The 136,840-nt window shown below is 39.2% G+C and overlaps 19 protein-coding genes and 1 long non-coding RNA gene across 58 annotated transcripts in view; 11 read left to right on the forward strand and 9 right to left on the reverse strand.

The window, feature by feature from the left end:
* The first annotated feature begins 13,310 nt into the window (after positions 1 to 13,310).
* LOC135639095 (photosynthetic NDH subunit of lumenal location 2, chloroplastic-like) lies at positions 13,311 to 14,722 on the forward strand. 2 transcript variants are annotated; one of them, XR_010496856.1, is made up of 3 exons: positions 13,311 to 13,889; positions 13,992 to 14,204; positions 14,345 to 14,722. XR_010496856.1 is itself a non-coding variant. In XM_065152860.1 (2 exons), exons 1-2 carry the CDS (start codon positions 13,380 to 13,382, stop codon positions 14,088 to 14,090), a joined length of 609 nt encoding a protein of 202 aa, XP_065008932.1. In that variant the 5' UTR covers positions 13,311 to 13,379; the 3' UTR covers positions 14,091 to 14,350. The 2 variants fall into 2 exon arrangements, 1 of the variants encoding a protein (XP_065008932.1); XM_065152860.1 differs by having other exon boundaries at positions 13,992 to 14,350.
* LOC103985440 (O-fucosyltransferase 31) lies at positions 14,275 to 22,158 on the reverse strand. 6 transcript variants are annotated; one of them, XR_010496850.1, is made up of 13 exons: positions 21,880 to 22,157; positions 21,073 to 21,135; positions 20,899 to 20,980; positions 20,680 to 20,750; positions 20,478 to 20,566; positions 20,177 to 20,380; positions 18,008 to 18,269; positions 17,605 to 17,832; positions 17,333 to 17,530; positions 17,029 to 17,234; positions 16,785 to 16,871; positions 16,546 to 16,681; positions 14,275 to 16,478 (listed from the first exon to the last, which is right to left on the reverse strand). XR_010496850.1 is itself a non-coding variant. In XM_018826580.2 (11 exons), the coding sequence occupies exons 1-11, from the start codon at positions 22,027 to 22,029 to the stop codon at positions 16,621 to 16,623; spliced, it is 1,614 nt and encodes a 537-aa protein (XP_018682125.2). In that variant the 5' UTR covers positions 22,030 to 22,158; the 3' UTR covers positions 14,275 to 16,620. The 6 variants fall into 6 exon arrangements, 3 of the variants coding, with proteins under 3 accessions (XP_018682125.2, XP_009401411.2, XP_018682126.2); XR_010496848.1 differs by lacking the exon at positions 16,785 to 16,871 and having other exon boundaries at positions 21,880 to 22,158; XR_010496849.1 differs by lacking the exon at positions 16,785 to 16,871 and having other exon boundaries at positions 16,546 to 16,629.
* On the forward strand, positions 14,631 to 14,966 carry LOC103985441 (uncharacterized). Its single transcript, XM_065152861.1, has one exon. It carries the CDS (start codon positions 14,631 to 14,633, stop codon positions 14,793 to 14,795), a length of 165 nt encoding a protein of 54 aa, XP_065008933.1. The 3' UTR covers positions 14,796 to 14,966.
* Positions 22,159 to 22,473: 315 nt separating the features above from the next.
* Positions 22,474 to 28,401, forward strand: LOC135639093 (transcription termination factor MTEF1, chloroplastic-like). Of its 6 annotated transcripts, none has more exons than XR_010496854.1 (4): positions 22,474 to 23,518; positions 25,818 to 27,514; positions 27,700 to 27,919; positions 28,056 to 28,401. XR_010496854.1 is itself a non-coding variant. In XM_065152858.1 (2 exons), the coding sequence occupies exon 1, from the start codon at positions 22,578 to 22,580 to the stop codon at positions 23,505 to 23,507; it is 930 nt and encodes a 309-aa protein (XP_065008930.1). In that variant the 5' UTR covers positions 22,474 to 22,577; the 3' UTR covers positions 23,508 to 23,518; positions 25,818 to 28,401. The 6 variants fall into 6 exon arrangements, 1 of the variants encoding a protein (XP_065008930.1); XR_010496853.1 differs by having other exon boundaries at positions 25,818 to 25,946; positions 27,407 to 27,514; positions 27,700 to 28,401; XR_010496852.1 differs by having other exon boundaries at positions 25,818 to 25,946; positions 27,410 to 27,514; positions 27,700 to 28,401.
* A 581-nt stretch (positions 28,402 to 28,982) lies between these two features.
* Positions 28,983 to 30,137, forward strand: LOC135639094 (transcription factor MYB56-like). Its single transcript, XM_065152859.1, has 3 exons — positions 28,983 to 29,328; positions 29,404 to 29,772; positions 29,944 to 30,137. The coding sequence occupies exons 1-3, from the start codon at positions 28,983 to 28,985 to the stop codon at positions 30,135 to 30,137; spliced, it is 909 nt and encodes a 302-aa protein (XP_065008931.1).
* A 508-nt stretch (positions 30,138 to 30,645) lies between these two features.
* LOC108952917 (uncharacterized) lies at positions 30,646 to 31,278 on the reverse strand. The gene is made up of 2 exons (XR_001978124.2): positions 31,011 to 31,278; positions 30,646 to 30,903 (listed from the first exon to the last, which is right to left on the reverse strand). It is a non-coding gene; the product is annotated as an uncharacterized LOC108952917 (long non-coding RNA).
* A 273-nt stretch (positions 31,279 to 31,551) lies between these two features.
* LOC135585026 (beta-1,3-galactosyltransferase GALT1-like) lies at positions 31,552 to 40,047 on the reverse strand. Of its 2 annotated transcripts, none has more exons than XM_065152754.1 (8): positions 39,795 to 40,047; positions 37,435 to 38,204; positions 35,204 to 35,439; positions 34,826 to 35,107; positions 33,670 to 33,798; positions 33,398 to 33,577; positions 32,436 to 32,543; positions 31,552 to 32,202 (listed from the first exon to the last, which is right to left on the reverse strand). In XM_065152754.1, exons 2-8 carry the CDS (start codon positions 38,186 to 38,188, stop codon positions 31,993 to 31,995), a joined length of 1,899 nt encoding a protein of 632 aa, XP_065008826.1. In that variant the 5' UTR covers positions 38,189 to 38,204; positions 39,795 to 40,047; the 3' UTR covers positions 31,552 to 31,992. The 2 variants fall into 2 exon arrangements, with proteins under 2 accessions (XP_065008826.1, XP_065008825.1); XM_065152753.1 differs by having other exon boundaries at positions 37,435 to 38,318.
* Positions 40,048 to 43,536: 3,489 nt separating this feature from the next.
* On the forward strand, positions 43,537 to 53,119 carry LOC135637547 (malate dehydrogenase, chloroplastic-like). 6 transcript variants are annotated; one of them, XR_010496322.1, is made up of 5 exons: positions 43,537 to 43,669; positions 49,760 to 50,764; positions 50,866 to 51,272; positions 52,472 to 52,776; positions 52,860 to 53,080. XR_010496322.1 is itself a non-coding variant. In XM_065150123.1 (2 exons), the coding sequence occupies exon 2, from the start codon at positions 49,797 to 49,799 to the stop codon at positions 51,033 to 51,035; it is 1,239 nt and encodes a 412-aa protein (XP_065006195.1). In that variant the 5' UTR covers positions 43,537 to 43,669; positions 49,760 to 49,796; the 3' UTR covers positions 51,036 to 51,442. The 6 variants fall into 6 exon arrangements, 1 of the variants encoding a protein (XP_065006195.1); XR_010496321.1 differs by adding an exon at positions 44,453 to 44,677 and having other exon boundaries at positions 43,626 to 43,669; positions 49,760 to 51,272; XR_010496320.1 differs by adding an exon at positions 44,453 to 44,658 and having other exon boundaries at positions 43,626 to 43,669; positions 49,760 to 51,272.
* Positions 52,346 to 53,931, reverse strand: LOC135637548 (ribonuclease 1-like). The gene is made up of 5 exons (XM_065150124.1): positions 53,737 to 53,931; positions 53,475 to 53,641; positions 53,230 to 53,385; positions 52,817 to 53,015; positions 52,346 to 52,732 (listed from the first exon to the last, which is right to left on the reverse strand). Exons 2-5 carry the CDS (start codon positions 53,577 to 53,579, stop codon positions 52,509 to 52,511), a joined length of 684 nt encoding a protein of 227 aa, XP_065006196.1. The 5' UTR covers positions 53,580 to 53,641; positions 53,737 to 53,931; the 3' UTR covers positions 52,346 to 52,508.
* Positions 53,932 to 61,812: 7,881 nt separating this feature from the next.
* LOC103985432 (aquaporin NIP2-1-like) lies at positions 61,813 to 64,372 on the forward strand. The gene is made up of 5 exons (XM_065153042.1): positions 61,813 to 61,979; positions 62,055 to 62,279; positions 63,353 to 63,547; positions 63,641 to 63,702; positions 63,922 to 64,372. Exons 1-5 carry the CDS (start codon positions 61,839 to 61,841, stop codon positions 64,178 to 64,180), a joined length of 882 nt encoding a protein of 293 aa, XP_065009114.1. The 5' UTR covers positions 61,813 to 61,838; the 3' UTR covers positions 64,181 to 64,372.
* Positions 64,373 to 64,795: 423 nt separating this feature from the next.
* LOC103985429 (uncharacterized) lies at positions 64,796 to 73,304 on the forward strand. Of its 4 annotated transcripts, none has more exons than XM_065152224.1 (8): positions 64,796 to 65,084; positions 65,429 to 65,744; positions 67,166 to 67,325; positions 68,460 to 69,928; positions 71,252 to 71,849; positions 71,939 to 72,159; positions 72,255 to 72,884; positions 73,118 to 73,304. In XM_065152224.1, exons 1-4 carry the CDS (start codon positions 64,884 to 64,886, stop codon positions 68,926 to 68,928), a joined length of 1,146 nt encoding a protein of 381 aa, XP_065008296.1. In that variant the 5' UTR covers positions 64,796 to 64,883; the 3' UTR covers positions 68,929 to 69,928; positions 71,252 to 71,849; positions 71,939 to 72,159; positions 72,255 to 72,884; positions 73,118 to 73,304. The 4 variants fall into 4 exon arrangements, with proteins under 4 accessions (XP_065008296.1, XP_065008295.1, XP_065008294.1 ...); XM_065152223.1 differs by having other exon boundaries at positions 72,024 to 72,159; XM_065152222.1 differs by having other exon boundaries at positions 71,252 to 72,159.
* A 534-nt stretch (positions 73,305 to 73,838) lies between these two features.
* Positions 73,839 to 74,899, reverse strand: LOC135638803 (uncharacterized). The gene is made up of 2 exons (XM_065152226.1): positions 74,230 to 74,899; positions 73,839 to 74,144 (listed from the first exon to the last, which is right to left on the reverse strand). The coding sequence occupies exons 1-2, from the start codon at positions 74,764 to 74,766 to the stop codon at positions 73,989 to 73,991; spliced, it is 693 nt and encodes a 230-aa protein (XP_065008298.1). The 5' UTR covers positions 74,767 to 74,899; the 3' UTR covers positions 73,839 to 73,988.
* A 2,660-nt stretch (positions 74,900 to 77,559) lies between these two features.
* On the reverse strand, positions 77,560 to 80,347 carry LOC135637618 (uncharacterized). Its single transcript, XM_065150263.1, has 5 exons — positions 79,932 to 80,347; positions 79,806 to 79,855; positions 78,871 to 78,994; positions 78,682 to 78,786; positions 77,560 to 78,257 (listed from the first exon to the last, which is right to left on the reverse strand). Exons 1-5 carry the CDS (start codon positions 80,110 to 80,112, stop codon positions 77,635 to 77,637), a joined length of 1,083 nt encoding a protein of 360 aa, XP_065006335.1. The 5' UTR covers positions 80,113 to 80,347; the 3' UTR covers positions 77,560 to 77,634.
* A 7,037-nt stretch (positions 80,348 to 87,384) lies between these two features.
* On the forward strand, positions 87,385 to 91,173 carry LOC135638169 (beta-D-xylosidase 4-like). Of its 2 annotated transcripts, none has more exons than XM_065151157.1 (7): positions 87,385 to 88,131; positions 88,705 to 88,986; positions 89,062 to 89,231; positions 89,302 to 89,399; positions 89,474 to 89,824; positions 89,904 to 90,320; positions 90,427 to 91,173. In XM_065151157.1, exons 1-7 carry the CDS (start codon positions 87,709 to 87,711, stop codon positions 90,996 to 90,998), a joined length of 2,313 nt encoding a protein of 770 aa, XP_065007229.1. In that variant the 5' UTR covers positions 87,385 to 87,708; the 3' UTR covers positions 90,999 to 91,173. The 2 variants fall into 2 exon arrangements, with proteins under 2 accessions (XP_065007229.1, XP_065007230.1); XM_065151158.1 differs by having other exon boundaries at positions 87,650 to 88,131; positions 88,705 to 88,983.
* A 343-nt stretch (positions 91,174 to 91,516) lies between these two features.
* On the forward strand, positions 91,517 to 97,935 carry LOC135638666 (uncharacterized). 3 transcript variants are annotated; one of them, XR_010496692.1, is made up of 6 exons: positions 91,517 to 91,823; positions 91,897 to 92,011; positions 95,577 to 95,695; positions 97,057 to 97,155; positions 97,436 to 97,502; positions 97,769 to 97,935. XR_010496692.1 is itself a non-coding variant. In XM_065151919.1 (4 exons), exons 1-4 carry the CDS (start codon positions 91,576 to 91,578, stop codon positions 97,106 to 97,108), a joined length of 534 nt encoding a protein of 177 aa, XP_065007991.1. In that variant the 5' UTR covers positions 91,517 to 91,575; the 3' UTR covers positions 97,109 to 97,246. The 3 variants fall into 3 exon arrangements, 1 of the variants encoding a protein (XP_065007991.1); XR_010496691.1 differs by having other exon boundaries at positions 97,453 to 97,502; XM_065151919.1 differs by lacking the exons at positions 97,436 to 97,502; positions 97,769 to 97,935 and having other exon boundaries at positions 97,057 to 97,246.
* A 1,267-nt stretch (positions 97,936 to 99,202) lies between these two features.
* Positions 99,203 to 114,009, forward strand: LOC135638665 (protein HEAT INTOLERANT 4-like). Of its 2 annotated transcripts, XM_065151918.1 has the most exons (15): positions 99,203 to 99,619; positions 100,015 to 100,053; positions 100,226 to 100,279; positions 100,369 to 100,432; positions 100,683 to 100,741; positions 107,739 to 107,863; positions 107,967 to 108,026; positions 110,296 to 110,354; positions 111,315 to 111,388; positions 112,682 to 112,720; positions 112,827 to 112,889; positions 113,037 to 113,084; positions 113,165 to 113,293; positions 113,559 to 113,630; positions 113,712 to 114,009. In XM_065151918.1, exons 1-14 carry the CDS (start codon positions 99,413 to 99,415, stop codon positions 113,604 to 113,606), a joined length of 1,068 nt encoding a protein of 355 aa, XP_065007990.1. In that variant the 5' UTR covers positions 99,203 to 99,412; the 3' UTR covers positions 113,607 to 113,630; positions 113,712 to 114,009. The 2 variants fall into 2 exon arrangements, with proteins under 2 accessions (XP_065007990.1, XP_065007989.1); XM_065151917.1 differs by having other exon boundaries at positions 99,204 to 99,619; positions 113,559 to 114,009.
* A 320-nt stretch (positions 114,010 to 114,329) lies between these two features.
* Positions 114,330 to 118,435, reverse strand: LOC135638664 (uncharacterized). Of its 2 annotated transcripts, XM_065151915.1 has the most exons (6): positions 118,204 to 118,425; positions 117,669 to 117,801; positions 117,456 to 117,559; positions 115,753 to 115,924; positions 115,501 to 115,641; positions 114,330 to 115,374 (listed from the first exon to the last, which is right to left on the reverse strand). In XM_065151915.1, the coding sequence occupies exons 1-6, from the start codon at positions 118,251 to 118,253 to the stop codon at positions 114,493 to 114,495; spliced, it is 1,482 nt and encodes a 493-aa protein (XP_065007987.1). In that variant the 5' UTR covers positions 118,254 to 118,425; the 3' UTR covers positions 114,330 to 114,492. The 2 variants fall into 2 exon arrangements, with proteins under 2 accessions (XP_065007987.1, XP_065007986.1); XM_065151914.1 differs by having other exon boundaries at positions 114,330 to 115,641; positions 118,204 to 118,435.
* Positions 118,436 to 123,139: 4,704 nt separating this feature from the next.
* On the reverse strand, positions 123,140 to 123,706 carry LOC103985422 (uncharacterized). The gene has a single exon (XM_009403112.3). The coding sequence runs from the start codon at positions 123,704 to 123,706 to the stop codon at positions 123,140 to 123,142; it is 567 nt and encodes a 188-aa protein (XP_009401387.2).
* A 5,018-nt stretch (positions 123,707 to 128,724) lies between these two features.
* On the forward strand, positions 128,725 to 131,401 carry LOC135638701 (protein NUCLEAR FUSION DEFECTIVE 4-like). The gene is made up of 3 exons (XM_065151983.1): positions 128,725 to 129,097; positions 129,722 to 130,587; positions 130,704 to 131,401. The coding sequence occupies exons 1-3, from the start codon at positions 128,774 to 128,776 to the stop codon at positions 131,188 to 131,190; spliced, it is 1,677 nt and encodes a 558-aa protein (XP_065008055.1). The 5' UTR covers positions 128,725 to 128,773; the 3' UTR covers positions 131,191 to 131,401.
* A 55-nt stretch (positions 131,402 to 131,456) lies between these two features.
* LOC103985879 (protein ANTAGONIST OF LIKE HETEROCHROMATIN PROTEIN 1) overlaps positions 131,457 to 136,840 on the reverse strand; it is a 10,745-nt gene continuing 5,361 nt past the window's right edge. For 6 of the 14 annotated variants that reach the window (XM_065151988.1, XM_065151985.1, XM_065151989.1 and 3 more), the window contains 3 exons: positions 136,791 to 136,840; positions 134,778 to 136,089; positions 131,457 to 132,890 (listed from right to left, as the gene is read on the reverse strand). The exon at positions 136,791 to 136,840 is cut by the window's right edge. In XM_065151988.1, coding sequence (XP_065008060.1) covers positions 132,861 to 132,890; positions 134,778 to 136,089; positions 136,791 to 136,825 — 1,377 coding nt within the window. In that variant the 5' untranslated portion in view covers positions 136,826 to 136,840 and the 3' untranslated portion in view covers positions 131,457 to 132,860. Of the gene's footprint in view, positions 132,891 to 134,480; positions 136,090 to 136,485; positions 136,690 to 136,790 lie in introns of those variants that run through there. The other 8 variants (XM_065151996.1, XM_065151995.1, XM_065151994.1 and 5 more) reach the window with 5 other exon arrangements.

A 136,840-nucleotide genomic window follows, 5' to 3' on the forward strand; every position in this document is an offset into this window, starting at 1 on the left:
GATGGAAAGACATGGTTGACTCCCTTTGGACTCTCCTCCTAACATGGTTGATGTCATAAGAATGTCCATTTGTCAATCCCTCCCAATGAACACTCCAACAAGGAGGCCATGTCTTCGACCCATAGTATTTTTACTTAAGTGGGGGCAACTTTTATCCTTCTCTCACATGGATATGTCTATTTTGGTGTAAACACTAACATGATACTAACATCTATTCAATAACCCGGGCCTTTCGCCCCCAAGAATGACCTTAGCCATCTACTTGTCCCTACTAAGGTATTCCTGAATCTCACCCAGTAGATGCAAACGCTAACAGACATTATGTAGGTCAGTACCCCGCTCTTGCCTTAGCTATCCCAATAAGCAATGCTACCATCTCAATCGCGACCAATACCTCAACAACCACTAGCTTCAACGCTTGTTGGGATCCCCTCGCCCAATGCAGTGTCAACATCTTAGGATCGCCCAAGACCTGTTGAACTACTAATTAAGAGAGCGTCTCACTCCCTAACTATGGAATTCAGCACACCGTGGCACCACCACTCTACTCTACTTGAATTCAAGACCCAGTCAACAGATTCGATATATGACTTCATGAGGATTCAGCTACTACATATGAACCAATATCTAGAAGAGATGCGGCGAGAGTTTTAACAATCCCAAGGAGAAAGATTGGACGATCACACCTCAAGTCAGTCCTCATTCACTCAGAACATCCAAGATGAGCAAATCCAAATGAATTTTTGCCTCCTATCACTAGAGGCCTTTGATGACAATACCTACCCAATAGAGTACACAACTACCTTTTATGTCTAGATATTATTATACGGTACCTTAAATGCCCTAATGTGTCATGCCTTCTTGACAATATTAGAGACCGGGCACGAGAATAGTATACTCGCTCGAAGTCGCTCTCAGTTGGCTCCTTTGCTCAGCTTGCAAAAGAGTTTGACCTTTACTTCCTCGGGAATGTGTTCCTGAGGCCATCGGCGGTAATGCTTCTCAGACTCAAGTAAGGGGAGGAAGAAACACTCTTTGACTTCATCATTCGATTCATTGACAAGATCCAATACATGTAAGAAGCTCATCCATCGCTTGTAATACAAGCATTATTATGGGGCTCAAGCCCTCTCACTTTTTTTTTGTCATTGGTCGAGAAGCCACAGACAACGATACTCGAGGTGCTCTAGAGGGCTAATCAATATATTGCCACGAATGCAATAGTCTTGGGTAAGCATATGAAGATGCACAAAATGTCGAGACGAGAGTGATTATCATCAACCTCAACCCCAAGGTCACCACGACAAAAAAGAAATAATCAACCTGAGCTACCATGCCCGAGGTCTGAGTCGACTCCCTTGAACATGAATCGAATTGAAGTCTTTTTATATATAAAGAAAAAAATGACTCTTGAAAGACCCTTAACCAATAAAGACATCATTAGAGAGAGGGAACAAATCCAAGTACTAACATCTCCATCGTGATTATAACCATGACATGGAGGACTATCATGATTTCAAGGAGCAAATCGAAAAACTCATTCGTTAGAGACACCTCAAGCGGTTCATCCGGAGGCAACAGGAACCTTGTCCTAACCTTACAGATCGGTAGAGAGGTAGATCGATGTCATCATTGGTAGACCTTTGGGAGGAGACAAATCATTGGGTCGCAAAGCCTATGCCCAAGCTACCATCAAAAAGTGCTTGAGGTCCAAATATAACTTATAAATTACCTTAACTCAAACTATGATGATGCCTTGGTGGTCTTCGTGAGGATGATTGATGCCCAAGTGAATAAGGTCATGATCGACATAGGTAGCTCTTTTGATTTCCTCTAATTTGACGCTTTTCAAAAACTTAAGCTCTTGGCTAACCATCTCACTCCTATGACTTCTTCGTTGATGGAGTTCACTGGTGACTCTATCTCCCATCTCAGGAGTAGGAGCTTGTATATTACATTTGGCGATGAGCCTTGCTCGAAAATGGTGATGACCAAATTCATGGTGGTCGACATCCCATTTGCATACAACGACAATCATAGGTTGATGCAAGCTCAATAGGCTAAGCATAGTGGTGTCAATCTATCGTATGGTGATAAAATTTCTAATAAAGATTGACATCAGAGAACTGAGAAGTAACCCCAGAGATCGTGCCAGCACTATTTGAGAGCAATCTCCTTACTAAAGAGGGTCCAGCATGAGGCACCACCGATGGAGCTATAGAATTTTGCTAAGTCTCTCCCACATCCAGGACTGATGAAGTCGGCACTCCTAAATAAGGCCCATCTCAATCAAGTTGTCAAGGTTGGGGCAATACTTCCCGAGGAGAAGGTAGTACAACTCACCAATTTTATATAGAGAACATGGAGGTGTTTGTATGGTCGCCTAGAAACTATTGAGAATCGACCCAAACATGGCCCAACACCAACTGAACATCTCTCTCGAGGCCCATCTGGTGAAGCAAAAAACTTTGTAAGTTTGCTCTTGATCGCCAATAGATAATTAGCGATGAAGTAGATAAGCTATTAGGAATGAGGTTTATTATTGTGGTGTAGTACCCTCGATATTTGGCTAATATTATACTAGTTAAAAAGTCTAATGAAAATTGGATGATATGTATTGATTATACTGATCTTAATAAGGTATGTTCAAAAGACAACTACCCTCTCTCCCAGATCGATCAGTTAGTTGATGCTGCCTCGGGCCACGAGCTCATTACCTTCATGAATATATTCTTGGGATACAATCAAATAAGGATGACACTATAGGATCGAGAACACATCTCCTTTATCATAGACCTAGGTATTGCTATTGAATCATTCCATTTGGCTTAAAAAAATTTTAAGCGTGGCATACCAAAGGATAGTGAACAAGATGTTTAAGCAACTAATCAGGAGGAACATTGAGGTGTATGTCGACAACATGATAGTCAAAAGTAAAATGACGGACTCACATCTAGCAGACTTAGCCGAGATATTTCAAGTTCTAAAGAGATTCAACATATGCCATAACTCATCCAAATATGCTTTTAGAGTTAACTCAAAAAAATTTCTCGGATTCATTGTTCACTAGAGAGGAATATATATTAACCTTGAGAAGGTGCAAGCTATAATGGAGATACACTCATCTCAATTGATAAAGAAAGTACAATAATTAACAAGGTAAATAATGATACTTTATTGATTCCTATCCTAGTCCGGTGATAAGTGCTTACTCTTCTTCCGGATATTAAAAAATCCAAAGGGCTTTCTATGGACCGAAGAGTGTTACGAGGCATTTGAAGAGCTAAAGCACCACCTCGCCCAGTTGCCACAACTCTCCTCCGGCTTGGGTGAAACTTTAAGCCTCTATATCGCCACCACCAAGCAAACTATCAACTCAGTGTTGGTGCGGAATGACATGAGAATCCAAAAGCTTATTTATTATGTCAATCATGTCCTGAATGGACTCAAGGAATAGTATCCCCCCATCAAGAGGCTAGCAATTGCACTAGCACCGGCAGCGAGGAAGCTTTGTCCCTATTTCTAAGCACATGCTATATAGGTGACCACCGACCAACCACTCTAGTAGATCATTTCTCAATATGATGTCTCAAGATGACTACTAAGGTGGTCAATAGAGATGGGCGAATTTGACATTCAATACATGCTAAGGAGTGCCATAAAGGTTTAAGCATTAACGGATTTAATCTTAGAACTAACTCTCTCGCCTAGGCCAAGGCTAACTGTCACACCACCTTAGTATGAACCTTTTTTGTAGATAATTCTATTCCCTCAAAAAGGTGTATGAATAAGCTCTCTTCCATTTGAATCCAAAATCTTTAATAATAAGGTCGAATATGAAGCACTTTTCTTAATGTTCCGACTCGCCCGAGAGCTTCGAGTCCAAGACCTAACAGTATTCAGTGACTCACAACTTATTATAAACTAAGTAGAGGGGAGCTATGAGGCTCAAGACATGACCATGGTGAAGTACCTCATCGAGGTATGGAGGTTAGCTCGTAGCTTCTATTGACTCGATGTGTTACGAGTGTATTATGCAAAAGATACCTAGGTTGATGCACTCACTAAGTTAGCCTTTACTCGAGCTCTAGGGGAGGGCTGGTCATTGGTTGAGACACTATTGATTTGAACTATTGAAGAGATGGGATGCTCTCGATTAACTCCATAGCGGCCTGAAGAGTCAAGCATCATCAAACATAGTATTACATAAATAACCACCGCTTGTACCATAGGTCTTTCAGCCAATTATTCTTCTAATAATTGACGCCCCAAGAGGTCGAGAGGGTGCTCGTCAAGATGCATGAAGGAGTTTATAGGGGTCACATAGGTGGGCAAACTCTTATATTCAAAGTGCTTCGGTATGGATTTTACTAGCTGATGTTACACAAGAATGCAATCTCCTACTCCCAAAGATGCCATAGGTGTTAGAAGTTTGCTCGGATACAACACTAACCAGCAATATAGCATTGACCTCCTAGGAACCTTTCCCTCAACCTTAGCCAATAGATATTCCTAATCATAGGAGTAGACTTTCACAAAGTGGGCAGAGGTCGAGCCACTAGCATTAATCACCGAGAAGCAAGTTGAGAGGTTTGTATGGAAGAACATCATCACCTACTATAGAATCCCGAGAGCCCTTATCACTGATAATAGGACCTAATTTAACAATGCAAAGTTCAAGGAATTCTACCAATCTTACATGATTCGATTGAGGTTTAGATTAGTGGCTCGTCTCCAAATCGACGGTCTTGCCAAGGTTATCAATCAAGTCATTCTCGAATAATTAAAGAAGATGATTGTTAGAGTAAAGGGTATATGGGTGGATGAATTGCTAAGTATTTTATGGGCCTTCTAGATGACACCCAGGATCGACTCGAGAGAATCATCATTCAACATGGCATTTAGCATCGAAGCTGATTTGTCACCTGAGATAGTCTTCTCGACACTTCAAATTGAGAGTCTTGACAAAGAAACTCATGAAGAAGGATTTTGAGCGTAGCTTAACTTGATCAGTAAAGTTAGAGCTAAAGCACACTTACGAGTATTGAGATACAAAATGGCAACAACTAAGCTCTATGATCAAGGAGTCTACTTGGATTAGAGGACTTAGTGCTCTAAAAATCTAAGGTCAACAACCCAATCAGATCTCGAGGGAAGCTGATGCCAAATTGGAAAAGTCCTCGTCGAGTCATCGAAGTTGTCCAAGATAGAATATATCACCTTGGGACAACATAAGGTGTGGTGTTATCGAAAACATAGCATATTGCAAATTCAAAGAAGATTTACTTGTAAGACGTCCTTCAAGATCAAATTGGGGAGGATGATCCCTTGAGCACCAAGTGTTGCCTTGTCAGTTCTAGGGTGTCAATTGTAGAATATATCTTTAAAGTGTCAGTTATGAATTAAGAAAAAAAAGTTTATTACTCTTAGAAGGATTACATTAACAAAGTCGAGCTTCTACATCCAAGATGAAGCCCTGGCCTATCAAAATAAAGCATCGATGGGGTGGATAGAAGGAACAAGTTGAGTAGATCAACTTGACAACTAAAGAGATCAAGTTAGAGATGATAGCTTAAGTGGTTGGACAAGGCGACGAGTCAGGGTGGTTGTCGAAGGGCATCTTGGTTAGTATTGAGATGTTTTGGTCCTCGAGGTAGTTTGTGAATAGATCCTCCTCGAACTCCAGCTTGGGGTACCTCGCTAAGATATAGGCTAAATCAATTTGGTATCTGAACTGGTACAATATAACCCCCATTCTCTTTAAACCCTTCTTGCACCAATGGATGCCTTATAGTCGGTGACCACTTTTGTTCAATACTCTGGTATCTAAAGTAGCTCAAACTCTAGGGCTTTCCTTAACTCATGAGCCTCCCCATTAATCGTCGTGACCTCCTCGGCAAGCTCCGAGTTGCACATTCTTATGGCGTCCAACTCCAAGGTGAGTCATAGTAGTTCATCCTCTATGACTTGATTGTTGCCTCAACCTCTTTCAGTTATTTAGCGAGACCAAAAAGGGCTAGCTCAACGTCCTCTAGTTAACATGCTAGCTCGACCGTCCAAGCCTTCGCCTCGAAGACAACAAAAAGGGCTCCTCCCCCCTTCTTCAGGTCCTCGACCTTTGCTTGGAGATTATTAATTATAAGAGACTATTAGTGAATGATAGCACTAGCATTCTAAACATAATCAATGAGCATCATCACATAGTGGTGGTACTATGAATGAAAATGAATAAGTCAACAAAGTAAAACCAACGAGGCTAATTGTAGCCTAACTTACCATCACTTCATTGTGGTAGTAAGTATCAATCGAAACCTCCAAGGGGGAGCAATAGATCTACTTTGCCATCCCTAGATATAAGAATCTGCCATAGTATTACTTTGCAGCCGCGCCCTTGCTCCACACCTTTTGCATCTCCTTTAAGCCTTCCCACCTTGGTTGCAATGATACATTCGGTTGAGTCCGATAGATCGACAATCTATAAATCGTAAAGGGCAAGGGCTTCCCCTTGCACAGGTCTAACATCGACTGTGGCATGCTTCTCTTTTTTCTCGAGGAAAACTTAAAGCTTCGACCTCCAAGGCGTAGGCACTACGATGGTGGGAGGCTCCTTTTCTCGAGATGGCTCCTCGAGTGCATCATCCCTTTAAGAGTGCGGAGCCTTCCATTGAATGACTTTATGTTTCTTCCTCGATTTATCAACGCTGCCATGATGATCAATATGAGGCAAATCCAACACCTTTATCGATGGCTTGCAAGAGCAATAGCTTATGTTGAACGAGGCTTCATCGTGCCTGACGAGGAACCATATGCCTTTCTCTTGAAGGAGTGCATATCTATACCTATAGAAGATCTAAATTATAAGGCTAAGGAGTTGGGTTGAGACCCCCATTAATCAACCAGTCCTTATCCATCTTTCAAACTATATTAGAGAAAGAAAGTGCTAATCATAGAGAAAGAAAGTCAATCACGTGAGTGTTGGCATGTGTGACATGACACACAAATTTTTTTACTTATTATTATTATGATATTTTCTCACTTTATATTACTTGTTGTATATATATATTGTAATATTCATGGATCTATGCAATGAGAATCAGATCGTGATGAGATCACAATAATAAAACCAATTCACCTTTAAACACATACACTAAATAATCACAATCATAAGTTACTCGAGAGGGCCATCGAGATAATTGGACATACTAGTGTATTGTATATCCGTCCAAATGATAGAAGTGGTTAGTCTCGTAGCTGCTCATGTGGGAACACCAAGGATACAATGCAAATACTCATAGGATAATGAGTTTACCGATTGATCCACCTACGGAATGTTGGATGGTTGATGATACCTCATTATCAAACAGTGATTCCGTCAACCCAATAGTATATATGGTCCTTAGACTTAAGACACCAAGGATGTCCTTATGAGTACTCCACTCTTTGATACTAGACTTATTGGTATGAAAATTTGAGATATAGTACAATCGGTTATCAAGAGTAGTAGCTAACTTTACGAGGACTATTGAGTATCGATAGAGGATTATCATCTCTCGGTGTCATGATAGGAATATCTTATATGTTCTTACTCAAGCAAATCCTTGACCATGGTCATTCGGATTGAGAGAGAAAGAGTTCTCCAGGAAAATCTAATTAAAGCGAAACTCGAGTAGAAACCGTATGGGCCTAACAACACCATGCCCGGTATACAGTCTTTAAGATATTATATGAATGAGAGACTAGAGATACACAGTAATTTAGGACAGACAAGTCCAATGGATTAGATTCTCCTATATCGTTTGGGGACTATAATGTAGTAGCCTAGTATTATATTATTTGGGGACTATGATGTAGTAGCCTAGAACGTCTGTAGTCGATGAGTCGAGTAAATTATTATGAAGATAATAATTCACTAAGCCAAAAGGAGTTATGATAGGTATGACTTATGATCAACTCGATATTGAGCCTAAAGGGTCATATACATATGGTTGGTGTTGTGATGAATAGATGTTCGGATATAAAATATCCGTTGGAGTCCTAATCTTAATAGATATCTAATAAACCCCTGAATTATTGGATCCTATGGATGAGATCCAATACGAGCCAATGAGAAATTGTTAGATAAAAGTCAATCAACTATTGACTAATTGGATCGAGAGAAACTTGTATAAGAATGAAAAGATATCTTGATCGAAAATGGAAGAGCAGGATGACTGATGATTGATTTGTTATAGAACTAACATTAGGATGATGGACTTAAAAATTGAACTGCCTAGTCGAGAATCGGGGTGAGGTGGAGAATGCTCATAAGGAGGCCCTAGGGGCGAGTTTAAAGGCTTTTGAGGAGGCTCTTAGGACTGAGATCTCTGGAGACTCAAATAAAGAATGAATCTAGATAAGTGTCCCTTTAGGGCAACTCCCAAAAGGCACCAATAGCAAGAGGATCGAAAATGTGCTATAACGAAGGGAAGACTTGAAACCTACTATAATGGGAGGATCCAAATCTGCTATAACAATTCGAGGACTTGAAGGCCGCCATAATTAGAGGATTTAAAATTCATCACAATGGATGGAGGACTTGAAACCTACCATGATGGGAGGAGGACTTGAAATCTACCACGATAGAGGGATGACTTGAAGCCCGTCATGATAAGAGGAGAAGCTGAAACCCACCGCATTGGGAGGACTCAAAATCTACCACAAGAAATGAAAGATTTAAAATCTGTTACGGCGGAGGCATAAGGCGAATTGTGCCATATGCATGTCAATTGGGAAAACTCAACCTGTGCCAAGAGAAATCTACTATCGTGAAAGCATAGGATAAGATGTGCTCGAGGTGTAAGAGTCGGGTAAACCCGACCCTCCCTAAGAGAAATCCACTATGATAGAAGCATATGGTGAGATATGCTTGAGGCATGTGACTTAGAAAAACTTGACATGCACAAAGAGAAATTCACCATTGTGGAGGCACAAGATGAAATATACCTAAGGCATATGAGTTGAGAAAACTTAACCCACACTAAGAGAGATCCACTATAGCAAAAGCACATGGTGAAATGTGCTTTAGATGTGAGTTAGAAAAATCGACCCATGCTAAGAGAAATCTGCCATAGTGGGGATGCAAGACAAAATGTACCCAAGAAGTATAACTTAGGAAAATATGATCGGTGCTAAGATAAATTTGTCATAGTGGAGGCATAGAGCGAAATGTGCCCGAGACATATGAGTTGGGAAAACCCAACCTACGTTAGGAGAAACCCACTATGGTGTAAGCACAAGGCAAGATGTGCCCAAGATATATAAGTCGAGTCGAGCGCCATGAAAAATCCATTACAACAAAAGCATAGGGCGAGATATACTCGAAGCGTGTGAGTCGAGAAAACCCAACTTGCACCAAGAGAAATCTGTCATAACGCATGCATAGAGCGAAATGTGCTTGAATCGTGTGAGTCGAAAAAGCCTAACTTGCACCAAGAGAGATCTCATATGGTGGAAGTATAAGGTAAAAAATGCCCGAGGCATATAAATCGAAGAAACCCCCGACCCGCGCTAAGAGAAATCTATCATAATAGAGACGTAATGCAAAATGTGCTCTAGATGTGTGATTTAGGAAACACAACTCGTGCCAAGAGAAATCCCTCATGGTGGACGTAGGGTGAAATGAGACCAAGGCATATGAGTCGGGAAAACCTAACCCTCACCCGACCAACGTGTGTCATTTTGATGCTACAAAGGGATAGGTTGGCAATGGGCATGTCGAATAAATTAAACATCACACTCCGAGCTCCTTGAATAAGAGCGGGACATTAGAGCGGTTACATATTGTTCTTTCGAAGGCTAAGTATAAAACCCAAAGCTATGCTGCTAACCCTCTTTTTGAGAGAAATCCATACCTAAAAAGGACCTCGGTGACTAACTTGAGTGTCAGAAGAATTAGGTCGAAAAATTTCTCCCGACATTGATCTTAGTACATGTGGCACCTCTAAAACTCGATACTTCCATCTCAGAGCCACTTTGGTCACCACCTTAGAGATTTCTGTGCCTTCAGGTTTGGACCATGTCAGATCGACTCAGACATTGGCGATGATTTTTCTTAATAGAGTTAATGAATATTTGATCAGTATTATTGTTGGTAAATATTTTAGAAATTCTAGATGTATCCAACTTGAAAGATTATAAAGTCAAATAATAATAATAAAATTATTAATGATATAAAATTTATTTATTTTATAAATACCTCATATATCTCTATTTCTTTGGGATAGATGTTCTTAGAATTTATCTGGTTTGTGATGAGAAACTCTACTATAAAATAACTATGCATAGATGAGAGTTATGTTATGAAATTTGAAACCCAAAAATAAGATAAAAGTGGATGATGAGACACTAGTGGAAGAGATCGTACCACCTCAATTTAATTTCATATGAAAAGCATATAAAAATTTAGATTGATTTATAAAAACTTAATAGATGTACTTACATTAAATTGATTTAAATATTTTTTAGTCAATAATTTATACTGAATGAAAGTATACCACATCATGGTACATATTAGACAAAATATTTTGATAGGGAGTATTCTAATGCCAACCACACAGGTCGCCAACTGACAACCACTATGGAGTCAACTTGGAAAACAACTCAATACTCATTTGACGTTAAAAAGGACCAAGAGAACGGGCAACTCTCTCGGCTATACTTGGCCAACTCCGCACTACACAGGATTGTACGGATCAATGTTGCATAGGATTGTATAAATCGATGTCGCGCTATAAGAGCCCGGATAGGCCAACCTCTGTTTCAAGGAGTGTACGAGTCAACCATTCACCCGATTGCTCCGCAGGAGGTACAAATAGTCCTTACCAACAGTAGTCCCTTCCCGTTGACTTTGCAGGTATAAAAATCGCTCCTTGATACTTGAACAGGGATCAATCCCTTACACTCTAAACTCTCCTGTTTTCATTACTTTATATAGCTAATTTTACCATTGGAGGGGTCGGATTGGGAAATCTCCCAAATGTTAACCTCTTCTGTAGGATCCCAGATGAAATTAAGGCACGCCTCGACACACTCCCCAAACCCTGAGGTGGACAAGGACCACCTCGGTCTAACTCGGAGGTGACATCGGAGCCTCAACCATCACCTCGAGATTATTTCGTCCATACTTATTCTCGACCCATGATATCAAGTTGTAACTTTATCGTCGGATGGCTCAGCTCAAAAAATCTCTCTCCTCTCACCCTACACATTGACCCGTTGGATGCTCAAGAAGACCAAAACCTATTTCGACCAATGCGTCTCTAACAGTGACCCTCTCGCTCCACCATCGGAAAGGTCATTTAGATGACTCTATACCTTCGAAACAAAATTGAGTCGTGATCCACGACGTAAGGCAAGAACATGCATCTTATTTAATCTAATAAGTCATTAACTTCAAGCAAGATGTTTACTTTAGATGTATATTTCCTACTCCACTGCCCCACAAACACATGTTTTACCCATCAAAGAGTGGCGATGGTGAAGTGAAAAGGCTCAATAAGAACCAGCACTGCATGACCTACAGCTCCACGATAAAGCTGACACACTTGCCTCATGGGAGTTAAATTACTGGACTTTTAGGTTCGAGATCATTATTGTGAAAAGACAGTCCTCCATGGTAAAAGTAGAAAGAGAGTTCCAAATGGGGTTGAAGGAGAGTGAAGTGGTGCAATGCCGATGGGTACGCCCGCAGTCATGTTAAGGGACCAGAAGAGGCCAACGAATAAAGTTCCTTCTCCAAGAATGAGACGATGGGGTAGGCCTCTTAAACTCCTTTTCATTTATGAACATTGAGGATTAAATGGAAGAGAGAAGGACAATAAATTATATGGTCCAACGAATATGAATTCTTCTCATCAACAGTAAAAACCAATCCTATAAACTTCACGTTGGCACCGGCAGCATTTTTGAGGTTGGCATTCTCCATCTTAGTTTGGGAGGAAGAGTGACCCAAATGACTCGTTAAAGAGAGACGAGACTTAGTTCATGGCCTTACATCAATTATCATTCTCTCATTAGGTATTATTCTCGACTCGTCTTTTCAAGAGTCGATTCCTAGCAAGTGCTAAAAGTCCTTGTTATTAGGTATCGCTCTTCTGAGTGCTAATTATATATATTATTTTTTATACTTTATTTTGTTAATATCATATTGGTTTATTTCAAATATTTACATTGAGATCACTATCATTTTGAATGTGAAACAAATAACTCTATTTTTTATAGTTACGTTGACAAACAAATACAATATATGATACTACGTATTGGATTAATATGAAGGTGATGAACAAAAAGATATCATTGCATGATATATTAAAATAATATTATATATATAATATTATTTTTGCTATCCTCTTTTAAGGATAAAATTAAATAACATTTATTTATTTTGCCTTCTACATATATTTGAATGTTTTCCCTCCAATAATAATATAAGAAGCATGTTTCTATTAGAGCTATGGATGCTACAAATCCTCATGCTGTGATTATGTTTCCTCTCTTTGTTAAAACTAGTTTTTCTAGGATAGGAATGAGAATGAGTAGGGTATCCGTAAATTTTATCATACATATTTAAAGAAACTTATTATTTACGATCCTCAATTTACTATTGATAATCCCTTGCTATTATTTATTTTATTATTTATAGTCTTAGTATTATCGATTTTATCATTTTTTATTTTAATTATTTTTCACAACCTCTTAGTTCATCTTCGTTGATGCTCTCACCGTCATTCATCGTAGACGTCATCGATGCTCGTACAATGACTCCTCGATATCATACACCGAGGAAAGAAGAATATTTACGTCTATTTATAGAGGAATAGTTTAAAAATATTAAAAAAAATTATAAATATAAAAAAAAGGATTGTAAAATAGTAATCTCCTATTTAAATCCTACTAACTTATTAGATTTGGAACTCAATTTATCTTCCAAATTAGCCCTATATCACAAGTGGATTGATCGATGGTGGCCAAGCTTTCATAGTATTTTGGGTTAAGTGATTTTAAATAAATCTATCGTATTAGTATGCCATTTATTGCATATAATTATATTGATTGTGATAAATGGGGACGGATTTAGTATTGGATAGGGTGAGTTTTTAGACTTGCAAGTCGCCTATGATATTAGCAAGTCATTTATTCCATAAGATTATGTTGATCGTGACAAATGGAAATGGACTTTTGTTTGGGTCTCACTTGAGCTCAGCCACAGAGTTAGCTGTTGGTCCTTATTCTATTGCTCCTAGTAATATAAAGAGCAGATAAATACGCAAACACCTGGTGGGCAGCAGCTGCCTTATCTGCTCACTGTGCCTTCTCTGCTTCCTTCGAATTCGATCCTTCCAATGGGCAGCTTCGCCAAGCACATGATCCTTTGCCACATGACCCCGACGCCATCCACCCCCGACCACCACCACCAGCAGCGCCGCGGGGTGGAACCACCGCCTCGTCCTCCTGCGGTGGCCGGAGAGAAGCCTGACTACTCGACGCGACGGTGGACGGTGCTGTCGACGGTACTAACTGCCTCCACGGCGCTGGGCCTACGGCGGGCGCCGCCGGCCGCCTTGGCGCAGGCCGAGCAGAGCTGGGGCACCCGGTCCTTCATCAAGGAGAAGTACTTCCAGCCGGGGCTGACGCCGGAGGAGGCGGCGGCGAGGATCCGGCAGACGGCGGAGGGGATGCGGGACATGCGCCACATGCTCGACACCATGTCCTGGCGCTACGTCATGTTCTACGTCCGACTCAAGTCGGCCTACCTCGACGCCGACCTCAAGAACGCCGTGGCCGCCGTCCCGGAGCCCCGCCGCAAGGCCTTCGTCAAGACCGCCAACGAGCTGGTGGACAACATGGCCGAGGTAGCAACGCTCCATTCACATCCTCCGCCTTCCCCTGTTGCTCACCAAGTGTTCGATCGCTTGTAACAATCCATTACCGTTGGGTTTTGTTTGTGTACGTAGCTGGATCGTTATATACGCAGCCCAAAGGTATACGAATCGTACCTCTACTACGAGAAGACGTTGAAGTCACTGGATGAGTTGGTTGCACTGCTGGCCTAACATGACGGGAGGGAGGAGATCAGATCGCTGTGCGGGATTTGGTGCAGGATTAGTTGCAAACTGGTGTCTGTTATAACGGATGCACCGCATGATCGACTTCTTGTTTGATCGGAGGTTTGTTGCCATGTCCGATAAATTGTTAGTTGTTATTTGTTCCAAAAATGAAGCAAAATAACAAAAAGAATGGATAGAAATTATTTTGTTGCGAGGTAATGATTGAACTCAAAGTATCTTTTAGTATAACATACTATTAGGTTTAATCTCGAATCCAAAGCTTGTATGATTTGAAGACAGTCCCACATGTGGGGCCCGACGTACTCACTAGTCAAGAGACAGCTGGCCGACCCGTAAAACGTACGTGGATGGGAAAGCGTATCTCCAGATAAATATCTCCGGAACAGTTGACTTTGACCGTTCAAAGGGCGTTGAAGGCCGTCTCGTCCCTTGAGCAACCGAAGAGTTCGAGATCAGGGCTCAACAAAGAGCACAACCGGAGCCGACGACGACGAGATCGAAGCAGCGAGAGAGAGAGAGAGAGAGATGGAGGGGCGGAACCTGAGCGGGTTCTTGATCGGATGCCTGGGGACGGCACTGACGCTGGGCGCCTACTCACAGACGCTCGTCTCCTCCACGCAGTGCATCGCCATCGGCCTCCTCATCCTCATGTTCGGCCTCTTCGTCAAAGAAGGTTTCCTCTCCCTCTGAAACCGCTCAACTCCTTTCAGTCTCGTGAGGAAGACATGAGCTGACTCCAAGTTATACTCCTCTGCTGCTTCTTATCACACGTAGCACTATGTTTGACCTTTTGATCTGTAATAATAACTTGAAGCAGAACGATACCAAGTAGAATGAAAGAAAGGGAGTCCCATTTTCTTCTATGAAGAATCATGCTAACTTAAATCTAAGATCCTTCTTAACATCTTGCTCAAGAGTAACATATTCTTTTATGGATCTCATAGGCATGGACAAGTTATTTTCATCTTTCATAGTAGTATGTAGATGTCATGGGAGGATCTGATAGAGAACTTATGTGCACCATAAATATCTCAATGATCATGATGGATTTGAGCTACTGATGACTTGATACAAAACTAGCAAACCTTTGTCTAATTGGTGAGCAGGACAGAAAGATGTTAAGCTACATTAGTAACATCTTGTGGTGAGAATAAACAGACAACCATTTAGTTGATGATTGAGATGATGATGAAATGTAAATATGAGTCGTCAAAGAATTGCAAGAACTTTTGGAGACCCTTCCAAAATAATCAGACTGTAAACGCTTTTATTTAAGGTTGTGTCAAACGCAACCTTGGGTCTTTTTTTCTTTCGGTTCAGAAGGCACCATTTTATAAGTGAAAGTAACAGAGAAATCAAACAAAAAAATGATATTAATTGCAATTCCAAAGATCAGAGAGAGAGAGAGATAGAGAGAGAGAGAGAGCAGTGACGAAGACAAGTGAGAGTAAGAAGAAAAAGGAAGCCTAAGCAATGTTAGTAGATGAAATCAAGCTACAAGCTAAGAAATCAAATCGATTCTTTTCCCATGGAAGTCAGCTAGTTCACAGCACTCTTCTTCAGAAGCAGTACTCAGAAATCCAATCAAGATCATCATCTTTGGCCTAGCATGATAAGAAGAGGCAAACATGTAGCCAAAAACGACTTGCCGGCCTTTAACAACGGTGCGTGCTACTACTGCTATTCAAGATGAACATGCATGAGTAAGCTCGCCGGCAAGTCATCCTTGGCTACACACTGTGACCTCATCCTCCCATGCAAGGCCTTAGATGAGAGTACCAACAGCAGAAACCCAGAGATGACATGCAACGCACGTAGCCCCAGAACAGTGCTGCGACGATGAGGAATGCATCTACTGTTCTTTATCCCAACACAGGGCATCATGCTCAGAACAGGAAGACGGAGGAGTTCCCATTGGACGATGGGAACTTTCACAAGGGGAAAGCTAACGAATGGGGGTTGAGATGATGAGAGCTGTCGAAGGGAAGGCAGCTTATAAAGACTGTTCGTGTGGTTTGGACCAGCGGAGAAAGATAACTCAAAGGGGCTTTTATGATGGATTTGACAAGACAGTGCAGGAGAAACCTACGAAAAAGTTCGCCACCTCCTACATGACAGAGGTAAGAGGCTCTCTCACAGCCCCAACATGGAAGGAAGAATGGGTGTGTACCTGTGCTCATGTTTATGGCGCAAAGCGCCGTATGACCCGTGGCTTTGCTGGTGTACGTCCGCAGCAGTAAGTGCGTGCCGTGAAGACGATGGTTGGCCATGCAAATGGCGTCTTTGGATGAAGGCAAAGCTGTTCCCACAACGTATGATCTCACAGCAAAACCCCTTTCAGCAGGCAGCCAGGGGAGAGTAGTCCTTCCTAAGCTGTGAGATAAAAAGGTGGAGAATGAGATCTAACAAAGCGTTGTAGGCTCCGAATCGTCCTTCTCACCAGCAAAAGAAGTCGAAGTCGCCGAAGATGGGGGTACGTTGCTGCGGCCATGACCGGAGCAGGCGCCGATGCCTACTATCTTATCTGCGTGCAGGCAAAAGTGTACGAGGTCATCTTTCCGCCGCTGCTTTCTTTTCTATCAAATATGCCACCATCAAATCAATTAACAGTTGGGAATATAAAATAAATATATACATATCAGAAATATGTCAAGCAGAATTAAGCCCCTTCAATTTTACCCGTTGACTGCCTACAGACTCTGCTCTATTGATGCAACCAATGCAAATTGAAGGGTATACTTTTAGGAGAAAAAATGTGTTCTTCATCTGAAAAGAACAATTTTCACAAGGAACACCATAACACAATCTAGCATAACAATTTGGTCCGATAACAATTAATGATAGCAAGGGACACAGGGGTTTGATGTTAGAGGACATCAAAGATCAGTCTATGTGGTAAGAAAGGACCAGTTTGGCAGCTCACCCTTGGCACATGCAATCTGGAGCTGGATATGTATATATGGATTGTTTTGGTTTCCTCAACCTGATTTGCCCTTGTCTAGCTTTGTGACCAGCTTGGACAGCCCGTTCGAACTCGGACCAGTCCATGGTCTTGTTCAGGAAGAGTTGTCCTAGCAAACCCATGTTTGGTCGTATGGTCTTCAAGTTTTCGTAAGTTCGATAGCCCAGCTAAAACCATCAAAGTCCTCAGTAAGTGACTCTTGTAACATCTACCATGGCAAATGATGGGAAATTTACTGTACGATTATGACTAGTGAGATACTTACAACTGCATTGTGCATATTCCCTGGGGATGCAGAAATGAAGATATCACTGTGCATGCTAACATAGTAATCGACGGCGGCTAGAAGAGATGCCTTTCCTTCCACCTTAGCTAACTCCTCTTCTGAAGCAAGACTCTTCTTATCATCCATCAGTGGGAAAAGCATGCGTAGGCTGGATATCCTGGCCTCTCCACCATACACCTGAAGCACAAGATTCATTGTCCAAATTCTAAAGATAAAGAATGATTCTAATAGAAAGAGTTAGTATGGAAGACCTTATGAGAGGCAAGATATAGACGAGTGCTGCTGTCAAAGCCTAAAGCTGCCAGTAGCAATCCTATTTCTTCAGGAGTTAATGGACATCTACCCTGGCCTCGTAATTCCTCATCAGTGAATTGGGAGTTTAAGACCCTCCCTTGCCAAATCACTTGCCTGTACTTGGCCAAAGCAAGCCTTTCAGCTCTACCACCCCCAAAATCACAGGCAGAGTGTGCAGCCATGTCCTGCATATTTTTGTTGATTAAGACTAATAACAAAATTGCTTCATGTAAAAATTGGATCCACCACCATGGATTGATTAGACATAGAATCAAATATGTTGGGATTTTAAGTGTGTTTGAGTTATGTAAGCAATTTTGTTCCCATGGTAGATGTACCATAAAATTAGGATGGATGTACCTTATCGAACCTAAGGTGCAGCACAGCAAACTTTCCAGGGCCCTCCTGAACATTTTCATCCGCTACTTCCTTTAAAAACTCCTCAGGTTGTTTATGGACTGGACTCCTCAACCGCTTAACAAGTGTCTCCCCTAAAGCGTTGATATGAGAGACAAATGCCAGTGCTTGAAAATTGACCTTACATCTTAAGCGTTGTATATCCCCAGGCAAATTCTCAAAAGCCAATCGGTGTGAAAAAGGGGAAATGGCAGCAATACCATAACTGAAGAACAACAACCAAAGTAAGCAACTGATACAATTAGAAAATATGAGTGTATCAAACAGAGAAGATAAATCATGGCATCTCACTTAATGAAGTAGCACAAATCAAACGCTAGACAAAGGAAGTCACCCGGACACCAAAATTTGTTCAAAGATATAACTCATGCAAAATTGGTTACTTTTTGCAGAAGTCTGAAACATAAAGGTTGTAGTACTTCCATATAAGATATCAAAGAATTGCCTTGAAGATAAGAAAACCTAAGTTCTCATATAATGCCTGAAGTATGTCTGCTTGGTAGAATAGATGTCAATGGTCTTTGGATAGTTTCAGTTGGCAAAGGCATGAACACTTACTGGTGACTTCATATAGGGGCAGACCAAAAACAAAGAATAAGTTTCTAATTTTACTGGATTGTAAACAAAAGTTATCTCATCACATAGTGTACTCCAGTCAGCACTGAGGTCCTCAGGTTCTGCCTTTCCATGTCCTGAAGTGAATACTAATGTCAAAAATACTCTGAAAACAACATGCTTCAATACCAGAACAGTCATACTACATAAGACTAATGCAAGAAAATAGATTCCTATGACTTTGACAATTAAATAATTCATATGATCATAGACATGCAAGTCTGATAAATGACAAAATGTCTTAAGATCCCAACTATTTGGGCTTCGCTACTGGATCTTCTCTAGCAACTGGGTTCTATACGCAATACCACTAGTTCAAGCAATGCCAAGCAATCTCTTTTTATAGCTTCTATAAAGTCCTCTTAGGTCTTCTTTTGTATCTCCTCCCACCATCAACATGAATCAACTCACCTCACTATCTAGTGTAATTATAGATGAACATTTTTCATTAAATGGTTTTTTCTTGATTTTCCTCCAATCAGAACTATACCTAATTACTTATGATTCCAAATATTTCTTATTACATCTCTTCTTGTAGTTCCAAATATGATGTCAACCCTGGGATAATTTGCCCACTTGGATGATGTGAAAATGTCAACCTTCAGAAAATTTTCGTGTGCATGGAATGGATTTAGATTTAAGTATCATGAAGACCAATTATAAGAGCATATAACTTATAAATCACCAGGCACCACGACAACAAAAATGAAAATGCAATGAAGGTAAGACAGTGAAAGCTGCTGAATGAGTAAGATGGGTTGAATTAGAATGAAGCTTAGTGGACAGAATCAACACATGAAGATAATCGATGGGGGTCAAGAGTTAATTGATACGAACAGAATACGCAAATCTGTAATTTAAGTCTATGAATTGCAAATTTATTGATTCTGAAAGTAAAAATGGAATGACATTTGAGTATACTTTGGGGCCTGCTGCACATAAGGATTCCAAAAATTTGTTTTCAATATTGATAAGGATTTGCTTAGTTAGCTATTAGCAGAACAGTTTCTAAAAGCATATCCAAATCAGCCTAGCAATCATGCTGACTAGGAAAGGATAAAGAAAATAAGGATGACAGATAACATAGAAGTCAAGCTGGTGGTGTCTTCGATGGAGGATAAAAGCAACAATTTTAGCAGAATATTTGAGGAAAAAGATGACAAAAAAACATAGAGTGGCCTAGTGCTATTATGAACTTGATATTGATCCCAAAGATCAAATGTTAATCCTGTTTTGTTGAATATCGCCCACAAGCTATAGTTTCATTAGGATTTCAGCTAGCAAAAATTCATATATGATTGTAAATATTCAATCCATTTAGCCAACCCCAAATAATTGGGATATTATAGTTTGTTGTTGTGTTGTATTGAATATCTGATTGAGCACAAGCAGAAACTTAAAGCACAACATTTGGCTTCACAAATCAATGCTGATGGTAAATAGAAAGACAAAACGTAGTTAGTTACTCGGGCACCAATAGAAGTCATCATTACAAACCTCTGTAAGACAGGTAGAACATTCTCGAGATACCAGTTTGCTGAAGCATGAGAAGGTGCAGTCTTTACTCTTGTAGCCCTAATGCCAATAGCATAATACTCTCTAGTGCTCCAAGAGTATTCCTTGGGCAATTCTCTAGTTATTGAGATTTCTTCTTTGAGGACATCAATAAAATGATCCACATCATATATTTCCTCAAAAGAGCTGTAGTAGCAAAAGCAACAAGATATACTGTTGATCCACATGACAAAATTTGGCATTTAAGGGTACATAAAAAGATGAAGTTAGGTTTTAAAGATACCTTGAGTCTCTCCAGACAGGATTGATTTCAAGGTATGGGATAACAAGGGTAGCATTCAAAATTTTAGCAACAGCAACTGCATCACAGATCTGGAGAACACATACATCAATGAGAAAATTGCTGCATAATTCTGATCCATTATATTTGGCCAAGAGAAAATATTCGGTTGTTGGAACAAAGAGAAAAAAAGAATCTGGCTTACTCCCATTCTCTGTTGGTTCAGTCCACCATCAAGGAAAACCTGAATATATCCATTTGACTTACTGGGGAGTGCTAGATAGAACACAATATAAGACCTCAGCCAAGAACCATGAAGATGAAAGATAAACTAATACTTGCAAGAGAATATCACAACAAATACTTTTCTGACATGGTCAAGGAGTAAGAAGTACGTAGCTTTCACTGTGACACAGGCACTTACAAGAGGTACTTGTAGATTCAATACAAGGTTTCCATCCTTGTGATGCTAAGGGAGCCCAAAGCTCAGACTGTTGATCAATTGACTTCAAGAAAATGGACACAATGGAAACGATGAATATACCATCACACAAAATATTAGAAAACGATCGTACCTAAGTGAATATCTTGTGCTTACTGTTTGACGTTCTAAGGCATCCCTTAGAAGAGATAGATGCATCGGTTTGGGAGCATTCCATTCCTGCAAAAAATTACACCCTTGATCCATTTAGCAATTGAAATGTAAACAAACACAATTGCATAAAATATAAGATGATACATAACACATGTCAATAATAACAAATGCTCTTCAAACAAATGCTACAAGAGAAAGAAACGATTGCATATGGTACCCGAGTTAAAAATTTTCAATCTAAAGCAAGTTAACAACCTATCAATTTATGGTAACAATTTTCAAAAGAGTGAAGCATTTCAAGCAGGAGATCCAAGTATTTAGATACCATGTATAGGATGTTGTGCACCATCAATTCCTTCATTATTACTTGTGAGATGCACACACTAATATTTAGTCCAGAATTTCGACAAATTACAGACGTTTTGGCCACAATTTCTTGAACCAATTTTTAGCTGAACAACATAAATGAGGAGCTGAACCTATAAAATCATTTTAATGAGCTTTTTCAACGCAGTTACCCCAATTGAAACTCACTCTAAGAATTCAGCACCTGTCCGAACAATGCCTATCCAGTCGATTCCAGTGACCACTCAAGCAAATCCACTCGAATGAGTGCCTCTAATCGCAATCAAGTGTATCAAACAGATTGCACAAACGATACAATCTTGAACTTGAAGTCTAAGAATTCAGTACAGGAATCAAGAATTCGTGATAGCGTTACCAGAAGTGATACGATCGAGTCAACATTTCCCCTAACCTTAAAGATGGGAGTCATTTCACAGGCTGAGAGGAGGAGAGAAGGGAGCTCACGGAGAAGAGGGAAGGGAATGCGTGGCCGAGCGGGGTGAAGAGCGACGGGAAGAAAGCCGGGAGGAGGATCACCAGCGCGGCGGCCAGCGCTCCGCCTCTCTGCGGCGGGTGGTGACGGCGCCGCCACGAACGCAGCAGCCGCAGCAACATCGCGTAGCAGAGCACCTCCTCGCGGATCCACCTTCCGCCTGCGATCGCAGATGGTGACCCCCCTAACCCTAGACAAACTCGATGGAAGAAGATGGTGGCGCCTGGCTTCGTGGGTCCAGCTGCGGGCCGGCGGATTAGTGACGCCGTGGCATGGGTTTACGTGGCGGCTTTCTAGTTCCTGAAGAAGTGAAGTCAGTCGAAGATGACACGCGGCGCACAATGGGTTGCGGAGAAGGTTGTATGCTGTACGGAGTCCGCAACGGAAAGGGCGTTCGCTATCATCTTTGCAAGCCTTACAGTTGGGCTAAGGTGGGCTAAGTTGGGCTCTCACTGCGGCCCAAACTATTTATTAGTGGGCCAACTAATTATTATGCGTAAAATCTTTCATAAATTAGATAATTACATTTTTCTATTTTATTTATTTATATATTTTTATTGTGTACGACTGAATTAACAGCAGTGATACAGAATGATAAGGTGACCATCTCAGTGTTTTCCGGCGCCGGCGGTGGTGCTTCCCCCTGCCGCCCGCCCTTACGAAGGATACTATGCTCCTCCATTTCCACCTCTCCCCTCCTCCTCTTCCTCCACGTCGACCCAAGCTCCTTGCCTGCAGCCCCGACCCCGTCATCCGCACGACCGGATTCGGTCCACTCCGTCCGCTCCCGCCCACCCTCCTCGCCTCCCCGGCCTTCGTCACGGACGCCGGCCTTCGATTCCGTGAGAAGCTCCTCTACCTCGAGCACGACCTCGGCATCGACTCCTCCCGCGCCCTCTCCCTCAACCCCTCCCTCCGCTCCGCCCCCCTTTCCGCCCTCCACTCCTCTGCCGCCGCCCTCCGCTCCTTCGGCCTCCTCCCCGCCGACGCCGCCCGCGTCTTCGCCATGTACCCCTCCCTCCTCACCTGCGACCCCAGCGCCGACCTCCTCCCGGTCTTTCACTTCCTACTTGGTCCCGCCGCCATCCCGTTCCCGGACCTCCGCAAGGCCGTCGCTCGCTGCCCCCGACTCCTTGTCTCCAGCGTCCCCTCCCAGCTCCTCCCCGCCCTCCGCTTTCTCCGCCGCCTCGGCTTCGTCGGCCGCCGCCGCATCACCTGCCGCACCACCCTCCTGCTTGTCTCCAGCATAGAAGCCACTCTCCTCCCCAAGCTTGACTACCTCCGCGGACTCGGCTTCTCCCACCAGGAGACACGCAGCATGGTGCTCCGCTCGCCCGGTATGCTCACCTTCAGTATAGAGAACAATTTCAAGCCCAAAGTCGAGTTCTTTCTCCATGACATGGGCAGAGACCTCTCGGAGCTCATGGACTTCCCGCAGTACTTCTCCTTCAGCTTGGAGGGGAAGATCAAGCCCCGGCATCGCTTGCTGGCGGAGAGCCGTCTCCGGATGCCCCTTTCTGAGATGCTCAAGGTCAGCGATGGCGAGTTCATGAGTCGCCTGGTGGAGATGCGGCTGAGTCCTGTTAATGACAAGTTGTAGGCAATCACCATGTGAGTCACTTTGCGTTCCTTCTCTTTCCCCGTTGAACGAGCAGATTAGGTGTATGCGTATATGCCTCACTTGTTCCAAAATTACAACTGCAATGATTTAGAATAAAAATAAAACTAATATTTTTCTTACTTCCAGTGGCAAAATAGTCTCGTTATTTCTACAACTGTTTTCCATAAATTCTCATGTGTTGCATTTTAGAGTGTTGTTCTGTTTAATAATAGAGCAGATCGAAACTGATTCCGAAAAGTTTATGTCATGTGGTTCTTCTAAATGTTGTCTTGATCTCTTCACTTCCAATAAGAAATTCTAGCTTCCATCTTTCACATGAGCTGAGTGCATGGGTCATGTTCTTTGAGTTATTTCTTGATCTTTTTTTTTGTTTTCAAGTAGAATTTAATCTTCCATCATTACATTTCATGTTTGTGTACCTTTCATGCCCTTGATTCGGTGACCTTCGACCTGCCTGGGAGCTGATTACGGTATCGTTTTCACACTGTCAAGGAAGAAATACTATAGGATTTTTAAGCACACAGATTCCTCTCTACTCAATTCTGCATTTCCACAGACTTATCGGAAATGCAGGTAATTAGCAAAGTATTTCTTCTTTATCAGCCAAGTAGTTTGTGTGTCTATTTGCAATCAAGTGCATGCCTTTACTTCCAATTTAATTTAAACGAAGATGAAAGAGAAGTTATTCACACCTTTTAAGAAGTTACCATCACCACTTATTTATCTAAAATAACTCTTAAAGAGCTATATAACTAAGTAATTTCATATATTGATCGGACCAGAACTTACTGATCAAGGACTGGTTTGAGACCATATCGTTTGATACCGGTCAATTTTCAATTTTCTATCATTTTTTTCTAGTGTTACCAGGTGGTACAGGTTGCTATACTGCCAAGCATACTGCTATTGTACCAGTCTATTAAGGTGCCAAAACTGATATCAATCTGAGATTTGAAACCCTGAAACTAACACATTAGATTGGTTTTCTGTCACCAAAATGGATTTAATCTAATTTAGTCAATTTGGATAAAAGTCATGCAGAGACTTGTCTGGTTACTTTTAATTCTGGCTGTGTTAACAAATTTGTATAATACAAGTGTGGTGAATTTCATGCTGGAACTGTATGGTTCTTACAGCAGTAACATCATATTAATATACTGGTCAACACGAAATATCAATGCCAACAACAGGTGTGATATAAAGGTAATTGTTCTATTATAATAACCACCATTACAAAACTTGGAAGGATATAACCATGCCAGTTAACCTGTTGCTGTATGTTGTCACGGCCATCCTGTTTGAGGAATAAAAATTCGTTATTGATTTCCATCATCATTCAGTAATTACTTTTGAATTTTATGTTTAGAAGCAGTTTAGTTGGCACAAAGCTATTGCTTTCGAATGTTCTATTAGTCATTCAGCCAACAGTGATTATTTTGTAAGAGCACCCGCCAACATTGGATTTTGTTTCTCATTATTCTGCATCATGATCCAATATCATGGCCTACTATAATGGTGAATGCTAAGAGCAAACATAAATGGAATCAGGGAAATGTTGATAATAACCCGTTGCTAGCAGAGTTAATGGTTTTAATAGGTATTTGCTGTACCCGTAATAATAGAGCTTTAGAATCTTGACAGAATATATGTATTGCCCCTCAAACTTAATGTTGTCTAATGAAATTCTTGGTGTAAGCAACAATCCTGTTGGTATTTTTCTCACCAGAGGTTGGAGGTTACTGAAAAGTAGGGCAGAGTTTCTATTACAGTCCGATAATACTAGTTCTGAAATTTGAAGCCCAAGAAGAAAAGGACAAGATAACATGAGACCTCTCATACATGGGTTATTCGACTGCATTACATGTCTTATTATTGTGAAGGTTCAACATATTGGCCAAGTGGTAATGATTGTGCTCTCGAAGAGACCCTGCAAGTTTCTGATGGATGCCATTGTGCACGTTTGTAGACAGGTTCAAGGTCCAGTTGATCTTCATTCTCAGTTTTTATTCATGCATCTGTGCTGATCATTCAGTTTGATTCACTAGCACTGTGCTATCATTCGTTAGATTTTTTTGCATACTTGGATTGATCTACAGGCATAAAAACAAATCCAGATGGTCATTGAGTTTTTGGTTCTTGACTTGAGACAACTTTTTTGTTCTGTTCCTTTAATTAAAATCCAAACAAACAATTGACACCAATGCATCAAATAGTTCTTTGTCAACCCATAAGAACTTGTTGTTGATGCTTTCTGCTTATATTCTAATCGTATCTTGCAAAGATTTGTAGCATGGAGAAGAATGGACAGGTGAAGTTGAATTGCCTCCCTGGTGGAGAAGAATGGACTAATTATGACACATACATAAACTAAAGATGGTTGAACTTGATTCTAGCCTAAGCTGCTGAAAATTATACCCGGTGAGGACCAAGATGCACTGTGATTAGTAATTCTAGTTTGGATTTTGTTTATTTTACTTCAGCATACGCTTAGTGATCGTTTTGGAAATATAGCTGCTATTGCCTTTTTGTTTTAGCTACTCGTAAAGTTTGGTTTGCCAGCTCCTTTAAGATTGTATGCTCTTGAGTCTTGATTGTTAAAGTGTAACAGATGGATCACTAAGGAGCTCCTTGATAATTTCATCCATAGTGGTACCTCTATACAATTCTGAATGAAAGGCAAATACTAAAGACGATAATGTCAACATAGGCAATTACTAAAGCAAATGCATTATGTCAATTTATTGAGGTCATGTTTTCTTTTTCACATTTCTTTAGTAAAAAAAACATCGATAAAAAATCACTTTTTTGGTTCCGAAAAGAAAAAAAAGAATGCAATTGGGATGATGGTGGAGGAAGTTAAAGAGAAAATTTGTCGATCAGAATGATAAGAAGTGCATTTGTCTTGTCAGAATTTACATCTTTTGGAGTTTGTGACTGATTATTGATAGATTTAAAAGTTATAGCAGTTTGGAGAGAAGCTTGAATGAGCTCTGAGAGTTTGTCTGTGGAGTCAAATTGCAAGAGAGATCCTCAACTTTGTGATGCTGAGAAACCTGTGTGATGGTGGGAGATATGTCAATCAAGATGAGTGATTTTAGGAGCAGCAAGAAACTAATATTCCCAGTCAACATGGACTCATGAAATCTAAATACTAATCCAACAAAGGCACCCTTTAACTTTTGTTAGTCTGAGGAATGACTTCTGTAGATTCCATAGAGGACTGTTCAAATCAGTACATCATCCACTGAAACTTTCCTGGGAGTTCAGACAACCTAAGTACCAGTTATCAGATAGAACACTTGGTATCACAAAAGCTGCACTAGTTACATTGTAGTGACTCATTGACACCATAGCTTTTGACTCTTACTTACCCTTGTTCTTTGTCCTTGGAAAGGTTTTTGTCGAATGCCAGCCTCTTGTGAGGAAGAGTTCTTTAGAGGCTTCCTGTGCATCTCTCTGGGGAGGGCATATATTCCCTTTCTGAGTCACTAGTCCTTATCATTGTCTGAAAGACCCACATAGGTGAGGATCACTGTTCCAATGCCCTTCCATGGACATCGTCATAAATGATGTCCTTCACAATACGAGTCTTCCGTCTTGTTTATGTCAAGGTTTTGAATGCTGAGGCAATTGGGTTGGTGTGGCATTTCTTCTTTGGGGTCACAATGGTTAGGCAAGTGGGACAGCACCTGAACCTGAGCTAAGTGCCCAAAGAAAATGAACTTAATGCACTACACTTTCTTCATGCAAACTAATGTGTTCTTTTGGTGGGACTCTTCTCTCTCCTCTCTTACAATGCTTTTGCTATGAGCACATTAATGTTCTTTTTATTTTTGTATCACAAGCTCTGTATCTCCTCAGTATTTATACTGCTTCAGCAGAGAAGAGCTTTGGATTTTGCTGACAGCCTTTCCTTTCACCTCATTTACTTCAAGGGGAGTTTCACCCTGTCTTCCTCACAGGTTTTGGTGTTCTTCTGAAGTAAGGTAACATCAACTTCAACCTACCTGCTCTCATGTCATGCTATGCATGAACTGAAAACTAACCCAGGGCTCATCATGCTTTTACTTCAAGTTGAGATGCACCATAAGAAGATGAATCTACCTATGCATATTTATCGTACTCGGTCTTTTTGGTCAATGATTCTCAATGAAACAACTTTGCGTTGCAGTTTACGACATGGTTCTTATGATCATCATGCTTTGTGCCAAAGAAGTGGTGGTCACCATCCAAGACAACACTTGCATGGAAGCTAGACAGTAGCTATTGGGTTTAATAGTTGCTAGTGACAACTAATCCCATTTTCCTTATCAGAAGTGAAGATTGTGAATGGTGGAAGAAAATATATTGCAAAGATCTCCTCCCTTTCCTTGCTTTGGGTGTTGAGAAAAGTTGAGGAGCTCTCCTTTGTCTGAAAGAGAAGCATCCTCTATTACATAACTGATAAATTCAAAGCTCCTCTTTACATTTAATTGTGCTTCCAACAACAACTGCTACTACTCCATACTAATGCAGTTCCTTTCTCAGGGACCTCTATACCATGCAGCTGAGAAGCCTCTTCTGTCAACTCATCCCATCAACATAAAGTCATGTGAAGTAGATGGAAGTGGATGCATCATCTTCTTGGGAGTTTTAGAACACTTAACAGAACCTGCTTCATTCAATAAGGTGTGTTGCATAAGGATCAGTGAAACACACACTGTTTCTCTCTGTTCTTTTGCCTTGAGCTTGTGGAGTCAGTACAGACACAGAACTACACTCTTCTTTTGCTCCCAAGTGCCATGTAATCTAGTCTTCCTCATGTCTGCACTGCAAGTGTTCACTGTAATGGAAATGTCTCAGGCACACTGCTTTCAGTGGCCTTTGTTGTGCACATACCCATACCCATTGTTGCATCCCCCAAATGCTTACATAATATGGTTCACTTAATCCTTGGAAATGTGTGCTTAGCTCTTTTTTATCCCTTGGTTAACTGGTAATTCAACACTTGGTACAACTTCATCTGAACATTAGCAATAATCCTCTTGCCATGAAGTTGGTTGGACACATTCAAAGTGGCATGCTTTGCAGCAAGTGCAGGTTGAAGCAGAGAGAGGTTCCTAGTTCAGGCAACTTTTCTTTGTTGATTGGCACTTTAGAGAGAGAAAGAACAAGGCTTGTAGAAATGGGAAGCACTGCATCAGCTCTATCTTTTGTTGTCAAGGGAGAGAGCAACAGCTATCCATGAAGTTGGCAGATGAAGTGCGTATCTGCACTTGCCTCTCACACGAGTGCTGCAAAGACACGCACACGTGTGGACCATAGCTTTAAAGAAAGTGATGGCGGTACAGCTGAGCCCTGCTTGGGTTTCTGCTTCTAGCTTTCTTTGTTCTCTCTCTCTCTCTCTCTCTCTCTCTCGCTCTCTCTATCTCTCTCTCCCCTTGTCTATCTTCCAATTTCGTTGGAAGTGAAGGCATGGCGAGTGGATGGTATGCGGACTCTTCCTCTTCTTCCTCATCCAAAGAGGTCTCCTCACTCTTTGCGGACCCAACCTCTTCGTTGGAGAGCTGTCACTACGGCAGGAGCTCGAAGCGCACCTGTCGCACCTTCCCCTTCATGGAGAGCTGCCTCGGCTTTCAGGAAAACCCTCAAGAGAACACCGGAGTGGCTCACGTCGTCGGAGAAGATAACCCAGATGGAGGGAAGACCTGCGCCAGAGGCCACTGGAGGCCAGCTGAAGACTCCAAGCTCAGGAGACTGGTCGAACTCTACGGCCCGCAGAACTGGAAGCTCATAGCAGAAAATCTCAAGGGCAGATCAGGTCGTGATCATCTCTCTCTCTCTCTCTCTCTCTCTCTCTCTCTCTGTTGTTTGATGCTCTTTTGTGGGCGCGAAGGGAAGAGCTGCAGGCTGAGATGGTTCAACCAGTTGGATCCAAAGATCAACAGGAGGCCTTTCACCGAACAGGAAGAGGAGAAGCTCATGACGGCTCACAGATTGCATGGGAACAAGTGGGCTACGATAGCGAGGCTTTTCCCTGGTAGAACTGACAACGCAGTGAAGAACCAGTGGCACGTCATCATGGCCAGGAAGTACAGGGAGCAAGCCGTCGCTCACCGGAGGAAAAAACTCGGCCAACACCTCCACCGGAGACTTGGGGAAGCTGCAGCAGCCCGCCATCATTTCTTTCCTTCCATTGGCTTGCATCGCGTGGCACACAGTGGGGAAGATGCAGTCTCAGGAACTCCCTTTGATTTCTTCTCCGGTACGACTGCTAGTCGTCAGTTCTGTGCACATCATTGTTCGTCTACCCTAAATCCGATACATTTACTGTTGTATACAACCAGTACTGTGCTCGAGAACACATCTGCTCTTTTGCTTTTGCTCCTTCATGGATCAACTCTATATAATCATGTTATGTTCTGAATGATTGCAGAAGACAAGAAGGATCAAGAGAAGAAGAGCTTCGATAGCAACAAGACTCCGATCAGCTTGGCAATCCAACGATCAAGTCATGCATCCCATGTTTCTGTCAATGGTAGGCCATTTGAAGGGAACAAAGAGAACAGCCACCTCGATGCCGCGGTCTCACCAGCTCTCATAGATTTCCTTGGAGTGGGAGCTCCATGAGAAAGATGTCAGCACCGAGGAAACGAAACTATGGTTGAGTTAGGGGAGCAGAAGCCATTGATTCGTCTGTGTACCTCGAGCACTCAGAGCAGTGTCAAAGATCAAAACACTTGTAGCCATATCTTCTAATCGATCAAGCTCCTACTATAATTTGGTTGGAGACTCTTGCCTTCTTGCTATAAGTTCATGCTCTTTGATCTAATAAATATTTGTGCATGCAACTCTCATGGAGTATATAACCTCTATTAATTTATATATGCTTTTCCTCAGAGAGAAACCTCGGTTGCATTAGGAACAAATTATATATCATCTTGATTGACTTGTATTTTTAAGCTAACATAAATTTAGGGTTCATGCATTAAGCCTGGAGACAACAAATCACTCCCTGAAAATTTACTGATGAGTAGCTTTTTATCCTTGTGAAATGGAATCCTTAGGGGAGATGCAATCCGCTAAATAGCTTTGTAGTTTCTGAAAAGAGTCTGAATTCTGGAGATCAAAGCAATGATGAGTCAAATCCACATCGAGATTATAAGCATGATGGGTGAGTTCTGGAGCTCTGAAGCAAATCCTACAGTGGATTGTGGCCTTGACATTGAGTTCAGCGAACATAATCAAGAGCATTTCTTCTGCAGATTTTGAGATGAAGGCACAGCTGCATCTCACTAAAAGCCATTATTGGAGAGAGAGAAAGAGAGAGAGAGATTGAATCTATGACAGCCTTCATTGCCGTCATGTCTCTTCCTATCCTTGAATCTTTCTGAAGCTATCACCAAGAATACGGAGCAATAAATCGAAAGGAAGAGATGGCGCCTTTAAGGCAATAAGTCTCACAAGAAGCAAAAGAAGAAGAAGAAGAAGAGCAGAACTGACCTTATTTGATGTCTTATGCTGCCTCAGCACCCGAATCCTTCTTCCACGTCCTGCACAGCCAAAACATGCAACAAAGGAAGAGCTCTGAGAGCGTGTGATCGCATCGAGAAAGGAGGAGAGGTGGCTCAACAAGATCAGTAAAGATCCCGTATCACCGCCATGGAAGAAGAGGAAAGGGAGGACCGAGACGAGCACGAGCGCAGGAAGGGAAAACCCTTTTTTCTTCGCTTCCGCAAGAGGTTCTTTGTGCTTTGCGATGCGTGCAAAATTGGATAAACCCTTTGAGATCCGCGTTACAAGATGTATGTAATGACCAACGTTATCGTTGCTGTTGCCCGGTTGACCATCGACATTGATGACGTTGACTTCCTAAATTAATAGTTTTCATAAAACTAGGAAATAATTAGTGAAATTCATATGATTTATTATTTTGTAATTTGGTGATAATAAATAGTTAGTAGGGTTTAAATATGTAACATGCAACATAAAATTGTGTAGAATGGTAGCATTTGTAACATAAAATTGTGTAGAACACTTCTCATGGAAAAAGAATGGTACTTACTATATAAATTATCTTTACAATATCTTTACAAAAGCATACGACCATCAGAGTCTCTCTCATATCTCAGCATTCTGTTGCCACAAGCCACATTTCCCTTTTATTATAGTAGTACAGAATATTGGCCTAAATAATTTCTCAAGTGTATTCAACACACACACACACTCTCTCTCTCTCTCTCTCTCTCTCTCTCTCTCTCTCTCTCTCTCTCTCAGCAACAGCCTGTTGTTAAAAGGAAATTATTAGTCACTGTAAATATCTCCAAAAACCATCGATTGACTAAAACCTGTAGTTAGCCAGCCATCAAAAGAGGACCAGTTTAGGCAAGTAGCAATGACCTGTCCAAGACAAGCCATTTCAAGGATGTTCTCTTCCTGCAAGTTAGTAGAATTTACTATACCACAAGGGGCACCTCAACTCATGCTACTCCCCACAGCAGATTCCTCTTTTGGTCTCCTGAAGTTTTTGCCACAGGCATAGCATTTCATGAGGCTCCTGGTAATGGGCAAGAACGTACCCGTTCTCACAACCATCAATACAAATCCTCCCCTCATTCACATATTTAATGTCTGAACCTTGTTTGTTCATCTTGTCTATCCATATGCCCATTGCAACATCCTCTAGCTTGAACATCTGCACATTAACATCTTTTCATTCAAGAAAACGAAGTACAATTTGAAGTAAAAAAATGAATTAGTGAGTTCAGTCTATGCCAAAATGGTTGACCACTCTTCAAGGCATCTCAATTCTAAGAATATCTCTTATTTTAACAATAAACATGACTACCCTTTGAGGCAGCACACAATGCTTTTACTTGTTATGTCAAAATGTGAGGGAATCACATGAAGCAGGAGAGAATTCAGTACCTTCAAATGCCCCTCTTTGTGCTGCTTGTACACTGCCTTTGCAATGTCATATGATACCACATATCCTGGACCATGAGCCCAAGGAGGGTACTTCTCATCAGGCCATTCCTTCATGAAAATTAACAAGGGATGAGAAAAAAGGGGTACACAAAGCAAGCTTAACAACTAGTTTCTGGAATACTCCAGTCAAAAACTGTTTTCTGGAAGATGCTTTAGTTAGTTTAGACATAATGTGAGACTTCAATCAAAAACAGTGACATAAGGAAGTGATGGTTCAAATACCATATTCTTAGTGTATGATGGTTAAGAATCTTTAAGGAAAACAATTCAAAAAAAGAAAAATAGTGGCATATGATAAATTGGTGATGTCAACTCAGATTCGGCATGATGGAGTAACCAAAAAGGAATCATCATCTCTCTGCCATATATGCTTGTGTGCTTCTGAAGCAAATCAAAGACATCATGCTTTGTAGTTCGAACATACACTGCTGACAGTTCAATTATCTGGAACCAGCTAAAGTCTGAAACATTGGTAAATACAGCAAATGAAATTGGTATAACTTTCTTGTTTTGATTATAAGTTGGCACAATCTCCAAAGATAGTTATATGCAGAAAAAAAAAAGTGACAATGATGTCTCCTGTAGGAATATATTTCACATCAAAAGGGTCATTTACATAAATTAGAAGTTCATCACATTTATGTCAAGGTGAGAATTTAGTTCACAAAATCCTTGTTGCTACGAGCTTATGATTGAAGAGATAGAATGGTGTCACTCTATTAATTCTTGTATTGCTGATTTCCTTTTGTGTCAGAGATCTTTTTGAAAATAAGTTGATATTTCTTTGATTTGGAATTCAAAAGAATGATCTGATAAATGGACAGTTGGGACATTATGGCTTGTTGAGAATCAGAGTTGGGACATTATGGTCTGATAAAAGGACGTAAGCACAAGAATTTTACCTTAGGCGATATGAACCATTTGCTCTCCACATTTCGGTGAGGTTCAGAATCAGAGTTGATTCTACCATATAATAGCCCTCTCGTGATATTTATTGCTGTCAGTGAAGTAAGCACCTCGTCAACACGGACAAAAGCATCATCATCTGTTTTCATTATGTACTTGGCTGATACAACATTTGTCTATCAAAACAAGTAAAAAAAACTTTAGAGAAGTAAAATATTGAAAATGTTGGGTAAAAGTTAGGTCTTTGTGAATTCATGTACAAACTTACCCCAAATATGCAAATGGCTATGGTTTTCCAGGTAATTAAACTATAATAGTCAACAAATGGCATCAGTTGGATATCACCATATGTGGATGCCTCGTTCCAAAGCTCCTCGTTTACCATTTGGTTTCTATGCTGTTTAAAAAACCAGAAAACATCACTTAAGTATGCCAACAAGTCGTAGAATATACCAAGAATAGCTTTTAAGCTTGAAAGGCAAAAGAACATAAAATTGGGTAGCTTTGATTGAACCCTCAGAAAAGGAACTTTCCTTCAGGAAGGTTCTTTGCAAAATCAGATTAACAAAAAAGCTCTAGGCCAGATTCAGACCACAAAAGGCTTAGACAAGTAGAAATGCAAAAGGAACTTTAATTTAATTAGCTAACTACATATTACAGAACAACTAAGCAGAATTAGTTAAATTTCAAATTGATGACCTCCTTTGAACAAGAAAGGTCTTCTTTAGTAATTTTTCAATTATATTTTTATGATTACTTAGAACTTTTTTATCTTGTAATGTAGAGCCTTATTTTAAGACTTGGTGAAGCTCAAGTATCTTTTTTTTTATTCATAAGGATGGCAAAATCCTTAATCTTGGAAGTTTGTGTTTAGAAAGTTTAGAAGTGTCTTCAGAGAAAATGTTGTGGATTGACAAATTTTACCACAAAGGATTTCATAAGGCCTCTTAATTAGCTATATATATATATATATATATATATATGGTTTATTGTAGGTTAAAAGAACTGCTTTACATGTTAAGTCTCTTTTATGATTAAGAATAGTGTTAATAAGATAAGTAGACCTTCTCTCTTTTACTCAAAAGGACAGAGAAACCTAACTGGAAAAATCAAACCATATACTATAGTTCAACTGAAAGTTTCCAATAAACTGAGATGTTTTGAACAATGTAGCAATAATGGAGGACTTGAAATGTAATTTTCTTGATATATCATATTTAGTAGTTCTGTTCTATGGTACTAGATCTCAAAAATGACATTGGTGTGAGAGAAATGGAAAAGTAAAATGTTATATCAGTATTAACTTGGTTATAATTTAGAAAAAGAGTGATCATTCCAAATAAGCTGGCAAAAGAAAGAAGGACATGCTCAAAGCATCTAAGTAATGCCAGGTTGATTTAAAGAAATAGATCCGCCTTCCTTACCAGGCCTACAAAAAAACGCACTGCACCTGCTCCAGTCCGTACAACATCATATTGCATCCATGTTCTTCTTACTGCCATTCTGCGTTTGAAATTGTTTGCTGTTGAAAAGATGCCGATAAAGAGATCAACAGGTTGGTGGATGGGCAAAGGTTTTGATTTCAATAATTCTAAATCAATAACATGTTCGAAGTCCTCTGATGTAGGTAAGCCACTGGCAAGAACAGATATCAACTTCATGTCTCCTGAAATTCTCACTTCACTAACAAGCCATGGCTCCAAGCTCTGACCAACCCAAAAATTGTTAAAATGTTAGTCGATCGATCATTGAAGCTATAAAAAAAAGCTGAAAAAGAAATGGATTTGCTGCAGTAACAGTACTTCTCTGTATGCAAATGAACTTATATGTTTTCCATCTACAGTTACTTGGATTCCCTCGATGCCCATCCTAATAGTAGCGATGGAAAGATATCCTTGCTTGAAAGGGAAATATCTTCTTGGTTTATCACCCTCTCTTTTCAGTGGAAATGATCTAGAAATATTATGACCCTTATTAGATGCAAAGATCCCTTTGTCATCAGTACCAACTATTGCACTACACTGCTCCAAATCATCCACTGCAACAAAGAACAAAGAAACAATAAGAGGAAACATAGAATAGAATCAAGACTACCAACATATAAAATAGGCCAAGTACATGGAAGTGAACTGTGATAAAACTCAAACACAAAATTGTAGCTAGGGCTCATGAAACTAGAACATCCAAGATAAACTCATTAATAAAAACAGATTATACAAGGACCAATGATTTCAGTCCTATTGAATAGTGGCGGATTCATTATAAAATTCTCAGCACCAGGAGGACTACAATGAATATTTAGATATACTCACAGCACAGGTGTAAGTTTCAACCAGCACTAGTTGATGATTTTGATGTCCAGTAATCTTTCAAGAAAGTGCCCCATAAATAATGTATCTGGCATTGAAAGTAGTCCTGAATCCATCACTTTTTGCAATATCTGAAAGAACATAACCACTTCACTGGTGGAAGCACAAAACCAATTGGTGAATAGGTTCTAGATGCCACTCAGTATATTTTTTGTCACCACCACTCTCTTCATCCGTGTTTTCTTATTCATATCCCCATAAAACTTTAAATGTGAAAAATTATAAGAATTCAAAACTTTTACAGATTTGCGCAACCAAACATGACTTGTATGACAATTTGTGAAGAACCAAATAATCTAGTAATGACAAAATATTTCTTTATCTGTTATATTGTTGGGTCAATTAATTCTGGGAGTCCTTCAAAGTTTTCCTACTTTGGAAAACCAACAAAAGAAGATGAATGCAAATTTGAAGGTTATAGTTATCATCTTGACGTCAGATATTACTAGCAAAATGCAAATATAACCAAATAATAATGTCATTATGCTTGGAAGTTAGGCATACAAACCAAGATGAGATCTAAGAAGATTTACTGAAGTTAATAGAATGTCCACATCTTTGTAAAATGATACCTTAGTCATAAAGTAGGTGATGTGGAAATTAGGAAGATATTAAGAGGATTTACTGAAAAGAACAATAATAGTCTAAGAAGCTGGTCGTGGCTCATGTTTCTTATTTGAACCCAAAAAAGACAGCAAATAATACATCTGCTGCCTTTGCCATCTATCTCGCATAAAATTATGAGACCACACTTGCTATCTCGAAAAAGAATGTTACAATTTTTTTGTATTAATAATAAGTATTAGAAAGACACTTTATACGGTAATCAAAAGCCCATAATCTATCCCATATCCTAACCTATTTCTACTTCTCACTTGCCGCAGACCATAATCCATTAACTACTCTTTCCATCAGCCCCAGCACTGTCCTTGCCCTTCTTAGCCTTATTTTTTGTCCACAACTATTTATAGACACCATCAGCAGGTTGAAAAAATACAAGCCAGATATCCCTAACCTATCCCTATGTGTTACTTATCAGATATTTTGTCAATCATGTGGTACCTTCACCTGGTACCCTCACCAGAACTGTCATATCTACCCTGTTCTGGTCTGAAAAAGCCAATAATACTATGGATGTTCAATTGGTTAGAAATTCAAGATAGTCACAATGGCATAATTCACATATTAGCAATTTATGGATAATTGAAAAACAAATGTTCATTATTGTTTAGAAGTAGAGGAAACTTTCAAATAGCTTTATGGTCCCAGAAAAAGAATATAGAAAAGAAGCAAATAAAGAATAAATTTAACAATTATAGGTATAAACTCATCCATTGATCCCCAGAGAACAAGCACACAAAAACACAGTATCATAGAACCAATAGTATCATGATACTTGAGGGTATATGTGTCAGAGTCCACACTTTATAGGATATCCATAAGATCAGCACATCCAATAAATATAAATTCTAGGATCTAAAATATAGTGAAAATTTGAAAGCAAAATATAAATTCAGCATAACAGATTAAAGATATCATAGAATGATAGAAAGCTACACTGTCATGCACGTCTTACATGTGGATAAGAGAAAGATATCATAGCAGAGAATAAAAAATAAGCCTCTAAACTGTAATGCTCGATAACTTGCAAAAAGAATTATTACCTTTCTTATTATTGTCAGTATCTGAAGAAGGACAACGCTCCTCTGCACCCCAATCATTGGCTACAGACCATGTATTTTGAACAATCACTGGATCCTCAGTTAATTTATCACCATGAAGACGGACATTGTAGTGAAAGATGATAGGAGGATCAGGTTCACCTGGAAGAGCTGTTCCAACTAGATCAACACGGAAGTTACCAAGAAGGCCACCAGGAGTACCGATCAAAGTAACTGAAGAACCCTGAATCAATCCACAAGGAATTTTTAACTTGAATGTGTCACTGTCAAATTCCGAAACATTCATTCTCTTGATAGAATATGGGCACTGTTTCTCTTTGACTTTATGCTGTGTACTACTGTTTATTTTTTTGTCCTCGAGTGAAGCCATAAGGCTTTCCCATGCAGATACAGCTTCCCCAATAGCCTCAATAGCTTGAGGCAAACCACTGGAATGACTTATTAAGTGATCCAAATGATTCCATGTTTGCAATGACCGTTGTTCTACATCAGAGAGATTTCTTGGTGCAAAAAGCTGGGAGACAATGGTATTAGCAGAAATTACGAGTGACTCAGTTCCTGGATTTTGAATAGCAGGCGGGTCTCCAGAAGCCAACCAATCAAGGCGTTCAGACGAATTACGAGAGAAAGGACTTGGCAGTAATCTTTCAGCTAGGGGGTTCTCCAACATCCCATACCTCAAAATCAGCAAAGTGAACAAAAACACCAATATAACGCCTCCAGACCATTTCTTCATCTTTCATGAAATGTACCTTGTAACAATATTATAAAGTTACTATTCCATTGAACTCAAACCTTTAGGAAGATGATGTATATAAATATAAAATTGATTATATTTGCTGGTGAATGTCTAGCAATTGAAGTTCCTGCAATTAGTCAATAGGAAACACTCCATCAAGTTTGCAAAACATGCCAATAATATAGACAAACAAAATTAAAATTATGTGTCCGTAGTAATTTCTCGGCACTGACACTGATTCTTATCACTTGATACAAGCAAAAACCACAGCTAGAGAGACTTCACAGAGGAATTGCTTAAGCTCATGAAGATGTTAGCAATTCAACAACCTTGGTTATTCTCAATACTTAAAACAACAAAGAAGTAACCGGATAACATTGTATGGTTGAAACAACCAATTCAAGACCAAGGTAGACAAATAAAAGCAACGTATACAGAGATAGGAAACTCCAGAAAGTGCCAAAGCAAACTCTAATCTCCAAACATAACAAGCTGTTTCTGCAACTGTGCAATAAATTAGGTTCATGAATTAGACAAGTAGTCAGCAAACAGGATCCTCTTCGTACATTGTTAAATTAGTAAAAAAAACTATGCAGCTTTCCATTGACCATTTCAAAGCAACATCTAAGAAGCCAATTAAGGACCAAAAGGAACTTTTTTATGTTAAAATGGCGACACTAGAAGAAGTATAAATCTTAAGCACCACCCATTTCAGGACACTTTTGAGTAGTAAAAATACTGAGACCACCAGGTAGGTCCAGTCCCAATCTTCCGGCTAGGATCTCTTGTGTGAATTTTCATCAAGGATTGCTACAGCATATATCATTTTACTTTCAGACTGAAAACAAGTCCACCACACCCAAATAAGATAATTTTTCACCCAATTGAACAGCAAATTCGTCCTTCTATCTCAAAATCATACTCATTTTCTTAAAGATTCCACAAGGAGGGGACGAAGCCCTATGAAAGAGACTCCACAGCAGACAGAAACCCACCCACCATCAACTGCCTCCACCAATATGCTTCACCAATCACACACTACGCCACCCACAAAAATAATCCAAAACAAAATCTTTATTCTCCCCCTTTCTTCTCTCTTAGCTGCATCATTACATGTAAATGAAAGAGTCAACTCTATACAAAAACAAAAAGAAATAAGCGCAAGATCAATCTCCTACAGAAAGCAGGAGATAGTTAAGCCGAGCTCATAACCTGGAACAGATCATGGGCTCGAGCGAGCGTTAAAGAGGTAGGAACAAAGACCCGTGAGTTCCAGGATCGACAGCATCCTCTGGAACCAGAGAAGCTGCCAGATCTCAAGAACCCGGAAGCACAACGCAACACTATTTCTTCGAAACATAGAATAATGCACCACCGCAGAAGTGAAAGGAAAAATGCGGGAACAAAGGGGGGAAAAGTCCTGAAGCGGCCAATCAGAAAAAGGCAAGCGGAAACACAAAAACAACAACAAGAAGGTACCGAAATGATCACAGCAAGCAAGAAGAACGGAGCCAATCACACACACAACAGCATTCCAGCTCAAATCTGGCTCAGAAAGTGATGAAAGCACAATCGAGCAAGAGGAAGAGCAGAAGAGCAGTACCCTATTGCGTTTTCGTCAAGACGGCGTCCGATCTGGGGCTGAAGACGGCCAGGACAGAGAAGGACAACAAAAATTCTCTCCTCGGTCACGTCTTCCACGCCGAAACATCGAGCGATCAGCACGGCGTCCCGGCAACTGATGAACGCATCTGAGAGAGGAGAGTCCAACCGAACGCTATTTGGTCTTCCCCAACCGAACGCTTAGACTTTTGAGACGCGACCGAAATGTGTCTCCGGTGAGCGTAAGTCTCTGTTCCACGCGGTCCCGCGGGATTGGAACGTGAAAACTTAAGCATTTAGGGAGGAGGTAAGCTCACCGTTTGCTGTCCTACTGAAGCAGAGACATCAATTCGATGTGAAGATGAGGGAGAAGTCACCACGAAGGTTTGAAGAGTCTGTGAACAACTTTCCCACCCCGCCTTTAATCACCCGCCGGACCACCCTCTTGTTTATTTGGATACAGTAGGAAACTTTGACGTGGGGTCCACATCGAGCTATGCTGGGGGCTGGTAAGAAAAGCGGGAACTCCAACGGAGCGTCGGCGAAAAAGAGCACCGGGTTTAACCCGATTGTTCCATTCCAAATTCACTTTAGTACAAACAACACTCTCTGCTGTCTCTGTCAGTCTTCATGTGGGCTTCACTTCTCACCCAGTAACAACACGGGTAGATGTTCGGGTACGGTTTATCCTGTACTCTGACACGACTGTGCCTCTTTTGCTTTTCCTTTGTCTCGGAACCGACACGAGTCGCGACAAGACTCTCGAGGCGGGACGGGAGGACCAGTTACGGTACGATTTCTTCGCGATATAAAATTCCAGATATAACCCCCCCTCATCTTAATCAGTCACCTAACACGTGGCGCTGCGTTAATCTTAATACAACAAATGATGCATAAGTTATCACCGTGATGTCCAATACACGTCGAATCGCACAGTGTATGACAAATCGTGGTCTCTTCCACCGTCATGAGGGCTTGTAGTCAAAGATTCCAAGTGGTTCACTTGTCACCCAGTAAAGTTTAGGTGCACCGAACGGCATATGGGAAGTCTATTACTCAAGCATGAGGGTAGTATGAGTAGTTCAAGCTTTGTTTTGGTTTGAAGACTTGTCTTAAATTGGGTGGAACATTTGATTTTGTGTTAGTTCTCCATGATATCGACATGTTGTGTTATTGCTTTGCATCACACAATTAAACCCATTATATACTAAATGAAATTAATGAAGTTCTGAATCACACACAATTGTAAGCTCAACATGAGTTGAGTTAATAGGGGATTAAATGAATTTTGCTTGTGGTTTAGATGACTAATCAGGATAAGAACTCGATATGATGTATATTAATCATCAACTGAAGCTGGACACAGATTCCAGTCGATTAGATAGATCCCATCAGAGTAGACTAATGACATATTTGTTGCTTCAATACCAATATTCTATCAGATCAAAACTTTTGTTTTAAAGTCACTTAATTCAGGAGATTTACATCGAAAGATGAATCATCTTTGAGTTAGACGATCAAAAATAATTTCTCTTCGAATTACTTGTTAAGTCGAATAAATCTCAACGCATCGGATTGACAATCAAGATAAACATCAGTATACTTGTCTCAATCTCAGCATTGTAAGTGCAAATTGATTTAAATCCCGTTGCTTACATCAAACAAAAGATATCATAAATTGCTGGTTTATTTTTTAGTTTTAGTGGTCGTATGCTGTGAATTATATTATATTTGAAATTCCACTGGTTCTCGTATAGTTAAATCTTTTTAGTATTTTTATCTATAAATTTAAAAAAATTATATTAAAATTTTTTATAATTATGAAAATAAAATATTTAATTTTATTTACCATGACGCTATCGGGTTTATCAACGGAAGATATAGCACATGCATGAATAGCATAAAAACGATATATAAAAAATAATTTTAATGATGGTGGCAAACGATTGTGTCATGGGTAGTTGTTGCGGTGGTGATTGACAACAATAATAATATAGTCAATATTATCAATATCGATCCAAATATCAACGATAATGATAAAGAGGAGATAGAGCGATGAGGCATCTACGTTGGCATCGAAGGAGGAATGTAAGGCATTTGCATTGGCACCACACTGCTTTACCTTCTCTTTCTCCTCCGATATCGCTCTTCATCTACGTCGACACTGGAGAATGAAGAGAAGGCAAGTTGTGGCATTTGTGTCTATGTCGCTCTCAATCATTGGATGGTCATTTCGAGAAAAGGGCAATGGGTGGCGAAGAGGGAGAGGTTGTGAGCGAGCTTTGCAAAAAGACATGTCTATTTCAAGCTCTCGATCTTTAGGATTATGGTCATTGACCTACTTCTAGATCAGCTCCACCCATGATTGTAGGAGATTCGATCAGACGATAAATAATGATCGCACACAAAATGGAGGCCTAAAGAGTATAAATCTGATGGTGGAAGAGATAACAAACTCCCATCCTCCTTCTCATTCGTCAGATCCATTGCCACCAACTTTCTGATGCTCTCCCCCACCACTATGGTATCAGAGATGAGCGAAAAGGAGAATGAGAATTTGTTATCTCTCTCACCGTCGGATATGTAATCTTTGAACCTCCATTTTATGTGGCAATTAGTCCTCATCATTGAATCAGATCCCCTCCAATTACGGGTCAAGATAATTCGGAAGTAAGTTGGCGATCAAACTATTATGTTCTAGCGTATGCATCGTTCATGGGCTGGCTAAAGCCTGAGAGCTCGAAGAAGGTACATCTCTTTGCTAAGCTTCCTTGTAACCTCTCCCTCCTCGCCCCTCACCACCCCTTCCTCAAATCCATCATGCTATTGGACAAAGTGACCATTCAAGGATTTAAATATGGTGTCGATGCTAATATCTCGCCTACCTTCTCTTCCTCATTCGACGTCAACACATATGCAGAGTAGTGCCAAAGGAGGAAGAGGAGATTGAGTAATGCAGTGCCAATGTTGATGCCTCGTATTCTTTCTCTTCCTTTTCCGGTGGCAACATAGATATCTGATCACTCTATTTTCTCTTTCTTCTCATTATTGATGTTCAAATCGATATTAGCAAGGCCAATCATCACATCATTGTTACCGACCATTACCTCAACATCTATCCATGGTACCATCATTCGTCACTATCGTTAAAATTATTTTTTGCATATTGTTTTCATACAATTCATGTACATGTTATCACATGCTATATCTTTCGTAAGTAAAACTGACGATATTATGATAAATGAGGTTAAATATTTTTTTAATAATTATAAAGATTTAACATAAATTTTTTAAATCTAAAGATCGAAATAGTAAATATGTTTAACTATAAGGGCTAATATATAATTAGCCCCCATTTCTCGCAAACAAATATTAAGGTTTCAAATGACGTACCGGTGGGGATTGTCGAACCTGCCTGGGTTCGAATAGGCGATCAGCGTTTACTGTATGATTGCTGACGGGATTCAGCAATCAATTGATAGAGCGCAGAAGAGGGCTCGTTCTACTGGTGGTCGTAGTGGGGTCCGGTTGTTTTACCGGTGAGGATCGTCGAACCAGGCGATCAGAATCTCCTGTATGGTTAACAGTCCGGATTCAGCAATAAATGCACAGAAGTGGGGCCCTGCTCATTCTATTGGGGCGTCGTAGTGGGGGCTCGGATTGTTTTACTGGTGGGGATCGTCGAAGCTGACTTGAGTTGAACAGGCGATCAGCAACGGACTCGCTCGACCAACGTGACCACTTTTTGAGTTCTGCGTTCCTTCGTTCGTCCAGAGGAGAGGAGGCCTACTATAAATATGAGAGAGAGCCATTTCGCCTCGCGATCTCCGTCGGGCGCCGCTCGTTGGTCACTGGAAAGTTGGCTTCGGTGAGAAGGTCATATTTCTTCTTCATCATCTTCTTCTTCTACATCTCTTGTGTCTCGCATTTGGTGTGTCTGATCCGATTTGGTTTCCTTGGGCTTCTTACTATTGTCGTTCTGATCTTGGCCAAACGGATTGGGTACGGATGTACCTTTGTAGCGTGATCGAGATCTCCCGATTTAGTTCGTGCGATCTGAGATCTGGACTACGACGATTTAGGTCCTTTTGTTACCTCGATTGCTTTGATTTGGTAGATAACGGTGTGATCTCTAGTTTCAACGTGGTTCATCCGAGATCTAAATTAGTGTTGAATGGGAAGACGTAAGTTCTAATAGCTTCTCCTTCAATTTTCTTGAGTGAATTTAGATTCTTGGTCCTCCCTCGACATGGGATCTTTGAGAGAACAAAAGTCCTCCGCACAGATAATTTAATTCTTCGTTCTATTTATCGTTCATTCTCCTTTTGAATCTTTTTTCGCAGAAGTTTTGGCTGTTAGCGAGGTTTGTACTTTTGTACCTATTGATTTCATTGCGTTTCTTGAATCCGGCCCGGTAGGTGGATGGTAGGGCCTCAGGTAGATATTTCATGGTTGTCTTTTTCCTTTTTTATTAATTCTTTTTGAATTTTGATCTACGGTTCCATTTCTTTTTTAAAATAAGCTTTGTTTGATGCCTCTTCTACCATGTTCTACTGATTTCGATAACCTTTTCTTCCTTTTCAATCGTTTCATGCGGCCAGAAGGGGTTGAGCCTGATGGAACCTTTGGGCACTTTCTGTTTGCTTTTTTGCCTTATAGGCACCAAAAGATATTTGCTACCAAACAAGAAAGTAGAGGGCCCATTTAGCCTTTCTTCTGCTTTTGGTGTTGCTAAAAGGAAACAGGAACATCACCATGGAGCACATGTGATTGGGGTTTTGGCTGGAAGAATTAGGGTGGATCAACAGTGGCCTGGGTATAACAAGGGCCATTTAACCATCGTGGACTTGAAGAATTCGAAAGAAGTTTGTAAATCTCTTCCAAGTACACAAAATTTTGTTTCCAGAATCTTTCACAAAAAAACAAAAACTAGAAATGAATGAATCAGACACTTTCTTGCATCCATTTTTCACATATTATGTAAAAAGCAAGAAGAAAAAGAAGTGAAAGTAAGCTATTCAGGCAGTAATTTGGTTCTGCAGATCCATCCCAGGTACCAATCATCCAGCTACTTAGATGGTGGTAATTGTGCAAATTAATGGTTGAAATGTATCTCATTTAATCAACTTTAGCAACCTCTGGTCCTAGTGTAGCTTGTCCTCATAATAAATTTCACTTACGATAACTCATGCATAGTTCTGCACGTCTTTTTCCTTATTTTTCTGACTGTTGTTTTCTAATGCTTATTTAAGTTCTTTTATGAAACCTTAGTTTATGCCATTTCACATTTTTCTTGGAGTAAAATTTGAGTTGCTTTAACTATATTGTTTCATAAGCTGAGATGTTTCTCATCATCTTTGTTCCATATGTTTTCTTTAATATTGAAATTTCCCTTCTAAACTTGTAGAATACTGAGGTAAGAGGGTTTGACTATTATACCTAGAGCTTTATTCTTTAGCTAATGAATCAACAACAAATGTGATACCTCAGTTTAGTGCCACATCCGTTGCGGGGGGAGGATTGAATTGGATTGTAATGCTAGATGGAACTACTGTCAATAATTTGAGCTTAGGCATTTTGGACTAATGATTGCGACTCACTAAGTTAATGGGTCAATTATCGCATCAAATTAGGTCATTATAACATGTCCTTCTTAGAGAGTTGCATGTGTTCCTTAAGTTTAACATAATGAAAGCTTTGGTTATGTGGACCTACAAGATAATCTGTATATTAATGAAGGTAGTTTCATTGTAATTATAATTAAACATGTGAGTTTGCACAAAGTTTTTCACTGATAAGAAATGTTTACAAAAATTAGTCTATGGATTTTCTCAACTCTGATAGACCTGGTGTTTCATGGTACTAATAGTTTCCACATATCTAGCTGAAAATGTAGATATGTTAAAAGAAATTCTATTGATTCATGTCGTATGCATTTTCTTCTTGATAGAGGAATCTTCCTAACCAATGATAACTTGACATGGGATTATACACGTGGCAGCCCAATTGATATAAAGGAGACATGACCTGCCCCTTTAGTCTGCCGACGTGGACATCAGTCCAAGGGATGGTTATGGATTTCTCCCTCAAGGAATATTTCATGGGATATTCCTCTTCTTTTTTTACCTGATACAAAAAAGGTATCTTTTGTGTAGTAATCGAGGTCAAACATTTTTGACTATCTTCACCCATTCACCTTTGGATTAACTTAAGCGTCGGAGGGACCAAGTTGAGAAACCCACCCGACCTCAGTCGAGCATGTGAGCAAATCCACCTCATCCCTCGGGAGAGCTCTAGAGAAACCTCGGTGGCTATCTCACCCTTCGTGTGCATGTGGACCCGAACCATGTTGGACTAACTAGGACATCATCGATTTTTCTCCTAACATTTTGGTGTTAGAAGAAGGGCCTAAGTCATAGGAATGTTAGCTTGCCGATCCCCTCAACGAGCATTCGAGCGAAAATGCTCTACCCCCTGCTAAAGTCTTCCTGAACCTCGCTCAATAAGTGTAGATGATGATGGGGATATAGACTGTCGCCCCACTCCTACCTCAAGCTCCTATTGTAGGGACTCAATCTAGTTGTTCAGTGTGACTACTTACTTAATCAACCACATGATCTACTCATTCAGCTCCATGACCTTGCTGAGGAGCTCGACATTACAGGTCCTCATGGAGTTGAGCTCCCCAACCTATTCGAGCAGCTCATCATCAATCTGGTGATTGTGGCCTCGAATGGTCCTCAATCACTTGGACTTGCTGGAGAGGTGTCGATAGGCCTCGTCTATCTTTTCCTTACACTCGACGGCCTAAGCCTCAAGAATGTCGACAAGGGTCGAGTCACCCCACTCCCTCTTCAGCTCCTCCACTTTGTCATTGAGGTTGTCAATCTTTATCGGCTATTGGGAGATGATACTCCCAACATCACTTAATCAATCAAACCCATGATGTAGTGGTGATGTTGAAAATAAGATAGAATTTGAAGGAGCAACCCCATAAACAAAACCCAACCTATAACTTAGAGGCACTTACCACCACTTTGTTCTTGAAGGCTGCATCGATCATAACCTTCGAGGGCCATGAGTACACTTGCTTTGCCATTGGGCAACATAGCAAGCCTCGGCAATATTGGTTCAAGGCCTTGTCATTGTCCCACACACATTGGTCGACATGTAGATTGCCCCACCTTAGTAGAAGCTCAACGATCTTTAGCGCCATGAAGGTAGTGCCTTGCTCTTGCAAAACTTGTACACTGATCTCCACCTACCTCCCTTCTTCGTCAAGGAGGCCTTGGGTGCTTAAGCTACATTGGGGGCTTGAGGCCCTCTGGGAACCTCTATCTCTAGGGCTTGGTTGACCTCAGGGTCCTCCCTAGCCGAGGCTCTAGTGTGCATGACCTTATTCATAACCGCCTTCTTCTTAAGTTGTCTGATGGCAAGGGACCTTTCAGCTCGAGTCTCCCTTGGAAGCTTAGTTGTTGGCTCTTGAGGAGGTTGGACGAGGGCTGAGGAAGCAACCATCTCACTTGAGGTAGAGCCTGCTGCCCACCTCTTCATCGCTCAAAGGTCCATTCCTGCAAGAAGCCCAAAGAGCTAAGTCATGGATCGAGTAAACTGGACATTGGGAAAAAGGAGTTCAAGTTATACCCCGAAGAGTCGAGCTTAAACCCACATTGATCAACCAATCCTCATCCATCTTCCTAATGGCCTCTGAAGAGGAGAGTATCTCCCTCAACTGAAGCACTTGTTCTATCACCTTGGGGGTTAGGAAGGGGGGGTGTTATCTATGGGATGTGTCGACCAACCTAGATCGAACCCTAGTTCTACAACTCCTTATGAAGCAAAAGCGCTCATTCCAATCTTTGTTGTTGGATGGAACGCCAATCACCTTAAAGCCTGAGGGGACTAGGTTGACCAATCCCACCCTGGCCTCCTTGTAAGTGCTTGAGGTGATTGGGTTAGTCAATCCTGACCTGACCTCCTAGGTGAGCGCCTAAGGTGACCAGGTTAGCTAATCAAGACTTGACCTCCTCAACGAACGCCTGATGTGACTAGGTCGACTAGTCTCGATTCAACCTCAATGATCTCCATTGATCGGGTCAGTAGTTTCTAACCTCATCGAGCGGATCCTAGCCCAACCTGGTTCACCCAGCATTTGGGATCCCCCCTCCACTTCCACATGGTCCCCGTGTCGAGCCACCCACCGACTGCACTTTGACCCCTCTAGGAGAGTTCCCAAAGTGCACCTTCGGCATGGGACAAATGATAAGGGAATCTTCCCAACCAATGATAACTCAAAATGTGGCCATACACATGATAGTCCGGTTGGTATAAAGGAGACAAGACTTTCCCCTTTCGTCTACCAACGTGGAAATTAGTCCAAAAGAGACAATTATGGGTTGTTCTCTTAAGGAATATTCTACGGGATGTTACCCTTCTTTTTACTTGGTATAAAAAGATCTTTTGCACAGTAATTGAGGTCAAACATTTTTTACTATTTCTACCCATCCACCTTAGGTTAACTTGGGCATCAGGTTGAGAAACCCGCTCAACCTCAGTCTTCGTACATGTCATCTCCGGAGCACATGAGCATATTCATCGTAGCCCTCAGGAAAGCTCTAGAGACACCTTAGCGACCATCTCACCCTTCTTGCACATGCAAACTTGAACTATGTCTGGCTGACTAGGATGTCATCAATTTTCCCCGAACACTTTGTATTGTTCTCCCTTTGTCTTTTTCTTCTTACAATAATTTGGAAGTGATCTTACAATAATTTGGGAAACTAGTAAGATTGGACCAGATGGTATTTTCTATCAAATTGAGTAAAAGTATCCAATGACTTGCTTCTGTATCTTCTGAATGTGCATTTGAATGCATGAAGTTCTTGATGATGACATAATGTTAGAGAAGATACCTTCTTTTAATATTCAATTTTAACATAGGGTTGGTCTGGTTTGCCTATGGTGTCACAATCTGAGTTTGAAAACCACCAGAATACATACAATGCAAAATGATAAGCGCCCCATAGAGTATTGGCAAATGACATGCCATTCCCTAGCTAGCCAGCATGACTAACCCACTAATGGTGTCAATCCTCTAGGTTCTAGACATTTCTGTGACAACTTGTTAAAAATGCACATGTCTTTACATTTAATTTCTTTTATGCCAATACCCTTTGTAGTTTGGAAGTCCCTGAATTGTTAAGAATACATTTTGGTCAATATTTGAGGGGGTTGGGGTTAGGTTCAGCTAAATTACAATTAAACCTTAGCTAGCCTGAGGACTGTTCATGGAATTAGTGCAAAAGGGCACTGATCCATATTTGCTTACTTTTCAAGGGTTGAGGATTTTATCGTCAAACATAGTTTAGGAGCAACTTATATGTGAAAAAAGTTTATTTTACAAATAAACCATGCATTTAAAAGTTTCCTTTCAACCTTATCAGCTGTAAAGTACAAAGAAAAATTGATTTGGGAATTTATAAGCAAAATTTGACTCAAAATGTAAATTATTTTTTACAGCATGCTTTCCTTTGTAATATTACATAAGAGTGACGTGGTATTAGTTAATTCTGACTAATTTTTATGACTTTTCATAAGTTTAATGCAATCGCAATCATAGATTGTTGAGATTATACAAAATACGTCCTGATAAAATGTATCCATGTACTGCATGTCCTACTTTTTCAAGTTTGTATGTCAACCTATCTGTGTCATATTTGTACATGTCTGTTCCCTGGTCTTTGCCTCACAAGTAGCAGTTAACTTTTTTATTCTGTTTCTCCATTACTTTTATGATTCTTTTCATACGTAAATTCTAGTGTTCTTTGGTTCCTTTGTCATGATTCAAATGGTTTGTGCTTCTTGGCATATGTGAATTAACAACAACAGATCAACTCAATTATGCAAGTCTCACAAACTTGAATGCTTTACTTTTGACTGACTCTTGATGTTTGGGTTAAAAATCAGGGGTTTATACTCTTAGCTCCCTGTATTGTGGTGTACGATGGCATTGACAGCACTTACAACTGTGTCTATTGGATCAGTTTGTGCTCAACCTAGGTTGGGAGCAAGGCCCAAGGCCTCTGGCTTTGGTTTTACTTGCTCAAAGTCCTTCAATGTTTTCAGTGGCCTGAAGGCAGCATCCTCAGTTGGCATTGAAGCAGATACATCCTTTTTGGGCAAGGAGGACAATGCTTCTCTCCAGGCATCTTTTGTTCCAAAGATTAAACCAAAACAAGTTTTTCTAAATCAACTCCACCCCCATGCATCCTCGTTTAAGGTGGCTGTCCTTGGGGCTGCTGGTGGGATTGGCCAACCTCTAGGACTTCTGATTAAGATGTCTCCTCTGGTCTCAGCATTGCATCTTTATGATATTGCGAATGTTAAAGGAGTAGCTGCAGATCTCAGCCATTGCAATAGCCCTGCTCAAGTTTTGGATTTCACTGGACAATCAGAATTAGGCAAATGTCTGAAAGGAGTTGATGTTGTTGTCATTCCCGCAGGAGTCCCACGGAAGCCAGGCATGACACGGGATGATTTATTCAACATCAATGCTGGCATTGTAAAGACGCTGATTGAGGCTGTTGCAGACAATTGTCCTGATGCCTTCATCCACATCATCAGCAACCCAGTAAACTCCACTGTTCCCATAGCTGCAGAGGTACTCAAGCAAAAGGGAGTCTATGATCCTAAGAAGCTTTTTGGTGTGACCACCCTTGATGTTGTTAGAGCTAACACTTTTGTTGCTCAAAAGAAGAACCTAAAGCTTGTCGACGTGGATGTACCAGTTGTAGGGGGTCATGCTGGCATTACTATTTTACCATTGTTGTCGAAGACAAGGCCATCAACAACATTTACCGATGATGAGGTTGAAGAGCTGACTCTAAGAATACAGAATGCTGGCACAGAGGTTGTCGAGGCAAAAGCCGGTGCTGGATCCGCAACCCTGTCCATGGCCTATGCAGCAGCACGGTTTGTTGAAGCGTCACTTCATGCTCTCGACGGCGACGGGGATGTTTATGAGTGCTCCTTTGTAGAGTCTGATCTAACTGAGCTGCCTTTCTTTGCATCAGGAGTCAAGATCGGAAAGAAAGGTATAGAAGCCATTGTATCTTCTGATCTCCAGGGTCTGACAGAGTATGAGACCAAGGCACTGGAAGCATTAAAGCCGGAGTTGCAGGCTAGCATTGAGAAGGGCATGGCATTTGTTCACAAGCAGGCGGTAAATGCTGAATCTGCTTAAGTTTTGATATTGTTTCTTTTTTTTTCTTTTATCAGTAGTCTTGCAAGAACAGAATAAAAACAGGGATGGTCAAGGCCGTCCAGTTTGATGCTAAAGCAGGTTTCCATGTTCTAAGCTCGAGAAGTTATGCCCTTGAGGAGATTCGAGAGAAGTTAAGCTGTTTTCAGCTATATTAGAGGGAAGAGAGAACTGAGCAATGACCCCGAGGAAGGACGGTTCTTTCGGCAACTGCATTGGGTATTTTCTTATCCATCAACTGATATTGTTTTCTTGTTTAGTTTTTTTTTTGCTGTTTAGCCATGTTGTTTAACCTTTCAAATAGAGATCATGAACCCTTGTATGATTCAAGAGAACAAGGTTTCTCGAAATTGACTTGTCATCGGCAATAGAACATGGCATTACCATCCCGTGATTAGGGGGTTGTCCTTTTGCTGTTCATGGTTTGCAATATCATGACCAGAAGTTTTTAGTAACAGAACATGCAGTAGAACATTTTCCTTTTGACTTTTTTGATTGTGACGGTTGGGTAGAGTAGTTGTGTTGTCCTTTTCAAGTGCTCTAAGTTAATATTTTCTCAAGTACTTCTTCCCTCTTACCAATACAATTAAAATATATGTTATTTATATTATATTATATTATATATATATATATATATATATTTATTTATTTATATAATCAGTTGACTCATCGGTTCAACCAATATACTAGTAACGCTAGGATTGATTGGATGAGTTTTCCATGGGATTTTGAGAATTATGCTTGTCAGTCATCTAAAACATAAATGAAATGAAAGAAAGAGAGATGGATAAGGTTTTGACTCTCAATTTTTGATAAGTGAATATTATTTTTATCATTAAATTAATATTTTAGATATGAAATTTATAGAGTAATATCTTAAATATTATTTTTTTGTTAAATGAATTTGGTGCGTCATCATCTATCCACTGTGCTTTGAATAATTGCTAAGTAGATATGGTACATCATCACTATCAGATGTTAATATTTTAGGTGAAATAGAATCATTTGGTATATCATCACTATCAATGTGTTATGAAAAATTCATCGGGTTTAATCCCAAATTACATCATCATTATAAATGTGTGTAAAAATAATATCTAAAAGTTTACATCATCATTATAAATGAGTCTAAGTCTGATGCACTTTATTTCCTGTTCTTGTTATTCTAATAAAGCGGTGATCGTGCCATAATTTACGCGATCATATCACTGTGAGAGCCTTGTACACTTTTTATCTCCACTTCTCGTTAGTAAACCCACAGTACATCTCAAACGTAAGCAGCAGACACAACGAAAACATAAATATTTAGAATAACATATAATAATAATAATGCAAACGGAACACAACTTGGTAAAAGACTATATAAGTTGACCAATTCGTTTGTCCGACAGCACATCATCGATTAATTTATTTCACAGGGAACGGAACGGAATAGACGAAGGAAGCGCCGGCATCTCAGAAGGACGGGAACTCGATCTCGGAACCACACCTCTTCCGTGGAAGCACCGGGCACTCGATGAGTTTCGCCGCCGAAGTGTCGACGCACAGGTAAACCTGATACAGCTGGCTGTTCCCCCCCTCGTCGTTGTTGCACTCGATCCACGGGGTGTAACCGATCGCGTCGCTGATGGCGCTCACGACGCTCTTCAAGCTGTAATCGCCACCATCGGGCTGAATCCCTGCAGCAGCAGCTTCCATCTCAGACGACCACCACAAGGCTTCGGTAATCAATGGTGTGATCATATTGCGACTATTGAGTTTACCTGCATCCAGTAAGATCCGAAGAACGTCCACCTGTTTCTTCAGCTTGAGAGCTGCTTGGAAGTAGCCGTGCTGGTCGAGGACGGACTCGGAGCAGGTGCCGTGCTTCTCCCACTCGTGGGTCCAGAACTGGGTGCCGTCGCTGCTTGGGCACGCTAGGGTCGGCCACTTCTGTCGCATGGTACTCAACAGGTCCCTCACCTGCAACCAAAGCAACAAGACGGCTCCATAGGATGCCACCATTGCACGAACAAAAAACACAAAAATGGTAATCATGTTGTTTGGAGAAGGAAATCTTCTTTTTATGTGTTGCACGGAGACTCAAATCTGGCCCATGATTTCTGCAGAGTATCCCAATTCTCCTAATCATCACAGGATCATGAGGAGAGGAGGAGAATAAGATAGGATTAGGCACCTTGGAAGCATCGTAAGGGTTGTTGGGATCACAGTTAGACGGATAGGAACCATCGTTGTAGTTGGGCCAAAGGCCATGGATGCCGAAATCTGCCGCCGGCTTCCCCGAGGTCGGATAGCAGCAGCTCTTCGCGGTGTCGCAGTACGATCCCGGCCACTGCGTGCGTTCCAATGGATGATGATGATCAGCGTATCATCGTTACAGTGAACTGAGTCCGAGAAGAAAAGAACAAACGGCACCCTAACCTGCAGAACGAAGTAGAAGAAATCGAAGTCTTGTGCAAGACTGGTGGTTGCAACTGCCAGGAGAGGGAGAAGAAGAGAGACCACCGGAGGATTCCTCCTTGTCATGGCTGTGAAGTATGCTTCCTTCTCCCTGATGCTTGTGTCAGGGTCTGAGGTGAGGCAAGCCACTGCAACATGGTGGCATATAAACACACAAGAGAATAGAAACAAGCATATTCCACATTCATGCACCCCCACATAGGAAGCAACATGGAAAGCTCACCAATCAATCCTACTAAGATTGCAGGCGAGAGACGACGACCAAGCAAACAAGGGAGTTGGGAGTCACAAAATTAGATATTATTATTAGAGAGGTGAACTATGTGATAAGAAGAGTGATGAAAGGAGGAAGGGAGGAGGAAGATCTCATGTGCTCCATCCAGAGTATTGTGTTCTTGGAGACAGCCTTCGACATAGACACCCTCTTCAGGAATGCAGATTAGGTTGGCTCACCATTTAATGGACATTGACTTGGGTTGGGTCAAGTGCTTTGAACTTTTCATGACCTATTCTCAGTGTGTATGTAAACTTAAGGAAACACAATAATGTACCAAAATATTGGAGCAAGAACAGTATAAGATGATTGGTTTGACCAGAGAAATTTATAGCAATTGGTAATAGTTATCAAGCATTTAAGTATATATAATGTTTTAGTAAAAAGATAATAGTGAAAGTTGATGGTATTGAGGGACTGATAGAGTGATAAATATATATATATTTTTTTCTTTTTCATCCTTATAGTAGAAAAATACTCAAACATTTTGGAAAAAAATTAATTAGTTTTTACAACAAGTAAAAATTTAGGAAAATTTAAATATGTTTAAAATTCAAATCGATCAAAAATTTAGTTTTTGATTTTTCTAGTCTGATCGGTCCATTCGATTCGATCTTTTATAATAAGCTTTTAATTTCTCACTCATTAGATTGGATGTATGTATGTTTCTACTAAACAAATGACATTTTCTGCTTCCAGATTTCAGTTCCTTTAAATGCAAAATTTAGAATAAGCTGTGGGTAAACTTTCAAGAAGCTGCTCAAAGTAAGAAATGATCCATTAGGATACCCCAATGTCCTCTACCTATGCCAAGATTTGATTGTGGTCATGCTGAACTGGCTATCATTACTCCAATTGATGTGCCATATCGTATATGTAAGTTCACAGCCCATTTCTAAGAAGAAGAATCCACTTTGTTTGGCAGGACTTTATTGTCCATTTCAAGATTGGAAATCAATTCTTGACACTAATTCTTGACACATTAATGCTTTCCTCGTATGAACAGTCTCTTTTAAACTAATGATCGTCTTATGTCGTTTGACATGTCATTTATTGCTCGATGATATATATATATATATATATTTATAATTTTTATTTTTATTGATATACTAGTGATAATTGTAGATTGCGTGTTTTGGAAACTTAGATCCTTTTGATTTACTTAAATTCAAATTTAGATGCTTTTAATATGATTTAACTCATTAATATGAGTTACTAACAAATAAGTATTATAGTCAGATGAAATTTATGGATAATTTAATCATCTTGATTCCCATCTAAATCGAATTTGATAAGCCAACAGATCGTATTGTTGGTGAAGATCACCAGAAATATTAATGGTTTCATTACTCGAGCCATTATTTTATATATATAAACAATGATAGTAAATATAAGCAATTTCAAATACAATTAGTGGATTTTTGTATTTCTATACCAGTATTAGTTTTAAATGCTGGAGTGTATTTTCTTACTACAAGTTTTCGATAAATACTAATAAACAAGTGGCGATATATCTAAACTATATAAAACATATTAAGAATATAAAAATAGATTATGTATGGACTTAAGCTTTTAGATGCAATGGTATTTGATCACCACATTTCGGGAACTCGATTTAGCTTAAGCTTTTTCATTTTCATTATTTTTATTTTACATGATGAAAATTTTAATTTTTGTTAGACGTAAGTGTGACCAATAATGACACAAACTTTATGTTTATTATTTTAGATTTATTACTGTTGATTGATTCTTTGTATTGTCCTATTGATATCAATCTTCCTTCCCTATAGTATCTCTCAAGAATCACACACTTTGTTCCTTACGTGCCTCCTTATCTTACATAACAATTGATAGATTTCAATTCATATTTTGGTCTTTCAACTAGAGTGCTTCAAATCCACTTGTTGGATGCAAACAATGAAGAAGACTACTTGTCAATCTTCATAGGATAAGGACAAATCCTAATAAGGCTTATGAACATAGAATAATCATGGTTTGTAATATCCATATACACTCATTGGATGGCAATCCTCCTTGTCTACAACATTGTATGGCCTTGCGTTTCCTTAACAGCAAGGATTCACTACAAAGAAGAATGATGATGACATATACATGTCCAAGAATTAGGAGGACAAACCTAAGATAAGATTCCAAGAAAGCAACTTTTGCTTGCCCTAATCCTCCACTTCATTCGCAAGCACAAAGAAGAATGACATGGTCCCAAAAGGAATGTGTATTGTGACAAAATCGTGTGCCATTTGGTCTACCCATTGTGTCCAAATATGTCCATAGAATGTTAGTTTAATTGATAGAGAATCTTTGACTGCATTGCCATGTATCTTAGCTTGTGCTTTGATCCTTTCGCACCATTGTTTTTTATTTGTACTTTAAATCTTGTGACTCATGATTCAAGGAGTTGGGTATCACGGATGGAGAGTCTCGGACTTTGCTAGGTGCTAGTCTAAGGGTTCGTCGTTAGTCTGAATTATAGAGACAATCTGACTTAGCCCTGGTTTTCAATTTTATCATATTCCGAAGATTACATGATAACACAATAGCCAATGGAAGGGAAGAGCTCTGAATCCAACAAGTTCAATAAGAGAAGATGGGGAAGTACTTGATGAAGTTCATTCGACACTCAAATCAGTTGATGCTCGACGTAAAAAAGAACATGCACGAGAGTTAGAGAGAGACTTATTTATGATGATTAAGAAAATACTTTTTCAATCATTTTTTATTTAGAGAATATTTTATATTATGATTTATGATGATGTGATAAATTCGATTAGACATTCACCTATCAAATCTCGATAGAACGACAAATATTGTCGATGTCACTAAGGAATGAAAATATTCTTATGATAGAATCCATCTTTAGATAAAGGTATGGTCAAGGGGAGAACAAAGTGGTGATCTATGGTAGGAGTGAGAGGAGAATTTGGCACCAAGACACATCCAAGGTGAACTCAAAAGCAAGAACGAATCCAATATCACACGGAAAAGGCACAAGAATGTTCCAAGGCTGCAACAGTTCATCCTAATGGAGACAAACACCATCAGATTCTTTCATGGAAAAGACCTGTCCTTGAATCATCACCAAGGATGGAACCTGTCACAGAAGCTGCTCCATGAGAAGAGAAGCTCTTGCCAGTGACCAACTCAGTGGTCATGCTTCTTCTTCTCCTCCATTTCAGACTGGCAGATGCTGCAAAAGGGTCCACAATACCATTGCCACAGATGCTGTGGCAGAAACCAATCTGCATGTAACATCTCTTACTGTTTTGATTGATCCACATGGATACATCTGTCACAATAGTATTGGCATATCTGATTCATTAGCCTTGTTGAATCAAATCTCCTCAAGAAATAGTATAGTGCTGAGGCCAACCTTAGCCTAATACATAATGAGACCTAACCCAGTGATCTCCTCAAGAAATAGTATAGTGCTGAGGCCAACCTTAGCCTAATACATAATGAGACCTAACCCAGTGATGACTCTACGATATGAGCTCGATCTTATTGATTATGGTCTGACCGAAATATCCAAATTTAATAGTAACACACTCATTAAATCCTTACAAGTTAATATAAATTCTTATTCATTTTTATGAAGGACTAAATCAAAGTATTATAAGTCGCTCGAAGAATAATGTTTAATGGCATTTGGGTTGTATCCGAACGCAACATCAACACCATTACTACTCAGACCCCACTTGAAAGTGATGTTCTTGGACTTATGATCAGATTAAGGGAGGTTTTGATCTATGATTTAATCGCAAACTTGAATTTTACGACTAACAATGAAGTCTATATAAATTATGCTTGTGATGGTGAGTTGTATGGAAAAATAAAACTTGATACATTTGAATCAATACAGGTTGGGATTTTTACTAATGGTTCTACTAAAACTGTGAAAGAAGGCATGAATCTTAACATTCAGGAGAAATAATTAAGAAGGAAGAAGAAACCTAACTATGCACACATTTTGATAAGGACAACCGAAGAGAATTCTAATTTTTAGATATAACATCGATGGAAAGCAGTCACCACCTTCAGCTTTCCTCCTCAGAAAACATTACTATGGAACATGAAATAGTTGTCACATATTTATGATAGTGGTGATGGTGCACTCAATTGTGTTCTCATGGGAAAGATGCTTCAATGATGTGGCTTTACAAAAGGTGGGAGATGGTCCAAGTTACATGCATTGTTCCTTCCTTGAAGGTTGACTCATATGCATTTGATTGTTCTAATTAGTACATATAATGTCACACATAATTTCTCATTTAGTTGGCTAAAACAAATAATGAATTATTTTTAAAGCAAGAAAGTATGACTAGATGAAGGAATCAACCAACATATCCTTAATAAGATACAACAATGCTATGTTACTTTTGTTCCAAGAAATTAAGCCACACTATATGGATTTAGGTGCAAGTATTTACAAACAATAATACTATATGAACAATGATATTTCCTCTCTCTAAAATAAACCTCCAAAGCTATCACTTAGTTTATGTTTTTGAATGAATGATATGTCATACGTGTCCCACAAGCCAATTACGTGAGTGATGACACGCGTAATATAATATACACTCTTTTTATTTATTATTTATTTATTTATTTTTTTACTTTATATTGTTTATTGTATGTATTGTGATATCCATGAATTTGTGCAATGAGAATCAGATCATGATATTATGATTATGAGACCGATTCGCCTTTAAACATAAATCTTAGATAATCTCAGACATAGGTTACTCGAGAGAGAAATCAAGATGACCGGATAGACTGGTGTGCTGTATACCTATCTATATGATGGAGGCGACTGGTCTCATAGCTACTCATGTGAGGACACTAGGGATACCGTACAGGTTCTCATTGGAGAATGAGTTCATTGATTGATCCACTCACGAAATATTGGATAATTGATGATACATCATTGTCAAACAATGATTTCGTCATCCTAGTAGTGTATCTGGTCTTTAAACTTAAGACACAAAGGATGTTCTGTATGAATACTCTACTCTTTGATATCAGACTTATAGACCTAGAAGTTCCAGATCTAGCACAGCCAGTTATCGGAAGTAGCATCCAAATTTACGAGGGCTATTAAGTGTTCATAGAGGATAATCCTCTCTCGATGTCATGAGGGAATATCTCATGTGTTCTTGCTTAGGCAAAACCTTATATCATCCAATAGATTGGATTCTCTTGTATCATTTAGGGATTATGGCGTAGTTACCTAGTACATCCGCAATCAATGAGTAAAGTAAATTATTATGAAGATAATAATTTACTAAGCCAAAAGGAGTTCTGACAGGTATGACTCACGGCTAACTCGATATTGGGCCTCGAGGGCCACACACATATGATAGGTATTGCAATGAGTAGAGGTTCAGATATGAGATATCCGTTGGAGCCCCTATCTTATTGGATATCCAATAAGCCTATAAAATATTGGATCAGATCCAATAAAAACCAATGAGAGATTATTAGATAGAGATTCACTAATATTAGAAACTTAAGTGGTTGGATAAAAATCCAAGACCCAATATGGTAGTATCTATTAGGATTAAGTTGACAATGTGTGTCTATAAATAGGAAGTCAAACCCCTTTTGGTTGCCTTATATTCTTCTCTCTCTCTCTCTCTCTCTCTCTCTCTCTCTCATTCTCAACCAGCAAACTCCTGCTTAGGGCATGTGGATAACAAGAATAACTGACCCCTTCTTAATTGTGTGGTATGTACAACGAAGAGATTTGAGCAACGATTTGAGAAGCATCTTTACAATCCTTACTATGTGGATCACCACTAAAGAGGATGATAATTGACCTCCTTCATTCTCTTATATAGATCTATAAGTTTTTAAGAATATATGATATCCCAATGTAACACATCTTTCTTATACACGCGATTTTTGATTTGGCGGGATTTTACGCATCAATCTTCGCATAACGATGAGAGACTATTTTTCTGTGAAAATCTGAGAATTTTGTTTGTGATCTTCTGCTTCATATGTGATGTCGCCCTATATTTTTTAACAATGTCTCTTTTTCTTTATTTAAAATTTATAATATATTAGATAAAAGTTCCCACAAAGTAAGCAATGGATCCATTAGAAACTCATTCTTAACAACAAGCTGGGTAAAACATAAAGTGATGCCTACGAAAGTGAAGCACCCACGTAGACCCTAGAATCCACAAAAAGTGATGACAAAGGTTAATCCCTCAACTAAGTTTAGTTAGTCTAACTTTTATAAATCCAATCTATCTTTTACAAATCCTTGCTCTTGACAACACTAATGAAAATTTGGGAGGAAATCTTTTACCATTGAGTGATGGCCTTCATGTTGTTTTGAGATTAAAAAAAGTTGTAATGCAACAAATCAAAGTGAAATCTAATTTGTAATGCTAATGCATCTGATAGTTGAAAAGAGATTCATTAATTTTATGTTTTGTTACATTAGTTTTGGGTCTTTCTTTCACCATAGTAATAATGTCAATATCATTAAATCCAAAAGCTTATGATCTAATTTATTTTTATAGACACTCGGTGAGTCGATCGAGCACTTAAAATATTAATTACGATATATCTTAGCTAAGCTTATATAAGGTATAATCTTAAATTTATTTATTAGATATAATATAATTTAATATTTTTAACATGCTTGATTACAAACTAAATTATATTGAGAGACAACATTTTACATTTAAGATACTGTTTTGACCTAAATTTATCTTAAAATTTCTTTAAGAAACAAAAAATTTATGCTTCATGAAGACATTAATTCAGCTCAAAAGCTTACGTTTTGTTTTTGAGAACTCTTTCGAATCTTATCGATATAATACTATTTTCTTATTCCTATCTCAAGATCTCTCCCATCAATATTCTCTTAACATTGTGTTGTTAAATTATATTCAAAGAAAAATTATTGAAGAAGCCAATTATAAACCCTTCATCATAAGAAATGCAGCTGAACATGAGTCATTCTTATGTCATCCAAACTACACATGTGGAAGATTCTTGGAGACAATGGTTAATGCTCTTCATTTCCTCCCCTTTTTCTTGATCCTCCCACTGTGTGTTGTTGTACCTATATCAGCTGGTCAATGGGTTCAAGTTACCATTGGAGGAAGAAGAAGAAGAAGAAAGTCCAATCAAAACTACTCTTCCAAGAGAGACAAAGAAGACAGAGGAGTAGGCACTCATGCATCCACAAGAGAAAAGCCAAGAAGTTGCCTGCCCAAACCAGCTTCCCAAAGTGGCACATCATTGTTAGGCTGTGCTTTTGAAGCATGGCTTCTCATGCTAGTGCTTCTACCTTTTAGACTTCAAAAGGTTGAGGTAAGCTATAAATGATTGACCCCCCCCCCCCCCCCCCAAAAAAAATTAGGGTTGATATGTTTTTCTAGATTTTAGGATCAAATCAAGTATGTAAAAAATTTTATACAAAGAAAAAAATCTTTAAAAAAATTATTATTTAGGCATATCTCGGTGGATTCGTAAAGGATACAGAAATTCGTAAAGATTTATACTAGAAAGTCGGAGTTGACTTGTGAGAACTTTTAATTTGTTAGTACGATGAAAAACCTTTTTTTTTTTATTTATATATATAGACAGAGTATCAAATAACATAAATTTAACTTCATAAATGAAATGATTGAAGATTAAAAATTAAGATTATTCAGTAAGATATAAATAATACTGAGATCACACATTGAATTTTTAATAGTAGCCTCATGATAAAAAAAATATATGATTATTCATGAAGAAATAGAAGAAAAAAAATGCAGAGGTGCATAATGAACATCATGAACTATCTCATAATAAGATCATGTTCATTATTATTTGAATTATGTGTTGTAAATCTTATACATGAAGCACGTGGATGGCTGAGATTAGAGTGGCATTTCATCGAGCACTTACGTGGAAACCCAGCTGACCCCATACAAGACAATGGCATCAGCAAGTGCAGCTCGCTCTATAAATACCACCCTACAACAACATAGAATGGCCACCACACCTTGAGGAGCTCTTAGAGCTTGGCAATGGCTTCCCACGGCACAAGGCCTACTACTACTGCCTGCAACGAAATCCATGATGCGGTCACAACTCACACCTCCATCTCTCCCTCTCTTCTCCACCGGAAGAGCCTCGAAGAACTCTTCCCACCCTTCCTTGCCGAGAAGGTCATTGTCGCTTCTTGACCCACCCACGCTTGATCTCTGCCTCTTGTTCATGGCTGCTACCTTCTGGTGTTGCAGGTCGTCGCGGAGACGATCGCCACCTTCCTGCTCGTGTTCGTCACCTGCGGGTCCGCGGCGTTGAGCAAGAGCGAGGCTGGCGCGGTGTCGCAGCTGGGGGCGTCGGTCGCCGGTGGGTTGATCGTCACGGTGATGATCTATGCCGTGGGTCACATCTCGGGGGCGCACATGAACCCCGCCGTCACCTTAGCCTTCGCCGTCTCCCGGCATTTCCCATGGATACAGGTGCGTACGTTCCTTCATCTCCTCTCACCCTCTTCCCCCAACTCCAGTAGCACTGTCAATTCCTCCACCTCATGCTTAGCTTTTATTGCTCTCTATACCTAAATTTCTTATAGAACTTGATGTTTACCATGCAGTAAGCCTTCATCTTTCACCATTAATATCAGATATATATATATATATATATATATATATATAGAATCCAATTCTAATAATGCATGATCTCTCCATATGAGTGGTTCATAGATAAGAAGATACTTTGAAGACCTCCCTTCATCACAGAAGAAAACATAAAAGCAAGTAATGCTGCTAAAATATTATCTTACAAACTCTTTTTCTTAATATTTTATGTTCCAATATATATAGATAAAAAGAATTGCTCTCTTTTTTTTTATGAACAGGTCAAAAGCTTGTGGCTAAAATTTATGAGAAGATTGTACTCAGATTTGTGATTTGACCAGTGGGATGACACAGGCCATGATTAATGATCCATGACAAGTTCAAGTGTGGATCAAATCATTCCACAAAATATGTAAAGAAATATGCCAAGTAGTCCTAATCACGAAAGACTCTCTCTCTCTTCTCTCTCTCTCTCTCTCTCTCTCTCTCATGCAAGTTCTTTAGGGTTGGGACCAAAAGCCAAAACAAGGATGTGCTCCAGAGCTTCCTACCACTGAGCTTGCAATGATGCCTCACTTAGATGCAGAGCTTCAAATCATTATATGCCAAAAATAATTCCTTTAGTGATTCTTAGGGCCGTTCCATAATGGTAAGAATCATAAGAATTAAGTGACATATATTGAACTTAATTCATATCATAATAACTTGCGGAAATGTCGAAGATGTTAGAAATATAGAATAGTCTCATATTGATAATGACCGAAAGAGTTGGATAATATATATTGGGTTTGATCGGACTTTATAATTTAAGCTTTTTATTTCCATAAGTGTAATTTATTATGTTAACACAAGAAGATGATCAGAAGCTATACCGCTCATGAAATCTTAGTTGTTTGATGAGTTTAGGGTTTATGCATCATCCTGTTCACTTATCTCCCTACAATACATCCTTGCAGGTTCCATTCTACATCTCTGCTCAGATCTCGGGGGCCATGGTCTCCTCCTTCGTCCTCCGCGAGCTGCTGCACCCCATCACCAATCTCGGTACCACGACGCCGTCGGACACAGCTCTGAAGGCCTTGGTCATGGAGATCGTGGTCACCTTCTGCATGATGTTCGTCACCTCGGCTGTAGCCACTGATTCCAAAGCTGTGAGTCCGCACCAACTCTTCTCACCGTGCCCACAGTTCATGCATGCTCCTCCTTGTTCTCATGCTTCCCAACACATCTTCGTCCTGTTGCAGGTAGGAGAGTTGGCAGGGTTGGCTGTTGGCTCGGCAGTCTGCATAACCTCCATTCTAGCTGGGTAAAATAATACATCTCGTCATTCTTAGGATTGCAAGACTGACAGTGATACTGGTCATCAAAGTAGGAACCCTAATACTGAAAGTAATGTCACTTAGGTTGTAGATAAGGGTATACTAAGAACATATACTAACTAACACAGACTGAATAAGATTAACAGCAGTTTCAGTAGACGAAATGCATAGGGTTACAGCACTTAAAATGGGATGGAGCTGTGCAGGCCGATCTCAGGAGGGTCGATGAACCCAGCGAGGACGTTAGGCCCGGCGTTGGCGAGCAGGAACTACGATGCTCTGTGGGTGTATCTTCTTGGGCCTGTGGTCGGCACCTTGTTAGGGGCGTTCTCCTACAGCTTCATAAGGATGACTGAGAAGCAACCGCTGTCGACTACCACCCAGAAATTGTCCTCCTTCAAGCTTCGGCGTTTGCAGAGCCAGGACATGCCGAGTCCTTTGGCCGATGCTTCCGGGCGTGTTTAGCCGGCAAGACTGGAGCCTGGGGAAGGAGATCGATGAGGATAAATGCCAAGTATTGTCTTCTCTGTAGCTATTATCGTCATCTTAAGTGGCAGTCAACGACCGACGCCTCATTTCTGTGACGCCATGTCTCCGTTCACACAAACTAAGGCTCTTATAAGTGATATAATGATTCACGTACCAATTCCTCGTCTACGCTTCTCTATACCTTGTTTTCTATTCAACATTTTGGTGGTACCCGTTGTGGTCAACTTTCAGTGTCCAATCATCATCTCCAGTTACTAGTGTGGTAGGCCGCCACAAACGAAAACTAAATCATATATATATATATATATATATAATCTTCTTCATATGTATGTGTGTAATATAAATTATACACACATATCATATGTATATCTTTTGAATGTCAAAGGTTATTTTAATTTTCTTCTAAATTTAAATTTATCATTAATATTCTCATGAAATCCAATATGTATTATATATTATTGTATTTAATCTTCTTCAGTTGACTATCATTTTCTGGTAAGAATTTTAAGAATATTCTTTTTTGATATTTTAAAATAATTATCTCTTGGTCTTTTTTTCCTGTTTTAAGTGAAGAATAATATTAAATGGAGCAGTGAGGACGGCGTGAGGCATCGTGTCGCCTCCGCGGCTTCTATTTCTCCGTGCCACCATTCCTACTTTCAACCCCCCGACTGCGAGCATGGCGACCTCCAATGCGCTCTTCATCCCCGCCTCCCCCGCGAGCTTCTCCCGAGCCGCCTCGATCTCTCGCTTACGCCTCCTTTCTCCTCCTTTTCTTCTTCCGATCGCGAGGCCGCTGCGGTTCAGACGCGTCTCTTCATCTCTCGCTCCTTCTTCCGCCCCTTCTCCTGTCCTCGATAATTCTCCGTCCCCATCTAAGGTAACCTACTTTTGACCAGATTTCCTTCTTTGCCTTCCCTTTGCCCCTTGTAATTTCTAGTTCAGGCGCCTGAAATTGGGTTTCTGACGGTAGTAATCGTGTTGGATCTTTCTGTGTAAATTGTTCTTGAATTTGTGGATATTTTGTGTTTATGCGAAGCTTTAACTAGATGGTGCATATTTATACGGTTTCCATTGGAAAAGATTGCCCTTTTATTCCCTATTAGAAGAATTTCGTTGTACATAAAATCTGGATGAGTAAAATAGGAGTATTTTCTTCGCTTGCATTTGGGTGATTTAGTATCGTGTTTTGCATTTGGCTGATAAGTGCCTGTGGCATTCCAGACTGGCAAGTGGCAGTGGAATTTTGACGGCAATTCTGTGAACGTCTACTATGAGGAGCATGAGGGGAAGAGTGCTGCAAATGCCAAGCAGATCCTCATGATCCCCACTATCTCGGACGCTAGCACTGTTGAGGAATGGAGGACAGTGGCGAAGGATATTGTTGCGCGAGAAGGAGATGTGCGATGCCGTGCTACTATCGTTGATTGGCCTGGTCTGGGATTTTCTGATAGGCCATCACTGGAGTACAATGCTGATGTCATGGAGAACTTTCTTGTCCAGTTTATCAATGCATCAGATGGTCCTCTGGCAAATTCAGGTGAAATTTTAATATGGGCTGACAAGAGTGACCACTTCCCTCATGTTGCCATTGTTTGTATTAGACATATTCGTGTAGAACTGATCAAAATCCAACTTGATAACATAGGATTCCAATATCATTCCATTATTAAATTGCAAATAGATCCTAAATAAGTTAGACCATTTACTGAACCTTCATACTTAACACATAAAACGGTACAATAATCTCATAGCAAAAGTAACCACTGTCTACAAGTTTCTGCTACAATACCAGCATATATCATCCCCGATTTTCCTGTTTTATTATGTATTTCTTTCTTCTAAATCAGCACATGTTTCTCTGCCATCATAACCAATACCTAGGTAGGCCGCAACTGATTAATGTTTACATCCTAGGGCATTTATTTGATGGGTGAAGGGTGTATTATAGTAGTATAAGAGGATCGAGACTACCGAGCACATTTTGCAAAGAATTAACGTGTATTGGAAATCATATAATGTGCATATAAGACAGCAGATGCAAACTCTAATATAGAACTGTTAGCCAAAAACTTCTCATTAACAAACCTAGATGAGCTCTGGGTAACCAATGTTTTAATTCTCTAGAGAAGTCATGTACTTTCTACACAAAAGTTTAGAGGTAGTCATCCTTAAGGGCATTGGTTATCTTGTGGATAACTTCATTGTTCAATTGATTGGTGCATCAGATTCTCCTCTGGTAAATTTAGGTGATCTGAAATTAAAGGTTTTGATTGTTGTGCAGCACAACTGCAATATGGTCATCTGCACAATTTCATGAATAATGATTATTGTAGCTCCATCCATGAGGAATTGTCATACCAAAGCCTCAGTCAATTTCATTATTTGGATAAAGAAACATTGACTTGTATCTGTCACTAAGGCTCTTTCTTTTGGTGATGCAGTTTTTAACCACATCTTGAAAAAGTTCCAGGTCTCGTTGAACCTGCATTAGTTTGACTGATCAACAAAATATAAGTTATTAAAAAATGGAGACCAAGAGTTTCTCCAAATTTTGTAGGCTGCACGTTTAGAATGACTTTTCTAGGAATGCTTTTAATCACTTAAATTCGGTATAATGTCTTCACTCTTATGCTTGGAATGGGTGCCTGACTATATAGTTACTGATTCGTGTGGCGCCTCATAGGACATTGTCCAATGGGAGAATGCTGTAGTATAAGATTTTTTCCTGTATTAGAAATCACATAATGTGAATGTACAAAATTGATATGTAATGGAAAATTGTTAGACAAAATTTTTTGTTGTACATGTTCAAATGAGCTAAGCATAACTAATATCTCTCAAATTCATATGTATGAATTGCTAATATCCATGAAACCTTCTTTTGAGCTGTGACTTCTTATTGTGAGATTATTTTTCCAGCTATTGTTGTATGTTCTTATTTTATTCTATCAAAAACAGAAGGCGAGTTGGTTATTTTTGGGGGAGGACATGCAGCAACTATTGCAGTTCGTGCAGCTGGAAAGTGTTCAATTAGTCCTGCATCCATAGCAGCTGTTGCACCTACTTGGGCTGGTCCTCTTCCTATAGTCTTCGGTCGAAGTTCAGACATGGAGTCAAGGTACTTACTTGTTTGACTTGATCTTGTATTGTTTCATATTTAATCTTATTTCCAACATATTAGTTGTAGAACATATATTAAGTGTACCTAAACTCATACAGAAGTTAGGTGTTTTGAATCTATGATGCACTTGAAAAAATGATCTGCAAGTAGTAGTTGTAATGGGTGGACAAATACTAACAGATAGTGACTTTGTTGTTTCTAACCTTCAACAGAAGTTTGCAAATATAACTAATAAAAATAACAAAGAATTTAATTAAAGAAGAGAGATCCTTTTAGTTAAATATCCTGTTTGTTTGCTTAGTGCATCTGAAATGTTGGATATGTTACAATTTTCCTATGATCTTTTAATCTTTGACTATATTTCCAAATTTATATAGAAGCTCTCTCTATTGTCTCACTTTCAGCTGGTCTTCAAGGTACTGTGTAAAGCTCCTAATTAAAGATCAGTGATCTTGTCAGCATTTTCAGCTAGGGTTTGGAGGGACTTGAGAAAGCCCTTGCACATTAGCACAGCTTTATTGAAGCTGGAGAACACAATGGTAATCGAGGATTGTAGAGGATAGGTGGATTAAAATAGTGACTGCTATGTGTCAATATATATGTTCAAATGCTATCCTTGTGCATCTGATTCCCAAGGTCAAAAACTTTTAGATAGATTGGCCTTTATACATGTGTGAGGTGCAGGCATATACAATATTTGTTCATTCACTAAAACTTAAGTGTCTACTCTCTATACAAAATTTTACAGTCCAAAGTAGTTATGGATCTAAGCTTCTTCTCCTCATAAGTTTATGCAATTAATTTGCATGGTTGGATTGTTTTGTGGCTAATCAAGGTAATTTCATGAAATCTAAGTGTTAGAATATGATCTCTATCTCAAGAGGTCATCTACAGGGAAAAACAAGCTGTTGAACATCCAAAATGAAGTTCACCTGATAGTCGCAATAAGCTTAGGTGTTTAGAATTTGTGCTTACAATGTAAACTAAGGTGCTTGTTTTTGGCAACGTATATATCTTGCAAGGTGATCATGTCCTGCTTTCAGTTTTCCAGTATTGATTACTGGTGAACTTTACCGCAAAGATAGAACATAGAACTGCCGTACTTACATGACCCCATGCCAATTTCTCTAGGTATGGACTCCTGAGGGGCACTCTGAGGGCACCAGCAGTGGGTTGGATGATGTACAATGTGCTGGTGAGCAATGAGAAGTCCATTGAATCCCAGTACAGGTCCCATGTCTATGCAGACCCAGAGAATGTCACACCAAGCATTGTGGAGAGCAGATATAACTTGACAAAACGGAAGGGTGCTCGATATGTTCCTGCTGCTTTTCTGACAGGCGAGCTTGATCCCGTTAAGTCTCGTGAGGAGTTTCTCCAACTATTTGGAGAACTGGAAGGGAAGATGCCAATATTGGTCGTATCAACAGTCGGTGCCCCCAAGAGGTCAAAAGCCGAGATGGATGCTCTAAAAGAAGCCAAAGGTGTCACTAAATTTGTGGTGGTTCCAGGGGCTCTTCTTCCACAAGAGGAGTATCCCTTGACAGTTGCAGAAGAGCTGTACAAATTCTTGCAGGAGCATTGTGGTTCAAAGAGCTAAAGTAAGAAGGTCATCAACCTGATCCTTCCTTTTTCCGGATCTCCTAGTAAGCTGTGGAGTTCAAATCAGTCATGTTTTATCGCAATTCTGGAATTCTGTATGATTTCTATCATTCCATTGATATAGTGTTATATTATCCTCTGTAGTATCAATAATGTTATACTGCCCATTGGGGTGTCAATCATATATGCTCCCCTCAATCAGAACTAGATATTTCCAGATAGAAAACTTCAATCACTAAGTTAACATGTATTTTTCGAGTGACAAGTAGTAAGACCTGTGTCATTGTTTAAGATATTTTCAGTGACACAATTAATTTGTCCCAAAAATTTTCATGTCATCTTGCTAGTATCAATTTCTAGTTGTAAATTGCAGGTGAATAAGTAGTCACGACATCATTATATTGTCTTATTACTCATTTTATGATACAATCTGAATAAATCAGCCATGAATATAATTTGTCGCATGATTTAATGACAAATATATTTTTTTTGTTACTGAAATTTCTACTGATGAATCATTTAATCACTGGATCTTTTAGTGATAAATATTTGTATTTTTTCAAATATGCAAAAAAAAGAAGATATTTTTAATTTTTTTTTGTTTTCATGGAAAATCTCTGATTTTTTACGTTGAAGTGGACGGTTGCGATCAACTGTCATTATACTTTCTTTCTCTCTTTCCCGTCCATCGCGCGGCGATTAAATCCTAAAACCCTCCCGACCTCGTCCTTTGCCGTAATCACGTCTCCCCGAACCCTACTCCTCGCGATCGACGTCTTCGCCTCGATCGCCCCCCTTTCTTACCCTTGAGGCGAATTGGGAGCTCCGCTCGCCTTCGATGGCGATCACCGTTTTCTTAAAGGTCCCTGGTGAGGGATCGCTTGGCCTCCTCTACAAGCTCGTCCTCGATCTCCCCGAACGCGAATCTGATCGAGGCCTGATGGTCCGCCGTGGATGCCTGCGTTGAATGCGTCCTCTCGTTGGCCTCAAGTAAGATGGTAACGGCTTCGCTCCTTTTCTCCATTGCGTGTTCATCCTCCATACATGTCAGAACGGCTTCATCTTTTTCGCTAAGGCAAAATTATAAAGCAATTGAAATTTGTCTAACAGCTAGAAATTGAAGAAATAGAATTATGAAACTGATATAACATCACTCTTTTAAACACGATTAAAGTACTATTTTTGTTTAGATTGGTGATAGTTCCAAGATATACTTGTGGATTAATATTCTTGCAGTTTAGTCTTACACATTGATAGTGAAAGATTTAGTTTCCCTCAAGTACTGATTGGGGTACAAGTTAATGCTAAGAACTTATATGAATTTGCTGATATTGGTAAATAAAAAGATACAAAACAATTGATATGGCAAGTAGATTCTTTTTATTGTGTAATTATCATGTGCAACAAGCCTTGAGATTTACTTAGAGAGTTAAAAATGTTCTTGTCTAACATGATAAACAATAAATAATTAGCAAGTATTGCTATATTCTTAAAAAAATTGCTTCAGTAATTTTAGAAAATTGAGGCCGAAATAACATTTCAATATCGTCGCCTTATGATGCTCAATACAAATGGCAGTTGACAACATTTTTATATCATTTACACATCTTGTTCATTGAAGAAAAGTGAAGTACTCAAGTTTCTAATGTCATATTTCTTATCTCTCAAGCTCATTGAGTATCCTATTAGTCAACATTATTAAAAGATTTGGATACTTCAACAAAGTTTCTGAAATGCATCTGAGATATTTGAGCGCTGGCACCTGATACACGTAAGATATTGGGTGGTAAGCATTTAGAAGTATATATATCTTGTAGTTGGCCACTATGCTTAGACTTGGACTTTTAGTTTTGAAGCATTCATGTTGGATGTGCCTGCTATGCCCCTCATTTTTAACATTCCTACAAATTAATAATTTATTTTTGTATTCAAGCAGCTTCAGAGCTTGGATAGACTTCGTGCTAAGATTATCCTTAAGTGTTTCTTTCTCACTGATATGCTGCCTGATTGCACAATTCCAGCTTCTCTTGTTTCGATATTGTCAGATGAAATGCCTGGGAACTGGAAATATTTTGCAAGCATTAGATGACACAATAGGCCAATACTAATAATGGCACAAAATCATACTGGTCGTGTTGGCCTTTGCAAACTTTTATGATGCGATGATGTTAGAACTACTGTCTATCTAGATGTTAGAAGATTTAGTTTATAGGTGAACAATGTCTGCACAAATTCGATGTCTTGAATAGAAAACACTGGTGACCTTCACAACTTTTACATTCGGTGCTTGTTAACTTGGATTTCTTTTCTTGTTTTTGCAGGTAAACTGGAATCTGGAACAGAAGTTGCTGCATTATGTAGACAAACACTAATGGCCTTGAAGTTTTTATTCATCCCTGAGCCCTTCCTATAGTCAGACTTTGAGGTTTCCAAGATCTCCGTACATGAAGGTTTCGGAAATACATTCCACAACCATCAGAAACATGGCATGCATTCTTTTCTATCGGGCGACCAAGGAAGTAATGAATGAGATGGATGATGATGATGATGAACTGTTGAGTGTCTGGCTTAGTGCTGATGAAGACCGACCTGTTCAGTGTTTCAACACTTTTATGAGAGAAAAACATGTACAAGTTGATTCAGCCGGAGGTCATTAGATTACTGAAGGCGTTCAAGAACCATCAAGAATCCATGAAGAGGAAATAATATGCCCGAGCCAAGAGAAAAATATGGCTGAGACACAAAGTGGAAGACCCGAGTTCCAGAGCTATTGTTATGGCTGTCGATGACAAGGCATCTCCAGATGAAGGCGAAACCACTATCCAAGATGTTCCCAAGGATGACCCTTGCTGGTTAATGTTTAGTAATTTGGAAGCCCCAGATGCATCTTATGGCTGGGGCTGATGCTTCTGAATGCTTGTAAGTCTCTGATAAGGTTAAGGAGCCGCTGCTTACCTATGATTCTGATTCAGTGTCTCTTGATTCACTACCAAATATTATTGATGCAGATCCAGACACCATCTATATCTCGAGGTGCTATGTTCTGTTTTCATCTAAATTTACAGTGTTGTAGCTAACTTAAGATGATTTCAGATGGAAGCAGATAGAATGTCTCATCATAATGTCCTCTCAGCTGATATCTATGGTTGAGTCTCCAAGAAATGGGAGGATCTGCACGCACAGAACAACAATTTTGAGCTACTTTGTAATGAAATCCAAGTCCTTTCAGGTGACACAAATCTCATAGACTTCTGTAGATGGCCTCTGTTTTTTCTGTTTGCCTTTCATTGCATGTCATTAAGAATTTGTATTATGTTGTTACAGAGCTACGTGACGTGTCATTTCTCCGTGTGGCAGATCTCAACCGACTCTCTGATTCCAACCGCCCCGTCTCCCTTCACGCGTGGTTCGAAATTGGTCCTCCACGTGGCCTTTCCAATCTGGCAGTCAATCGTGGCTTGAAGTCCCGTTATCCGCGTGGCAGATCTCAACGAACTCTCGTATCCACGTGTCAAGCTCGTCACCTCGCGCACCCGTCGAGGTCGCGTGCCGTAAACGTAGCAGCAACCCGCCTCTCTCACTCCCTCTGTCCCCGTCGATCCCCTATTTATTTTCCTCCCCAGCCAAAAACCCTATCACCGGATACGTGAGAGAGAGAGAAAGAGAGACCACATGACGGCGGCAATCTCGATGGTTGGGGAAGGGAAGGAAGAGAAGGGGCCGGAAGTGGAAGAGAGCGGCGGTGGCCGGCCGTTGGTCCACAGCCAGGTGCGAAGAATACGGGAGGAGGACCTCCGGATCGGCGACGGCACCGGCGAGGGGCTGAGCACGAGGGATCTTCGGATCCCCGTTCCCCTCCACACCGCCGCCGCCGCCGACGCCCTCCTCTGCTCCCGCTCGGCGCTGCCCTCCTCCCCTCTCCGCAAGAGCAAGGCCGCCTTTGGATCAGCTTAGGTTCGTATTCTCTCTCTACGAGATGATCCTTCTCTTTCGTTCCCCTCCCATCTTTATTATACCCATTCTTTCTCCTAATATCATAATAGATTTACCTTTGAAAATTTCTTCGAAAAACCATGATTGATATTTATTTTTTTATGTTATGGATGCATATTGTACTCTTAATGAAAAATGTTTTTTTATTATTTCGTCCTTATATATGATTTTTGTCAATCCGTTTGCATGTGCAGGTGGCGACGCGGAGGCAGGCCAAAGTTCTGGAAGTAATTTTCTAATTCTTTTTTTTTTTTTTTTGTTGGTAGTGTGTGTGTGTGTGTTTCCCTTCTTCAGCCTTCTTGCGGTCCATTGTACAGGAGCAGTAGATCTTATATTTGTAGACTGTAGAATTGGTCATAAGCAAACGTATGATTGATTGCAGAGTTTTGGTCTATTTCTCCCCATTTCTTTATTCTTTTTACATTTTATTCGGTTTGGCGAGTATACTCTCACAACCGTCAGGTCAACTAACTCTGTAACCGTCGGGGAGCGAGAGAGCGCGCGGGGAGGCGGGCGGGAGGCTTCGAGGAAGCTTCCATCGATTGGCCGGTCCACCACGGACGTTCGCGCCTCGCCCCACGTCATCTGCCGTGGATCCCACGGACTCTAGATGGACCCCTGGTGAGCTCACCCGTTTCATTTCTTACAGCACTAACCATATGGGTAGGTATTTTTTTGGGTGTTCTTAGCGCTGTTTAATTTGAATTCACGAACATCAGCAGCTGACGCCAAAAGCTGGAGGAAGTCCATTTCTCATTTACCCAAAAATGATGAGTTGCATCTCAAGGTAGACCGTTCGTGGTAGGATTAGGGATACAAAATTGCCGAGGTTAGGTCTGTTTCCCTCGTGCTTACGGAAGCCGCTCCCCCAAGTTGGTCTAGTGGCAGATAAGGCAGAGAAAGGAATATTATAGATGAACTAAGTAGAATTTTTCTTGTGTTATGTACAGGAAATCCAAGGTTACCCGTGCTACATCATAAGTCCCACACTTAGAAAAAGGTACATTATGTATGCATATGCAGATACATTAGGTGGAGTGGAACAAAGGAGAGGACGAACCGTGCTCACGACCGGAGGAGACTGCGGATGATGTCGGCCTCGGCGCTGTCGCTGTCCATGGTCGCCATGAGGGCCGAGAGGCGGTTGCTCAGGTCGTCGACCTCCCGGTTGAGTTTCCTGATGTAGTTGCACGTCTCCTTCAGTAGCTTTGCTGCCGAAGCCTGCAGAAGAGAGCACAGAGGCACTGACATCAGATGAGCAACACAAGTAAGGAGTCGAGGGACTTGAGGAGGGGCGCTTGCTTACCCTGCCGCTGCCTCGTCGGCGGGCTTCTGGGAGGAGGGACTGCAGCTTGGAGACGAGCTCGCTGATCTCCTCCTCTGAGATCCTGGACCTCCTGCTCGACATCTTGCGACCTGCCTCAAAATGGTGTGGTAAGGAGGGAGGGAGAGCTATATAGGAGGTGGACAGGACCTTGGGTTTAAATCTCCTCAAAGCTAAGCCTCTAGGAGTGAAGGCATGAGGGTAGGACATGGCTATCTCAAGTGGCTTATCATGTGATGAATTCCACTTGTAGGCCCTTTCTCTACAGGAAAACGGAAGAGACTCGATTCCCTTTTGGGGGTGGGCACGAGTCGCATACGACCATGAGAGACAAAAACACACAGCAGCAGCAGCTGCAGCTGCAGGTGGAGACGGGCGGGGAGGACGGCCTCCGCTCCTCCCAAACCCACACAAACAGTGGCTGCCCACCATGTGTCTCATCCAACACGTCCACATGCGCTTTAAATGGCGTACCAACTTGTGATGACACCCATGGTGGTGTGCAGGAAACCTTCTCATGCAGTGTCGATGGATCGTGTTTTCAACTGTAGAGAATTGAAGGTAGAACAGGAGGAGGAGAAGAGAGAAAGGAGAGAGGGCATGTACGACTGAGAAGCTCCCCACCTGCCATGGCCGGATGCGACGAGTTAGGTGCGAGCGGGCCGAGTGACGGACGGTGGGAACCCATCGAGATTAATATATATGAGTATCTGTATACACGACAAACAGATGTCCAACACGGGAGGAGTCGATGCAGCGCCGCGTGGCCTCGCACGCACTTTAAAGCAGAGATGGTCGGAGCCTCGTGGCTACGTATAGGTATGTTGACCCCGAGGGGGATCCAACACAGTTGTTTAGCTTTAAGATTCGCGCAGGGTTACTGCAGGGTGAGGGGTAGGCTGTAAACTCGACGCGTGCCATCGAGGATGATTGAAATTGTGAGAGAGAGAGAGAGAGAGAGAGAGAGAGGAACGACTCAATCAAGAAATCGAGGATGATTGAAAATGAATCAGTGTCTGGGTATGGATGCTGTCCATCACTCGACGTACTGCTTGAGATTGAGATTGGGGGAAGTTTGTCTCGATCTCTCCCATAATGTTTATGTTAGAAATGATTAAGATAGTGATGTGGGTTAATCATTTGGCTCCGTTGATGATGTGGCTTCATTGACATGGCTCACCCACTTGTCGTCTATGGCTCAACCACCTCTATCGGGATGGCTCAACTATCGATCGAGGTTAATCAATTGCCCTTTATGTAATCGATTACATATCGTAATTGACCTGTTGAGGTGAGGGTTTCTTGTCGGTTTTTAAATGGATCCATTTTGGTCGTGAGGTCAGCAATCTTGATTCGAATTTGTTTGGTGAACTCATGCATTTGAGCTTAATCTCCCCAATTCGATCAGATTTGCATTCTTATGCTCCAACAATGAGCGAAGCAAAATAATGTCATCTCTTAAGCTGCTGTTCTTATAATAAAATATATTTTGAATATCAGTCATGTCACGACCCACGTCACGTCATGCTCCTGTCGAGTCGGCACGAGGATTGACTCCCCACACTGAATCGAAGCTCGTTCGGGAAGGTGCCCCCTCGGTAAGTCTCGTCCTGGAAAGTTTGGGACAGCGTTGTATGACGTCGTTCCATGCTCACCAGGCGGTGCCCGTACAAAGATACAATATAGCCACTCGAGGGTTGGTCGTCACGCTAAATTCGTATACGATCGATCCTCGGGCAGCAGTATAAAAACTCGTGACCGACACCTAGTTAAGGGTAAGAACAAAAAAAGAAGAGAAGACCACTAACTTAATCTACGAGGGATCCAACTCGAGAACACCATGACCAGGGTCTGTGTGTAGGAGTTTGGCCACCCCGAAGGCACGATCAACCCGACCGACAACTCAACTCGTTCTCGGCTCGTCCACCGTCCGACCGAGAAAAGTGCCGCCAACCCTGGGAGCTCCGAATATTGGCTCGTGGATAAAGCCGTGCTAACACCTCAGTATTGAGATGATACACCGTTGCAAGCGCCTTTTCAATCGGATCTCGGGAAAGAAATCATACCATTCCAAAAATCCAGTTTAATGGAGGGTGGACTTCCTGGTTACTACTACGGACGATTCTGCCGACCACTTCCTTGGCTTGGCATTTATGGCTTTGCTCGTCTGTATGTGATCCACAGAAGAAGTCAAGATTGGTCCCTGTGAGAGATACTGTGCAGACATTGTCTGGTTTCCAGCATGTGCTGATATGAGCAATCTTGCTCCAAATATGACGCCATCATCATCTTACAAAATTAAAATTATATTTTTTTATTATATTAAATGATATATAAAATGCTCAAACTTGATTTCGAACTTAAAGATACATCACTTGTATAATAATATACTAATAATCAATCGGGTGTCTCAGCAGAGATATAAATTTTTATCTAACTCATCATAGTATGAGGTCATAATCTTAACCTGAATTCGAACTAAGATACATTACTTGTATAATAATATATTAATAATCAATCGGGTGTCTCATTAGAGATATATATAAATTTTTATCGAACTCATCATAATATGAGGTAATAATTTTATTCGTATAAATAAAAAAATATAAGCTTCGTTTAACTCACTATAATGTCTTATCAAACTCTAAAACTCCAACTTCTTGGTGGTGTCTTTGGATCCAATAGAAAAGCATGATCATAATTTTATGTTTATAAAGAAAAAATTATAATTTTCGAATTCAAATCCTAAGCATGTAAGATTGTAAAGGATAAACCTCATTCCACTTTGAACGCTAAGAAAGGATGAGAAATGAAAAAATAACGACGAAAAGTCAAAAATCCCTCCATAAAGAAAAAAGAAAAAAAAAAAAGAGAATTATGATAAGTTAAAAGCCACTACATATAAGAAAAGACGAAAAAGGAAGAGAAAAGATAAAGAGAACGATGATAGTTGAAAAGTCACTCCATATGCTTGTGCAATAATTGGTCGATAAAAAGTAAAGATTGGTTCCAGTGAGTGATCCTATGCGGATTTGTTTTCCTACGTGTGCTGATAACTCAATCAATCCTTGCTCCAAACTTTTTGAACTTTCCAACAATGTATATCGAATCCCAACTCTCCACTCCACTTTGGTTTGTGGAGGATAAGAAAGCTCTATCGACAATGTCTATCAAACCTCAACTCCACTTTGGTTTGTGGGGGATAAGAAAGCTCAGTTTTCCCTCTATAAACAGCGCGAGAAGTATGATCCAGTGCATCATTTCCATCAATAAACACAAAAAAACTCACTCTGACACCAAGAAAACAAAAGAAAAAGGAAAAAGAGGTCGATGATTTTTTTTTTTTTATTTCAAAGCATGCATAATGCTGGCATTTGCAGCGGCTAATTAGAACAAGAACTTGAACAACATGTTGTGTTTGTAATCCTTCCCAGGGTTCACAATCTGGGATGGGAAGTTGGGGTGGTTCACAGAGTCAGGAAAGCCTTGTGTCTCTAAGCACAATCCAGCATGTTTGCCATAGATTTGGCCTCCCTTCCCTTTGACATTATTCAGAAAGTTCCCGGTGTAGAACTGCACACCCGGCTGGTTCGCCCACAGCTCGAAAGCCCTTCCTGAACCGTCGCCATCCTTCACGACCGCGACCTTCCTCATGCCGTTGCTGCCTATCGGCTGATCCAGGACGTAGTTGATGTCATAGCCACCTGATAGCTTGTCGATGTGGCTGCCGACGGTTGTGGGCTTCAGGAAATCGTATGGTGTGCCAGAAACTGGCACGATGGTACCGATTGGGATGAGATTCGCATCGACAGGCGTGATCTTGGATGCAAAAATTTGGACCATGTTCGAGAGGATTGTGCCACTGCCATGGCCTCCGAGGTTCCAGTAGCTGTGCTGTGCCAAGTTCACTGGTGTTGCCTTGTTTAGGGACTTGGCACACATGGCTATGCTCAGTTCATATGGTGCTGATATCTTGTAGGTAACAAACACATCAAGAGCACCAGGGAAACCTGTAGAAGGCATCAAGTTTCACTTACAGAAAGATTGTAAGTGTTAAGACTCGGAAATCACAGTGGACATGAACTTAAGTGGTTATTTACTTGAACAAAAGAGATTCTCCAGCAATGTTATCATCATCTATGACCACTGAGGCATGGAGTACCTCCAAAATTAAAAGCACCAGAAAATGATATGAAAATGAGATGATGTAGAAAATGATATGCAACTTCTTCTTTGGTGAGAGGAAGAGTAGAAAAAGTAGTCAGTAAAATTATACCATTTCATTGTTTTGGTGTGTTTTTTCTTCTTAAATTTGATGATAAGATAGCCTACGTACTGATCAGCAAAAAGAAGAAGAAATTAGATCTAATCTTGCAGGTAAAGCCGTGTCAACGATCTCACCCTTAGAGGAGATGGCAATAATGTCATACATACCTTGTTCCCCATCAAAACTATGGTAGTATAATGTGATGTAAGGGAATTCTCCGTCAACTTTCTCCTTTACAGTCCAAATAACATGACTGAACCCTCTGTGGCCACCTGAAATTGAGGGATCAAAGAAATTATGCTCTTAAACTAGCTGATGATTTTAACCGGGAAGAAAGAAAACAGGTTTATTCATACCATGAAGTGTGTTGTTTCCACTGTTTTTAGACAATCTGTATGCCTTTCCATTTAGAACAAATCGTGCACCCGATATCCTGTTAGCAACTCGTCCAACTACTGCTCCAAAATTAGCTGAATTGTTCTGATTAAAGAACACAGGGCGTAAGAATTAGTGCTCCAATTCAACAAACAGATGGAAGATCAGCATGCATCCACAAGAAAGTAATATCTTGTAACACACACCAAAGCATAATTTGGTCGGTCACCTTTGCTATCCAAATCTTTCTTGTGAGTTATAGTTGAAAGAACAAAGGATGCAAAATTAGTGTTCCAATTCACAAACAAATGGAAGATCAAGGAGAAGAGAGATCAACATGTATCCACAAGAAAGTAATATCTTGTAAGACACACCAAAGCATAATTTGGTTTGTCACCCTTGCCATCCATGTCTGTCTTGTGGGTGTTGAGTTTAATCTTTTGGAAGAATGAGGTCAGGTGAAGTGAATAAACTCTAGTGAATTGTTCCTCAAGTTTCACTAGAAATCATGGAAGGACCAGAGTTGAAGGGAAGGGGAAATTAGCATACATCCAAAGCAGCCCCCACCAAGATGATGTGATCTGGATAGAATATAAACTTACTGTACAAAGGCACATGGAATCACATGGAAAGACCAAATAAAATATGTAATAGATCGGAAAAAGTGCTTATTCTTGATTAGGAAAATGTGTCTCCTTGACTCATTGACCTTCCCCCAAACTTTTCATGTACTACAAGTTGGTATCTTTTTCCTACAAACAAGATGTGGAGCAACATCCACTGTGGGCAAATTTGTTGTAGTGTCACTGAGGAAATCACTTGGATTGGCAGTCTCTCTACTAAGATCACAAGCAGAGGTAGCAGAAATCAATGCTTGAACAGGATTCAATGAAGAGAAGAGGGAGATTGATCTTACAATATATGGACCAAGCCCATCATACCCAAGAACAACATCCCCCAGGTTTCCTGCAGTAGAGAGAAAAAGGAAGTCAGGGCTCTGTTGATCCCTGCAGAGAGAAGCAAACTATCAAGCAACGGAGACCTTTTGAATCGGGAAGAACGACGGAGGTGATAATGGCACCCCAGTTGGTCACCTTCACAGAGAAATCGCCCTTCTTCAGCTCATAGAAGGCCACTATCTTCCTCGGCGCGGCACTGCAAGAAGTGCTCAGCAAAGCTGAGGCTACAAAGAGGAGGAAAGGGAGAAAGGGAAGCTTGGCCATGGCTGGGGAGTGGAAAAGGGAGATTCCCTTTGGAATGAGAGAGGAAGGTGAGGCGCGAAGAGTATATAGAAGTGGGATGCTGAGAACAGCTCTGGAATTGCTGTGGGAAAGCCAAGTGTGATAAGGGTGGAAAGTGTTTGATGAAATGATTGAAGCTGATTGGTGTGAGACTGTTCTGTTCCTTGCCCATTAGTTTGACTTAGTCAACGCGAGTCTTTTTTTTTTCCTTTATCAAAATTGCATATATATATATATATATATATATATAATATTACAAAATTAAAAAAAAAACTTTTAGATTTTTAATTAGATAGTTAGCATATTGACAATGAAAATTATAATTGATGTTAATAGATCTCCAAAAATATCACTTTTGAATTAGATTTAGAATATAGACCAAACGGAATCGATAAAAGTAATAAAAAGGATATCTTAAATATTTAACATTTAATTTTTTTAGAATTCATTTGTTATCATGATTAATTGCAACTAATTTGAGTTTATTATATGGATGAGTGGCATTATATGAATGATTTAAATACCTAAAGGAATATATATGTATATATATATATTTCAGAGGAAAAAAAAAATCTGATATCTGAAAAATAGACATGTAAACTTTTTTTGATCTGGACTTTGAGGTTTGATATATTTATAATGCATTTTTTTTTTGGTTAGGAGCACATGGAAATGCCACTCTTTTATTTAGGAAATAATAAAAGACAACATGATTGAGAAAAATTAGGTTGTGAGAGTCTTCCAAGATTTACATTATAACAAAAGGAAAATGACTCTACCCACATAATTTCAAAAAGTAATAAGTGTTCAACAAATTTATCACCCAAAAAATTTCAAAAAATGAACCAAAAAATTATAGTGACAAAATATGAAATCAATTTTGCCAATAATAAAACAAACTCCTCACTAGAGGCACTAAAAAAAACAAGTGAAATAAAACTGAACTTTGTGTTCCCAAAAAATATATATTATGAATATTTATAGGAAAAGTTTTTTATGTTTATTAATTCCATAGTAAACCCAAATAAATCCAAGTTATATGGTGAATTGTTTTCAGATAAGGCATAGAAATGAGAGAAATAAATTACAAATTTACGGAGAAAAAAAAATTCAGAGAGGTGTAGAATTAGCACCATATTAATTTTCATGAAAAAGAAACATCAAGTGAATGAAAAACATGTATATTAATATGCCTTAGTCATTTCATGTACCATATTAATTAATTTAATATATCTACACATTGTCTAACTTATTAAAATCATCATCAATTTCGAATGACTCCTAACCAAATGTAACATCAAAATCTAAACAACACTATTTCTCGATGTGTCGGTCAAGTGTTTGATGTAATGTCTTCTATTATTTTGTCCCTCGAGAGGGCGTTGGAGCATTTAATGCTCACTGAATGAGCTTTGTGTTGGCATCATATCCATTCACGTGATTTGAAGGACTACATAAAGAGACTCGATAGCCAACCTTTCCTTGCGTACTGTCTGTCGCCTTATTAATTATATCAACAGTGCATATCGATGTGAATCGACCATCAAATATCAATTTTAGAGATATCCAACTAATAAATAAAAGATAAAAAACCTTAAAGATTAAAGAATTATGACTTTAATAAGATATAAGATCAAAGAATTCATATCTCAATATATGAATTATTTGACATGTAACATGAAAATACGGATTCATACCTTTTCACAGAGACGATCGGACGAACACCTACCAGGCGTGCGTGTCGGACGACATGAACAACCGTTTAGAAGAGTTCGATCATCGACACGATGGCTACTGGATTTGTCCGCAACAGAGATTAATATGGTGTATGAATCCACCAGTCTGTGAATGCTCGTCTTTTTATTATCTTTAAACTGAATGGATCTGAGCTTAGTTGATTACCTTTAGCTTCCGAGAGGTGTCATTGCCAGCAAAGGGAATGACACTTGCTACCTTCGCCACTACCTTTCCCATCATGAATTCCCAGAAAAATGTTTCTCCCAGCCTGCATGCATTATATGTACTTTTCTTGGCCTGCGTTAGTGCTCAAGAACATACCTTTCACTGCAGAGATGTGACTTCTCCCCCCACCGAACAGAGACTGGAGTAAGAGAGACAGCTGGTGAACAGCATCATGCACAAAATGTGCACATAGAACTGTCAAAATTCTGCATCTACCAATAAGATGTTTTCTCTCTGCTTGACATCAGTTCTAACCAGAAAAAGGCACAAAGCTGCATCAACCCAATCATGCGTCCTCGGGCAGAGAGCATGTGTTGAGTGGCACAAGTGCGAATGGCACTTCCTACCCTTCTCCGTGCCATTTGATCTTGGAAGGACATTTGTGCTTGTTACTTTTTCTGGAGTTACTTTACATATCTATCTATCTATATTTCTTTATTTGTTTCTATGTTATTCTTGATAAGTCAAGTTTGGAATCGTCCCACATGTCAACGATTAAGATGTAATCTAAGTCTAATTTCTGAGTTCATCATAGATTTGGTATTGAAAAAGGAGAGATTTGGTAGATGATCCTGCACCGAGATATGTCTCTTCTAGGGAAAGAGTAGGGTGGTTGATCACTCAGTACTCCCACCGTTATTATCTTGTGTCCAAACTATTTATCAATATGAGTTAAACAAGCGAAATAGTTTGATGATCATTCGAATCGATGTAATAAACGAATATAATAACTCGAGATGAGTGAGGGTGATTTTAACTAGATCTTACTAAACAAACTACGTAACGCCCCCTAGGCGATCATTATAAAAAGGTCATACAACACAAAGAGTAATCGAACAACTTGAGCTCGACTTATCCAACTTATTCAATTAGACTACTGACTTAAGCATCATATAAGCATTATCAAGAATACCCCTCGAATTAGTTTTGTTGGATTTAGGTATCAAATTTGATGAATTTTACCTTAGACCGACTTGAAGTGATATAAGGTTGGATCCGACTATGCATCCAGATCAAATAATTAAAATTTAGTTTAATAGTTTGATGCTAAAAGGAGGGCCAAGGATGTCTCAAGGGAACTTCATAGGTCTATCTCGATTAAATATCGATGATCTAAAGCCCTTAAACTTGTATGGTTCAACTTCGATGGTCTTAAATGCTCACCAACTAAATCTTCTAATCTTAATAATTTAGAGTCCGAAGATGATCCTGCACCGAGATATGTCTCTTCTAGGGAAAGAGTAGGGTGGTTGATCACTCAGCACTCAGCACCGTTATTATCATATGTCCAAACCATTGATCGATATGAGTTAAACAAGCGAAATAGTTTGATGATCATTCCAATCGATGTAATAAACGAATACAATAACTCGAGATCAGTGGGGGTAATTTTGACTAGATCTTACTAAACAAACTACATAACGCCCCCTAGGCGATCATTATAAAAAGGTCATACAACACAAAGAGTAATCGAACAACTTGAGCTCGACTTATCCAACTTATTCAATTAGACTACTGACTTAAGCATCATATAAGCATTATGAAGAATGCCCCTCGAATTAGTTTTGTTGGATCTAGGTATCAAATTTGACGAATTTTACCTTAGACCGGCTTAAAGTGATATAAGGTTGGATCCGACTATGCATCCAGATCAAATAATTAAAATTTAGTTTAATAGTTTGATGCTAAAAGGAGGGCCAAGGATGTCTCAAGGGAACTTCATAGGTCTATCTCGATTAAATATCGATGATCTAAAGCCCCTAAACTTGTATGGTTCAACTTCGACAGTCTTGAATGCTCACCAACTAAATCTCCTAATCTTAATAATTTAGAGTCCGAAGATGATCCTGCACCGAGATATGTCTCTTCTAGGGAAAGAGTAGGGTGGTTGATCACTCAGCATCGTTATTATCATGTGTCCAAACCATTGATCGATATGAGTTAAACAAGCGAAATAGTTTGATGATCATTCCAATCGATGTAATAAACGAATATAATAACTCGAGATCAGTGAGGGTGATTTTGACTAAATCTTACTAAACAAACTACATAATGCCCCCTAGGCGATCATTATAAAAAGGTTACACAACACAAAGAGTAATCGAACAACTTGAGCTCGACTTATCCAACTTATTCAATTAGACTACTGACTTAAGCATCATATAATCATTATCAAGAATGCCCCTTGAATTAGTTTTGTTGGATCTAGGTATCAAATTTGATGAATTTTACCTTAGACCGGCTTGAAGTGATATAAGGTTGGATCCGACTATGCATCCAGATCAAATAATTAAAATTTAATTTAATAGTTTGATGCTAAAAGGAGGGCCAAGGATGTCTCAAGGGAACTTCATAGGTCTATCTCGATAAAATATCGATGATCTAAAGCCCCTAAACTTGTATGGTTCAACTTCGACAGTCTTGAATCCTCACCAACTAAATCTCCTAATCTTAATAATTTAGAGTCCGAAGATGATCCTGCACCGAGATATGTCTCTTCTAGGGAAAGAGTAGGGTGGTTGATCACTCAGCATCGTTATTATCATGTGTCCAAACCATTGATCGATATGAGTTAAACAAGCGAAATAGTTTGATGATCATTCCAATCGATGTAATAAACGAATATAATAACTCGAGATCAGTGAGGGTGATTTTGACTAAATCTTACTAAACAAACTACATAATGCCCCCTAGGCGATCATTATAAAAAGGTTACACAACACAAAGAGTAATCGAACAACTTGAGCTCGACTTATCCAACTTATTCAATTAGACTACTGACTTAAGCATCATATAATCATTATCAAGAATGCCCCTTGAATTAGTTTTGTTGGATCTAGGTATCAAATTTGATGAATTTTACCTTAGACCGGCTTGAAGTGATATAAGGTTGGATCCGACTATGCATCCAGATCAAATAATTAAAATTTAATTTAATAGTTTGATGCTAAAAGGAGGGCCAAGGATGTCTCAAGGGAACTTCATAGGTCTATCTCGATAAAATATCGATGATCTAAAGCCCCTAAACTTGTATGGTTCAACTTCGACAGTCTTGAATGCTCACCAACTAAATCTCCTAATCTTAATAATTTAGAGTCCGAAGATGATCCTGCACCGAGATATGTCTCTTCTAGGGAAAGAGTAGGGTGGTTGATCACTCAGCATCATTATTATCATGTGTCCAAACCATTGATCGATATGAGTTAAACAAGCGAAATAGTTTGATGATCATTCGAATCGATGTAATAAACGAATATAATAACTCGAGATCAGTGAGGGTGATTTTGACTAAATCTTACTAAACAAACTACATAATGCCCCCTAGGCGATCATTATAAAAAGGTTACACAACACAAAGAGTAATCGAACAACTTGAGCTCAACTTATCCAACTTATTCAATTAGACTACTGACTTAAGCATCATATAATCATTATCAAGAATGCCCCTTGAATTAGTTTTGTTGGATCTAGGTATCAAATTTGATGAATTTTACCTTAGACCGGCTTGAAGTGATATAAGGTTGGATCCGACTATGCATCCAGATCAAATAATTAAAATTTAATTTAATAGTTTGATGCTAAAAGGAGGGCCAAGGATGTCTCAAGAGAACTTCATAGGTCTATCTCGATTAAATATCGATGATCTAAAGCCCCTAAACTTGTATGGTTCAACTTTGACAGTCTTGAATGCTCCTCAACTAAATCTCCTAATCTTAATAATTTAGAGTCCGAAGATGTCAAAGGTTGTCTATCGATCTAAATCCATTTTTTATCCTTGACCTAAATCTTTTTGGATAACTTTTTTTAAGATCTGACTTTTATCCAATTGTAGGACCTATAACCATGACAATTTATGCTAAAACCTTCTACACCCTAATTCAGCAAATGCAAGTTTTAACTAGGGTAATTGGAAGATATTCATAGGGTAACCAAAGTCCCAAACTGCCTTGATAAGATGAATCAATAATTGGAGGATATTCATAAAGAAATTAAGCAAGATAAATAACCAGAGACAAAAGTTATACTTATGATCTCGTACAAGGGACATAAGTAATGAACTGACTTCAGGCTTTCTATGCTTGACTTATATGATGGAAAATCCGATCTATCCAAGCATGTTGTAATATTTACCTCATAAATGATTTTTTACGATACTTCCGACCCTCTTATACGTCTGTAACATCTTGATTAGTTCCACCATGTAAGTAGGCAAGATTAATATTAGCATATAGAGTCTGATGAATATATTATTATATATTTTAGCTTAAGTATTTTAGTTAATGATTTAAGTTAGACGAAGATGATAGATCAATTAACCCATTAGACTTGAGTTACGACATTTGATATAAGAGATAACATAGAATTTGAGTGAAGGGATCGCTTGAGTTAGGCATATCAAGTCTGACAAAGTTGCCTCCCACACCCCCCAGGACCGTTGTCAGGAATCTCCATCCCTGTAAATTGAAAATCGTTATTAAGATTGAATTAGCGATGCAGGGTTAATATTATTATGGGACAATCATTTGGTTGACAAGATGCTCAATAAGACATGACGGATCATATACTCGATAAGACATGACAGATCATATACGGATCATCGGATTGTCTACATAAACCCTTATAAATCCTTGTTACTGTGTATACCACCTATGATCATTAATGGCAAACTACAAAAACATTAAAGTGCATCCCCGACACACGGGCGGGACATATACTTCTCATATTCTATGCTCTAATGCACTTTCCTGAGAGAGGATGGCTTCGGATCTTCCTCCATTTCTGCCGGCTTTGTGCCTTCTTCACATGTGCCCATGCTCTGCAAGTCCGTGTAGAGAAGACGAGTCCAAAGGCTATCCAATCACACTGCACAATCTCTGAGCTTTCATCTACTGCAAGATTGGATATATCTCTGCAGTAGTCACATGTTCTGCTCGCCTGTGATCCGCCGATGTCCACAGTGATCACATCCGGCCAAACTCACTTTCTGCTAATGGGGCCATTGTTCTGAATCGAATACTGTATTCTTTCGGCTCTGTGGTTGCCTTGGATTTTCTTCTGTTGTGTTGCCTTCTCTGCTTTGTTCATGGCCTGTATAAGAATCTCTGGCGGTGATTTGAGATCGAGGATTAAGATCTAAACAAAGAATAGATAAGTCAACTGAGCGTCCAAATTGGTCAACCCAAATTACGTGTGCCGAAACATCTCCAGTCAATCTACCGAAGCTGGTGGATCTATGAACAGGTGAAAGGGAAGCATCGTTGAAGGTTTCTGGTCGATTCATCCTCTTCGCTGTCAGCGAAAGCGAAACACTCGCTGCTTCCTTTCGTTTTAGCTGAGATTAACAGTGAAATATGCTCCACAACGATGATGGTAATGCAGTAGCACAGTACAAAGCCGTGACCTCTGCCAGCGTCGCCCCACTTCCTCAAGTGCGTCTCCACACACCCGTTTCGCCTTCGAGAATAAATCCCCCGCCCAAAGCATTCACGCGCTCAGAGAAAGCGCCTCCCCCTGTCGGACTCCCATTGTCACGGGTCGCAACCGGACAAAACGACGCCACCACTTCAAAACCAGCGAGGGTGGGGAGGAGGAAAGCCATTCGACGCCACGAGATCGATGGGAGAAGCACCAAAATCCCATCTTCTCGACCTGCTCTTCTTGTTCCTCTGCTTCCTGTGTTTCTTGTGCTCCGATGGCGTCTCCGGCCAAACCCCCGTCTTCGCCTGCGACGTCGCCTCGAACCCCAGCCTGGGGAGCTACGGCTTCTGCAACACGTCTTACGGGACGGAGCAGAGGGTGGCGGACTTGGTGAAGCGGCTCACATTGCAGGAAAAAGTAGGGTTCTTGGTGAACAAGGCCACGGCGGTGTCCCGTCTCGGGATTCCCAGCTACGAGTGGTGGTCGGAGGCCCTGCACGGCGTCTCCTACGTCGGCCCGGGGACGCATTTCTCCACCCTCGTTCCCGGGGCGACCAGCTTCCCTCAGGTCATCCTCACAGCGGCCTCGTTTAACACTACACTCTTCCAAGCCATTGGAAAGGTGAGATTTTATGCTCTGTTCTTGGTTCTTACATTCCCATGTTGCTGTTTCTGTGGCTCCTAGATTACTAGCTGCTTGTTCTGGAATTTGGATAGAGATCTTGATGAGTGAGTTAGAACATCTGCATTAATGGATGTGCTCGAGAACTTGGTATTATCTGGATCTGAGTTCATATCATCTGTTGCTTCTAATTCATCTGCGAGACCTCTCCATTACTTTGTTGGACCGGTGACAGTGGAGACAGATACAAAGTGGTTCTCTCCATGATTGCCATCTTGTTATCATCAGAATTCCCAGCCCACTTTGTGAGAATATGAGTGACGACGGGTGGTGAGCACAATAGACATCATGAATATAAAATCATATGTAGTGGCCTTCCTGCTTCATCCACTTATACAGTATCATCAACTACGATCCATTTAAATGTGTCTTAGTCCTGTAGTGTGTTCTGTTAGTGATCACTCTGCCATAGTTGAGATGATGAGCTAATCTCTCAATCCTGCAATTCAAGAAGCTGCTATTAGCAGAATGGCTTCTGCATCTTAAAGCATGAGTGTGGTGCTATGCTTGCAGGTTGTATCAACTGAAGCCAGAGCAATGCACAATGTGGGGCTTGCAGGATTGACATATTGGAGCCCAAATGTCAACATATTTAGAGACCCGAGGTGGGGAAGAGGGCAGGAGACACCAGGAGAGGATCCTCTGCTTGCAAGCAAGTATGCCACTGGCTATGTGAGAGGCTTGCAAGAGGCAGATGAACCAGAGAAGCTCAAGGTTGCTGCTTGCTGCAAGCACTACACAGCCTACGACGTCGATAACTGGAAAGGCATCGAGCGCTACACCTTCAATGCCGTGGTAATCGTCATGCTCCTGCTTGAAACATGAACTTTGCTGACGATGATCTGCTCATTTTGATTGCTGTGATGTTAGGTCTCAAAGCAAGATTTGGATGACACCTTTCAACCTCCTTTCAAGAGCTGCGTGATTGATGGCAATGTGGCAAGCGTGATGTGCTCTTACAACCAGGTCAATGGAGTCCCCACCTGTGCAGACCCAGACCTTCTTTCTGGTACCATCAGAGGAGATTGGAAGCTCAATGGGTCTCTTCTTGTTCCTTCTCTTCATGTAGTCTTCCTCCTCAGGTCTCTAATGCTGAACTCTCACTCGCAGTTACATTGTCTCGGATTGCGATTCTGTCAATGAACTCTACAATCGACAGCACTACACTAAAACTCCTGAGGATGCTGCAGCTATCAGCATCTTAGCAGGTAAAGCTCTGATATCAAGGTTAAGAGAAAGCTTCTGTCATGGCCGAATCTGGTATACCGACTCGTGAGTGCAGGTCTCGATCTGAACTGTGGGTCGTTCTTGAGAGATCACACCTTGGCTGCGGTCCAGGGAGGCAAGCTGACGGAGAAGGACGTGGAGAAGGCGATCACCAACAACTTCGCCGTCCTGATGCGGCTCGGCTTCTTCGACGGCGATCCTAGGAAGCTCCCTTACGGCGGTCTCGGCCCCAAGGACGTGTGTACGCCGGCCAACCAGGAGCTCGCTCGCGAGGCCGCGAGGCAAGGCATCGTCCTCCTCAAGAACGACAATGGCTGCCTTCCCCTCGACTCCACCCGCATCAAGTCGTTGGCCGTGATCGGCCCGAATGCCAATGTCACCTTCACCATGATCGGCAACTACGAAGGTTACATAGCATTGGATCTTGCAGGTTTCTTCTTGCCTCATGAGATTATGTCAACGTGTGTTCGACCATATTGTTTCAGGGACACCGTGCAAGTACACGACTCCTCTGCAAGGCCTTGCGGCGAACGTCAAGACCGTGTATGCGGCAGGGTGCGCCAACGTGGGTTGCACCGGGAACAGCCTCCAACTGGACTCGGCGAAGGCGGCCGCAGCCGCCGCGGACTTCACAGTCCTCGTCGTCGGAGCCGACCAGTCGATAGAGAGGGAGAGCTTCGACCGGGTGAGCCTGCTCCTCCCTGGGCAACAGACGACCCTCATCACGGAGGTAGCGAAGGTGGCCAAGGGACCGGTGATCCTCGTCATCATGTCCGGCGGCCCGTTCGACATCTCGTTCGCCAAAACCAACGGCAATATATCGAGCATCTTGTGGGTGGGGTACCCCGGCGAAGCCGGAGGAGCTGCCATAGCCGACGTCATCTTCGGATACTACAATCCAAGTAAGCTCCTGTGCTCCGACTGCAGAAGATACCAGTCGATCATGCTCGAAGTTCCATGCGTCCGCAACACTACGGAGCTTAACGATGACTTGATCGACACGTGCAGGTGGCAGACTGCCTGTTACGTGGTACCCTCAATCCTTCGCAGACTCAGTCCCGATGACTGACATGCGCATGAGGGCGGATCCATCGACGGGCTACCCCGGCCGCACCTATCGGTTCTACACCGGCGACACCGTCTACGAATTCGGCGACGGCCTCAGCTACACCGACTACACCCACCACCTCGTCAAGGCTCCCCGGCTGGTCTCCGTACCCCTCGAAGAGGGCCACTCGTGCGACTCCCGGCAGTGCAAGTCCGTCGACCTCGCCGGAACCGGGTGCAACGACCTGGGATTCGACGTGCACTTGCGGGTGCGGAACTCGGGAAACAGAGCGGGGAGCCACACGGTGTTCCTCTTCTCCACTCCGCCGGCGGTGCACGGCGCCCCGAGGAAGCACCTGGTGGGGTTTGAGAAGGTCTTCTTGGGGCCGAAAGCGGTGGGCCAGGTGGTGTTCAAGGTCGACGTTTGCAAGGACCTGAGCGTGGTGGATGAACTCGGGAACCGGAAGCTAGCGTTGGGGTCTCATGTCCTGCACGTGGGGAGTTTGAAGCACTCACTGAGCTTGAAGGTTTGAGGCTGACGAGAGCTGTCCGGTGGCAATAAGCTGTTCCCCATGGAAGAAGGACCGAGTTGAGATTAGCTTTCACCATTCTGATTCCTCGAATTACAAAGTTGTAATTTGGAATTAATTTGTACATCTCAAGGGGGAAGAGAGATTTATGGAAATTGTCCATTTCTAATTGTGTTAATTGTCTTATTATACCAGAATTTTAGCTAATTGGTAAATCCCAGCGTTTTTGAATGGATTAAGTCTCCAATTAAGTGGGCATTGAGATGAAATTAAGTTATAAATACGGATTAAAAATATTTAGTTTTGTTTATTTAAATCTAAAAATATATTGCTAATAAAAAAATGATATTTAGATGATTAGTTTCCAATATACGTTATATGCACTACCAGCGGTTCTCGAGCTTATCGGATGCGGATCGTGCTTGCGATATGATTGATCCGACAACCCGATCGGAAGTCGGATCGGAGGCGAATCGACCCCGATCCGATCCGAGTTCAATCCGTTTATACTGCCCTAACTAACTACTTATCGCTGCTGACCACCGGCGACTCAGATCCGGGGACGGGGGATAGCAAGGCGATGCAGTTCTTCAGCGGCTCCTCGGCGGTGGACATCAGCCCGTCCCCACCGGCGCCGCCCGGTACGGCGACTGCGCTTAGCGGGAACAACGCAAACGTGCTGTACATCTTTAACCGGAGCGGCGTCTGCTTACTCTACCGCGAGTGGCACCGCCCCCTCCGTACCCTCGACGCCAACCAGGACCAGAAGCTCATGTTCGGCCTCCTCTTCTCCCTCCGGTCCTTCACCGCCAAGATGGATCCCACCAGGTACGTGCTGGACTTCCCGCTCTTTGGTCGCATGCGTTCGATCGGAGCGGTGAAACTCTCTTTCTTTTGGCAGCGTCGATAAGGGCAATCTCGGGGTGCCGCTGTTGCCGGGGCAAGGCTGTTCCTTCTACAGTTTTCGGACCAATACCTATAAGCTGAGCTTCATGGAAAGCCCGTCTGGGATAAAGGTCAGTCGAATTCTCCTTTTTCTTTTTGGTAGGCATTGCATATATTTGTGCTCAAACTGTTCTTACGAATTATTTGGGTTAACTCAAGCAAGATTTAGAGCATTCATATTGCATTTTGAGTGGACTGGTCTTTAGATCGAGTGATTTGAATGGTTTCATACATTGGTAGAATTCGAGACATTTCTTTTATTATTTATTATGTAATTGTTTTTAATGATGTTAGTACCTTATTGTGAGTATAATTGATGAGTACGAATCATGTTTACAGGTGTATATTAGGTTGATGGAGATTAAGTCATTGCGATTTAGTTCTGGAATATCTTTTTATATAGGATTGTTTGCAACAATGAGTTTTCTTGTTAAGTTGCTCTATGCTTTAAATTGTATAACTACTGTCTTGCAATGAAGCAATTATAGTCATACTATTAAGCTTCTTTGACCATTGATCCACGTTCAGCGTATCTTGTTCCTTCACATGTTCTATTATTTATCTTCTATTCTGCTGCTCTATTTGCTAAGAGATAGTAATTCAGCTACTGATCCTTTTTTTAATCCTGTCCAATCAGCTATAAGTTTAATAACAATTGATCCTTAACATTCTTATGTTTTGTCAAGAACAAATACTATATTTTTTTAGGTACAATATTCATCTTATTCCATAGTTTCTCCTGTTTCAGTTTCTGTAGTGTTAATCAGTTTTGGAGTTGGATCCAATCAGCCAGCACTTATTTTGACATAATATTCTAAAGGGGATTGGATTGGCCAATACTTGCTTTGGAAAAAAAGATTTTCCAAGTTTATAAAACTTTGCAACCCAATTTCATATACATAATTATCTTCAATTGTGTGACATACTAATCAATGATGAGCATATTTCAAATCATTTTTTATTTGCTAAACCCTGACAGATTGATTTTGGTAATCGATATCCATTCTTCAAGGAATCTTCAAATACCTTCAGGACAATCTTCTAGAAGACTGCACTTTGTTCCTCCTTTCTTGAAGTGTTGACCTTCACGTCTCATTTTTCCCTTCACCCAAGGTTAGCTAACTTAAAATTTTGCTGTTGCTAGTTGTACTAGGATATTAGCGTCCAATATCTTCCCCTTATCCACAAGATTATATGGATCTTTTTTTATTTACTCCCGTTTTACTTAGGTATGGTACTTCTTGAGTTGGTCAGGATTTAAGGATTATTTTTTTACCTTGCAATCTGTGTTATTAGCTCTTGGAAAATCTGTGTCAATATGGTGCTATCTAGTTATCAATATTTTCTATTAACAACCAAACAAACTGAGTTTATTTGAGTGCCCTTCATAATTCATGCTGAGATTTCATCATCTGGTGATGTTGTCCAAGGAAAATATGTCTCTTAATTTTTTATACAAGTCTGGTCAACAATGAAGATTTTGTCACTGACCATGGTGAGTTAGGTTCTAAAAACTTCCCTCATTTCAGCCCAGATATGAATGACTCTCTTCAAGGGAGTTCCATCAAATTCTACCCCTAAAAGCTTTTGGGAATTAATGAAGCAGCAAAGCATTAGTACTTCCTACATTTACACATATGTCTATTAAAATGGGCCAAATGTTGGTCAAGATTGTACATCCATTTCATATCTTGAATTTAGAGAAAAAAAACAGCCTTTTGTATGAGGTACAAAATCAAATTTAGGTGTGCATGCTATCCTTTTCTCTTACTCAGTAATATGTGAGCTAATCCTTATTTGTTCTAGTTAGTTGATTGCTAGTTTCGAATTACCTCTTTCTTTATATTCTGTTGCTTTTCGGTTGCAACACGGATTACTAATAATTTGTGATGTTCATCAGTTGTGCTTGCTCATGCCATCCATATGCCACTCAGTCAATATCATGGGATGGTACATCCCCTATATTAATGTCAAAGAATGTAAGAAAGTATCTAGAATCAATATGAGTGCATATATTTGACTATTATCCATAACATGTACCGCACACCATAGGTTATCATCCATGGAGAAAATGAGGTCACATAGTGCTCAATTTTTTGTTTCCACAATGCAGAATGTGATCATCTTTCAACAGTACCAATCCAGAGCAATATAAAAGTCGAAGTAATTTTATTCAAAACGAAAATTTTAAATGTTTTTCTTACAAAAAATAACTATCAAGAGATATCTGACAAGTGCTATTAGATTGCAGTAAGATGTATGATATGTTAGAAATAGAACTATCAAATGGCAGCAAGAGGCATGAAATGCTAGAACTCCTTGTAGGGCTCCCTAACGATAAAGAAATGTCTACTTCACTCAAGCCTTAGGCCTAACACTGTCGGGAGACTCTTTTGAAATATAAATGTAAAATAAAAACACATCAGCAAGCATAATGACTAAAAGCCTCCTAAAAATAAATCTATGTAATTTTTCTATCAAAATAAGACTATAATCATAAATTAATTATCATTCAAGGTCAATCATATAACATTTCATATCACAGTTTGCAGTGGTGCCCAGTGGTGCACTCTTCCAACGGATGAATTACCCATAAGTTGGATTCTTATTCTTCCAACAACAGTGGAATGGTCCGTTAATATACTAGTACTAGTACTGGTTTGTCTGTTCATTTGCAGTTGTCAAATGATGTCCTCAATTATCACGTGACGGATCATTATTTTTAATTTCAATTATTGATCAAACTTAGAATTTGTCTACATTTTTGAAATTAATAGCAAAATTTTCAATTAAAAACTTTTAAAATTCCTTAAATCAGAAAACCAACTAGTCCCCCGGATTGGCCTAAACCATCACTGAAACGGTTTGATTCAATGCCATCGCTGAAGGTAAGAATTGATATTCTACTCAATCAATTACCAATGGGCACAGTATTCAGATCTGTTCATGACTGTCTGACATCCCTACCCAAGATTTTTTTTTATAGAAAAGCTAATAAAGTCAGAATTTGTTTTTTATGTTTAAGGTGTCAGGCTAATGATTACAGTTTGATATTGAGAAACATACAAAATTTACACATGATTTTGAATTATGCGATGTTAATGTCCTTATTCATGAAAATGATTCTTTCAATTTATGGTATGAGTTCTGGGCATTGTCATGATTCAATTATTCTTTATTTCATGGTTTTAACACTAGAAATTAACATATGGCTTTGTGTTACTTTTCTAAAAGTAACCAAGTCCACTGGCTGTGTGAGGAACTGAATGCCACAAAATTGGAATCCATAATAAATCATTGATGCAGCCTCTGTATTACTGAACTTCATCCATCTACTGAAGGTTTTATAAAAAGAGCTTAGTACTTTTATAACAATATCATCATAATTGTCTTCATAGTAGGAACACTATTTTGCCTCTTTGTACCGGCTTTGCGAGTTATGAAGTTAATTTAGATAGTGGATACATAAGCTAATTTTTTTCTTTGAGGATCTATGATTGAAGGTGTCTTGTTTCAACTAGAACTACTATTTTTTTCAAGGATCATGAATATGCATTTGAACCTTTTGATACTGCTTTGACTAAGCATCACCATATTGGTGCAACAATGTTGCATTAACCTTTTTTCTTTATGCAGCTTATTTTGATCACACAGCCAAAGACCAGTGACCATCAAGAGTCTCTGAAACACATATACAATCTTTATGTGGAATATGTTGTAAAGAATCCTCTCTATGTGCCTGGTTCTCCAATCAAGTATGACTCTTTCACTTGCATTATGAGAGCCACTTTTTTAAAATATATTAGCAGCAGCAAATTGATATTTTTTGAAATCTGAAGGTGCCTTTATGAGGTTAATGGGTCTAATATTAATAGCATGGCAACTATAGGTTTTCAATTTTTTTTTTGTACAATGAAAAATGACAAAGCAATTAATTTTACTTGATGCTGATGAATGCCCTGTAATAATTTTTTTAAGCCCCTAGAATGTGTTTGCCATTTTTGTACTGAGTGTCCACCTTCTGTGGCATCAGCAATGGACATGTACACCAAATCTCTATCAAGTGAAGGTTTGATTGCATGTTCATAGTTTCCACTTGAGTTTAGGTTCCAAGCTAATTCATTCGAACATTGGTGAAGTTGTTCTCACAATTCTTTAAAGCCCTTTTGAAAATGGTATATGAGCTCAAATTGGCTAAGTCGATGTCTGGAAGTGCATATGCCAAAGACTTGTTGCTTCATCTGAAAGATGTTATGAAGCTGTGATTGGTCTTAAATGTGCTTTGAATCTATAGTGTTGAGAATGTTGCAGACCTGAAAGATTTTGCTGGCATACATGCAATATGGTTTCTAATGACAATTTACGTAATGCATAATCTAGTTAAATTATGCATTCTTTTCTATCGTTTGAACCATCTGTAAAATGCCTGCAAATATTGACACTAGCATTTATCATTGTCATGACCCGGGCTTGATGGGCTAACTAGCCTATCAACTTCGTTTGGTCTAAACCACTGACCAAAATGCTTAAGCTGAAGTTGATAGTAGTACACTCATCAGACCCTTATAAGTTAATCTTAATTCTGCCCACTTTCGATGTGGGACTAATCAAGGGTGTTACAATCATCACATCCACATTTATTGTATATGGGTCAACTGTCGTACCCTCCTAAATGCTAAATTTGTTCCAAACATTAAATCTATTCTTACATAATGTTATCATACATAATATGTTATACAGGATCAATTTAAATTTCGTTTTTCTTTTTTCAATTTGGTGCAAGCATGATCCAACCGAGTATGAGCTGAGGTATATAATTCCTGATTTATTGTTCACAATATCATGTAGATTAGTAGATGCATTATAAATGGTTCAGATGAGGCAATTATCTCTACCATTGGAAACAAATACACAAGTTAATACTTTTAGTTTCTCCTGAATGCTGTCTCATAATGTAAAATGACAATCAGGCTTCATCTTTTCATTCAGGATCGTTATTCTATATCTCAGAATGTACTATGACAAGTTTCCATTGAAATGCTTATTCTGCTTGCTGGTTTTGCTTTAATTGACATAGCTCCTTGTCAAGAGTAAGGACGTCTGCTCAATTTTGTAGGTCTGAACTCTTCGATACCAATCTGGACCAATATGTGAAAACACTGATCTAGCCTGCTGAGGCAGTTTGGACATTGTTCAAATATAAATTTGTGGAATGGTCAGTATGTTAATTAACACATCTGAATTTTTACGAACTTCCGTGCTTTTTTGAAATAATATCATTGAATGCATTAGCCATCTTTTTGTCACGCAAGGCTCCTATTGTTGGTGTGATTGATGCACATGCTTCTTTGTTTCTTTAATTACTTGCCATTCTTGCTGTGTAAAGATGGTACAATACAATCTCAAGATGTTTTCTGTAAGTCATTGTTCCAAGATCAGTAGTTAATGTTCTTCTGACTGTTATATATTTGATAATGATGCTGGCTACAACGAAGCTAAATTTGGATGACAGATCGCACAAGATTCTCTGGATGAGAGCAACCAAAATGTTCATATGACAAGGTACATTTCTGCTGATCGCTGTTACGAGTCACTGTAGTTGTGATCTTTTGTGGATGAAGAATTATTGGTTCTTTTTAAAAGAAGATAAAATATAAATCCTGTTCATGAATTAACGAAAATATAAATCCTGTTCATAATTAACGAAAATATGTAAAAGCTCTATTAGCCTCTGTCATTATGTGTCTTTTTCTTTTGCCTATGACATTGCCACTCCCTTTGGCGGGCATCTATTAATTTGAATTATATTTCGATTTATATGTTTTCAGGGATGCTCTTAATAACCAAGCAAGTGTTTTTGCTTACGTGGATCTTACTTCAATAGGAACTTGATGGGTCGTTCTACCTATACATATTGATTTTATTGTTATATTTAGAGTTATTTCATGTATTATTTTAACTAAAACAGTTAGTGGATATTTTTTTGAATCTTTTATATGGCTCGGTAGATAATTTGATAAGCCAATGATTTTATTTTCTTTGGATAAGGAGTACTTATAAGATGGGACATTACTAGACTCAAGCAAAATATGAATAATTTTAATTTTATTAACCAAATTATGATGAAATATTCTGTTAGTGACATTAAGGTTCCAATATCTCTTATAAGACACATGGCTCCAATGTTTCGTAATTAAGGAAAGTAGGTCATTTGGATTAACTTCATAATTAAGGAAAGTGGGTTATTAGATAAGTCACAACTTATTGCAGAGAAGAATATTATGATCAAAGCCCATAAGATTTTAGAAAAAACAATTACAGCTGTTAGGAATAGGTGAATGCAGATCGAATATTTAGTAAGTGTATGTTCTTCAACTAAGTCTATGTTCTTCAAATGGAAAAGAATCTTCTAAAAAGAAAGTCTTACTATACTTTCCTTTTGCTTCTAAGTTTTTTAAGTGCAATGTAAGTGCAAAAAAAAAAAAAAACAAAAAACAAAAAACAAAAGACCTTACTATACTTTCTCTGAATGTTCTATAAAGCTTTCTTAGAGCAGGAAAATATTCTGGTAGTTGATCAAGGCTTCTGTGGCTTTCTTAGAGCAGGAAAATATTCTGGTAGTTGAGGAAAGCTTGACGGTTTGAGGGTTCACTCGAATTATATATATATATATATATACTTCTCAAGGCCTTTCTTTTTTTTTTTCCAAATAATATTTATTTTGTGTTTCTTGAAAATAAAATTGGTTTTTATATTATTTTGAAGTAAATGCTTTCTGCATCGAAAATTTTTAGAATAAAAGGCAATGAGCATCATTTTCTCTATCATTTTGCTCCATATTTACCTCCATGTAAGAAATGATTGGAGAGTCACGGTAGCATGAGATATTTTGGCGTTTATTAGCCTCTTTGTCAGCACTACGTTGATCGCGAGGTCTCTTCTTCAACACCCAGCCGTTTTCTCAACAATCAATTTTATTTTAATACTGAAGTATTAATTTATATATATATATATATATGTTTATATATACATGTAGAGCTAGAAAAAGCTTATCTAAAACCCATTATATGGGATTTAAGAAATATGTGGCTCGACCGAACCCGGACTAGTTCGGTCGGACCGGTTGGAGACCGAAGTTTCAAGATTTCTTCTGAATCGGCGTGTGGGAGACGCACCGATTCCACGCCGTGTACTTCTCGACGGATCAGACGGCCTCCATCAACATCAAGATGGAGATCGTACGGCTCCGATTCGTCATAGAACCCGGCCGTCACACACCTACCTATAAAATAGACTCTCCGCTCTTTAACCCTCTTTCCTGTTCTCTCCCACCTTCAAATTTTGGATTGAGACCGCGTTCGTCCGACGCTCTCAGATCTCCCTCTCTCACTTCGGCGTCCCCTTCCCCCTTCTCCTCGAACCCTGACCCCAACCCTTCTCTTCATCCAGACCCTCAGCTCCCGCGATCGGAGATGAGGAAGCCCAGGGCATCGTTGGCATCGAAGAAGAGGAAGGCCTTGGCCGCCGCGGCGAGGGAGGAAGAGGGCAGCAGCAGCGGCGGGAGCAAGTCGCCGGAGGAGCTCCAGAAGGAGTCGAACAAGGGTGCCGCCAGAGGGAAGAGGGTCAAGGCGGCCAAGCCCAAACCGGAGACCGAGTACCTCCCCGAGAAGAGGAACATGGTTCGATTCGGCGCCCTTTTCTTTTAATCGTGTTTTCTCTGCTTTACCTAATGCTTTATTTGGGGTTTTCATGCCTGTTTTGAAGTGTTATTGATTTTGTGTTGATTAATGCCCCTATTTGGATTTCTTATCGTCAACCCGTGTTTAATATGCCTCTTTTAGGTTTTCTGTTCTGCCAAGTTATTCTTGTTGGTGGTTAGATTGGCAGAAATTTCTCTGCTAGTTAATGTACAACCTCCAACTGAATATTAACTCCTAATATGCTTGATGACGATATCCCTCTGTTGTGTTTTAAAACCATGATTGAAACAAGTAATCTCGTTTATTTTCTTACTAACTAACTAATAGATTATATGTAACAATACCAGGACGTTAATAATTCCTTCTGTATGCAGGAAGATCTTTGGCAAGCAGCTTTTCCGGTTGGAACTGAGGTTTGTTTTACTTTAAGCGAAGCTGCACGGAGATTTCATTTAATGGGATCAATCACATTTGTACATTGGATAAACATTGTTGTGAAAATATACATCATTTGCTATATTGATTTTAATTTATCACTTCTTCTATATGACGTTTTGAGTTGTCGGGTGTATTTGCTTATGTCAGTGGGATAACATGGATAAAATTCGTGAAATCAATTGGGACTTTTCCAATTTAGAGGTGTGTGGTTGTCTTTCTTTTTTTCCCTCTCTGCCTGATACAAGATAGTGGACTGATGACAAAATTCATTTTTCCTTTGTGGTGTAAAGAATGCCTTCGAGGAGGGAGGAGAGCTTTATGGAAAGACAGTCTACATGTTTGGCAGCACCGAGGGTAAGTTGTTTGGTTATGTTATGTGAGACTTATTAGGTTGTGTGCACCTTCTTTTTCTATCAGTTCTGAGTTTCGAATAATTGTTATATGATCTATTTACTGTTCAACCTTCAATTTTCTTGCTCATCTTTTGTGCTTGTTTTTCTGTCAAATAGTTATTCATTTTGCACCCATAGTCTCATACATGTGGGTGATACAATTATTCAGTTCTTTTCATTTGATTAGTGTACTTTTGCCCCTGGTTTTGCAGCTCAAATGTTGGCTGTAAATGGTCAAGAGAAGGTTGTGCTTATCCCCATTGTGGTGGCAGTAAGTTGCTTTAGAATTTAAACAGTATTATTGTCGTTTTAATGCTTAGTACTCTGAGATCTTTGTTATCTACTTTTAGGGCCACATTGCAAATATATTTTGTGAATTTTTTTTTATCTATATACTTAATTTTAAAAATACAAAGAGGTGAAAATGTTGCTCCTAAATTGGCAGAATGCAAGGACTGCCTTTATCTGGAGTAAAAATATTTCGCAAATGAAAGAAAGACCTAATGGAACGCTGAAGCTAGTCCATGTTGCTCTTCTTAAGTGTTAGCTATACTCGTTCAACAACCTATAGATATGCATGAATTGGGGGTCAAAGACAGTTGTTAATGTGTGGGAAATTGGTGTTGGGCAGCAAGGACATAGTAGATAATGGACTAAAAAATATAGTCTGGATTGTGAAAGAATAGGATAAGAAATTGTGTTTTTGCAGTGGGATGTACTCGAGATTTTCTGTATTGTTTGTAGAAGGATAATATATGGTTGGAAAGATGGGATAAAGAAGAGAGTGAATGATAAAAGAAAATTGATACTTAAGTGTCCTACATCCTGTGAAGTTGCATTGTGATGTAAACATAAGATAACTGCATTTTAGGAATTTCTTGTTTCATTCATCATTATTCAAGTGTGCAATTTCACACTTTTTTATGTATATAGCCTTTTTCAAAATACAATCAGCAAAAAGGAAAATAAATTATATCAGGAAGGTCAAAGGAATTTAATAATTTCTGATTGACCCTCATAATTGTGTCAAATACATCTTGATATAGACATTTTTTTCTGTAACCAATTCACTGCTATTCATTAGAAACAGTGGGATTAGCTTGGATTAATTTGCATCAATGGGGATTAAATGTTTCTTAATCCAAGATTACCCTTCTATGAAAAATTTTGTTCCAGGTTGTTTAATGTTGGTTTCGATCTAGATTGGCTGATCTTTGGAACCATGCTGCTAGTTGTACATTTTTGCTTCATATATTTGGTTCATGGTAGTGGGAATGATACCGGGGAGGGAAAAATGCAGAATGGATGTCGATAGAAAACCGATATAACAGTTGTTCAGATAGAAAATGTCACAAAAGGCAAGGAACGCACTTTTGAAGAAACTTCGATAAAATGATATATAGCTCACCACCAAGTTTAAAAATCAAAAGGGATACAGAAGATCACCACCCTAACGATAATAAACAAGGATACAGAACTGAAAGCGAAAGACTCACCACTCAAGGACGCATCCAAGAGATACAGAGTTCAAAAGAGCACTCCAAGAGAGCTTCTGCCAATATCCTTAGTTTTCTAAAAGTCCTTTCTAAGTCCTAAACACCAAAATAAATACTAGTGCATGAAACAACCCTTCATGCATAGGGAATTTCGAAATTAAGTGTTTACAGCTTCTAACCAACTATTTTAATGCCCTCATTGGTAATGAAGAAATGTTCACAGCTGCCAACCAACTCCTTTAATGCATTCCTTTGTCTTGAAGAAAAGCACCTTGAAACAGCTTTAACTTTGTGCAGAGAATATGCTGATGAGCTGTCATTTTTTTTTTGTGCTGAGATAAAGATTATGAGGCATCATTATTGACTGAAAAAGATACTAGATCATAATCAAGGCTCATATAATCAGATTGTAGTAAATTAGACACTCCCGTGTCAATCTCCCCCGGTTGAATGAGACTTGTCCTCAAGTCTTCGTTTGATTCATCAACATGATTATAAAAAGGACTCAAATCAGCCACATTAAATGTTGGGGATACTCCGTAATCTTCAGGTAGCTCTATCTCATAAGCATTTCTGCCAATTCTCTTAAGCACCTTGAATGGACCATCAGCCTTTGGTTTCAATTTTCCAAATTTGCCCGGTGGAAACCTCTCCTTCCTTAGATGAATCCAGACCAAATCACCTGTATTAAACTCCACATGTTTTCTGTGTTTGTTGGCAGCATGCATGTACCTCTCATTTTGCTTCTCAATGGTTGCTTTCACACCCTCATGCAGCTTCTTTATCTGCTTAGCTCTTTCATCAGCATCTCCACTAAATTGCTTTGTTATAGAGTGAGGGATTAAGTCCAAAGGACCAGCAGGATTAGCACCATAAACTACCTCAAAAGGACTCTTACCAATACTATGATGCATAGAACGATTGTAAGCAAACTCAATTTGTGGAAGAATGACATCCCATTGCTTAATATTCTTGCCAACATAGCTTCTAAGCAAATTTCCCAAGCTTCGGTTTGTTACCTCAGTTTGCCCATCGGTTTGTGGATGATGCGAGCTGCTGAAATTCAAAGAAGTACCCAGCTTCCTCCAAAGAGTTCTCCAAAAATGACAACAAATTTTGAATCTCGATCAGACACCATAGTTCTTGGAATACCATGCAATTTAACAATCTCCTTAAAATATAAATCAGCAATATGAGATGCATCATTTGATTTATTGCATGGAACAAAGTGAGACATTTTTGAAAATCTGTCAACAACAACCATGATAGAATCCTTGTTCCTTTGAGTTCTTGGCAGTCCCAAAATGAAATCAAGACTCACATCCTCCCATGGAGCATTTGGCACTGGCAAGGGAGTGTACAAACCAGAATTTTGACTTCTTGTTTTTGCCAAATGACACATTCGGCATTGCTTCACATGTCTATCCACATCTCTGAACATTTTAGGCCAGTAGAAATTTGATTGAACAAGAGCTAGAGTCTTATCCCTACCGAAATGTCCTCCCAAAACACCACCATGAGCTTCAGCTAGAATTACTTGTCTCAAAGAACAAGATGGAACACACAACGCATTAGCTCGAAAAAGAAAACCATCAAAGATAAAAAATTGTTGAAAGGAACTTGATTTACAATTCTGCCATATCGAGCCAAAATCCACATCATTCTCATATAGATCTTTGAATGTTTCAAATCCAACCACTTTGACTTCCATTGTTGATAATAAAGAATGCTTTCTGCTCAATGTATCAGCAACTACATTTTGAACACCAGATTTGTGCTTGATTGTAAAGTTGTAAGATTGTAAGAACTCCACCCAAGCTGCATGCCTCTTGTTTAGCTTGTGCTGATGATTAATGAACTTTAATGCCTCGTGATCAGAATATAGAACAAATGGCTTGGTGAGAAGATATTGACCCCAATGAGACAAAGCTCGATAAATCGCATAAAACTCCTTATCATAAGTAGAGTATTTCTTTCTTGTATCATTCAGCTTTTCACTAAAAAATGCAATGGGCCTTCCGTCTTGACTCAAAACAACACCAATTCCCACATTAGATGCATCACATTCAACTTCAAACACATTATCAAAATTTGGTAGAACTAAGATAGGAGCCTCAGTAACCTTTCTTTTCAAAAGCTCAAAAGCATCGTTAGCCTCACTAGTCCATTTGAATTTGTCACATTTCAGACATTCGGTGATTGGAGCGACAATAGAGCTGAAACTCTTGATGAATCTTCTATAAAAAGATGTTAAGCCATGGAAACTCCTCACATCATGTAATGAAGCAGGTGTTGGCCAATTGAGAATAGCTTCAACCTTACTTTGATCCATCATGATTCCATCTTTTGAAACAACATACCCCAAAAACACCACACTAGAAGTAAAGAAATCACATTTGTTTAGATTAGCATAAAGTTTTTGCTGCCTCAAAATAAGAAAGATTTCTTTCAGATGACTCATATGCTCCTCTTCACTCTTGCTGTACACCAATATATCGTCAAAATAAACAACAACAAATATTCCAATGCATGGCTTAAGTATGTGATTCATAAATCTCATGAATGTGCTAGGAGCATTAGATAGTCCAAATGGCATAACCAACCATTCATATAAGCCTTCTCTAGTTTTAAACGCTGTTTTCCATTCATCTCCGGGCCTCATTCTTATTTGGTGATAGCCACTCCTCAAATCAATTTTAGAGAAAATATAAGCACCACACAATTGATCAAGTAAATCATCTAACCTTGGAATAGGAAAGCGATAGTCCACTGTGATTTTGTTGATGGTGCGACTGTCCACGCACATTCTCCAAGAACCATCTTTCTTAGGCACCAACAAAGCTGGAACTGCACAGGGACTCATGCTCTCCCGAATTAACCCCTTTTTCACTAATTCATCAACTTGCCTTTGAAGTTCTTCATGTTCTTTAGGACTCATTCTGTACGCAGCCTTATTAGGTAGAACAGCCCCCGGAATAAGATCAATGTGATGTTGAATGTCTCTCAAAGGTGGAAGGCCACGTGGAATCTCTTCCGGTATAACATCTTGAAATTCTTCTAGGATTGGTTGCATGATTTTCGGTGTCTCCTTATGTTGTTCGTTCTCCTCTACTACCATTAGGGCCAAAACATGATCGCCCTTGTCCAATTCATATTTGCATTCTCTATAAGAAATAAAAGCACTAACTTCCTTCTTTGGCGCATTGATTTCGGAAGGTTGTAATGGAGCTAAGATAATCTTCTTTTCATTCACTTTAAAAGAATAAGTATGTTTATAACCATCATACAACACTCTTCTATCATAATGCCAAGGTCTTCCCAATAGTAAATGACAAGCATCCATAGGGGCAACATCACACCACACTTTATCTTTATAATACTTGCCAATAGAAAATGAAACTAAACATCTTTTAGTTACCTTGATGTCATTTCCTTTTTGTAACCAACATAATTGGTATGGATGTGGATGAGGGATCGTATCCAACTTCAGCTTCTGCACCATCTCCAAAGAAACCACGTTCTCAAAACTGCCACTGTCGATGATCACCAAGCACACCTTGCCAAGAGAAGTGCATTTAGTATGAAACACATTTTTTCTCACCCAACTTTTATCGTCGGCTACATATGACACTTGTAAACTACGTTGCAATACAATAGACAAACCATGATCAGCATAAGTAATCTCTTCCTCATCATCATCGTATTTTGGTTCGTTGTCAGTTTCATCTTCTCCTCCATCACTATGATCTTCAACCAAAGTTACAATCCTCCTATTTGGACAATCTGATGCGATATGCCCAAAACCATGACATTTGAAGCATTTTCGGCCACTTGGGGTAGAAGAATTAGGTGTTTTTTTGCTGCCAGCAGATTCTTCACCCTTTTCTTGCACCTTCGATATCACCTTGCTTTGGACAGTAGGCTTGGAACTTCCTCCTTTTGTGTAGCCTTCTTTTGAGCTATACCGAAAACTCTTTTCAAACTTCTGTTGCTTTTCAACTTTTAATGCCAGCTTGCTCATATCATTTAAAGACCAATATGGCTGTAGCTGAACAACTTTAGCAATCTCATACTTCAGACCTCCCAAGTATCTTGCAATTGTTTGCTCTTCCGGTTCCACAAGCTCTCCTTTTAACATCAAATTATCAAATTCTACAGTGTACTCCTCCACACTAAGATCTTTTTGCTTGAAATCATGTATTTTGAGAAAGATCTCGTCTATAATTATGAGGTAAATATTTTCTCTTTAGCTCCCTTTTCATTTTCTCCCATGTAACGATCTTACTCTTCCCCTCACGTTCTCTTTGTTTCTTCAGATTTTCCCACCAAAAAGATGCATTCCGCCTGAGTTTGAGTGCCACAAGTTTGACCTTCTTTTGTTCCGGTGGTTCATGAAAATAAAAAATTCTTTCTACTGTATTAAGCCAATCGATAAAGTCAGCAACATTTATTTTGCCTTCAAATTCAGGAATATCAAATCTGGGGTTATATTTATTCTGCCACTCGTCTTGGACTTCATTTCTGCTCCGACATCTTCTCGACTCCCTTGGAAGAAGTGTATCATCATCAGAAGTAAACTCTCGAGCTTCATTTTCATATTTGTTATGTCTACTCTGAAGTTCATCGATTATCTCATTTTTTTCTTGTAGGCTACGCAGCAATTTTCGTAGCTGCAGCCTCAACGACTCAGCGTCATCTTCGTGATCGCTACCTTCACCAACTACATCTTTTCCATTCCGCCTTGCCATGATCTCTAGCCTTTAGCTCTGATACCAAACTGATACCGGGGAGGGAAAAATGCAGAATGGATGTCGATAGAAAACCGATATAACAGTTGTTCAGATAGAAAATGTCACAAAAGGCAAGGAACGCACTTTTGAAGAAACTTCGATAAAATGATATATAGCTCACCACCAAGTTTAAAAATCAAAAGGGATACAGAAGATCACCACCCTAACGATAATAAACAAGGATACAGAACTGAAAGCGAAAGACTCACCACTCAAGGACGCATCCAAGAGATACAGAGTTCAAAAGAGCACTCCAAGAGAGCTTCTGCCAATATCCTTAGTTTTCTAAAAGTCCTTTCTAAGTCCTAAACACCAAAATAAATACTAGTGCATGAAACAACCCTTCATGCATAGGGAATTTCGAAATTAAGTGTTTACAGCTTCTAACCAACTATTTTAATGCCCTCATTGGTAATGAAGAAATGTTCACAGCTGCCAACCAACTCCTTTAATGCATTCCTTTGTCTTGAAAAAAAGCACCTTGAAACAGCTTTAACTTTGTGCAGAGAATATGCTGATGAGCTGTCATTTTTTTTGTGTGCTGAGATAAAGATTATGAGACATCATTATTGACTGAAAAAGATACTAGATCATAATCAAGGCTCATATAATCAGATTGTAGTAAATTAGACAATGGGGATTAAATGTTTCTTAATCCAAGATTACCCTTCTATGAAAAATTTTGTTCCAGGTTGTTTAATGTTGGTTTCGATCTAGATTGGCTGATCTTTGGAACCATGCTGCTAGTTGTACATTTTTGCTTCATATATTTGGTTCATGGTAGTGGGAATCTGTAATGTTAACTTACAACTGAGGTTGCTTTCTCTATTGCCCAAGCATCATGTCACATGTGACTTTGTATTCATTACGAGATCAGTGAATATTGTAACTTTACCAATTTGAATACTAGTTTTAGTTATATTATTAAGTTTGTTGTGTTAAGCCATTAACATGTTAGTTAATTCTTCAATTTCTTGTATAGGTGGTTTCTCCAATTCCACCGTCTGATCAGATTGGTATAAAATCTGTGCAAAGAGAGAAAGAAGAAATATTACCCATGAAGACAATGAAAATGGCATGGATTCCATACATTCCTCTTGAAAATCGGTATGTGCTATTTGTGATTTAATTTATTTATTTCCAAGCTGCTTATATTTAGCATTTTATGGAAGTCAAATGTTTGAGATGCTTTTGGTTTTTTTTTTTTCAGTCAAAGTCAAGTTGATAGGTTGAAGACTCAAATATTTACCATGGGTTGCACCCAGAGAAGGTATTTCAGTTATTTAATTTTCTTTTTTAGGATTTTCGTTATGTTTGTGTCAATTGAGATACTAATTTGGAATGTTTTGTTTGTGCAATGTGCATGCATAGATAGAAAATTCTGTGAGTGGTTCAAGGTCCTGCTGTTCCTTTTGTTGATTGATTCGCATTATATTGATTTGCAAGAATAGCAATACAATGATGACATTTTTCTTTAATGTCATTACATGTCAACAATCAATCTTATAAACTAAGGTCTTCAGATAGAAGGTTGGTTGACAAATATTTTAGTGCCATTTTCCCACATAGGTTACCTTTGCTTTGGTTGCAAATGGCCAATTATTGGGACATGGTTATTGATCTTGCATGCGCCACCACACATCTTTTTGATGTTATTTTCAGCTATGCTAATCAAATGCTTGCTTTTTTAATTTTTCAGTAATATTGACAGTAAGGTACTAGTATACCGGAGAGAATCTCGATTATCATTGGGTATTACTGAACAAAATTATAAAAATAAAAATGAATCATATGTGTTGGTATTGAAATATATGTAAAAATGCTTGTTTGAACCAGTATTGAGATACTGATCATTATTTAAAACCTTCTCAAGCAAAACAGGTTGGTATATCACTTGATATACTACTGTTTTATTGGTCAATGTTGATGCTGGTTTTGGATCAGAATTCTAAAGAAGCTTACTAGTCACAGTCCTCTTTTTACTATTGATAATCCCCTCACTATTGATAACCCCTTAAAAAATAATATTATTTTACTATTTACAATCCCAATATTACTGATTTTATCCCTTTTTTTTCTTTGTTTCTTCCCCACAACCCCTTATTTCATCCTTGTTGCCATTGTCGATGCCACTCGATGCCGTCCAACCTCGCTCGCTGCCCCCTCAATGCCATCCTCTGAATAAGAGGAAGAGGAGGAGGAAGAAGAAGTAGAGGAGAGGAGGCCGAAGAAGGAGAAGAAGAGGATGAGGATGATGAATAGGGTATTCGTATCCATTTGCAAATGGGTAGTTTAGAAATATTAAAAAAAATTTAAATGGGATTGGACATAGTAAAAAAGGATTTAAAATAGTAATATCCATTTTAAATCTTGAAAGAATGTATATAAATCAACATATAGGCACTAAGGAGAGAGTAACTATTCAAGCTTAAGGCTCAAATCTCCATAAAAGCATAAGCCAAGCAAATCCTAAGCAATTATGAGTTAATCCACATGTGAAAGTTGAACAGGCATGAGTTTGGTTTTACTAATCTGTTCCAATCTCAAGTTGTTCTTAGATCTTTTCAACTGAAGCCTTTCTGGAATGCCTTTGGCATGACAAAGATACTCTATGTTGATACAGTGTACATATGAACATAAATCATCAACTAATTCATTGTTAAAGTTATTCTAAATTGTGGAATTCAGGTTCCCTTGGTTCATTCTGCATCTATTAAGCTTCATATTATGTAGTAATCATATTTATTCCCACAGAAGAAGCTTTGATGAATATTTTTACAATCTTGTACTTCAAACTTACAAGTTGACTCTGCATTTTGGCTGTTCAAGACTTGTCACTTGTTTCTTTGATAGTCTCTTGCAATTTTCATTTTCTTCTTGATTTTGATCTAGGCAATAGAGGGATTTTCTATGTTGATAATTTAAATCTTCTACCTTCCTGGTTTCAGTTTAAGCTTATGTAACCATGGAACAGCCTTCTCTTTGGATTTATCGAAAGAAAAAAAAAAAAACAGTGACACTACCATCCTTACAGGAAAAAACAAAAGAAAAATACTTTGTTTTTGAAATTGGAAATGAATATACTTCTAGATCTCATTGGTCCCTTGTACATTGTTTATTCTTGTGGTTTCTTCTCTTTTTCTTATATCTTTTTTTCATTTTTTCTTGTTGACCTGATACATTTTGTCAAGGATCTTCATTTTTCAAATGATTGCGAGAATGAGAACTTAGTTGACTACTTTGCATAGGAGACATCATTCAAGTTTTCTAGTGAAGGGTTCCTTGGAAACACAAGGTATCAACTTTCAGTGATGATATTAGAGACAAAATGTTGGCCTTGATCTTTGATCAATGGGTGTCTGGCTATGCCCTAGTTGCTCATTTTTACTTAGGTCTGAAATCAATTTGCTATCTCACAAGGTTTGTTTGCCTGATTCTGTAACTTATTTGATGTCCTATATGTTCTAGATACTTTGCTCTTACTGGAAATCATAACTTTCAGAAAAAAATATATTTTTAAGCTAAATATCATTATGCAGATCTGCTTTAAGGCATCTGAAAGTTGAGCGTGTCAAGCAATATGACTACTGCCTTCCTTGTAAGTCTTATTGCTTTCTCTAACCTTCATTTTTGTTGCTTCTATTTTTAGATCCTATTGAACTCGAAGTTGGTTTCTATTCAATTTATATTTGTGTACTGCTATAACTCATTTCTTAATGTTGATATTTTAGCCCTTATAGTGACTATCTAAATGTCCACATGTGTCACCATTGGCAAAAACTGAATAAACAATCATTGTCAAGAATAAAATTCCCATGTTTTATATTTTGTTAAAGCATGTATGCTGCAGTATAACAAGATTCCCAAATGCTTCCATTTTCCAACCTAATGTTGATTGTCCCTAGATTATGGCCATGTAAATTGAATGTGATGTTGCACACAGATTGAAGATCAGACATTGCACTTGCAGCCTTACAGTTGATCAGCTGAAGGCATAAATTTGGATTTTTGTAACAATACAAAGTTCCTTTTTAGATCGCTTACATGACCTAGAGGACTTCATCTTTTGTTTAATTTTTACCATGCGATGAATGTTTTGAAGCACAAAAGTTATAAGCAGGTGGTTACTTATTGTGCAAATGTGATGTCCAGATGCATATGTAGTATGGATTCTAATTAGCACAATATAGCTATTCAAAATATAAAAGTGTAAACTGAAACTTAAGGTTTTCCTGTTCATTTTTGAGCTCCTTCAAACCCCAAATAAACCAAGCATCTTATGTTCTACTCTTGTTTGGTCTTTGGCAATAACCTAAAAACTTTTCATGACTTGGATATTCCAGTCCATTTTTTACTCATTCTTTCTTATTCATCCTTGTTTCTAGATCCTATCGAGATGGGTTTTCCTTTGATTCATGATATTTACATGTTTTCTTTTTAGAACTTTGTTTAGTGTTACTCTTAGCAACAAGATATTGTAACATTATGACTTAGTAGATTTTTTAATTCCATATTGTTTCTAATTGAAGTTCCTGTTGAACTTTTATTTGTTTTATAGATCTTCAGTCACTTAAAGCTGATGAAGATGAGGATGATACAGTTGTTAACATAATGTTTCCTCTAGAACCTCCGGTAAGCTAATGTTAGCAATGCCTTTTTTCCCTGTGATTATTTAAGATCAATAATGAGACTCATTAATTCTGAACGATCTTTGTATTTTGAGTAGTATTTCTAAACAATCTTGAGCTTTTGCATTTCTCATTAGTTTTCTTCCAATAACATTTTAGTCTGATATACTCTATTTTCACTTGGTCTATATTATATTTCCTATTTAGTATGACTCCATTTAATCAGTTAGATCGATTCATAAAAGAATGATTCCATAGTTGTTTTGCCCTTAGGGTGGGAATGGGTTGGGTCAGGTCAAACCACCAGCCAGTGGGATAAACCCAAACCTTGCCCAACCCAAATGGCTAAACCATTGAACCATCTGTTATCGGTTCTGTTTATAATGCGATTCTATTTACAATATTCTCACATAATGTAGTAATGTGTAACTATGCAACATGCAATACACCAAGGATGCAAGTATTCTTCATTGTTAGGATAAATGGGATCAGCTTCTCTTCATTGTTGATACAAATATAGTAGATTTATCAAACAGAGCACTTTGATTAATTCAACGATGACTTGAGAAAAAGGACGAGCAGTGTATGTTAACAGGAGGTGATAAATGGATAGAAGAAAATGATGAGGATAGGAATGTTGATGAAAAATCTAACCATAAGAGAGGGTAAAAAAAGAGGATGATGTGCTGAGGCATGAGGATCGATGTCACTGTCTTCACTACAATGAGAGAAAACCAATCTACAACAGTGGATGTTTGCAATTTGGGGATTAGGGCTAGACTGGATGAGAAAGGATAATGGCATTTTGATCTGTCAGGGTATCTATGGGTTGACAGAAAATTGACAATCTCTGCAATTTGCAAATTTATAGGTCGAGTATGTTCTTGCAATCTGGGGGTTTTGGAGGGTCAAGTGTATGCGTGTGATGAGAATGGCATGGCTCCAAGTGATTGGGGAACTCTAACAGGAATTGTCCATGAACTCTACAATAAAAAGTGAGTCGAGTGTTTGGGCCAGTTCCACACCATGACATGAATCTGACCAGTGCAAATTTATCAAGGGTGATACTCGAAATTGGCCCTTGGACCTGATGAGTTGTTTAAAACAGGTGGTGATGGGTCCTGGTTGGGTTGGGTTGACCCGACATGTTCAAGTTAAGATTCACACCCTACTGCATCATGCTTGTACAACTTGGTGGATATATATGCACATTTGTAATGTATTAATGATTGTGTCCGCAATCACTGAACTTATCATCTCATAAACTTTCTTATGGTGGAGAATCTCTATTTTACAGATTGTCTGTGATTTTGATTGGGAAATGGACGACCTCGAGGTACAAATCTGTCTGTTTTGTTATGTAATTTTGATAATATTGATTGGATATCCCTGACTTTCTTGATACTTGTACATAAATCTAAATCTTGGATTTCAATTTTCAGGAGTTCACTGACAGTCTCATTTCGGAGGAGACATTGCCAGAGGATAAGAAAGATGAATTTAAGGTAATACAACAAATAAAAAGAGATACTTTTGTTTTTTTACTAGTAGCCGATGGGCCTTTGTTATGAAAGATATATTTGATTTACTTTTATCCTGATATGATAAGTCCATTATTATCTTACTTATGAGTTTTGCTGTTGTTATATCAGGAATATGTTAAGGAGCAGGTTCGAGAAAGGAGGAAAGTACAGCGACAGGTATATGCTAAAAAATTGCACTTTTTTCTGACTCAAGTCACATGTTGGTGATTGTATATCCTGGCTCACTATCACTGCAGGCAAAGGAAGCCAGGAAGAAAGCTATAGAGGACATGGATCCAAAGACAAGAGCTGCTTTTGAGAATATGAAGTTCTATAAATTTTACCCGGTTCAGACACCAGACACACCCGACATTAGCAAAGTAAAGGTATGTGTCTAGTGCATTTCTATTTGTCTGGCTCTCATCTGCCTATGATATTTATTTACATTGTGGTCTTTCCCTGGCCACCCCTGCTATAAATGTTTGTCCTTGTATTAATTAACTGATGATCTGTGTTTGCTGAAATAATCTTTATTGTGATTGAATCTCTTGCTGCTGCATGATGGCCAACATTGGCATTGTTTTTGACTAGTCTAAATTAAATAGCTCCATCTCTCACTGAATTTGGATCAACACTGGTGGTAATATGCAGGTAGCGTATATAAACAGGTACTATGGGAAGGCTCATTTTGTGAGATAGACTCGGTCTCCAATCCTTGCGACGGTTAGCTCAACTGTCAGACCTTACAAAACAACAGGGCTTATAGTTTGAGCTGGTACTGATGTTAGCAACTTGTTTCTTAAGATCAATGCCGGTTTGCACCGAGGAAACTAAGGTCCGACCCTCAACTACTACTACATTGAGTGAAGATATATTGTAAGTTCAGGATCTTAGTTGAAGTTTTGTTTGATTACTGTGTCGGTCCAAATGTTACTGTTTTTGGTTCAGCAGAAAGTGATATATAGGAACAAAGAACAGCCTGTATAATGTTGATAGATGGAGAACCTTGTATTATTGTGGGATGGGAGTACTAAAGCTAACGCCAAGTCTTTTTTTTTTGTCATTTACTTTCTTTGTTATCATAAAGATTTTGATTGATTGACACTTTGTGTGTTCATTAATTTATCACATTTATATAATTAATTGGGGTTGAAAAAAAGTGTGCGCAGGGTGATGCTAAGTTGATAGATGGCCGAAAACCACCGACCGACCTCGACTCTGCTGAAGCCTCGGCGTGCGTTTGCCCAAGTAAGCTTCTCTTCAGTTTGACAAGAATTATATGTTTTAAGATGATCATTGATCCTTGCTTCACTATTTTCTCCACACTCGCAACTCCATGAAGGGAAGAGATGTATCACCTCTCTCTCTCTCTAAATTTTCGAAAACATGCTAGTAGACAGTCTTTGAGATATTCACATAATATTGATTGCATCAACATAGTCACATTCATTCGCTGGACGTATATATAACATCAGATGTGTACAACCTCTCAGTCTGTTTTAAACTGCAACACGATAGAAACATAAAGTGGCAGTATATACTGTTATCCCTAATATGAGTTATAAAAAGATATCGAACCATTCGATCAATCGTGAATATCTGACTTGAGATCGGAGTCTTTAGATGCGAACAAGTTGGGGTATGAGAGATATGATTCGTCCTCACTAACAGGTGAGCTTTGAGGTTCATGAGATCTATGAGTTGGTGAATCCCATATCTGGCCCTGTCCATAGTCAGTACTTTTCTCATTATTGCCGAAAGAATACTGTTGATGATGGAAGATCGGATTTGCCAAATCCGTTTGTTCCTCAAAGCCTTCGCCGTGAGATTCATTTCCACTATTTTCTGATTTTGCGAGGAGATCAGTAAGTCTAACCTGAGCAAGGTTTGCAGCTGCTCGTGCTGCAATAGCTGCATGTTCTGCGGTTTCAGCTGCAGACTGGGCAGCAGTTAACACATCCTGTAAGTCCACATCTATCTCACATTTTGCCCGGGAAGAGAAGGATGGATGAGAGGAAGCTGGTTCATTTTGAGCCTGATAGTCTGAAAAAGAAGACAATGGTGGTGGAGGAAGAACACATTCACCTCCATTTGGAGATGGTGATATTGAATATGGTGTTGGTGGGGAGGGGGCTGGCTGACTTGTAGAAGAGAGCGATGTAGGATCAGAAAACTCATTTTGCTTTGGAGGGGCAGAAAAAGAAGAAAGAGGTGGGGGGCTAAGAAATGGGATGAATTGTTTGTTTGCCGTGATAACAGCATTGGATTGATTTGGTGAGGAAGTACTTGATGGCTCTGTGTCACTTACAGCAGGTTCCACAGGTGGAACTTGTGCCATATCCTCACTTGAAATAGACTTTGGAACTTTAGGAAGATCCAAGGAATCTACATCTGCATCCGAACCAGGTTCAATATGAGACTCATCTGTATGGTCGGAAGATAATGCATCATCATGTTCATCATGTTTCTGTGGCGGAAGAGGCAATGACGATCCATTTGTGACATGGTTTGGTCCATTCGGAGGCAAAACAAGTATGATATTAGTCGATGAAGAATATGACTTTAACCATAAAGTATAATAGCCTTGACTGACCAATAAATCCTCGTGCGGCTTGCGGAACTCGTTTTCGGTGACAGACGGATCCCAATCTAACTCATGTTGCTCGGCAATTTCCTTTAACAACTTCATTTTTGTTTCAACTGAAGGAACCCGAATCGACAGCAGTTCAATTACCTACAATAAACAACAATGTATCAAAAGGAATGTCTCACTAGTTCTATCATTTTGCCTCCTCCCCATGACCAGTAGAATCCAGCAACTAATTCTTTTGGTTGTTAATGTTACCTGGCGATTAACTCCACAATCTGGCAAGAGATAAGTTGCTGCTGTCGCAAATTCCTTGCCATATTTAGCAGCAAATAACATTTGCACCTGCTGAAGTTCAGGCAGGTCCGCACATCTCGGTGCAGCAAAACAAATAGTGGAAATTGCTTCTTTCAAGTCTAAAGGACATTCCCTGAAAAATTGCAGTACAGAACTTAAGACTCAGAAGAAAGGGCTAATAGTTGGGGTCTAAATCTAATAAGACTTGAGGATAAAACAAGTCATACAAACACTTGAGGGGGATACACTAAAAAATACAGGATAGGATAATAAAATCAGTCGTATTTCAAATTATATTCTGGACACCAAGATCGTCTATGGAACATGAAAAATCAAGGTGACAAGAGATCACTGTAACATGCGATGAGACGAGAATAAGCACCGAAAAGGGTATGCTTTTACAGATGAATTTCCTCTTTCAAAATGGAAAATATGCTTGTAAAGGATCAGTTAAAAAAAATTAAAAATTGAGTGATTAAAATAAAGCGCCCAACACAAAACTATATGAAGCTGCGGATTAGGGAAATCGGAAAGCTTGATAGGGAACTTGAAAGTCTTATTCCTGGACACCCAACACAATTGGGGAAGAATGTTTGGTTATGAGATTAAAATAAAGCAGCCCACGGGCACCCAACACAAAATCAAGAATATTTGGTTGTAAATGATTACTTGTTATAATTAGGTCCATACTTAAAATATCTTATGCTTTTACAGATAATTTTACAAAGCAAGAAAATCGGGGAAGATGAGAGCCGTCTTATGTTTTTTCCCCCACCCAGATGAAGATTTATTGACCAACAGTTCTCTGCAGCATTGCAGAAAGATTAAGATATTTCAAATAATATATGTTTGTTAAATCCATGGCCATTTCCTCCAAACAACTAAATTCTCAAGAAAATATAATTATCCTCTGAATATTTTTATTTTGCCATAACAAACATACGAATTTACTGATAGTCACTACGATTAAACTCCTTGACAAGAAACAAAAGATATAAAATTTCAACTTCATGTGCTGAGAATAAATCTTGAAAAAATGTGCAACTGTATTATCATGCTAGAGCTAGGTTAATAAGAAAGCTGTGCCATTATACTGCTCACAACTAATTCTATCTAAAAATCTTTTTCCATGAACAACACTAATGTTTCTGCATTTACCTTATACCTAGACAAAGGAGTGGAAAACTTGGAGCCAACTTGGACAGGTGAAAACTTATACGTAAATGGTTACTTTGTCTCAAAGCCTGTGGATCAGAAGAGGAAAGCTCAGAAGAGTAAGAGTAGCAAAGGAGAGGGATGTGTCTCATGAGATTTAGATGGGAATTTACATACGATGTATAAGCTCTGATGATGGATGGCCCATCCGAATGCATACCCAATGGTCTCCCATGGATCACACAACACAGACAAACAAGATACATAAAATAAAGAAGTGTTTGTCATTATGGTGGCATGCATTCAGAGGAGAGGATTTTGCAACCCCAAAATAATTGGCACTTTATGGCTTGTTGTTCGAAGCAATTCATTGTCAGTTTCCTCAGTTCAAATCCATGACAAACAGAAAAGCTTCAAAAACATTATAGTGGCAGCCCTTATGCTTGTTAGCAGAACAGATAAGCATTATGTTGCAATCAGGGAACGAAACGAAGTGGTATGAACAAAACCTTTGCGATTCTATTATGGGAAGGCGGACAGCGATCAGCTCGCAGAACAGCTCGAGGATCTCCTGCGCTGCCATCATATTCTCCTCCCGGATGATGTGCTCCACCTTTCCATCAACAAAAAACACATTGTTCGTTTTCAATGCTTGACGCTTCCAACAAGCATACAGCTGATCAAAGCAGCAGATCGACAACCGAAGGAAAACAGCATCATACCCGAATCCGGGCGGTGGCTTCTTGACCATCCTCAAGAAGCTTGGCAATATCCTTCCGCATCTGCTTCAGCTGAATCTCCCGTCTATTCCGCAGCAACCTTATTCTCGGAATTGTCAGCTTCAGCAGCGTTTTGCTTATCACAGAAATAGTCATGGTCAGGACCACTGATTTACTTCCGTAAATCCCAGAATCTCAACTTTTACTTTTCGATTCCCAATATATAAATATATGATAGAATAATGCCAAAAAAACACTCTCTTCTTCCTTATAAGAAGCAATTTTTCCGACAGGAACAAAACTCGAAATGACCACGATCAAGAAGATCGAAACATCAGAAATCCACAAAAGAAAATTAATACCAAATCAATATCAGCAACAAGAAACACTTCTGGTTCATCAAGAATCGCGAAACGTCGACAAGAATTTGCAGAAAGAATCGACGCTACCAGAGAGTGGGGGTGGAGAAACAAAGGGGATTCATGCGACGAAACCGTGAAACATGAGAAGAATGGCGATCGGAGCGCTCATCGCATACCATTTCGCTCCTCTGAAGCCCTTGTTGAAGAAAGCATCGAGCATCGACATGGCTGGTTATTCGCCTCTTCACCGCCCCGAAACCGAACGCGGATGAAGCCGAGCACCGTCGAATCAAGGATCGAAGCTCGTCTATTTATAGGGAAGAGGCCGATGAAGGATCGGTCCTGTGTTGACCGTCCGATCTACAATAGACACCGGGGAGATCTTATGGCGCGAATATTGGCGCTCCCGTGGGTGCCTTCGGCTCGAAGCTTGCGATAACGGAAGCTGTTGAACGGCGTTACGAGAAGAGATTCGAAGCGCATAAGGTCGTTAGGACACGTACGTACGCTATAACTCGCTCTTGGAAGCATCGTAGAAGTAAGAAACCCCAAAACAAACATGGCATGTGATTTTAATGAAGAAACATTTGGATGCTATAAATTAGATGGACCTATTCGTATTCATTATTATATATGAATATGCTAAAGAAATGCTACAGTTATAAATTTTAATATGCATAAATGAGCGAAATATACACCAATGAATTAAAAAAATAGGTGGGAAGTTCACAACTAAAAGAGAAAAGGGGAAAAAAAAAAATCAATTTGGGATTGGGTGTCGACATGCATGTTTATTGCCCTAAGAGCAAACTACTGTATTATATTTATATTTATATCTATTTATATTATAATAAAAATAATTATTGTTATACTTTTGATAGGTTTCTTAAACTCCAAATATAATTTAACGATGGAAAGAGGCATGAGTCGACTCTACTACTCCATAGCTCAAAATTAGAAAAGAAATAATTAAAAATATTTTGATGACAAATTTTAGGAAGATTAAATTTTTATGGTTCTAGAATTTGGAAGGAACTCTTGATCTTTCTCTTTTAATTTTGATGATCTTTATGTATGATATGATTATTATTTTTAGTCCATCTTAATTCTAAGTGTCTGATAGACATGCCAAGAGGACAAAACATTTGTTGGGCATCCTATATCAATAAAATATATAAAAAATATTTCTTCGTTAATCAATCCTTTCAAATATGTGGTAAAGAACAAAAAATTGACTTTAAGTTTTAGATATTTAGGGACATATACTACGTCAAAGGGATTTTATCGAACAAATCCCAATGTAATCTTTTGCAAGAAATTATATATGAGATATGATCATCTTTTATCTTCTAACTAAAGTTGGACGAGGGATGTGAGATACAAGTGTTTCTCACATTCAAAAAATTTTTCCTATATCCAAGTCTTGAACACTTAATAATCGTACTCTTTTGAATACAATAATACTCTAAACAGAAGCTAGGTGAAATCAATTTTGCCAAGACAAGTTGATAACTAAATTTGATCCTATCATATCAGCATTAGGAGAAGAAGAGGTCCCATAAGAATATGATGACTAAAAGACCCCTTCCCAACTTTCCCTATAATTATTGGCCTAAGCCATGAGACCTCTACCTTAAGCACCCAATGCGATGCTAAATCCATACTACCAACAATGGATCCCAAGCAGCTATAAATTCTCTTTCTTAATCAAAAATCTTTCATAAATTATTATTCTTATCGAGTCTTTCTTTGGCCTCACTCAACAAGTTTAAGTCTTGACCGGGATGATGCATACTATCACCTCTATTATAAGATAATTAACACAATTGGTAGTAATACATAACTAACCTAATGCTTATCAACCACAAGAAGTTCTTCAACTCGAACTAATTTCAAGCACCATAAATAACTCCAGGTCAATCATCATCCCAACGAAAGCCAATGTTACAAACCTTTAGATACCACAATCACTTCCTTACGAGCCCAATCTAATTAAACATCAACTGCCTCTAGCTGAATTTGAACTATACTCTACTAAAGAGATAAGTCCTATCTTACACAAACAATTACAAGAAGTGGAAAAATGAAATAGCCCTCCCAAATGGTGCTTCAAAACTAGTCTCTTGTTGTTTATGATGAGAAATATATTTTTATTTTTTTCAATTTGGAGAGCTTTGATAGAAACTCTAATCCTTTGAAGTATATTATTGTATTTATAATGCAAATGTTCTTATACGTTACCGAAAAAAATTTTCCTTATCAACATGACAATACTTAGAACCATGTTTAGTTGACATTATGTATGTAAAAGAAAATATCTCAATAAGAAATTAGTCTTTATTTTAGTGGATACGTCAACGAAGAATCCCATTTATGATTTTTTTTCAAAATATTATAGTCATTTATGATTTAAAATATTAATAAAGCTTACTCGCATCTCAATTACCAATTTACTCTTTTGTTCAATCATGAAATCAATGACCAATTATTCTTGTTTTAATTATGCAAACAATATCTGGACGTAGTCAACGAACAATTTGATTTAATACCATGATAAAAATTTTAAATTCGATGATCATAATTCTAAAATCTTAAGCTATTAGAAACGATTTAATCATGAAACAGAAATATATGATGGTTCAGGTTCTTTCATTGATAACTAATCTTTAATTCATTTTTTTGTTTTTGTCATGCACATGAATACATTTCCAATATTATATCATTTTACTTTTTAATCTTTTAACCTCATTTTATTTTACGTGTTCAAATATGGCAATCTTTCATTTGGATTCCAAAGTTTTAAAGGAGGCATGTAAAAGCTCACATCACTTCACCTCAATGATAAATAAATTAAAAAATTAACATTTAAAGTGATGAAGAGGGACAGATGAACTTTAAAATCAAAATAAAAAAATTAAAGATCAATAAATAAAAAACATATAAGAAAACTAACATAAGATTTAATATAGTTTGATAAGTCACCATTTATATTTATGGAGAAAATTAATTTTTTATTATATGACAAAAAATTAATTAAAGAAATCACATACTCCTTGAGTTAATCTTTACTCAAAATTCCTTGTACACCTTTGAGTTAATCTACACCCTTTTGCATAAACTCGAACTTTTTTTTTAAACCCTCTTTAAATATAATAAAAAATAACTCAATGACACCCAAAGTATATACTACTATGTTTTTCATTCTCACCAAAACTTTAACACTCAAAGGTGTATTTATATGAATAAATCTTAATTTTCTAATGACTATTTTTTTTTTGCATTAATACCTAATCTAAATCTTAATCCTAAATCAAAAAAAAATTAACTAGTTAAAAACTTTTTTAAATAATTAAAACTCTTAAAATATTTATAGACAAAGTTTTCTACTAATATGTTCAGTGCAACTCATGTCCGAGATAATATTGGAATTGTTTTGCGTCCAAAACACCAAAAAACCTCCTTACTCACTACTCTCACACCTTGCCATAGTACTGGTGACAAGTCAGAGTTTATTCTTTTTTTAGTCTTGGATGAGTATGAAAAGAAAATAAATATCCCAATTGGATTCGCTTTACGAAGGAGATTTAAGTCAGATAAAGATTGAAACCGATGGTGTCATATCAATTATAAATGACAAAAGTGACAAATCAATTTTTGATTTTTAAAGTCATGCATCTATCGATCCAATTAATGTGATTTTGGGTAAGTTTGATAGGACAGGAAAAATATCTAAATTGAATCCGGATTCAGAGAACTCGGTGATTAATTAAGATACAAGAATATAAAATCGATAAATTGACGAGTATATTGACTACTTGAGCATGGTGCACTGTCCATCATGCCTCGTGATTCGCAAAAACCCTTGGATATCAGATCGAAGGCAGTATGCATGCCTTGATCACTATTTAGGTATCTGGAGATCAAGAAAGTCATCTTGACCGTTTCCAGCAGTGTCATCTGACTCGGTCAAAGACCAATGTCAAAGTCCTGACGACTCGAAAGGCAACAACCAAAATTAATATGGTGAGGTAAGTAGTTTAGTTGGCCAGTCCTTGTCCCAGTTCTCCTTTTCCCTCGCTACAAGGTCATATATATATCTTCTAATGGTTCGTTCAGATCTCATTTCTTGCTTTTACTCTTCCAATATATCTCCAAGCTTCTTCAATCTCATTCCAACATCCACTAAAACCTTTTAATTCACCTAACAAGTCTTTTTTATTGTTTTTAAGCTTCTCTCTAGCTGTTAAACATAATTTATCAAATTAATTCAATTATTTTTATATTTGAATTTTTAATGCTAATTACTTATGAGGATTTGCTTTCTTACCCATCGAGGAGGAGTTCCCAATTCAAATTCCAAGCAGCTCCTGCAACCAAAGCAACAATGGATGGTAAATGACCAATAGACAATTATTGAACACAAAAAGAAATAAATAAAATAAAATAGGAATATTTTGACAGAAGCAGACGTGGTTAAAACTGACGGCGTATAAATTTGTCTTGTAAAATTAGATATATAACTTACAATGGGTGTTAAGATTTGGCAGGCAACCATGCATAAATTATGTGGACATAGAACTGGTTAAGTGTAAAACTGTACCAATCAAAAGATGAATCTAGAAATATAACCATTTTGCCATTGTCTGTAATCTGTATGCCTCCTGCCAGCAGGCATGAGGTTCATACCTGCTGTCACAGGTCACCAATAAGGACACCTTCAACTGCAGTGCATAACGAAACAGACGAAAACGTTACTCCTCAACTGCAGTGCATAACAACAAGTCCGACGTCACGCTCAGTTACTTGCGATCGAATGGAATTGCTTCAGAAACTTAAGCAAACAAATCGATGAGGGTTTATTTTGGAAAATATTAGCTGAATTTTCTTTTTCTCGAAGGCGTTGTCGGATCTATTCCGATGTCTTTGTACAGTTTCCACAAAAGAGTATGTGCATACGGGCGGTCTCATCAGTTCGCCGCCCACACCATGCGTTTCTTGGTAAGAGACGACTAGAACAAAGCTCCGATGTGCTTCCGATCGGGTCGGACGGTCGCCAGCGAATCTCGCGATGATGATGGAGAACGTGTGTAAAAATCTCTTTTCTGCTTTTCTTTACGAACCTGATTCGAGATCTATGGGTTGGACGGCCTTGGACATCCGGGAGAGGCGGGTGGGGCGGGGTTGGAAGTTGGTTCGCCTCCGCTGCTGATGGGAGGAGGGGCGGATGAGGGCGGCGAGGGCGCGCTTCACCCACTCTCCCTCCACGGCCCCGATCCGGACCAGTGAGTTGGCCATCGCGGACCTACGGGCGTTAAGCCTGTTCGAGGGCGAAGCGGCAGCGGCGGCGACGACGTGGCTGGGGTTATGGTGGTCGAGGCCCTTGTGGAGGCTGCAGCGGAAGGATCCAGGGTGGGTGGATGGGGAGCAGAGACAGGTGCGGCGGGCGGGAGCGGCTGGGGATCGCTTTAAGGAGCAGCCATAGGAGATGGATCGGTCGAGGGAGAAACGGACGGGAGGGGCCGGAGGTTGGGCGGATCGTTGCTGGGAAAAGGAGTTACGGGAGCGACCGGTGATCCTGGACGACGACGAGGCGAAGGAGGCACCGCCGCTGGCTCGGGGAGAGATCGATGAACGGAAAGCGAGCACCGGACCGCTGGTTCTTCTTGAAGGGGTTGTCATTTCTTTCCGATAGAGAGAAGAAAGCTACCGACTCCCTACTTTAGCAGGCACAGCTGAACTCCGGCGCGGTATTTATAGCAAGCGAATCAGGGGTACAAGAGGTAATTAAAGAGAACGTTTGGGGCGATTGATGAGAAGCAGTGGGGTTAGTTCAGCAGCCGTCGAATGCGAGTGGCGGGAAGTAACGGATCCGACGACGCGTGGATTCCGAGTCTTCGCCCTTTTCTTCGGTTACGACGGGATTGGCGGGAAGTAACGGTTCAGCAGCCGTCGATGTTTCGAAGCACACATCACTCGGGAAGCGACGGTGGGGGTATTTTGGTAAAAGAATCCGCCCCCTGGGAAGCGGGTGGGTCTGCGGTACCCGACACCCCATTCGCTGCCACTTGATGGGCCCCGCACGTACTGGGACGTCGTAGTGCGGACGAGATGGCATACTTCATTTTTCTTCCTTCTAGAATTGTATTGTCGTATCCGTATATTCGAGGGTTGTATAGCTGTGGCTTCAATGTTGAATTACGAGTAGACCATGAAAAGAAAGTCAAATTGGATTAGTCTTACCTGTTGACTAAGCAAATAGCTCGATCCATAATTAATTAAAGTGAGATGATCCAGTTGACTAGTCAAACCTTGACCGAAACCTATCCGCTACAAGATTTAAGAGTTGATATGACGCCGTGGGTCTTTTTTTTGGTCAATCATATCATTCTTGGGATTAAATATCTTACATTTTGTTCCTTAGTCTCTCTTATTTTGAGGATAAAAATATTAAGCTCTTGTTAATTTATTAAACTTTAAGATTTATAATTAGTTAATCAAAGTCTTTATAATTAAGAATAATTTTTTAAAAAATATTCATATTTTGGGTTTTTCTCAATCGGTACCTTATTTTATTTTTTTGATGAATAGTATTCCTAATTAAAAAAATATTTAAACTATCCATAAAAAAATTTCTCGCTTGTTATAGTGTTTTGATTTGTTACAATATTTTGACTTGTTAGAGCATTTTAACCACTATAACAAAAATACTATAAAACCTACTTGTAAATATAATAAATAAGTTAAATAAAATCAAAGCACACTAGAAACCATACTATGCTAAAATAGGTATTTATAATAGTTTAGAATAATATCACCCAAATAAAAATAAAAAATTAACCTATTATAGTTATTTTGACCATCATAATAAAAATACTATAAGCCTCATTAGAAAACACTATAAATGATCTAAATGAACTTTGACCTCAATTAAATGAATTATAAACATAGAAATATGATATTGTAATAGTTTACGAATAATGACAACTAAAGAGGTATAATATGATGTCACTTATAATATTTTTTAATGGTATTTATAGTATTTTTAGTACATCAATACTACAAAGTACTATTAAAAAATATTATAAATGAGCCAATGAAAATACTATAACAATTAAAAATTGATAAATAAATAGGTGACCAAATTTGATGGAAAAACTTTTGAGGGGTATTTTAAGTATTTTTTAAATTAAAAATATTATTTAAAAAAAAGTAAAAAGGGATATTTAAAAAATCTAAAATATGTGTATTTTCTAAAAAAATCACCCTATAACTAATAAGTCACTTATTAATTTAATAACATATTTTGGAATCCTAAACACTTATAATGAAGCCTATTAAATCTTTAATTTTGATGATGAAACTAATTGATGAGTTTATTTGACTAATATACTTTTTAAATAAGTGACATAGGAAATACTTCGATCATGGACTCGGACCATCGAAGGGTCAACTGTTATGCAAGCGAGTCAAATGTTGTACTGAGAAATTATTATATCAAAAATTAGATGTCAAGTTGGAGGATTGGTTGACGTACCAAAAATCGGATTTCGTGTTAAAGGTTCGGGCATTAGAAGGATTAGATATTGCATTAGAATATTGAATACCATGGGAAAGTCGATATGTTGTAGGTTTAGATGAAGTGCCAAAAAACCAGATGATATATTAAAATAATATATAATGTGCTAAAAGTTTTATAAATGTGTTGTATGTATGATTGATTTATCAAATTCTTGATAAGGTCACTATGGGTCAATTTGAGTTGGTATTGGGTCGAAACCATGCCAAACTGGCATTAGAAGGATTAGATATTACATTAGAATATTGAATACTATGGGAAAGTCAATATGTTGGTAACTGAGCGATATGTCGTAGGTTTAGATGAAGTGCAAAAAACCTGATGACATATTGAAATAATGTATAATGTGCTAAAAGCTTTATAAATGTGTTGTATGTATGATTGATTTATCAAAATCTTGATCAATGTCACTATGGGTCAATTTGAGTTGGTATTGGGTCGAAACCATGCCAAACTTGTCAAGAAAATTATTAGGCTTGAAATATGACTGAATTGGGCCTATTAGAATATCAAATTGATAGCATGATCAATCAATAAATACTATTTTCCTTTGTCAGTTTTTCCAACGGTGGCACCATATATTTCGGTAGTAATACCACTTAGGTCAATGGTAGTAATGCTAGAGTCAATATTTATAACCTGGTTGTGGTGGTAATGCCATGTAATGCCGATGATAGTACCTGCCCATATCTAAAAAATTTGAGGATTTAGAATTTTGATTTCATTCTTAAAGCTTTTTGGAGCTTATAAATATTTCACTCTTGGTTGATAGATCATTTATTTTTGAGAAAAAAATAGTTCACTCGGTTGATAGAGTATCTATTTGTAAGTAAAAAAAATATTATAAACTCTTATTTTGAGCATAGTTTAAGTCTCCTTCTCTTTTTTAGTTTGATTACAATTTTAAGTTACAAGAGTTGCGAGATCTTGTGTAAAAGAAAAATATGAAGGTTATCTCTTTAATCTAAAATAGAAAAAATTTATAATAAGAGTAATTGATCTTTGCTCATTGAAAAGAGGATCAATAGTGAAAGCTAATGATCTCCAGCAATTCTTCTATTCTTTTGTGTTATTAGATTATTTGATCTTATTCGACATATGATCTAATTAATATATGATCATTAATAATATAATTAATCAGTATCAATAATATCATATCATATTTTTATGTTATCCAATGGTAAAGATTATCAAATATCACTTAGTAGCCAACCATAAAGAATGTAACACAGTAGATTATTATTGTTTTCCATTTAAATTATTTCCATCATTAATGATCCAATGCTCAATCTCAGACCTTTTTCAGTAATTATGACTCCCATTTTCTAGTATTTTACAAGTGATCTTTGACAATATGTGATATAGTTTTGCCTATAATAGAACAGCTATGCATTACAATATGTTGCATGCATAACAAGGGAGATAGGGAGTTGAACATGTAACTAATGAGTTGATATGAATCAAATTAAGCCTACTTGTGTAATTGTTTGTTTAATTCATGATATGGAAAATTCATAATAAAGTTTTGCTCTTATAGACATCCATTAAGGTGATATGAAACATAATATGGTATTGTTTGACACTATCAAATATATTTAGGAGAGGAGAGAGCTTATATGGCACTTTATCATTTTAAATAATATTATCTTTTTAGATGATGATAATCACTAATTATGTCATCCATGATGAGCTATTTCAATCAAAGAAAACTATTTGACTTTTGGCAATTAAAGAAAACTATTTGACATTTTAGTTTGTGGAATAATCTATGCACAATTGACATGCTCAGTCAACCATTTGTCTATATTACCAGCTTTTAAAGAAAATATATCTGACCAAAGTTTTTGGAAAAATAGTGATAGCCACCAATTATACACTCCACAATGAACTATTTGACTTTAATTTTTTGTCATTGTAGAAAAAATGTATGACTTTTGCTTTTATATGCTCAGTCAACTATTTAACTAAGTATATAGAGATCAAATAAGCTGTTGTATATTGCATGCACAAAACTCTTTGATTAAAGACAATATATTTATCCAATGATTTCAGATTTAAAGATTGCAAAACACAGCATTTATTTTCCCATAGTCAAATCTTTTCTTGATATCTTCTGTCCAAATTGTGGAATGATAATGTCAATTCGCCGAGTTTATAAAGTCCATAATTGAAATAAACTATTATGATTTTATCAAATCACAATCTCTTGAGTATAAGGAACATATTTTACTTTTTTTATTTCAATTTTTTTAGTACAATAAAAGATCAACTACTTAGCAATGCCTTAACCATTGCATATCTCAATAAAAATAAACATATGTTGATAATAATTCTAAACCTTCCATATCTTTTTATTATTTAATTTATTTATTTTTACTTAAGTCATGTAATATCTCGTGAGTCGACCTCATGTCGTCCAATACGAATATTTGTAGGTAAAAAAAAAATCTATCGATTTTACTTTATCACAACATGGACCAAAATATAAACACTCTTTTGATATAAAGACTTAGTTGAATTTTTATAGTATCATGCATGTCCGTTTATAAAAAATCAATCTCTCTATAACTTCACAAAAATTCATAAAATCTATAAAAGAAAAGATGAGTTAGTAGAAATATAATCTTGAGATGCATATCTATCTTCTAGTTCATGATAATACAAATCACCCAAAAGCTCCATTCATAACACCATGAGCATTTCTTGGTGCTACTAAATAACGAAAATTATGATTGAATATTTATTTATTTTTTCTATTCTTTATATAATAATTTTGACATGCAACTACATGTCATTATGTAGTGCAATTAGTGCTTGAGAACTCAACTATCTTCAGCTAGGCAATATTATTAACACTAACCCAATGCTTTAAATAAGACTATTGAATTATATATATATATAATAATAATAATAATAATAATAATAAGCTTCTAAGATAAATAAAATAGATGGGAATACGTGATGGACATCATCTGCCAGATCTCTGACATATATACTTTAATATTAGAAATATTATCTTATATAGTTTTCGATCTTAAGCATTCAAACAATCCATTTCTCGCTTTTCTGTTTTATATATATATATATATATATATATATATATATATATATATATATTCTGATCTGGCGAGCAGGAGGAGGAAGAAGGGAGGTAGAAGAAGTGGGGGAAGATGGGAGAAGTGAAGGCCGGAAGCCGGCCGCCATGGGTGGGGTTGGCGGCGGCGGTGTGGGTGCAGGTGGCTGCCGGAACTGCCTACACCTTCCCCCTCTACTCGCCGTCCCTCAAATCCGTGCTGGGCTATAGCCAGCAGCAGCTCACTATGCTCGGCGTCGCCAACGACATCGGCGAGAACTTCGGCCTGGTCGCTGGCTTCGCCAGCAGTCGCTTCCGGCCCTGGGTCGTGCTGCTCGCCGGCGCCGCCTGCTGCTTTCTCGGCTTCGGCGTTCTCTGGCTCGCCGTCACCCAGACCGTCTCCGGTTTGCCCTTCTGGGTCGTAAGTTCCTCTCTCTCTCTCTCTCTCTCTCTCTCTCTCTCTCTCTCTCTCTCTCTCTCTCTCTCTCTCTCCCCCCGCCTCCCCCCCCACCACAACAACCCCCACTGCTAACAACAGCTTCAGATTTCTCCAAGTTATGCTTGCCATTGATTTCATCAAGCTGATCACTGCACCAAATCGGTAGTAAGTCGTAGTGAAAGTAGGATTTTTAGGGCAAATTATTGGGAAGCAAGATTTCAGGGTAATCTCTTCCCATATAAAGCTGATCTTTTTATGAGCAGAAAAGAAAGACCTTTCGATAAACAAAACCATTACAAGTAGCATCAGGGAACTCTTCATTACAATCCATGTGAATTAGGGCACATGCCAAGCCCTAACCCCCGAAATGGATCTGAGTTCGAGCAAAGTTTCTGTAACTTGAGGACACCAATCTTGTAGTTAGATTCAAGAACATTAACATGGGATTCTTGAATATTCAGAGAATTTTACATGGAAATGAATGATGATAGATCTGATCACAGTTGTGATTCATGTTTTTATTGTGGAGTCATTTCTCCTCTGATCACATTGCTTTATCTTAAAACCTCACTACTCTCTGTAAGGATATCTGCATCTTTGTTTCAGCTGTGGATTGCCCTTTGTATTGGTACCAACAGCAGTGCATGGCTGGTCACGGCTGTGCTGGTCACCAACATGCGGAACTTCCCCCTCAGCAGAGGCACAGTCTCCGGCATCCTCAAAGGCTACGTCGGCCTTAGTGCTTCGGTGTTCACTGGGTTGTACACCGGCATGCTTCGCAGCTCATCGACAAACCTGCTGCTGTTCCTGGCCATCGGACTGCCTGTTATGTGCCTCGCTATGATGTACTTTGTCCGCCCTTGCACACCATCTCTTGCAGAGGACTCGTCGGAGCGGTGCCATTTCCTGTTCACTCAAGTTTCCAGCATACTTCTTGGTCTCTACCTTCTTGCTTTCACCATTGTCAGCAATCATGTTCAACTGAGTGATGGCATTACCAGTGTTCTCTTCGGCGTCATGGTTCTCTTCCTCCTGGCTCCACTTGCCATCCCAATTAAGATGACTTTTTTCCGGACCAAGCCTAAACACACTAGTAGTTCTTCAGAAGATAAAGCAGAACCTTTGTTGGCTTCGTCGTCGACGACAAACAATTTGGAGAAGTTGCAGGAGCCTGATGATGGTTCTGATGTGAACATGCTCCTGGCTGTAGGGGAAGGAGCAGTAAAGAAGAAGAGGAAGCCCAAGAGAGGAGATGACTTCGAGTTGGAAGAAGCTTTGGTGAAAGCTGATTTCTGGCTTCTATTTGCAGCCTTCTTCATTGGTGCTGGCTCAGGTGTCACTGTTCTGAATAACTTGGCACAGATTGGGGCTGCAGCTGGAATCGATGATCCTACCATCTTACTCTGCCTCTTCAGCTTTGGCAATTTTCTTGGTCGCCTCGGTGGAGGTGCTGTTTCCGAGTATTTCGTCAGGTGAGTGTTGAAAGAGGCTCATATGATTTGCATTGGATGTCATAAATTATCAAGCAATTATGAATCAAATCAACAGTGCGGCTCGATGACAAGTCAATTTCTTGTTCTTGTTGCAGGACGAGAATGCTTCCTCGGCCGATCTGGATGACATGCACACAGATGATCATGATTATAGCCTACCTTTTATATGCCCTGGGTCTCAGCAGCACTCTCAATGCCTCAACTGCCATGCTCGGCATCTGCTACGGGGTCCAAACTTCCATCATGGTTCCGACCGTGTCTGAGCTCTTCGGGCTGAAGCATTTCGGGACCTTCTTCAACTTCATGCTGCTCGGGAATCCTCTTGGTGCATTCTTGTTCTCAGGTCTTCTTGCAGGGTACTTGTATGACAAAGAAGCAGCAGAGCAGCAACTGGGCTTCCTCCACCATTCAAACACTTTTTGCTTTGGGCCAAGCTGCTTCAGGCTCACATTCTTCATTCTTGCAGGGGTGTGCAGCCTGGGAACCTTGTTGACCATAATATTGACAGTGAGAATAAGACCAGTGTATCAGATGCTGTATGCAGGTGGGTCATTCAGGCAACCCCAAACTACACATCACTGATGATATCTTGTTGTTGTTGTTTCTGTTGTTCTGCCACCTTTTGATTCAGTGCCTGCTCAGCTGTTGGGAGTCTTTATGTCCTCAAAACTTCACAGAGATTGTGGGTTTGTAAGAATTGTAGTGTCATCTGAGAGAGATGTGACAGTGTTGTGTAATGATCGTATGGTGTTTTATCTTTCAAGGATAATTCTAATGGTGTGTTGGGTGTGGATGTCTTTGGATGGTGTGAGATGAGAAATTAACTATAAAGATCATACAGCTTCCATCTAGTTCATGTGTTTTAAGGGTTTCATCCTTTACAACTTGAGACCTCATCTTTTTCTTTCAGCAAATGACAAGCTGGAGCTTCATATGTAACTTGATGCATCTTCTCTAGAGGTGCCTAAGGTTAACCTTTTAACCTTTTTAATCCTATAAATATGTGAGGCAGAGAAAAATTATAGTTTTGCTTTAAATTAATGTTTGTAAATCAAGGTTTATAATATGATTTGGTATAGACATTATCTATCATATAATGACATAAGTTAAGTTTTGTATCGGATTTTTATTTTTTAAACTGACTTTTAGGTTTTTCTCAAAACTTGGTATGTACCAATGCATCAAATGCAATACGAAACTACTCCGATCCGAACTATTCCGATCCGATCCGAACCCTAACCGATACATTATCGGTACATGAAATTACAAAGGTGATTGATGAACAAGGAGTTCATTTGAAATTACATAGTTTGGATTTAAAAGTTATCACTGACATCAAGCGTGACTTCAGCTTTTAATTTCTATCTGATGAATGGGGAGTCTGATTTAGATTCCAAGAAATGAATTACATTACATGAAATAAAGAACAACAGATAGGCATCCATTGACATTACAAGCATATCCTTTCAGAGCTACAGAAAGAGAATAAAGTAGTACTTCTATCTGCTAACCAAATATCCACAACAAACAATGCTACTGGAACTCATGTCCTAAAAATTGTACTAAAGGAGAATATATTATATATATGTCATCTAGGATTGTATGCAGCATATTCATCTGTGTTCAAATATACATGTCCCAAATACTCAGGTTTCATGGTTTGCCTTGACAAGCATCAATGAGATGATAGACTAAACATGGAAGATATTATATCCCTTGATCATTTTCCAGTTTATTCACAGGTTATAGCACAGAATTATAGCTGGTCATGATCAGTCTAATCGAACCTCATTCTTGGACATGTATCACATAAAAATAAAAGTTCTCTTGTTGTCTAATTAAAATGAACAAAGATGTGACATTAATGGGTTGCAACAAGTAAAATTCAGCAGTTTTGCCTGGCCAGAAATCAGAGAATACTTTTAGGTTTTCATTAGTAAAAAATTGATGCATCAATGCCAAGTTTGACTTTACTTTGACATTACCTCTCAACAGTATGAGATAGCACATAATAAGTTCCTGTTTCCTCTGGAATTAAATCAACATCTTCTCAAGAAGGAACATTGCTAACTTGAAAGGCACAAAATAAGCATAAAGTTTGATAGGGACAAACAACTCAGTTTTATTGGAGACCAGAAAAAGAAAGAATGACAGAGGCCTATATTTTATATATCAGATGTATGAAAGCAAACTAATCTGACCTTTTCTTTTTTACACTGATTCATTGTAGTTCTATAAAGAATTTATGGGCTTCAAATTGACCTGAAAACTTCTTCCATATTCTGTGACAGTCAGATCAATGCATTAGCATTTTTTATCAAGCATCATAAACGCTTTTATTTTGAACTAGCAAACAGATAACAAATATCTAGAGGGTAAATCATAATTTCTTCAAAATGACAGGTAGAAAGACAATAACCAGGTGACAAACAGACATTTGTTGCGATGCTTAATAGATAAAGAACCAAGTCCTTTATTGCTATTAAAGAATGCCAACTACATAATTGCGTAGATGTTTGTTATAGGTGTTCTCATCACCTCAAGATCTAAAAATTACTTGTACACATACAAGTACACTACAAACTTCTGGGCTGTATATACTGGTACACTTCATTGACATTTGCCATTGAATGGATGCAGTTTACTATTTATCCTCTCAATATCAACTTAAGTTAAATCATTGACTTTGACACCAAATTATGGTTTAGTCAGCCAAAGTTCAAAACAGTTGCAGGTCTGTTTAGAGGTAAAACATTTCTAGAAGTACATGATGGCAAGCATCTTATTCTAGAGATCTTAAGTTTAAATTACCATAAAAAAATCTAAAATCTTACTGAATTAACATAGTATTTGGATATCCATGATACATTAATTTGCATCTTCAGAACTGAATCATTAAATCACATAAATAGTTACATATTCAGAAGTCATCTGTTCATAAGATATTAAATAGTTTATGTACTAAAAAATATAGGATAAAAAGGATAATAGTTAGAGGGAAAGCACATAAATCTTGATAATAATGAAAAGTCAGAAGGTTCCGCATAAAACAATGTTTGTTTTATCAAGAGTAATGAACTGAAAGCACAACAGCATGACAAGTCTTTGTAGTTCAATCTACAAAATTTAGTTGGCTTGTATGATCATCTTATGATGTCCTCAGCATAACATTTTTAAACTGGAACTGTAGCATAAGGAGCAGTAGGATAAACCTATGCATGTTTCTCATCTAGAATGGTAAAATAATTATCCAGAGATTGAGAATAGGTAAGTTGGTTGTGTTAAAGGCAATGAGAAAGCATTTGTGAAGAAATAGAACCAATTTTGGAAATAGTACTTCTCATGAACAATGGCACATCTTTACCTCCTTATTTAACTCAATAAAAGACAAAAAAAAAGATTTGATCTGAATCCCTGTACTCATAGCAATAGGGTTCTCTTTCCAGTCGCTATCTACATGACACTTAATTACCTTCTCTTTTTATTTTCTGTTCTCATAGGATGCACTTAATCACCTAATTGAATTTCACTTTTTCTCTTTAACAGCAAAATTAAATATCAAATTATCACTTAAGCATCTCTTCAGCATAAAAAGCAGCAAAAAGAACCTGATTTCGAGGTTGTTTTGTAGATGAAGCAAAGTGCAACCAAGCAAATAAGAATACTATCTTCTTGTCCCAAGCCATCTTTGAGAAAATTTGTTTCAAAATTTTCATTGCCACAGTATTAGCACCTAACAAAGCAGAGCACAAAACTAAAGCCTAACTTATCAGCACTAATGAGAGGAATTGGGACTTCAGAGACTGCTTTTGTACTTGACCGAGAAACATGATAGGAATCAGAGGAAAAATTCCAACCTTTGACAAAGAAACTTGACCGAGAACACACATTCAATATGCAAATTTACAAATATGGTGCTTTAGGAAGAAAAATTTGCTAATTGAGTTTATGAGAAAATGAAGACTTAGCATGAGAAGAACTATCGTTAAGGCCCATATCTACCTCATCAGTCTCAGATTGGTAACCTATGAAGTCATGCAGCATTGTTGATAATAAAGCCACATAAGTTACTTCAACAGTACGTTGCAATTGGTGTTAAGAATCCAGACGGATTCAAACACCACAAAATACATGATAATAAACAAGATAGCATGTCATTCACTGCTTACCAAGCTCAGGTGCGAGGCAAGCATTTCCCTGATCCTCTCTCCATCCTCATCACCCTTCCCCTCGAAATCTGGAAAATCTAGCTCTCCCATTGACGTCTCAATCTCATCATCCATGGGCTCACCACATTTAACAAGGAAGTTGTGAAGCAAACAGCTAGCTACGATCACATAGGGCAGGGCGTCGGCACACTCCTTCTTCCAACTTGTCTGAAGCAGCTGCCACCGCGCACGAAGCTTTCCGAAAGATCTGTACACCAACTCCATGCCGCGTGCATGCACATTGTTAAAAGATGCAGCTTTAGAGGAATTCAAGCTCGAATCCACCCCTCTGAATGGTGTCAGCAGCCGGGGGAGGAGAGGGCAGCAAGAGCCACCCAACAGATACTGAGGCACCGAACCCCCATTGAGCTCCATCGGGGAACCAAGTCCCAGCACCAAGGCCTGGGCTTTGTAGAGCTTGGTTCTGGTTATGATCTGGGCCGGCAACATCGACCCATGCCATCCCACGGAGACGTCGAGAAACCTCCCTTCGGAATCGACCAAACCCTGTGCGATCACCGATCCTCCTCTGGAGGGGCCCTCCACGGCGAATCGGGCAAAGCCAAGCACGCCGCAGCAATTGGGGAGCGACAGCTGTTCGAACCCCCGGACGACGCGGCGAAGGTCAGAGGATAGCTCGAAGAGGGAAACAAGCCGGTCGGTGATGGCCTTGCAGACCTCGTAGAAGGCACGGCACGCAGCATCCGGCGACGGAAGGCCGAAGCGCCAGGCGACGGCGCGGTAGGGGGCCGCGTGGGCGAGGCGGAACAACGCGGCACCGAGCTTGACGTCGGGGGGCACGGCGGCGGCTGCGGAGGGGTCGGATTGGAGGGAATGGGACAGAGATTGGAGAAGGCCGTCGAAGGAGAGCTTAGACATGCGGAATGACTCGACCCAGCGGCGATCGTCCGCGGGAAAGGCAGCGACGAAGCGGGAAAACCAAGGGGAGTGGGGAGGGGGAGGATCGAGGGGGAACGAATCGGGAGGGAGGAGGGTGAGGAGTCCGGAGAGGGAGAAGGCGGCGGATTCGATGGAGGAGTCGAGGGAAAGGGATTGGGAGGGGAGGAGGAGGTGGTCGGCGGAGGAGAGGAATCGTAGGGGGCCGGAGATGGCGGAGGCGAGGAGGCGTAAGAGCGGCATCAGCTCCTCGGACGTGAAAGGCGTCGGCTGCGGCTTACGCTTCTTAGCAGCGGACGGCGGCGGCGGCAGGGGAGAAGAGGAGGTGGTAGCAGCGGCGGAGCGTCGCTTGGTGCCGCCGACCATTTCCTTCTGTCTAAAGCACGCTGGGCATTAGTGGAGTGATGGCGACATGTAATTGAGCATTTGCAAGACGACGAAACACATTTACCCAAAAAGGCCACCAAAGAAATTTACTTTAAAATGAATAACAATTATTATTAAATTTTACTTTGGCTTTTTATATAACATAAAAATTCCCATATACTTTTAACATTATACATACATACATACTACTTAGCATTCATTTAATGAACGTATTAACGATTGCTAAACATACATGACAGCAATGAATCTGATAAAATATAATAAACTCTAAATTCTTAAAATACCACTTTCTATTTACACTGTTCCTTAAAAAAATCAATTGAAATTTAATTGCCAAAACTATACATATGTTACTGACGGTTGCATTTACAAAAGCCTTAATAACTAGCAAAATCAGCTTCTTATTATTATTTATACAATCAGCAGAGTGAATGTAAAAGTACTGCAGATTTGTAGCAACTCAAATTTTTCGAAAGCAGAGAGACTGAGCCTTTAGGGTTTAGGCAATACAATTTTTAGCCAAATCTTAGATGAAGTTCCTAATATCTAATGATTTGACATCAACCATCTCCTCATCCTTGACTTCCCACTGCAAGAGTTATGAGCAATTAGTGTGATACACAGCCATCCATCCAGCCCATCTTTCTTGTATATATTATAGACTCTAGTGAGGGGATAAGACAAACATACCCTTTTAAGTTGGGTTTACATTGCTTCCATAGCATCCTTCTTCAGATCCA

The sequence above is a fragment of the Musa acuminata genome, chromosome BXJ3-5 (genome assembly GCF_036884655.1).
Source record: "Musa acuminata AAA Group cultivar baxijiao chromosome BXJ3-5, Cavendish_Baxijiao_AAA, whole genome shotgun sequence".
Lineage (NCBI taxonomy): Eukaryota > Viridiplantae > Streptophyta > Magnoliopsida > Zingiberales > Musaceae > Musa > Musa acuminata.

What these genes read in the sequence shown, in the direction of transcription:
- LOC135638664 (XM_065151914.1), bottom strand. Translation starts at nt 118,253, where the DNA reads ATGTCGATGCTCGATGCTTTCTTCAACAAGGGCTTCAGAGGAGCGAAA. An exon ending in CCCATAATAGAATCGCAAAG is followed by an intron (nt 115,925 to 117,455) that starts GTTTTGTTCATA and finishes GCAATTTTTCAG; the next exon opens with GGAATGTCCTTTAGACTTGA. An exon ending in ATTGTGGAGTTAATCGCCAG is followed by an intron (nt 115,642 to 115,752) that starts GTAACATTAACA and finishes TGTTTATTGTAG; the next exon opens with GTAATTGAACTGCTGTCGAT.
- LOC135637548 (XM_065150124.1), bottom strand. Translation starts at nt 53,579, where the DNA reads ATGACAAGGAGGAATCCTCCGGTGGTCTCTCTTCTTCTCCCTCTCCTG. An exon ending in TCTTCTACTTCGTTCTGCAG is followed by an intron (nt 53,386 to 53,474) that starts GTTAGGGTGCCG and finishes GAACGCACGCAG; the next exon opens with TGGCCGGGATCGTACTGCGA. An exon ending in ACCCTTACGATGCTTCCAAG is followed by an intron (nt 53,016 to 53,229) that starts GTGCCTAATCCT and finishes CTTTGGTTGCAG; the next exon opens with GTGAGGGACCTGTTGAGTAC.
- LOC103985422 (XM_009403112.3), bottom strand. Translation starts at nt 123,706, where the DNA reads ATGACAACCCCTTCAAGAAGAACCAGCGGTCCGGTGCTCGCTTTCCGT.
- LOC103985441 (XM_065152861.1), top strand. Translation starts at nt 14,631, where the DNA reads ATGGAGGGGCGGAACCTGAGCGGGTTCTTGATCGGATGCCTGGGGACG.
- LOC135638665 (XM_065151918.1), top strand. Translation starts at nt 99,413, where the DNA reads ATGAGGAAGCCCAGGGCATCGTTGGCATCGAAGAAGAGGAAGGCCTTG. An exon ending in CTTTTCCGGTTGGAACTGAG is followed by an intron (nt 100,054 to 100,225) that starts GTTTGTTTTACT and finishes TGCTTATGTCAG; the next exon opens with TGGGATAACATGGATAAAAT. An exon ending in GGAGGAAAGTACAGCGACAG is followed by an intron (nt 113,085 to 113,164) that starts GTATATGCTAAA and finishes CTATCACTGCAG; the next exon opens with GCAAAGGAAGCCAGGAAGAA.
- LOC103985429 (XM_065152222.1), top strand. Translation starts at nt 64,884, where the DNA reads ATGGCGACCTCCAATGCGCTCTTCATCCCCGCCTCCCCCGCGAGCTTC. An exon ending in TGGTCCTCTGGCAAATTCAG is followed by an intron (nt 65,745 to 67,165) that starts GTGAAATTTTAA and finishes TATCAAAAACAG; the next exon opens with AAGGCGAGTTGGTTATTTTT. An exon ending in AGTTCAGACATGGAGTCAAG is followed by an intron (nt 67,326 to 68,459) that starts GTACTTACTTGT and finishes CAATTTCTCTAG; the next exon opens with GTATGGACTCCTGAGGGGCA.
- LOC135637547 (XM_065150123.1), top strand. Translation starts at nt 49,797, where the DNA reads ATGGCATTGACAGCACTTACAACTGTGTCTATTGGATCAGTTTGTGCT.
- LOC135638803 (XM_065152226.1), bottom strand. Translation starts at nt 74,766, where the DNA reads ATGAGAAGGTTTCCTGCACACCACCATGGGTGTCATCACAAGTTGGTA. An exon ending in GCCGACGAGGCAGCGGCAGG is followed by an intron (nt 74,145 to 74,229) that starts GTAAGCAAGCGC and finishes TCTCTTCTGCAG; the next exon opens with GCTTCGGCAGCAAAGCTACT.
- LOC135639094 (XM_065152859.1), top strand. Translation starts at nt 28,983, where the DNA reads ATGGCGAGTGGATGGTATGCGGACTCTTCCTCTTCTTCCTCATCCAAA. An exon ending in AAATCTCAAGGGCAGATCAG is followed by an intron (nt 29,329 to 29,403) that starts GTCGTGATCATC and finishes GTGGGCGCGAAG; the next exon opens with GGAAGAGCTGCAGGCTGAGA. An exon ending in TCCCTTTGATTTCTTCTCCG is followed by an intron (nt 29,773 to 29,943) that starts GTACGACTGCTA and finishes GAATGATTGCAG; the next exon opens with AAGACAAGAAGGATCAAGAG.
- LOC135639095 (XM_065152860.1), top strand. Translation starts at nt 13,380, where the DNA reads ATGGGCAGCTTCGCCAAGCACATGATCCTTTGCCACATGACCCCGACG. An exon ending in TGGTGGACAACATGGCCGAG is followed by an intron (nt 13,890 to 13,991) that starts GTAGCAACGCTC and finishes TTGTGTACGTAG; the next exon opens with CTGGATCGTTATATACGCAG.
- LOC103985440 (XM_018826580.2), bottom strand. Translation starts at nt 22,029, where the DNA reads ATGTTGCTGCGGCTGCTGCGTTCGTGGCGGCGCCGTCACCACCCGCCG. An exon ending in TATATCTTGCCTCTCATAAG is followed by an intron (nt 17,531 to 17,604) that starts GTCTTCCATACT and finishes CTTGTGCTTCAG; the next exon opens with GTGTATGGTGGAGAGGCCAG. An exon ending in GGAATATGCACAATGCAGTT is followed by an intron (nt 17,235 to 17,332) that starts GTAAGTATCTCA and finishes TGATGGTTTTAG; the next exon opens with CTGGGCTATCGAACTTACGA.
- LOC135638701 (XM_065151983.1), top strand. Translation starts at nt 128,774, where the DNA reads ATGGGAGAAGTGAAGGCCGGAAGCCGGCCGCCATGGGTGGGGTTGGCG. An exon ending in CCGGTTTGCCCTTCTGGGTC is followed by an intron (nt 129,098 to 129,721) that starts GTAAGTTCCTCT and finishes TCTTTGTTTCAG; the next exon opens with CTGTGGATTGCCCTTTGTAT. An exon ending in GTTTCCGAGTATTTCGTCAG is followed by an intron (nt 130,588 to 130,703) that starts GTGAGTGTTGAA and finishes TTCTTGTTGCAG; the next exon opens with GACGAGAATGCTTCCTCGGC.
- LOC103985432 (XM_065153042.1), top strand. Translation starts at nt 61,839, where the DNA reads ATGGCTTCCCACGGCACAAGGCCTACTACTACTGCCTGCAACGAAATC. An exon ending in CACCCTTCCTTGCCGAGAAG is followed by an intron (nt 61,980 to 62,054) that starts GTCATTGTCGCT and finishes CTGGTGTTGCAG; the next exon opens with GTCGTCGCGGAGACGATCGC. An exon ending in GGCATTTCCCATGGATACAG is followed by an intron (nt 62,280 to 63,352) that starts GTGCGTACGTTC and finishes ACATCCTTGCAG; the next exon opens with GTTCCATTCTACATCTCTGC.
- LOC135637618 (XM_065150263.1), bottom strand. Translation starts at nt 80,112, where the DNA reads ATGGCCAAGCTTCCCTTTCTCCCTTTCCTCCTCTTTGTAGCCTCAGCT. An exon ending in ATGGGCTTGGTCCATATATT is followed by an intron (nt 78,995 to 79,805) that starts GTAAGATCAATC and finishes TTCTTTAATCAG; the next exon opens with AACAATTCAGCTAATTTTGG. An exon ending in TAGTTTTGATGGGGAACAAG is followed by an intron (nt 78,258 to 78,681) that starts GTATGTATGACA and finishes TGCCTTCTACAG; the next exon opens with GTTTCCCTGGTGCTCTTGAT.
- LOC135638666 (XM_065151919.1), top strand. Translation starts at nt 91,576, where the DNA reads ATGCAGTTCTTCAGCGGCTCCTCGGCGGTGGACATCAGCCCGTCCCCA. An exon ending in GCCAAGATGGATCCCACCAG is followed by an intron (nt 91,824 to 91,896) that starts GTACGTGCTGGA and finishes TTCTTTTGGCAG; the next exon opens with CGTCGATAAGGGCAATCTCG. An exon ending in AAAGCCCGTCTGGGATAAAG is followed by an intron (nt 92,012 to 95,576) that starts GTCAGTCGAATT and finishes TTCTTTATGCAG; the next exon opens with CTTATTTTGATCACACAGCC.
- LOC135639093 (XM_065152858.1), top strand. Translation starts at nt 22,578, where the DNA reads ATGCTCCTCCATTTCCACCTCTCCCCTCCTCCTCTTCCTCCACGTCGA.
- LOC135638169 (XM_065151157.1), top strand. Translation starts at nt 87,709, where the DNA reads ATGGGAGAAGCACCAAAATCCCATCTTCTCGACCTGCTCTTCTTGTTC. An exon ending in GCTACACCTTCAATGCCGTG is followed by an intron (nt 88,987 to 89,061) that starts GTAATCGTCATG and finishes CTGTGATGTTAG; the next exon opens with GTCTCAAAGCAAGATTTGGA. An exon ending in GGAGATTGGAAGCTCAATGG is followed by an intron (nt 89,232 to 89,301) that starts GTCTCTTCTTGT and finishes TCTCACTCGCAG; the next exon opens with TTACATTGTCTCGGATTGCG.
- LOC135585026 (XM_065152754.1), bottom strand. Translation starts at nt 38,188, where the DNA reads ATGAAGAAATGGTCTGGAGGCGTTATATTGGTGTTTTTGTTCACTTTG. An exon ending in TAGCCATTTGCATATTTGGG is followed by an intron (nt 33,578 to 33,669) that starts GTAAGTTTGTAC and finishes TTGTTTTGATAG; the next exon opens with ACAAATGTTGTATCAGCCAA. An exon ending in AATGGTTCATATCGCCTAAG is followed by an intron (nt 32,544 to 33,397) that starts GTAAAATTCTTG and finishes ATTTTCATGAAG; the next exon opens with GAATGGCCTGATGAGAAGTA.